General features: G+C 55.0%; 2 protein-coding genes across 5 annotated transcripts; one reads left to right on the forward strand and one right to left on the reverse strand.

The window, feature by feature from the left end:
* Window positions 1-354: 354 nt before the first annotated feature.
* On the forward strand, window positions 355-57,766 carry PACSIN1 (protein kinase C and casein kinase substrate in neurons 1). 4 transcript variants are annotated; one of them, XM_042986153.1, is made up of 10 exons: window positions 355-499; window positions 49,393-49,522; window positions 50,436-50,592; window positions 51,769-52,004; window positions 52,397-52,552; window positions 52,645-52,820; window positions 53,222-53,342; window positions 53,441-53,568; window positions 54,171-54,358; window positions 54,894-57,766. In XM_042986153.1, the coding sequence occupies exons 2-10, from the start codon at window positions 49,460-49,462 to the stop codon at window positions 55,001-55,003; spliced, it is 1,335 nt and encodes a 444-aa protein (XP_042842087.1). In that variant the 5' UTR covers window positions 355-499; window positions 49,393-49,459; the 3' UTR covers window positions 55,004-57,766. The 4 variants fall into 4 exon arrangements, with proteins under 4 accessions (XP_042842087.1, XP_042842088.1, XP_007085353.2 ...); XM_042986154.1 differs by lacking the exon at window positions 355-499 and adding an exon at window positions 1,428-1,448 and having other exon boundaries at window positions 49,336-49,522; XM_007085291.3 differs by lacking the exon at window positions 355-499 and adding an exon at window positions 40,310-40,391.
* A 3,011-nt stretch (window positions 57,767-60,777) lies between these two features.
* On the reverse strand, window positions 60,778-79,269 carry SPDEF (SAM pointed domain containing ETS transcription factor). The gene is made up of 6 exons (XM_042985274.1): window positions 78,908-79,269; window positions 67,460-67,924; window positions 65,193-65,390; window positions 64,119-64,166; window positions 63,880-64,026; window positions 60,778-61,446 (listed from the first exon to the last, which is right to left on the reverse strand). Exons 2-6 carry the CDS (start codon window positions 67,893-67,895, stop codon window positions 61,268-61,270), a joined length of 1,008 nt encoding a protein of 335 aa, XP_042841208.1. The 5' UTR covers window positions 67,896-67,924; window positions 78,908-79,269; the 3' UTR covers window positions 60,778-61,267.
* Between the last annotated feature and the right edge of the window lie 26,378 nt (window positions 79,270-105,647).

Consider the following 105,647-nt stretch of genomic DNA (forward strand, 5'->3'; position numbering starts at 1 on the left):
GTCCCAGAAGGTGTGGAAAGGGCAATGAGGGGAAGGGAGCGACGCCCCCGGCTCCGGAGAGCCGTTGCAGGGGGGCTGGGGGGGGGGGGACGAGGGGCCGGCGGGCGCCAGCCGGGAGCAGCCCCTGGAGGCGGGCGCCGGCCGGGGACCTGGGGGAGCAGGTCCCCCCTCCGCGGGCGCCAGCTAAGCCGGGAGCTGCCTCCTCGGCACCTGCGCAGGCACCGCGCCGCCCTGCGCCGAGCTGCCATTGGCTCGCTAAAAATGCCTCTCTAATCTGCGCCCATCTGTGCACGCCTCCTCCTTCCTCCCCCCGCCTCCTCGGCTCTGACCTTCCTCCTTCCCGCAGCCCCGGCGCGGTCCGGAGAGACGCGGTGGCGGCGGCGGCGGCGGCGGCGCAGCCTCCTCTTCCCCCGGGAAGTCGTCCGGGCTTGAGGCCGGCCCCAGACGCCCCGCTCTGCCCCGTGGCGCCGCCGATGGTGCCGGGCCCTCCTGCCCCCAGGTAGGGGGTCTGGCCCTGGGTGAGAGGGTGCGGAGGGAGGAGGCCAGTTAGGGATGCGGGTCTGCGGTGGGCGCAGAGGCTGATACCTCGGGGATTGGGCACTGGAGAGAGGTGGGCGCGCGCCGGGGCTGCCTTGCAGGCACCGGGGCTCGCGGGCATCACCCAGGCAATGCCAGGATGCCCCTGCGCCCGGCCCCTTGGGAAAGGCAGCTAGCAGCGGAGGCCTTTACCCTGGGGAAAACGCAGGAAATAGGTTCCTGGGGAAGCTGGGACCCAGGCCCGGGGGTTCCGAGTCTCTGGCCTGGGGCGGTGTGGTCCCAGCAGGGCGGGTGGGCTTGTGCCAGCTTGGTGCGTAAGCTATTTATGGATCAGAGTGGGCTGGGAGAAACACAGCAGTTGATGCGCCCTATGCCATGTCTGGTTTACAATTAAAGACATTTTCTTCTGTCTGTCTACCCCTTCCCTCATAGCTGGGATGGAAGTGGGGAGGAGAGAAGGAGGTGATGCTAAGTAGCCTGCAAATAAGCAGAAGCCATGGTCTTTCTGACACTGCTCTCCTCCCTATCCCCCAGGCCACTTGCTGCCGGTTGGAACCCTCTCCCTCTTATTTTTTGCCTTAGGAGGGCAGGAAAAGATTAAAGAGTCATCAGGGTGTGAGGGGCACAGTGGCAAACCCCAGAGCTTGGCCAGACCCAGCTTCAAGCCCCGGCTGCCCCCTACCCCCACAGCCCAGCTCTGCACCCCACGTGCAGTGACACATGTGGCCGCTTTTCTCTGGGCACAACCATAAATAACCTACATTGCCCTGGCTCTGGCACAGCCGGGGTGCAAACAGAACCGTCAATGATTTTGGAAGTTCTATGCCTTCCAAAGGTCCACCTGACCTTCCCATCACATGCAAATCACCACTCACAAACCACCCCCTCCAGGAAGCTTCGTGATACCCCAGGTGAGATCCTTGCCTCCTGCCCTGCATTCTTCAACCTAGTCTGCCTTGTGGTTTAGTTATTTATGTCTTGTCTGTCGCCCTCTGGACCAGAGGTGCCTTCAGGGTAGGAATCTGTTCCATTCACTTCTGCCATTGACCCTGAACCTGACCAGAGCCTGGCACCAAGTAAACGTTTGTAGAATGAGTGAATGAATGAATGTGGACTATGGGAAATAGCTGGCAACCTGAAGCTGGGGAGTGAGCCTCCTCTGGGGCTTTCCTTCCATCCCCCAGGACTAAGAGCCACCAAAATCAGACAGTCCCATTTAGGCCCTTTCTGGTCCTGCGGCTGATGGATAGTGATGACATTTGGAGATAAACGTCACAGTCCCGATGGCTTCAGAGGGTCTTTTTGGGCCCCTGGTTTGAGTGCCCTGGTCTAATCTAGGCTTGGTAGAAGGCCTGGTGGAAGTCTGGCTTCCCTCAGGCCCCTGGGTTGGCATTTTCTTCCTGGGATGCTCAGCTCAGACCAGGGGTCTCTGTCTCTGTCTCTGTCTCAGCCTTTGGGAAAGTTCTGGTCAGCTTGGTCAGCTTCAGGGAGTTTGGGAAGTCCCAAGCCAGGCCATCTTCAGCTTCTGGGGTCCTCGTGGCGAGCTCAGAGAAAATCTCCTGATTCCATCATGTGGAGGAGGAAACCCAGGCCAGAAGAAGAGGCCAGGGGTTCTGAGGTCTATGACGGATATGGACATGTACAGAGTTCCTTTCTGGCCCTTGTTGCTCCTTTGACAGCCAAGACATCTGCAAGATGTTCTTGTCCTGGCCTTACAGAGGGGGAGACTGAGGCCCAGAGAAGGTCAGCAGCAGAGCCAGGGATGGCACTCAGTTCCTGGCTCCAAGTCCAGTGCTCTCTCCACTGGGCTCCAGGGAGCTGGGGTGAGGGCCCAGACGCAGGTCAGAGAGTGATTGTTCTAGAACCCCAAGGCTCCCCCTCCCTGGCTGTCTTGGCTCCTAGTAATGGAGAGGGTAAGGAAGCATGGAGGGGTGCTTCAGGGGTAGGGAGAGGCGAGGGGGGGATGTGTTAGTGCCTGGAAGGGGTTGGCCCTGGGGGGGGGGTCTCGAGAAGAGGGTGCAGTAATAACAGTAGAAACTACCAGCACACAGCATTCGTCATGTGCCAGGTCCTATTCCAACTATTAACTCATTCAATCCTCACAAAAGCCCAATGAAGTAGGGACGCTATTATCCCCATTTTACAAAAGGGGAGACTGAGGCACAGAGAAGTGATCTGTCCAAGGTCACACAGTCTGAAAGTGGAGGAGCTCGGATTTGAACTTTGGCTCCAGAGTCCATGCTCTTAACCTGTATTCTCTACTGCAAGAGCAAGAGGGCTGTGAAGCTGGCTGCTGGGGGCTTGCTGTCTCCATGGAGATGCAGGTTTCAGGTCCTCAGTGGCTAAAGTTCAGGCGCTGTGGGTGGGAGGTGCAAGATTAAGTGTGACTGGGGGTTGCGGCTGCTGAGAATACTAACCAATCTCAAGCATCAGGAGGGTCACCTTTGTAGGATGCACAGCTGACCCTGCTCTGCGTCCTTCAATGGCTCTCCATTGTCCTGAGGACAAAGGGCAATCTCCTAAAACTGGCACTGTTGCCCTCCCCAAGCCTGTGTTTCCTCTTTCTTTTCACCCTCCCTCTGCCCTCCAGCTGCTCTGAACTGTTCTCAGTTCCTCAAATAAGTCATGCTTCTCTCACCTGCAGGCCTGTGCACAGGCTGTTCCCCCCTCCCCCCCCTCCCCCCACTAGAACACTCTCCCTCCTCTTCCCTACACATTTCTTCTCACCCTGGGGTGGCTGAGACTTCTGTTCCTCCCAGAAGTTTCTCTACCTGGGCCTGCTGCTCAGCGCCCCCCTCCCCCATAGCACCCTCTGGGGCATTTGGTTGTTGCCCCGCCTTCTCCCACCCCAAAGGCCGCGAAGTCCAAGGGCAGGGTCTGTGTCCTGTTCCCAGTGTCCCCAGTGCCTGGCACCAGATAGCCCTAGCTCCCTTAGGGAATGAGTGAATGTGGCCCCTCATGTCACCAACCTTGGGACACATACAGCATTTTTCTTCTCCCCCACAGGAGTTGAGGAAACCACTCATAAATTTGCATATAGCCCCACAGCAGGGATAAGCTGGTGGTAGAAAGCCTTCACTGGAGAGGTGAAAGGGCCTGTGGACCTGGTGGGACAGGGGAGAGCACTTGGGGTGGGGGAGTTCACCCATTTGGGGGAAGCCTCCCCCCGGGAAACAGGATGAGGGGGCAGGTTGGGGGGGGTGGGGAAGGAGTGGGTGTGCCAGGTGGAGGAGGGGTGCTTGGTTTGGTTTTACATTTTTCTTAAATTAAAAAAAAAAAGCTTTTATTTTCTTATTCCCAAAATAATATGTGTTTATTGTGGAAAATGTAGAATGTACTGGAAAGCCAAGCAAACTCCATTAGCCAGCATCAGACCCACCTGATGTAGGCACTTTGTGGTTGGTTTCCAGCCAGGGGGGCAGCAGACTGGGGCAGGGGTGGGGGGAGATGGGGACTGAGGACAGGCCGGGTAGAAAGTGAGGGGAATCAGTGTGTAGGTGGCGGGGGGGGGGGGGTGGGTTCTGAGCCTTGCCCGTAGACACCAGGGAAGGAAGCAGGCAGGATGGGGTGGAGGGAGAAGCGGAGCTCCGATGTAGGCGGCCACAGACAACCTCAGGGACCCACCATGAACTCTGGAGCTAGAGCAGCCCTTTCGAGCAGAACTTGACCATCAGGCAGCTAGACCTCAGCACCCATCAGGCTCTGGGTGGGGCCCTGGGCTTGCCCTTAGGCAGGTGGTTCTGCAGCAGCAGCAGCAGCAAAGAGGGGCTGCTAGCCAAGGGTCACGTGCTGGCATCACCGCCCCCCCCAGCTCCCCGGCAGCTGGGACCAGAGACAGAGTTTACCACCAGAAAGGATGGGAGGGAAGGAATCTACAAGGGGAGAAGACCAGCAGGAACCTGGCTCTGAGGGGGTGGGACTCCAACGCCAAGGAGGTTGGTGGGGCCATCTGGCTGGGGGGGGGAGGGAGAGGTGGGGAGTATGCCTGTGGGCGTGGTGGAGGGGTGCCTCCCTAGACCTCTTGGGTGACAGGGCCAGTGGGCTGCCTGATGGCTGGGAGGGCAGAGGAGGCCTCGGGTACTCTTTAAAAGTCACTTGATATTGGGGCACTTGGGTGGCTCAGTCAGTTTGCCGCAACTCTTGATTTCAGCTGAGGTCGTGATCTCACAGTTCGTGAGATCGAGCTCCCTGCCGGGCTCTGCGCTGACAGGGTCCTGCTTGGGATTCCCTCTCTCTCTGCCTCTCCCCTGCTGTCCCCAAGTAAATAAATAAACATTAAAAAAATAAAATAAATAAAGTTTAAAAATCACTTCATGTTAAAATGCTGGGGCAGGGGGTGCTGCAGTAGGCTTACTGGATAAAGTAAATCCAGGATGCCCAGTTACATTTGACCTTCAGAGAAACCACAAATTTGTTTAGTACAAGCGTGCCCTAAATATTGCGTGGAATGCACTTGCACTAGGAATTTTATTTGTTGTTTATGTGGAAGTCAAATTTAAGTAGGTGTCCTGCATTTTTAGTTGCTACATCTGGCTACCCTACACAGGGAATGGAGAGGGGTAAAGAGAAAGAGAGGTGAAGTGTGGGGGGGTTCTAATTTTCTCTTCTTTTGTACTGTGGAAGGGCTCAATCGCTACTTGTTTGAAGCTGACAGTTAAAAAGAAATTAAAGTATCGCTCTTTTCGAAATCAACGAGACGGTTTCGAATTTTGTGTCGTAAACTGTTTGTTTACTGCCTAGAGAATAACTCCTCATTTGTGGAGTTTGGTTCTCTGGTGCCGCTCAGAAACACGGGCCGTGCTCTCATTTATTCAGGAGGCACAAAAGGAGATTCGATGGTCAAGGGTGGCGTCACTATAATAATGTTAATGCATTCGAGAAATCAAAGTCCTCATCATAATAAAGCTCTTAGGTGGCAGAGAGTGTGGGAAATCAGAAGTCTCACCTCAGCCGGGGAGAATAGGTGGGCCATAGTAATCAAAGCTTTGATCTGGCAGTTTCTCCCCCAGGTGCCCTCCTAGTGGGGTGCAAAGACAGCTGGGTGGAGACGGTCAGTGTGGCAGAGCCACATCAGGAGGGCCGGTGGTGTAGTTAGGACCTCTCCGGCCCGTGTGATTTTAGGCAGCTGTTCAGTTCCTCCATTTGGTCAATGAGTCTCCACTGAGTGTCTCCTGTGTGCCAGCCACTGTTTTAGAGGCTTGGAGATGCGGACCAGAAAGAACAGATGGTCAGCAGGTATGGCAGGTTGAGGCAAGTGACTTTGTAGAATAGCATATTTAGTATGAGTCCGTTAAAAAAATATATACATGTGTACCTCTGTGTCCACACTGCACAGAAATGTCTGGAAGGCTGTGTACCCCGTCGTTATCGGAGCTTACCTCTGGGGGCAGGTATTAGGAGGCTCAGTGCCAAGCAAGATGGGGAATGTTTCCTTTTCGTTTCAGCCATGCCGTGCTGTTTGCCTTTTCTGACAGCAAATGTCATTACTCATAAAAACATAATTAAAATTATACTTGATGATATCTGGGGTTTTTCTTAGAAATCTTAAAAAATGAGCGTTTAAATTGCTTTCCCCTTAGTTTGACGGCGTTTGAGTCGGATGCTGCCACTTGGGTTTAAATTTTTGTTTGTGGCTGGTTTTGAACTGGGCCCCTCATGGGACCAGTTTCTCCTGGCCTCCTGGGACCCCTCTTTCTCCTTTCCTTCCTTGCCTTCCTGGGGTGGATGCAACCTGGTGGGATGGGCAAGGGGCTAAGGGAAGTCTGGGTGTCAGGAAGGCAGAAGCATTGCAGAAGCCAAGTCTCCATGAAAGTGGTGTTGGGCACCCACCGTGTGCGCGGTACTGAGGTCTCCTGTGGGGGAGACAAAGGAGGGAGACAGGCCCTGGACAGCAGTGCCAGGGGGCCCAAGGGGGCCTGAGGTCCACTGACATGTGCCGGCACTATTTTCTTAATCGTATTTTTTAAGTCATTTAGTTTCCTTACAAGGTTATACCCATTTTACAGATGTGGAAACTGAAGTTAAGTGACTTGCCTGAGGTCACACTGCGAGTAAGCGGCTGAGGCAGGATTCACACCCATGCGGTCTGGATCTAGAGGCTCTGCTCTTGACCTCTACGCCATGACACCTGTCGTTAGGGAGTGAAGAAGAGGCATGCTCCCGAAGACCATGGAAGGTCTTCTGCGGGAGGTAGATCCGGAAGGAAAACGATGGTAGAGGTGGAAGGTGCCTTCCAGGCAAAGTGACAGCAGGGACAAAGGCGCATAGGCTGCAGAGGTGGGTTGTAGGGGGCTCTGGGGAGGAAATCAGTGTAGGAACCTGAGGGAGGAAGTGGGAAATGAGGCTGCTGGGGAATATGCCAAATATTTGAAGCCATTGGCCTCATTGGACTTTCTGGGACAGGTGGCCCAGAGCCCCTCAGCTCCCTTCTGTCCCACCCGGGCCCTCCCAGGGCCACCCACCCTGCCCTTGGCCTGCCTCAGTCCAACCTTGACCAACCACTGGAGAAGAGAGAGAGCTGAAGGAGGGCAGGAGCATGGGCTGGGGGCAGGGGCGGGGGGGGGGGGGTGGGCGACAGGGTGAGGTCCTGGCCCTTATACTGACTCATGCAGGGGCCTTGGGCCATTCAACACCTTGCCTTGGGACTCAGTTTCCTCTTCTGTTCTTTACATTTTCAACTTTTTATTATGGGAAAATATAAGCATTTACAAAAGTAGAGAGAATAGTATCCCGAACCACCATGTACCCGTTGCTCAGCTACGACTCCTATCAATTCATGGCCAGTCTTGTTTCATTTCTGCCCCCTATTCTCCTTTTCCCCTAGTGATTCAAACTGGGTGGGATCACTCCAAGGCATCAGTTCATTACAAATATACCAAGATGTATCTCTACGTGATAAAGACTCTTCTCAACATAAGCACAGTACCATTATTATACCTAAGAAGAAACTTTCCTTTCCTTTATATTGTCACATATCCATTGAGTATTCATGTTCCCAGTTATTGCAGACCTTTCTTTCTTCCTTCCTTCCTTCCTTCCTTCCTTCCTTCCTTTCTTTCTTTCCTCCTTTCTTTTTTTCTTTCTTTCTTTCTTTCTTTCTTTCTTCCTTTCTTTTTCTTTCTTTCTTTCTTTCTTTCTTTCTTTCTTTCTTTCCCTTCCTTTCTTTCTTTCTTTCTTTCTTTCTTTCTTCTTTCTCTTTCTTTCTTTCTTTCTTTCTTTCTTTCCCTTCCTTCCTTCCTTTCTTTCTTTCTTTCTTTCTTCTTTCTCTTTCTTTCTTTCTTTCTTTCTTTCCCTTCCTTCCTTTCTTTCTTTCTTTCTTTCTTTCTTTCTTTCTTTCCTTCTTCCTTTTTCTTTCTTTCTTTCTTTCTTTCTTTCTTTCTTTCTTTCTTTCCCTTCCTTCCTTCCTTTCTTTTCTTTCTTTCTTTCTTTCTTTCTTTCTTTCTTTCTTTCTTTCTTTCTTTCTTTTTCTTTTTATGGCTTATTTGACTCAAGATCCAAATAAGATTTACATATTGTTATTGGTTGATGTGTTAGTCTCTTTTTTTCCCTTTTAAAAAATGTTTATTTATTGTTTAGAGAGAGAGTCGGGGAGGGGCAGAGAGAGAACGAGAGAGAGAGAATCTCAAGCAGGTTCTGCACTGTGAGCACAGAGCCCAATGTAGGGCTCAAACTCATGAACCGTGAGATCATGACCTGAGCCAAAATCAAGAGTCAGATGCTTGGCCGGCTGGGCCATCCAGGCACCCCTGTCTCAGTCTCTTTTAATCCATAGGTTCCCTCTCCATCTTTTCCTTCATCCTTGGCAATTTATCTATAGGAGAAACCAGGTTATTTGTCCCCTGGAATTTCCCGCAGCCGGATTTTGTTGGTTGTATCTCCATGGTGTGGATTAACATGTTCCTCTGTCCCCTCTGTAAATTGGGTAGTTGGATTCATCTGTCTTCTGACTCCCCTTCATGCTCTGTTCAGTAAGCCCTCCTGACTCTACCTTCATGACGCCCAGAGTCTGACCACTTCTCACCGTGTTGTCCATTTCCGCCCTCCCTTCTGAACCGCCACTGTGGCTTTCCCGGATTATTGCAGCAGCCTCTGCCTGGTCTCCCTTGCCTCTCTCCTTGCCCTAGCAGCCAAAGAGACCCTTTCAAAACCTCAGTCAGATCATGTCCCTGCTCTGCTCAAAACTTCAATGACTCCCTCTTATTTGGAATAAAACCCAAAGTCCTATAAAAAGTCCTATAACAGTCTACAAGGCCCTGCATGGCTTGCTGCTCAGTACTGCTGACCTCATCTCATGCCACTCACTCCTACCTCACTGGGCTCCCTGCCGGTTTTGGATGTATCAGATATCCTCCTGCCTCAGGGCCTTTGCACTGCTGTTCCCTGTGCCTGGCTGCAGAGGTCAGCATGGCTTCTGATGTTTCACATCTCTGCCCTTGTCACCTCCTCAGAGAGGCCTTCCCAGAGCATCTCACCTAAAGTAGCTGCCATTGTTCTCCACCCTCTGCCCCCTGCTTTAGTTTCCTTCATAGCACTTACCCATCCCTGATGTTACGATGTTGTTGGTTTCCTGTCTGTCTCCCCTGCCTCCCTGGGAGCTCGTGAGGGCAGGGCAGCATGACTGCCCGCAGAGCAGACCTCCTCTTCCCCTTACATGATTCTTGGTCAGCTCCTCTCTTTTCAGCATTTCCTGGAAAATAAAAGAATGCTTCAGAGTTTACAAAATACTTCCTGTCCTAGGTCAGATGCGGGAAGCATAGGGAAGCATAATCGGAGACAGGGATTCCTGGGCAAGTGATTTATTGCAGGCAGCTCACAGAAGGGCGGGAGGGAGCCTGCAGAGTGCTCGAGAGGGGTGCAGCAAGTGCCAGGGGTGGGGTCGTCCTGCCTTGAGGCAAGCAAGGAGCCAGGCCACTGTGTACCCCCTTACCGGGCAGTCATTGGCTGGTCTCCGGGGAGGGCATGACCTCTTGGGCATCTCGGGTGAGGAGGCGGCTCACCCAGAAGCCCCGGCAACTCCCCGAAGGGGGACAGCGGTCTAGGGCATCGTGCACACCTCCTCCGTTTTCATACCCATTTGCTGCTCCCAGTCCAGCCATCAGCTGTGAGGGAGGGATCTATTAGTGACCATTATTCCTGTTTGATAGATGAGGAAGTCGAGGTCCTGGGGGTGGGATCGTGGAATGACTTGCCTGGGGTGGCACAGCCAAGAAGGGACAGACCTGGGATTGGAGCTCAGATTGTTCCAGGGGACCCCCTGACTGGCTGGTTAACGTCTTAGTGGCTGCTGGTTCCTAGTTGTCCTCTCACACTTTCGTTCAGCGAGCAGGTATCCAGTGCCGTGTGCCCTACTGAACCGGCTGCTGGCCATTCAGTGACGAGAACCCCCTCTCCTGTTGTCCGCACCCTGCTGACCCCCGAGGAGCCCTGAGCCCCAGCCTCTGCAATGACAACATGGACAACACGCGGTGCCCGCTGAGCACTTCCTGTGTGCTGGGCACTGTGCTAGGCTCTTCGTGTGCATTCACACACCGCAGGGTCACAGCACCCAGTTCAGATGGGCAAGCTGAGGCTGCAGAGGGGCCTCAGGCTTCGGGTCAGGGTCCCTAGCGAACGCGTGATAGAGCTGGGACTCCAACAGGGTCTGAACGCGACTCTCACTCCCACCTCCCCTCCCCCAGCTCCACCCACAGCGGGATATCTGGTGTCACCTCTATCAGGAGCTCCATCGGACACCAGGCTGTTCCCCTTGCCTGCTCCCCAAGTGTTGGGTGACCAGCTGCCATCTCACCTGCCCCACTTGGCCGGGCCCCAGACGGGCACTTCTGATGGGAGGTCTCCCCGACCCTACAGGGCCTAGGGTTCCTGCATCTGCCCTGCATTGCCTCCCAGCCCCTTTGTCACCGTCCCGACTGGCCGGGTGGGCCCTTGGGCCAGTCCCAGCTGGCCTGGGCATTGGGGGCCCCTCCCCCTCATACCAGCTGGCCTGGTAAGCTGCAAAGCTGGCTTGGCCTGGGTGCCCCTGGACAGGACTGGGGGTGGGGCGACAAATCACAGCAGGCTTCTTTACGCCTTACCACCGCCCCACACAGGGTCAAGGCGAGCCCAATAGGGAGAAACTGAGTCAATGCCTGAGGGATGTTAAGGGTGGAGAGCCCCCCACGCTGCCTTGGTGATGCGGGTCTGTGAGGCAGTAAGATGGGGGTGGGTGCCCCAACCTGCCTCAGCTCCAGATCCTTGAGACCCCTGCTCCCCCTAGGACCCTTTCTCTACCCCATCCCCAAGCCGCTCTGAAACATTGTTCAGCTGAGCTGGGCACTGGAGGCCAGGTTCTGTCTCAAGCCTCACGCCTAGAGGCTCCCTCCCGGGGCTGCGCCAAGGAGAGGCCTGTGGCCCCCTTGGAAGAGCTCCAGGCATATTTGCGCAAATTCTGGACATGAAATAGCATGCAAAGCACATGCAAATTAGCCTGTCACCCAGTTGGTGTAGCCAGTGGAGCCGTTTCTCTGCTCCCAGCATGGCCTGCATGGCTGGAGAGCTATGGTCTGCAGGCAGGTGAGGTGCCCCCCACAGCAGCTGGAGGGGTGCAGGGGAGGTGAGAGCCCCCAGAGCCGTGGCCACCCCACCTTTACTGCAAGTTAACGTCTGATTTCTGTCACATTTTCCTCCTCACCAGATGGTGATTTTCTAATTTGATCATTTTGTTTGCATAAGCTAGACTTCTGTAAAGAACTTTGCCTCTTCATTTATTTCGTTCTTCTGAAATATAGTGTGTTTAGTAGGATAAAGGCTTGATTCTTTCCCTTTGTTTATCAGTTATAAAGTCAACGAGTTCGTGTTCTGGCAACCCCCAAAGGAGACCAGTGAGTATTTTTCCCATTTTAAAATATAAAAGTGTATAAAATAGGTTATACATTTTAACAGATCAATACAAAGCCGGGGCGCCTGGGTGGCTCAGTTGGTTGAGTGTTTGACTTCGGCTCAGGTCATGATCTCATGGTTCGTGGGTTCGAGCCCCGCGTCGGGCTCTGTGCTGACAGCTCGGAACCTGGAGCCTGCTTCAGATTCTGTGTCTCCCTCTCTCTCTGCTCCTCCCCTGCTCACATGCTGTCTCTCTCTCTCAAAAATAAATAAAGATTAAAAAAAAATTTAATACAAAGCCAACATCCTTGTCACTACCATGTAGGTCAAAAAAAATTGCTATAGTTCTAAGAGACCCCCCCTCGCACCCTTGTCCCCCACTGGGCCCCTCTCCCAGAAGGACCACCGTTCTAAATAGTTAGTGTTACTAGCTGCTTGGTTTTTGTTTTTACCATGTAAGTATGCATCCAAAACCAAATAGTGATGTCTCTCTTTGAATTTTAATTAACGGAGGGGCATCTGGATGGCTCAGTTGGTTAAGTGTTCAACTCTTGATTTTGGCTCAGGTCATGGTCTCACGGTTCGTGAGTTCAAGCCCTGCATCGGGTTATCTGCTGTCAGCGGGAAGCGCACTTTGGATCTTCTGTCTCCCTCTCTCTCTGCCCCTCCCCCACTTGTATTCTCTTTCAAAAATAAATAAACGTTAAAAAATTAAAAATAACAAAAGTGAATTTTAATTAACGGAACTATTATCCTTTCATGGCTGTTTTTTTTTCAATTAGCATTTTCTTTTTACCATGCATCTAGAGTGTTCTTTGTAGTAGTAATTATTTCATTTTTCTTTGTTGTATAGTGTTCCAAATATGTGAACAGACCGTGATTTAATTCTCCAGGCTAGTGTTTACCCGCATCCGGGTTGTTTCTGATATGTGGCTATGGTGAAAAATGCCACTTGGAACATTCCTCTTTTTTTTTTTTTCTTTTTTTAATGTTTGTTCACTCTTGAAAAAGAGAGAGAGAGAGAGTGCAAGCAGGGAAGGGGCAGAAAGAGAGGAAGACACAGAAAGAGAGGAAGACACAGTCTCAGCATAATGCCTAAGTTGTCCCATCTTTGGCCTGTGGGATGCCTCTGGCATCCTTTTCACACAAAACACACTGTGTTTACAAGTGTCCTTGCTTTCTGCAATGAAGATGTTCTAGTCTCCGCAGAGCTGCAATCAGCCATTTCTTTGAAGAGCTGTGGGGTATAGATATATATTTTTTAAATTGAGATATAATTCTATATCTATACAATTTTATCCCTTTTAAAATGTATAATCCCATGGCTTTTAGCACATTCACAAAGTTGTGCCATGTCACCACTATCTAATTCCAGAACATTTCCATCACTCCAGAAAGGAACCCCATACCCTCGAGCCAATTACTCCTCAGTTCCCCTCCCTCAAGCTCCTGGCAGCCACCAGTCTCCTCCCTGTCCCTATAAACTTAATTTTCCTGGATATCCAGTAAGTGGATTCCTTTGTTTTGTTTTTTTTATATTTTTATTTATGTTTTGAGAGAGCAGAGTATAAGCGGGGGAGGGGGAGAGAGAGAGGGACAGAGGATCCAAAGCAGGCTCTGTGCTGACAGGTTGACAGAGCCCCCAGAGCTCACGAACTGTGAGATCATGACCTGTGCCAAAGTCAGACGCTCAACCAACTGAGCCACCCAGCCAGGCGCCCCTGGTAAGTGGACCGCTGCAAGACTTTTCTGATTGGCTGCTTTCATGTAGCGTAATGTGGTTCAGGGTCACCCGTGTCATAGTACAGAGCTGCTTCATTCCTTCTTATGACTGAATAATATTCCATCGCGTGGATACACACGTTTTATTGATAAATTAACGGACTTTAATCCATCAATCCGTTGATGCATTAATGGACATTTGAGTTGTAACGGCTTTTGGTTGTAATGGACTTTTGGTTGTAATGAGTAATGCTTCTGTGAGCATTTACGTATAAGTTTTTGTGTGGACATATGCTTTCGTTTTTCTTGGATATGTACCCGGGGTCACACGATAAATCGACCTTTAAGTTTCTGAGGAAACTACCAGGCTGTTTCTCAGACTGTGCAGGTTTACGTTTCCACCAGCAGTGTGTGAAAGTTCCAGTTCCTCCTCATCCTCACCAGCGCTTTTTATCATCCGTCTTTTTGGTCATGGCCACCTTAGCGGGTGTGAAGTGGCATCTTATTGAGGTCTCGATGGGCATTTTCCTAATGATTATTGATATTGAGCATCTTTTCATGTGCTCATTGGCCTTTTGTATATCTTCTTTGGGGAGAGGTCTTCTCATATCCTTTCCCATTTTGCCATTGGGTACTTTGTTTTTTCATTGATGAGTTTTAGAGTTCTTGATATATTCTAGATACTAGACACGTAGCAGATATATGATTTGCCAACATGTTTTTCCCATTTCTGTGAGTTGTCTTTTCTCTGCCGGTCCATTTAATGAGGAATGGCCATTAGAGTCTCAGTCTGGGTGTTAGAGGCTTTATGCTGTATGAATTCTAGAAACCCACCAAAGAACCCACCCATAGCCTCAGAAGCTTTGGGCAGTACGGCCTTGGGCTATAAGGACCAGCCTTGCCCGATCCCTTCATTTCTCAGGGATACTGAGAGGCAGAGAGGGGAGGTGGCTGCCTGGGGGCCCCCAGCTGCTGTGCGGCTGTGGGGCACCAGAGTCAGGTCCCCAGTTTAGTTCCTATTACTGCTCTTGGAGTCCCTGCCCGGCCACATCCCCCAAACCTCCCAGCCTCAAGCATTCCCTTTATTTCAGTGCCCCCCAGCTCTGCTTTATTGCTCTCAGCCTCTCTTCCTTCCAGGAGAAGCTCGTCCTCCTGGGATGAGTTCCTGTGGCCCCAGGGGGTGGATGGTTGCATTGCACAATGCATTGGATGCATTGTCAATGGTCAAATTTGGGAAAAACCAGGTACACCCGAGGTAAAGAGTCTCCTTTACGCAGGACTCATCCGTGCCTTTAACCTACTATTTTTTTTTTTTAATGTTTGTTTATTTTTGAAGGAGAGAGAGACAGAGTGTGGATGGGGGAAGGGCAGAGACAGAGGGAGACACAGAATCCAAAACAGGCTCCAGGCTCTGAGCTGTCAGCACAGAGCCTAACACAGGGCTGGAACCCACGAACCATGAAATCATGACCTGAGCCAAAGTCAGATGCTTAACTGGCTGAGCCACCCAGCCGCCCCAACCTATTGTTTATTTTGAATGACACTTGTCAAAACTTAGAAGTAACCAAGATGTCCTATAAGAGGTGAATGTGGAAATAAGCTGATATGCCCAGACAATGGAATACTAATCAGGACTGAAAAGAAGTGAGCTATCAAGCCCATGAAAGACATGGAGGAACCTGAAAGACATTAATAAGTGAGAGAAGCCAGTCAGAAAAGGCTACATACTTTAGGACTCCAATTATATGACATTCTGGAAAAGGCAGAGCTCACAGAGACCATTAAAAGACCATGATTGGTTGCCAAGGCTTTGGGGAAAGGGAGGGAGGGTGAGAGGGGTGGATGGGTGAATGAATAGGTGACTTTCAGGGCAATGAAACGATTCTGTAGTGGTGGGCACACGTCATTATACGTTTGTCAACATCTCTAGAATGTACAATGCCAAGCGTGAATGCTCGTGTAATCTATGGACCATGCTTGGTATTGATGTGTCAGTGTTGGTCCATTGATTTAACAAATGTGGCACATTGATGGGATGTTGATGGCAGGGGAAACTGGAGGCAGGGGTAAGTGGGGTATGTGGGAATCCTCTGTATTTTCTACTCAGTTTTGCTGTGAACCTAAAACTGTTCTAAAAAGAAAGTCTGTTAATTAAGAAAGTAACATCGGGGAGTGATGAGTGTTACAAAGGAAAAATAAAACGGAAGTAAGGGACCAGGGAGTGACAGGGCTGGGCTGGCTGTTTTAGATGGGTTGGAGGTCGGAGACATGAATTAGAGGCCTGCCAAGGCAGGGAACTGGGCCTGTGGACACACCAGGGGAAGAGCATCCCAGCACGGGGGAGTGGCACATTCAAAGGCCCTGGGGCAGGAAAGAGCCTGATGTGTGTGAGGGACACAGAAAAGACAAAGTGCCTGGAGGGGAGAAGGGGCCGGGGGAGTGGCCGGGGGTGAGGGTCAGCAAACAGGTTGGGGTCCTGTATGTTCCACCTGCAGGCGGGGCAAGCCCTGGGATCTTTCTCAGGGAGACGGCGAGTCACTGGAGGGCTTCAGCAGGGGTGTGACATGTCAAAGTTATATTTGTGATTTAAAAGGAGAAGCATCTGGCAAACAGATGGTAGGGAGCAGAGGTGGAAGGGGGACCTGTGAGGGGGCCACACGGTCCTGCAGGCAAGAGGTGATGGTGCTGACACACCGTCTGTGGCAGAGGGGGCTCTGAGTAGCTGGGTTCTGCATATGTTTTGAAGGGAGAGGCAGTGGGATGTGGGGGTGAGACGAGGAGAGGAATCTACATCGTTGGTTTGAGCATTTGGGCGAACAGTGGTGTCATTTTCTGGGATGGAGATGGCCAGGCTTGGAGCTGGTCCCAGAGCAATCAGTAGTTCCATTGGGGTGGTGCCTGTGGCTCAGGCCGCTGAGCGTCCGACTCTTGATTTTGGCTCAGGTCATGGTCGTAGGGTCCTGGGATCAAGTCCTGCATTGGGCTCCACGCCGAGCATGGAGCCTGCTTGGGATTCTCTCTCTCTCTCTCTCTCTCTCTCTCTCTCTCTCTCTCTGTCTCTCTCTGTCTCTCTCTCTCTCTGTCTCTCCCCCTCTGCTGCCTTCCCTGCTTGTGCATGCTCTCTCTCTAAAAAAAATTAAAAAAAAAAAAAGAGTTTCATTGGGGACAGGTCAACCTGTTAGATATCCAAATAGGATGTTGAGGAGGTGGCTGGATATATGAGACTGGAGTTCAGTGCCAGAGTTGGGGCTAGAAATATAAGAGGGGGACATTTAAAGCCACGGGCCTGGAAGAGATCACTTGGAGAATGGGTGCACCCAAGGAAGAGAAGAGGCCGCAGGGCTGAGTCCTGGGTGTGAGGGCACATAGAAGTCGGAGAGCCAAGGAAAGATTGAAGTAGGAGTGTGATGTCAGAAGCAGGACGGCCACAGATGTGAGGGCTCATGGGGTGGCAGTCATGTGGCTGTGGGAGGGGGTTTGGGGGAAGGGGCTGGGGCTCTGGCACTGTGGGAGCCAGTGATGGCCAGTGAAGGCCAGAGCCTGACTGGAGGGTTGGGGAAGGAGTGGCAAAGGGGCGTCCAGACGGCCTTCCCAGGAGCGTCCTCCGTGACCCAAAGGAGCAGGCTCACAGGGCAGACATTGAGGATGGTGTGCAGCCCCGGGGGGAACTTTTTTTGTTTTATTGTTTTATTTTTTATAATTTTTTTTAATGTTGTATTTCTTTTTGAGAGAGAGAAACAGAGCACAAGTGGGGGAGGGATAAAGCGAGAGGGAGACACAGAATCCGAAGCAGGTTCCAGGCTCTGAGCTGTCAGCACAGAGCCCGACGCGGGGCTCGAACCCATGAACCATTGAGATCATGACCTGAGCCGAAGTCGGACGCTCAACTGACTGAGCCACCCAGGTGCCTCCCCCCTTTTTTTTTTAAGTGAGAGAAACAGCACCTTGTTCCCCCCTTTATGGGAGAGATTCTGTATGGAGGGAAACCCTGAGCCCACGGTAGAGGGGGATCATTGCAGCTGGAGAGCCAGGAGGGCAGGGGCTGGGGCCCGGTGCGAGGGAGGCAGAGCCTGGGCTGGGTGGGGTGGGGGCCGAGCGAGTGCGGGGGTGCTGCCTGCAGACTGCTCGCTCCCATTTCCTCCCGACAACAGCACAGGCGTCAGCTGGGAGTGAGGAAGCGGTAGGTGTTATGAAACATTGGTCTCCGTGGCGGTTCTCACAGCCGCTGTGTGAAGTAGGTGCCACCATCCGCGCTTTTGCAGAAAATGAGAAATGAGAACGCGGGCCGAAGGGTGACTTGAGATTTGAGCGGGGCCTGGTGGACTCCAAGGGCCTTCCTCCAGGGGTGGACACCGGGATGTGAGTCTACACCCTGCTCTTCCAGCCTCGTGGCCTGTACGGCCCTTCACCTGCAGCGTGGACAGCAGGGCCCAGACGGGGGAGGTGACCGCCCCAAGGTCATACGGAGTGACACTGGGTGGGAATGCATTTGTCATCCGGCCTCCATATGTTCCCCCCGAACAGGGGGCCATGATGACTGTTTGGGTCCCTGGGACCTATATCTATCTGGACCCTGTATCTAACAGTCCTTGAAAGGCCTGGGTGTTCCTCCTTCTCTACGGCTGCTTAGCCGAATAAATGACTGCGTAAGTCCCTCTGGGGAGGGATTGGTAAAATTAGCACCACATACATTTGGTCTGGGGTTACCGGGCCCGTCCTCCTGGGGACCTGGTCTCTGCTTCCGTCACTTGGATCCGAAACCTTGCTCGGGTCTGGAAATTGGGCAGAGGATCACGACTTCTGTTGATCTTCAGGCCTTGGTTTCTTTTGATTGTATAGAAGGGGCAGCGTCCTTGTTGGCTGCCCGGGCGGCCTGGCCCTGGGGCCACCATGAGCCACTTCCAAAGCTCTCCGGGCCAGACTGTCCCCGCTGCCGCTCCGACCTTGCTGGCGGTTGTGGTGACCGCACCCGCCTCACTGTTGACGACCCCGCACTGCCCCCTGGCCTTTTATCTGGGGATCCTATCATCTCATCGCTGTCGGGGCGCCTAGTCCCGTAACAACAGCTGTAGTCGGGTCTCCAGAGGACACTCAGCCCTGAGCTTGTCAGGCTGCCGGGACCCCTCCCAGCACCGCTTTCCTTATGGCCTTGGCAAAGCGAGGGCCCGTCAGTCCTGCAGGAGGTAGACACCTGGTGGTTTTCTGGCCTGACTGGCGTGTCCACCGAACGTGCCCACTTGCCTCAGGCTTTGGCCCCCTCTTCCGCCCTCTGACACGGCTGCCCCGGCCTTTCTGATTCTCAACACCGTGGCCGTTGCCTTCTCCCCGTAACCCTTATATGTGGGATTCGCTCTCCCTTATCCAGCCCCGTGGCCCACCTCACCCCTTGATCCAGCCCTCAGATGGCACCCCGCGTGCTCTCCTGGCTTCCTCCCGGGCGTGGTGGCTCCGTCCTGCAGCCCGGCTGAGGTGTGCCTTCTCCAGTCACCGGTCTGGTGGCCGGGGCGTTTGGGGGCAGATCTGAGGGGGGATCCGCAGCGTGGTCCTCAGCGTGAAGGCCCTGAGGGCTCACGTCCAAGTCCTGCTGTTTCCCAAGCCAGGCCTGACCTTGGTGCCACAGACTCATCGTGGGCTGAGAATTCAACCTTCTCTGACATTCTGCTCCCCTTATAATTAAGCTGTATCTCTATTCCTCAGCTAGTCCCTCCCCTCCAGCTGCGGGGGAGAATTTATATGCAGCTAAGGAGGCCCTCGGCTTTCACCCTGGGCCTTGAATTAGTGATTACTCGCTCTCAGCTCTTCACTGTCTTTCTCCAGGGCACGAGAGCCCCCAGGAACAGCCGCCCCGTTCCGTGGGCTTTATAATGAATTACTGCTCCCCCAGCCTCTCACACTCCAGAGGTATTGCCCCGGCAGCGTGCTCCCTTCCACTGCCAGCCCGGGAAACTGTGAGCAGCTTCATTGCTGCCAGCTCTCTGCCTGCCCAGCCCTGGTCCTCACTGCCAGCCACCGGTGGGGACCAAGCTCCCCACCCCCGCGTTCAGGGGCTGCTTCCTAGAACCACTGTTGGCACCCACTGGCCAGGTTGGGGTTCTGGGGAAACAGACTAAAATGATCTGTGGACGGTCACTGGGAAGTGTTCTCAGGAACACCCCCTGGTAAGAGGGACGCGGGACTGGGCAGAGAGGGAGAGGCTGAACTCAGGCCTCCCTTGATCCCCGGGGGGGGGGGGGGGGGGCGGGGGCGGGGGGGGAGGGCTCTGAGGCTGTGGTGGCACGTCACAGGTGTCCTGCATTCAGGCGAGGGATCCAGGCCTGGTGGCAACCAGTTCGTTATTGGCTGTGAGTGCCCGCCGGGAAGGGTCTGTAGGTGGAGGGCAGTTCTTGGGGAGGGACTGAGAGTTCAGCAATAAATACTCCCCGCAGCAGGGGAGGGGACCTTTGTCCTGAAGCAGGGCTCTGGGCAGGGTAGCACAATTTATTTAGTCTTTCCGCTGTTGATGGACATGGGGTGGTTTGGGGCTAATGTGAGTACCACCCCCGTGGGTATTCACGCACGTGACTTTGGTGGCCACGTGCGCTCATCACTGTTGCCTGGGTACCCAAAAGCGGAAGCGTTGGTCTGAGGCACGCGATGTGGTGAACTGCGGAGGGCACTGGCAAACAGTTTCCCAAAGTGGCCATTTTCGACCCCCACCAGCTGCATTTGCCAGTTCTGGTTGCTCTGCGTCCTTGCCAACACTTGATATCGTCTGTCCTTTAATTTTAGCCATTGTGGTGGTCCAGACAGCACGGATTCTTTTTTCTTTTCTAAAGATTGTTTTTTTCATTTTTATTTATTTATTTATTTATTTATTTATTTATGTTATTTTTTAAATAGAGACTAATAGTTTTTTTTTTCATATTTATTTATTTTTGAGACAGAGCACAAGCAGGGGAGGGGGCAGAGAGAGGGAGACACAGAATCCGAAGCAGGCTCCAGGCTCTGAGCTGTCAGTACAGAGCCCGATGTGGGGCTCGAACTCATGAAACGCGAGATCATGACCTGAGCCGAAGTCGGACGCTCAACCGACTGAGCCACCCAGGTGCCCCTTTATTTATTTTTTTAATTTACATGCAAGTTAGTTAGCATATAGTGCAACAATGATTTCAGGAGTAGATTCCTTAGTGCCCCTTACCCATTTAGCCCATCCCCCCCTCCCACAACCCCTCTAATAACCCTGTTTGTTCTCCATATTTAAGAGTCTCTTATGTTTTTGTCCCCCTCCCTGTTTTTATATTATTTTTTCTTCCTTTCCCTTATGTTCACCTGTTTTGTACCTTAAATTCCTCATATCAGTGAAGTCATGATATTTGTCTTTCCCTGACTGACTAATTTCACTTAGCATAATACCCTCTAGTTCCATCCACGTAGTTGCAGATGGCAAGATTTCATTCTTTTTGATTGCTGAGTAATACTCCAATATGTATGTGTGTGTGTATATATATATATATATATATATATATATACTTTTTAAAAAAAATTTTTTTTTAACGTTTATTTATTTTTGAGACAGAGAGAGACAGAGCATGAATGCGGGAGGGTCAGAGGGAGGGAGACACAGAATCTGAAACAAGCTCCAGGCTCTGAGCTGTCAGCACAGAGCCCGACGCGGGGCTCGAACTCACGGACTGCGAGATCATGACCTGAGCCGAAGTCGGCCGCTTAACCGACTGAGCCACGCAGGCGCCCCAAATATATATATACTTATATACACACCATATCTTCTTTATCCATTCATCCGTTGATGGACATTTGGGCTCTTTCCATACTTTGCCTATTGTTGAAAGTGCTGCTGTAAACATGGGGTGCATGTGTCCCTTCCAAACAGCACACCTGTATCCCGTGGATAAATGCCTAGTGGTGAAATTGCTGGGTCGTAGGGTAGTTCTATTTTTAGTTTTTTGAGGAACCTCCATACTGTTTTCCAGAGTGGCTGCGTCAGTTTGCATTCCCATCTAAAGATTATTTTTAAATGTTTGTTTATTTTTGAGAGAGAGAGACAGAGCACAAGCAAGGGAGGGGCAGAGAGAGAGAGATACAGAATCTGAAGCAGGCTCCAGGCTCTGCCCTGTCAGCACTGAGCCCGTCGCGGGGCTCGAACTCACAAACGGTGAGATCATGACCTGAGCCGAAGTCAGACACGTAACTGACTGAGCCACCCAGGTGCCCCCGGACAGCACTGATTCTTATGTGCAGTCAGGGTGGGAGGCCGCTGCTCCCTGGCAGGTAGGTGGATGTGAGATTTGGGGAGCCTTGGACCACCCCCACCTGACTGTACCTGGTATCCATTCCCTTCTTCAAATCCTGGCAGATGCATTAAAACATTACCAGAAAATAAATGACATCCTCATGAGACTTTGGTTTGTCCAATTTCTTGTAGCCTGAGATCAGCTTTCACCATTTTGGGTGATGGAAAGGAAACAGGTAAGCCGGGCTTATGTGGGGTCTCCTGAGGACACCAGGACGCAGCGACGGTGACTCACTCTGTTTAGCGTTTCACAGTTTCCAAAATGCCTTTTCATCTGAGCTCCTTTGGGACTCACCACAGCCCTCCAGTTAGTGGCAAAGTGAGCCATGACCTCAGTGATGGATCCCAAGTCAAGGACCCCAACTTAACTCCTGCATCTTATTGGCCTATGCCCACCCCCCTTCCTTTAGACAGCAGCTCAGAGCCAGCTCATTAGTGGAGTTTAACCCCTTCTGCCCAGTTCTGCATTCCCCCTGCTTGTTTTATGAGGTCCTCCTGCCTGTTGCCCATTAATGTTCTCTTAGAAGCAGGTAATTCCCAAGGGTCTCCGGGGCTAAGTGCTAATTGGACCAGAGCTTCTCCAACCTTGATGTGCTCTGGAGTCTCCTGGGAACTTTGTTAAAAGATTCAGGGTCAGGAGGTCTGATGGGCCCAAGATTCTGCATTTCTCACAAACTCTCAGGTGATGCCAATGCTTCTGGCCCGTGGACCACACTTTGAGCTGTGAGAAGTTAGACCCCGCCCCAGCTGTGGGCTGTATAGAACGGTCTTTATGATGTGCCTGGCATCCCCCATGGAGCTCAGGCAGACACTGGTTAGTTACTGCCTGGAATCTTGCCTGAGCGTCAGTTACTACAAGTTCAAGCCTCTCTCTGGTTTTCCCGTTGTGAGACACACTCATCAAGCCATTTGGCTCATTTCAAAGCCTGTTACTCTTGATATGTCTCTGGGGAACATCTCTGTCTCCTCCCTCTTCCTGCTGTCTTCTCTTTCCTCAACACTCCTAATTCCCATCCTCCTCTTGCCCCAAACAGGCAGAATCTCAGCTAGACATTCGGCAGAAAGCTGGCTGAGTAAACTTATTTATACTAAAGTGTGAATGACTCACATCTCTTCCCTTAACTCTTCCAGGGGTTAGTTAGACGTGAAAGAGAAGGAGCTGTTGGTTGTTAGAAAAGTTGACGGTGAGGGAAAGAACAGAAGATACTCAGGAATTCTTTCCTGCACCCCCTAACATTTCCCAAGCTTGGGATTATTATTGAAATCATACGAGAGAACTTTAAAAAATAAAACAAGCCAGGGACACTTGGGTTTTACCCCAGATTAATAGACTCCAGAATCTCCAGAGTGGAAACCAGTAATGTGCATTTTCTTTGAAAGAGATCTCATTGCCCATCCAGGTTTAGAAACGACTTCCCTAAATTATACCATGGGTGCAACTCGTGATTCCATTTCTCCTCTGTTTCTAGAGGAGAACTGCTCAGAGGGTCCTTCTGTCTCACCCAGGAAACTGTTGAGTGGGGGAAGAAAATGGGGTCCAGATGGCATGTTCAGGGCTAGCTCCCGCCAGAACTCAGCTGCTTACGGGCCACTCGTCCTCAGTGAGGATGAGCCTCTGTCTCCTCATCTCTGCAATGGGGATGGAGCCAGCCATCTGCAGCCCACCCCTGTGGTTGCAGCTGGGGAGTGGAGATGCGGCAGATTATGCCACGGGGACAAAAGGCAGCCTGGGAGAGGGGGAGGCAGGAGCCAGGGCATGTTGGGGGGCCCAGCACCTGCGCTGAAGCCTGGTCACAATGGCTCAGTGGGAATAATTGCTGTGGTAATTATCAAGATTGCACAGGCAAATGGAGTCCACGTTACGTTCTGCTCCTTTGCAAAGGTCATCTATAATTGCCTGACTTCCTCCCCAGCGCGGGTGGGTAGGTGGCTGCGTGGGGGGCCTGTTAGGGGGTCTCTGGGATGCAGGCCCAAGCTGAGGGGGAGGGGGCCTGGGAGCCTCCGGGGCGACCTCTGCCAGCCTGGGGTGGGAGGCAGGCGGGTGAACTCCCAGTGCAGAGCTGTTCTGGCCCCACCTTCAGGAAGACGCCCTGGCTCCCTACTGCTCTGCCCCCTCCTCCAGGAAGACGCCCTGGCTCCCTAACTGCTCTGCCCCCTCCTCCAGGAAGACGCCCTGGCTCCCTAACTGCTCTGCCCCCTCCTCCAGGAAGATGCCCTGGCTCCCTAACTGCTCTGTCCCCACCTTCAGGAAGACGCCCTGGCTCCCTACTGCTCTGCCCCCTCTTCCAGGAAGATGCCCTGGCTCCCTAACTGCTCTGCCCCCTCCTCCAGGAAGATGCCCTGGCTCCCTAACTGCTCTGTCCCCACCTTCAGGAAGACGCCCTGGCTCCCTACTGCTCTGCCCCCTCTTCCAGGAAGATGCCCTGGCTCTCTAACTGCTCTGCCCCCTCCTCCAGGAAGATGCCCTGGCTCCCTAACTGCTCTCTCTGCCCCCTCCTCCAGGAAGACGCCCTGGCTCCCTACTGCACTCTTAGTTGAGCTGGCTGCAGTTTGGGGCACTCGGTGCTTACTGACTCACAGGGAGACTGAGGCCAACGTGGTGATCTGTCCTGTCCATCTGGAAGGCTCAGCCCCAGATGCCCCTCAGCCTGACGCGCTATGGGGCTTACGCACTGTCACCAACCTTCTCTGGCTGTCTTTCTCTACAAAGCGAAGGAGACACAATGGTTTTGGAAGGCCCTTTCCAGGTCTGGGTTGTAGGGATCCAGCATTTGCCCCCAGGTTCTGTGGAAGATTCGTGCATGGCTTTGGAGTCGGACAGACTAGAGTTTCAGTCCTGGCTCCTTCCTGCTGTGTGCTGTTGGGCCGCTGACTTTACCTCTCTGCGCCCCAGTTTCCTCTTTGAAAAAATAGAGATAATAGTGTACATCTCTTAGGGTTGCTGTTGAGATCAAAGGAGATAGTATTGATGAAATATCTAGTTGGCGTTATTGACCACTGCTGCTGTGTCAAGCATGGTTCCAGGGGCTTTGTCTGTCCCAAGTCGCGTGATCCTCCCAGATGCCTAGTGAGCCAAGTGCTGCTGCTATCCCCAGGTTAAAGATGAGGAAACGTAGCAATGGAAAGCACGGGCAGGCGGGGCCCCCAGCAGATGTCAGCTGCTCGTACAATTACTTCTGTCCTTCTTGGGAAGCTTCTCCAGCAAGCCTTCCCCATTTGCTCCAGGTGTGCTCGCCTATATGCCTCTACTGGAGCTCCCCCTCCTATGAACTCCTCTTCTTCTCTGGCCCTCCAGACTGTACCCCAGCCCTGCCCCCAGGCAGCCCTCCCCAGCAGCCAGACTTCTGATTCTGTGGTGTGGACATCCTGGCCCACACTGCCTGGTGCCTTGTTACCATCTAGCTCTGTGGTCTCTCCTGAGTCTACCCACGTTTCCCTGGAGCTGACCCATGGCCGGTTCTCGCTTATCTCCTTAGATGCTCCTGGCATAGCGTGGAAGGTGCCGGAGAACCATGTGTTTGAAAAGTTCCAGGGCCAGAATCTCCCGCGGTCCCCCGAGGCCCGGCGTGAACCCCATTGAATACCTCCGTGGGCCACACCTATGCTAGAAACTGGGCCGAGAGCGATACAAGATGGCCTGGGACTGAGATTTCAGGGCAGTAAGACAGCGGTTCTCAGCCCAGGATGTGTTTGGGAACCACCTGAGAGGCTTTGTTCTCACTGATGCTTGCCCCCCCACCCATGGAGAGTGGTGCATAGAGAGGGGTGCAGCCTGGCCTTGAGGAATTTTTTAAGTGTCCTAGGTAAGAAAATTGGATATCCACATGCAAAAGAATGAAGTTCAACCCTTGCCTCATATCATATACAAAAACTCACTCAAACAGATCAATGACCTAAGTGTTAAGAGCTAAAACTCTTAGAAGCAAGCATGAGGCAGGGGGAGTCTTCATGTCAGCGAATTTGGCAATGATTTCTCGGAAATGTACCAAAAGCACAGGCAACAACAACAAAAAATTTAAGTAAATTGTACTTCATCAGAATTTAAGACTTTTGTGCATCAAAGGATACTATCAAGAAAGTGAAAAGAAAACATACAGAATGGGAGAAAATACTTGCAAATTATATATCTGATATGGGATTAATATTCGAAATATATAAAGAGCTCCTACAACTAGGGGTGCCCGGGTGGCTCAGTCAGTTAAGTGTCCGACTCTTGATTTCAGCTCCGGTCATGATCTCATGGTTCATGAGATTGAGCCCAGAATTGGGTTCTATGCTGACAGTGTGGAGCCTGCTTGGGATTCTTAGTCTCCCTCTCTGCCCCTCCTCCACTTGTGCTCTCTCTCTTTCTCTGAAAATAAATATTGTTTTATAAGTTAAAAAAAGGGGCACCTGGGTGGCTTGGTCAGTTAAGCATCCGACTTCGGCTCAGGTCATGATCTCTCGGTCCATGAGTTTGAGCCCCGTGTCAGGCTCTGTGCTGACCGCTCAGAGCCTGAAGCCTGTTTCAGATTCTGTGTCTCCCTCTCTCTCTGCCCCTCCCCTGTTCATGCTGTCTCTCTCTGTCTCAAAAATAAATAAACGTTAAAAAATAAATAAAGAAATAAAAGTTAAAAAAAAACCAACCACCTCCAACTCAAAACAAAGAACCAAGAACCTGGTCAAAAAATAAGCAAAGTGGGGGTGCTTGGGTGGCTCAGTTAAGCTTCAGACTCTGGATCTCAGCTCAGGTTTTGATGTCAGGGTTGTGAGTTCAAGCCCAGAGTTGGGCTCCACTGTGAGCGTGGAGCCTACGGAATAAAATTAAAAATAAAAAAACATAAAAAAAAAAAAAACAAGTAAAGGGCTCGATATTTCTTCAAAGATGAAATGCAGGTGGCTAATAGGTACTTGAAAAGATGTCCAACCTCATTAATCATTAGGGAAATGCAAATGAAAACTACAATGAGATACCATTAGGATGGCTATTATTGAAAAAAAAAACAAAAACAAAAACCCAGAAAGTAGCAAGTGAGGATGTAGAGAAATTGCAACCCTTCTGCATTGCTGATGGGAATGTAAAATGGTACAGCTGCTGTAGAAAACTGTTTGGCATTTCTTCAAAAAAGTTAAACATAGAATATGATAATTCTACTTCTAAGTATCTACCCAAAAGAAGTGAAAGCGGGAACTCGAACGGATACTGAAACACAACGTTCATAGCTGCGTTGCTCTCAATGGCCCAAAGGTGAAAACAACCCAATGTCCCGTGGTGGGTGACTGCATCAGGAAAATGTGGCATACGCATGACAGTCGAATATTATTCGGCTTTAAAAAAGGAAGGAAATTCTGACACATGCTTCAACATGGATGAGCCTTGAAAACATGCTGAGTGAAAGAAACCAGACACAAAAGAACGCATACTGGGGCGCCCGGGTGGCTCAGTTGGTTAAGCGTCTGAGTTCGGTTCAGGTCATGATCTCGCGGTTCGTGGGCTTGAGCCCCACATCGGGCTCTGTGCTGTCAGTGCCGAGCCCGCTTCAGATTCTCTGTCTTCCCCCTCTCTGTCCCTCCCCTGCTCTCTCTCTCTCATTCTCTCTCCCAAACATAAACATAAAAAGTATATATATTGTGTGACTCCACTTAAAATGAGGTTCCTAGATTAGGCAAATTCAGAGGTACCGAAAGTAGAATGGTAATTACCAGGGGCTGGTCGAAGAGGGGGCACGGAGAGTTTATGGATGGGGACGCAGTTTCAGTTTGGGATGATGAAAAAGTTCTAGAGGTAGATTGTATGTAGTGATGGTTGCCCAGCAATGCGAATATACTTAATTGCATACTTACAAATGGGTGCAATGGTAAACTTTATGTTATGTGTATTTCACCACGATTTAAAAAAAAAAAAAAAGTGTTCCAGGCAATTCTTCTGTGCATCTGGATTGAAAAACACTCTAATGGGGCCAGCAAATTGGCATGAAAGTGATAGTTACAGTTAAATCTTACAGATGCTTTGATCGACATGAGTGTGTATGTGGAAAGAATGGGGACGTCTGTGTAGAAAGGTCAGGGGGTCAGGGAAGATTTGTTTCCCGTGAGGCAGGCTGCTGTAAGGATTAGGAGGTCAGTTCCAGGGCCGGACTAGTTGGTTTCAAATCCCCCCTAGCTCGGTGAGTTTTGTGCGGTAACTTGGGCAAGTTACTGCTGTGTATCTCAGTTTCCTCATCTGTAAAATGGGGATAATAATAATGCCTGCCTTAGAGGAAAGCTCTGAGTTTAAACAAGGGAATTCATGTAAAGCATTTAAGGCAATATCTGTCCAATAAATGTTAGCTAATGTCATGGTAATATGATTATACCATAATTTATCAATTTCCCGGACTATGGACATTTAGGTTTTCTTCCTTTTCTGATGTAACAATGGCCAAGGACATTTTTGTGTTTGTTTTCTTGAGCATATGTAAGTTTTTTTCAAGAACCTATGCCACTAAGTGGAATTTCTAAGTTGTAGGTACGGGCGTGGTCAACTTACGAGACATGGCCAGTGTTCCAGTGTTCCACAGTGTTGGGAAGACTGTTAGGGTCTCTCTTGAAAGAATGATTTCACTGTGATTTAAATATGTGGATCCTGTCTTCAGGCGTGTTAGCCCTGTAGATGGTAACAGTTGGGATGCCAATAACAGAAAAACCAACTTGGGGCACCTGGGCGGCTCAGCTGGTTAAGCGTCCGACTCTTGATTTGGGCTCAGGTCATGATCTTGCGGTTCATGGGTTTGAGCCCCACGTCGGGTTCTGCACGGACAGTGCAGAGCCTGCTTGGGATTCTCTCTCTGGCCCTCTCTCTTCCCCTCCTCCACCCACGCTTGCCCACTCTCTCTCTCAAAATAAAGAAGTAAACTTTAAAAAAGAAAGAAAAGAAAAACCAACTCAAAATGGCTTAAACAGTTGCTTCTGAAGAGTGTGCCGTGGGACCCAAGAGTCTCCATTTCTGACAGGCTCTCAGGTAATGCTGATGTTGATGGTTTGCAAACCACACTTGCGGTAGCAAGGGTTCTAAAACTTGACTACACATTGAAACACCTGGGGAAACTTTTAAAAAATACCGATTCTTGGATCATACATTTAGAGGTTCTGACTTAATTGATGTGGGGTGAATTTTAAAGCTTCCCACGTATTCTAATTGGCAGTAAAGTCTGGGAACTACTGGGGTGCCTGGGTGGCTCAGTTGGTTAGGCGTCTGACTTTGGTTTGGATCATGATCTCACGGTTTGTGAGTTCGAGCCCCGCATTGGGCTCTCTACTGTCAGCACGGAGCCCACTTCAGACCCTCTGTCTCCCTCTCTCTGCCCCTCCCCCGTGCAAGAGCTTGTGGGCACACTCTCGCGCTCTCTCTCAAAAATAAAATAAACATTGGGGCGCCTGGGTGGCGCAGTCGGTTGGGCGTCCCACTTCAGCCAGGTCACGATCTCGCGGTCCGTGAGTTCGAGCCCCGTGTCAGGCTCTGGGCTGATGGCTCAGAGCCTGGAGCCTGTTTCTGATTCTGTGTCTCCCTCTCTCTCTGCCCCTCCCCCGTTCATGCTCTGTCTCTCTCTGTCCCAAAGATAAATAAATGTTGAAAAAAATAAAAATAAAAAAAAAATAAAAAAAAAATAAAATAAAATAAACATTAAAAGAAAAGTTCAGGAACTAGTTGCTTAAATTAAAAGAAAAACTTGCTATTTTGCTCACCAGGATCCCCTGAAGACAGCTCCAGCATTAGTTCTGTGACACAACCACCTCCAGGAACAAGCTTTCCATCCTCAGTGGGTAGGTTTGGCCCTCAAACTAGCTCCCCCCGGGAGCACAGAATGGCTGCCACAGCTCCAGACACCTCATGCAGATCCCACAATGTCCAAGAAGACAAGCGACTGTTTCTTCCCAAGTGCCTCTTATCATCGACAAAGAATACTTTCCTGGAAGCTCTTTCTCTCTGGGCTGATTGGCTGGGGGAACAGGAGTGCCACAAATGACTTAAACCAGTGGTTCTCAAAGTAGGGTCCCTGGACCGGGAGGATAAGCATCACCTGGACACTCGATGGAAATACAAGAGGCCCAGCAATCTGTGTTTTATCATATCAAGTCCTTTAGGTGATCCTGATACATGTTCAAGTTTGAGAACCACTGGATTAGAGTTTGTGCGTTAGTCCTGTAGTTCTCATCCTGGGATGATTTTTGCTCCCCCCCCCCCCCAGGAGGCATTTGACAATGTCTGCAGAGTTTTGGGTTATTATAACTAGGAGTGGGGGTGCTACTGGCATCTAGTGGGTAGAAGCCAGGGATGCTGTCGAACCTCGTATAATGCACAGGACAGCCCCGCAGAGAATTACCAGCCCCAAATGTCAGTAATGCTGAAGTTGAGAAACCCTGCCTTAGCCCATTCAGCCTCTCTTTTGAGTCCTTTGTAATCCAGTGGGGACCCTTGTCAGCAAGGGCGAAGGAGGACTGGCTACCGGCTATCGGTTGGACAACCAACAGTGTCTGCTCCTAAAAATTACTTTCACGATAAATCAGACGGCCCACCACCTTTCCCACTGTCCCCTTGCAGAGCAGGCCTTTAGAAATAGCCCCATGGGGCTTGCAGGGTCAAGGAGGTTTCTATTTGTCAGGATGAGCGAAGGCCCCTGGCTCTCTTCTCTCTGAGGGTGGGGGGAGTCCTAGGGGATGGGTTACGTGTAGGGCTCACACTTGGTGGCTTACTCCAGATATTATTGGTCATGCAGTTTTACCAGGACCTTAATTATCCTTCTTTAAACAGTACGTGATTTTTTTTAACGTTTATTTTTTTGGAAGAGGGAGACAGAGTATGAGTGGGGGAGGGGCAGAGAGAGGGAGACCCAGAATCCGAAGCAGGCTCGGGATTTAAAATCTTTCAGAAAATGGTTGGATGCATCCCTGAGCGTGATTTTTGCACTGTTTTGGAGCCATTTTTTTTTAAATTTTTTTTAACGTTTTATTTATTTTTGAGACAGAGAGAGACAGAGCATGAACGGGGGAGGGGCAGAGAGAGGGAGACACAGAATCTGAAACAGCCTCCAGGCTCTGAGCCGTCAGCCCAGAGCCTGACGCGGGGCTCGAACTCACGGACAGCGAGATCGTGACCTGAGCTGAAGTCGGATGCTTAACCCACTGAGCCACCCAGGCGCCCAGAGCCCTTTTTTAATTAACTAATTTTGTCCAAGAAGTGTGGCTCCATCATTTACATGAGCAGTGGAACGGCCAGAATTTGATGTGTGAAAGCTCTCCTTTGGGGCCCCATCAAATGTGTAATGTTGGACATGTCTGCATTTGTGTGTGTGTGTGTGTGTGTGTGTGTGTGTGTGTGTGTTTTAGATTTTACTTTCAAGTAATCTCTCCATCCAGTGTGGGGATCGAACTCACAACCCCGAGATCAAGAGTGTCCTGCTGCACCGACTGAGCCAGCCAGGCGCCCCTGCGTCTGTATCTTTGTTGACACCTTCCGACCCTGTCAGGCTTGGATTTTCTGCAATGATGGGAATGTTCTGTATCTGCACTGTCTCGTATGGCAGCCACGGGTGGCTGTGGAGCGCATGAAATAGGGCTAGTGCAACTGAGGAGTTGATTTTTTTAAATTTTTTTCAGGAATTGTATTTCCAGCTTTATTTAATGCTATTGAACTTAAATTTAATCAAATGGCACTAATGGCTTCTATAATGGACATCCTTAGACACCCTGCATTTTTCCCAGGGTGCTCGGCAGGGTGCTGGCTTGCGCTGGACCTCGAGAGGCGCTCAGCACCCAGACTGCTTAGAACGAGATGGGCTCTGGCTTAGAGGATGCCCTGTGCAGTCCATTTCAGCTGGAGGCCTCCGAGATTCCAGAGAGGAGCTCGGCTCTTTTAAATATTACCAAAACTGTACCCACAATGGGCATTTCCCAAACTGAGGCAGTCCAGTCCATCTGGGACCTCCGAGTGCTTTGCTTTTGGTGGGGATTTTATCAGTTCAGCGTAGAAATGTTGGTAATGCCATGCCAATCAGAAACTCTATCAAGTAATTAATTGAGTAACAAGTGATTTGTTGTCTGGTTTAAAAAAACAAACAAACAAAACTTCTGGGGCACCTGGGTGGCACAGTCAGTTGAGTTGAGTCCGTTGACTCTTGATTTCAGCTCGGGTCGTGACCCCAGGGTTATGGGATTGAGCCCTGCGCTGGGGTCCACGCTGACTGTGGAGCCTGCTTAAGATTCTCGCTATCCCTCTGCCTCTCCCCTGCGTGTGCTCTCTCTCAAAAATGAGATAAAATATTTCTTAGCTCATGCAGTTTGTTTGGTAGACAAAAATCTTTCCAAACGTGGAATTGGGTGAAGAAATATGTAAATGGCCCCCCAGTGGCACTTAGGTTAGAGATAGTTAATCTGGTCCACCCCCCTCACTTTGAGAAAGGCAAATCAACACCCAGAGAGGGAGTGACCTGTGTAGGGCCACCTGGCTGGAATGGGGCTGAGTCAGGACTAAAAGCCAGAGTCCCACGCTTTTTGGAGAAGCTGATGTCTGAACAGGGTTCTTGTGACCCAGTGTGTGTGTGTGTGTGTGTGTGTCTGCCCTGGGCTGTCTGCACCCCCGAGACAGTGAATGTGTCTGTGACATTCCCTTTGATCAGTGATCGGAAGATATGGAGGTTTAAAAACCTCTTTGATCTTGGAGTTCTAGAATAGGGGTAGGAATAGGATTGGACCAGTTCTTGCAAAGCAGTCACTGGAATGCCTGTGCCCCCATCACAGCGGGGAGCTACCTGGAAAGAAGGTCACGAAAAATGCAAATTTGGGGGCCCCACTGCTGACCCTGCTGTGGCGGTCTGGCACACTGGTGCTCCCTGCTGTCACCGTGAACCCCACCTCCTGCTGTGCACATCCTGGTGTAGCACTCTCCCCCGCCATTGACCATTGACTCTGCACTTGCTATGTGACCTGCTCTGGGCAATGAGATGTTGGCCAGCATGAGGGAAGCAGAGGCTTGATAGATAAGATAACTTGAAAGACAAGTTACACGTTGGAATTTGTCCTTTTGGAATGTTTGCTCTTGGAGCCCTGAGTCCATGTAAGTAGGTCTAAGGTACCCTGCCGGAGAGACCACAGCCTGGGGGGAAAGAGAGGGAGAGGGACCGGGAGTGGCAGGCCAGCTAGCCCAGCCGACTCAGCCGAGGGCCAGTCATGTGAATGGAGAAGCTGTCTCGGAACCCAGCCACCCCCCAGAATGGCCAAATATAATAAATCATTGTGGCTTTACGTCACTGAATTCTGGGGAGCTTTGTTGTGCAGCCACAGACAACTGAAACCCCCTGCTGGATCAGAATCTCTGTGGGCCATGGCCAGACTCTCCATTTTATCCAAAACTCCAGATGGTTCTTGGGCTTCCTAAAGCCAGAGAACCCCTGGAAGGGGAAAGGGCCTGATTCAAATCACCATGAGCTGTGTGACTTCATACAAATCCCTTCGCTCCTCTCCTTCTCCTTTTCCTTGTGGTGCCCCTTGTGGTACAGACTCCATAGATTCTTGGGGAGGAGGGGTGTTTCTTTAGCCATTTCTCTGAACACTTTTCAGCCCCACATCCTTTCTCCTCTCCTCTTGGGACTCGAACAATATGAATGTTGGCTCTTCTGTTGGGGACCCAGAGGGCCCTGAGGCTCTGTTCTTTTTTTTTTTTTTTTTTTTTTTTTGAGTTTATTTATTTATTTTGGGAGGGGTTGGAGAGAGCAAGTGTGAGTGGAGCAGGTGCAGAGAGAGAGGGAGAGAGAGAATCCCACGTCGGCTCCATGCTTAATGTGGAGCCCAATGCAGGGCTTGAACCCACGAACTGTGAGATCATGACCTGAGCTGAAACCAAGAGTCGGATGCTTAACCAACTGAGCCACCCAGATGTCCTCATTTATTTTTTTATTTTTATTTTTTTTAAGTTTATGTATTTATTTTGAGAAAGAGAGAGAGCATGAGTGGGGTAGGGGCAGAGAGAGAAGGAGAAAGAATTCCAAGCAGGCTCTGCGCTGATGTGGGGCTTGAACCCACAAATTGTGAGATCATGACCTAAGCCGAAATCAAGAGTCTGATGCTCAACCGACTGAGCCACCCAGGTGCCCTGCCCATTTTTAAAAAAATACATCCTTTCTCTGTTATGCAGATTGGGTAATTTCTATTGTTTTATCTTCAAGTTCACAGATTCTTTCCTCTCTGTCTCCACTCTGCTGTTGAGCCCATCCAATGACCTTTTGGTCCTAAATTTTCAGTTTGACTCTTCTTTGTATGTTCTATTTCTTTGCCAAGGCTTTCTATTCCTCATTTGTTTCCAGGGTGTTCCTAATTGCTTGTTGACGCACTTTTGAGACTGCAGCTTTAATTTCCTTGTCAGATAATTCCAGTGTCTGTGCCATCTTGCTGTTGGCCTATGTTGGTTGCCTCTTCTCCCGCCGATTGAGATTTTTCTGGCTCTTGGTACGACAAATGATTTTTCTATTGTATTCTGGACTTTGGAGTATTGTTATGAGACACTGGCTCTTATTCAAATCTTCTGCCTTAGCAGGTCTCCTCTGGGACTGCTCCTGCGGATGCCAGGTCAGGGTAGAAGCTCAGCTTCCCCGGAGTGCCTGGCTAGCTCAGTCGGTTACGCGTCCGACTTTGGCCCAGGTCATGAGCTCACTGTTCGTGAGTTCGAGCCCTGCGTCAGGCTCTGTGCTGACAGCTCATCGGAGAAGGCTGCTTCCTCACTTCCGAGCAGGGATGGGAGTTCTGGCTTCCCACCAGACAGACCTCAACTGATACCTCCCTGCCTGGGAAGGCAAAGGTAGCTCATTACTTCTCCCCATGTTGTCTCTATTGACCTGTTACTTCTAGGGATGGTGACAGTCCTCCTGGGCCTCCTAGGTCCCCACCCAGTGTGGAGAGGGTGGGGTACCTTGATACCACTGGGTGGGGATGGAAGTTCCAGCTCCCCACCTGTTCTCTGTAACCACCTGGTGGAGGGGGAATGGGCCCCTGGTTACACCCAGGCACAGCTCCCCACTTGGTCTCTGCCCATGCAGAGGGGATGGGGCTGCAGTTTTTTTCCATGGTGTTTGGCTAGAGCAGGGCATTTATTGTTTTAAAGGTTTTGATTTGCCAGACTGTACCTTTCCTAGTCCTTCCAATAGGGAGGAGAGGCTTTTCTTGGGGCTGTTTTTGTCCACAGTCATTGGTATTTCTGGGTTGCTGATTTCTCCAGCTCCAAATCTGAGATATTTTGGGCAAAAAGAAAACCCAGAGAACTCACTGCTGTGTTGTTCCTTGAGCCCTGAGATCCCTAGTCAGTCCGCCTTCTTCTCTCCCTTTTTAGAGTCTTTGTAGGTTTGTTTTATATATAATGTCCAGGACATTAGCTGTTCTTTCCAAGAGGAACAGGGAGAAGTATATCTACTCCATCTTGCCCAGGAATCAGAAGTCAAGATTTACCTGTTTTCTTTCTTTCTTTCTTTCTTTCTTTCTTTCTTTCTTTCTTTCTTTCCTCTTCTTTTCTTTCTCTTTCTTTCTCTTTCTTTCTTTCTTTCTTTCTTTCTTTCTTTCTTTCTTTCTTTCTTTCTTCTTTCTTTCAGAGAGAGCAAGCACGAGCACGGGAGGGGCAGGGAGAGAGAGGGGGTGGGAATATTGAGCAGGCTCCACGCTCAGCATGGAGCCTGATCCAGGGCTTGATCTCACGACCGTGCAATCATGACCCGAGCCAAAATCAAGAGTCGGACACTTAACTGACTGAGCCACCCAGGTGCCCCAACATTTACCTGCTCTTGAACTTCATATAAACAGAATCCACTACCTAAATCTTTTTAAGGTTGGCTTCTCTTGCTCAACATGGTGTCTTGAGGTTATCCATGTGGTTGTGGATAGTCAGCTAGTTTTCATTGTTGTATAGGGTTTGGCTGTGTGAACAAGCCCCAGTGTGGAATTTGCTGCAGGGAATCCTGTATAGCCACGAAAAAGCAGACCTACCTCTCCTGTATGCAGTAAACCACACAGTTGGCTTACCAATCCTTCTGTAGATGGTATTCGCATTGCTTCCAGTTTGGAGCTATTATGAACAAAGGTGCTTTGAAGACAATTTGCTGTGATGAACAGATACTCTTGGACATGTGTTTTAGCGACCACAGCACTCACTTCTGTTGGGAATAAATATTTCAAAAGCCTCTTAACTGGTCTGCTTCTTCAGCCCTTGCCTCCTTCTACTTTTCCATATACAAGGCACAGCGATCTTTTGAAAACATAAATTGGATCCCTTCTCCCCCTCGCTCAAAAATACCAATGGCTTCGGGGCGTCTGGCTGGCTCAGTTGGTGGAGCGTGTGTGTGACTCTTGACCTTGGGGTTGTGGGTTTGAGCCTCATGTTGGGTGTAGAGATTACTTAAAAATAAAATCTTAAAACCAATGGCTTCTCTTCATCTTTGGAATAAGATAGAATCCTTCCCATGTCCTCCAAGGCCCTGTAGGATCTAGCCCCTGCCTGCTTCTTTGTTCCGACCTTATTTACTGCCTCTCTCTACCTGCCATTCCTCTGTCTACCCACCCGTTCATCCATCAAAACATCATTCAGTTTGGGGGTGCCTTCAGCGTGCCTAGGTGACTCCCGCTTTTGCCCTTGCTCTTCCCTCTGCCCAAAAGCACTGTTCCTGCAAATCATCACCTCCCCTTCCCCCTTTATTTAAGTGTCTGTTCAAATGTCATCTCTTCAAAGAGGGATTCTAAAATGTCCCCCCATTCATCCTCTGTCTTTACCCACATTATTTTTCTTCTCTTTAAAAAAAATTTTTTTTTTTACCATTTATTTATTTTTGAGAGAGACAGAGTGTGAGCAGGGGAGAGGCAGAGAGAGAGGGAGACACAGAATCCGAAGCAGGCTCCAGGCTCTGAGCTGTCAGCACAGAGCCCGACGCGGGGCTCGAACCCACGAACCGTGAGATCACGACCTGAGCCGAAGTCGGACGCTTGACCGACTGAGCCACCCAGGCGCCCCCACATTATTTTTCTTGACAGCACTGATCACCACTTGAACTGCTGTTGTTTCTTTGTTGCGTGTCTCCCGCTTTGGCGTGAAATGTCCAGGAGGTTAGGGATGTTGTCCGGTTATCTCCTGGGTCCCGCTCCCTAGAGCAGTGCTGGGCATAGTAGGTACTCGGGAACTATTTTGGGATTTGTTCAGACACGCCTCAGCTCAGATGGGAGGGCAAGTCCCTTAACTCGTCCTTCCCCCACTCTAGTCTCCTGGGATCTCGTGACAATGCAGATTCTGATTCAGGAGGTCTGGGGTGGGACCTGAGATTCTGCGTTTTCCTCCCAGCTCCCACGTGATGCCCAAGCTGCTGGTCCTGGGATTCAGGTGTCGAATAGCCAGGGCTTCATAGCTCTGAGCCTCCGTTTCCACATCTGTAAAATGGCTCATTGTGAAAAACAAGTGAAGCACTGTGCATGGTGCCTGGACTTAGGAGGTGCTCGGTACATATCTCCTGCTTTTCCTCTCGATGCCTTTCTGCGTCTGAGACTTGAAGTTGCCTCCGTTTGCTCTTTCCCCATCCCTACAGTTTAAGCCCCTACACAGACCCTCGGTGGAATTTTCTGAGCTGGCCAGCCCTGCCTGTCATGGGCAGGGGTTTGGGGAGGATTCTGGCATTTGGACAGTCGTGAGAACATTATGCAAATGAGATGCAAAGCAGCAGCTAATGAACCCTGATTGCATTGGCCCTGGCACTGGGGAACTGTAGGATAACTGTGCTGGGCTGGGAAGGGGGGGTAGTGAATGTTTTCTGGGTTGGACGAGGAGGTAGTGACAGAAGGGGTCAGCTTCTCCTGGGTTGCCCGAGGCCCCCTCCTCCTATATTGACTGGTCTGCCTGTGGGACTGGAACCTGGTTAAGGTCCAGGAATAGGGCTGAGGACAGGCATGGTGTGTGTGTGTGTGTGTGTGTGTGTGTGTTGTGTGGTGCGGGCGTGTCCCTGAGCCCGCCTGAGACCTGCAGGTGGGAGACTACAGGGCTGCACACTGGTGGCTTGGGGGCCCTCTCAGTAGCAGAGGAGACTGGATCAGGCTGACAGTGGGAGTGGGTGCTCTGTAGGCTGGGCACAGAGGGGGAGACAGGGGTCAGCTCCTCCCACAGAGCCTGTATGAACATGGGAGGGCAGAACTCGGAGTCTGCCAGGCAGTAGGTGGGCTGGATCAGGCTCAGGAGGGGTGGAGGTGGGGGGCAGCTATCTTTGGAAACCTGGGATGGAGCTGGCTCTTTAGGAGAAAGATGATCCGGGGCTGGGGGACTGGCAGGTGGGCAGGGGGCTCTGCTTACAATGCCTGGGAACTCAATCCCTCCTCGCCCTCAGCTGAGGTCTCCCCACTGTCTCCAGGGAGCCCCAGCTCTCAGGTGCCAGGCATCCCCACCCTCTGGCCCGGGCCTTGACTTGACCCTCTGCTGAGGACCTCCAGGCCTGTGGACAAGTGTCAGGCTTCTCGCTCAAGGATGGTCAGTCCCCTCTGACCTGGAAGTCCCCTCTGAGGTGATTTAGGGGAGGGGGGGCGGTCCCCTAAATGAGTCCCCCACTCATGCTTCTTGACTGGCCCTTCAAATGCATATAGTGACCCTGTCCTGCCTTTGATCTAAGGACGAGAGGCATACTTGGTTATGAAACTTCCAGAAAATGGGTCGCTGTTGCCATGTGTCCTAATCAGATCTTAATGGAACCAATGCCGAGCGTTGGAAAAGCTTGGCAAAGCAGTGGGTTCGAATCCCAGCCCAGGGATTTACTGGCTCTGTTACTGGCTTGGGCAGACTGCTCAGCCTCTAAAGCCTCTGTTTCCTCGTCAGTTCTGCGCCCTCACCTGCAGGGCTGCTGTGACAGCCAGAGGCGCTGCAGGAGAGCAGGAGTTAGCACATCCACGAGCTCCGTACCCTCGAGGGCAGGGACTCTGTTTTGCCCACGGCTGTGTCCCGGCACCTAGAACGATCCCTGGTACACGGTGGGTGCCTAGTAAGTATCTGCTGAATGAAGGAGATTCCCTATTTCATGTGTTCCCATGATGATTTCCCCCTTCGCAGTTGACAGCTCTGATATCTGGATGTGCCATATAGCTCATAGCCTTGGTTTAGCTGGCGTCAGTCTCATCACTGAAGGGATCTTGCGTGGGATGAAATGTGGAAGAGGCTATTACTATTATTGTTATTGTTAACAGTTTTTTGCTTGATTTTTGGTTGGCTTCTGGGTCTTTCTGATTGCATCTGCCTTCTCTGGGCTGCGTGGGGTCCCTGAGAAGCACCCTGGGGCACTGGGGCTGCACTGATCCTTGCCAGGGTCCTTCTGAGGTGGTGCTGGGCTGGAGACAGTGCATCCCATGGGGGCACGCTGTGCGTCCTGGGCCCCAGTCCCCACTTGATGTCCTCACCTCGCCTCCACCAGATGCCGTCCCTCCTGGGGGGCTGACAGGGTTCTCTGAGCCTGGAATCCCCTCTGAGGAGGAAGGGCCCATTTTACTGGATCTGTCATAATTCCCAAGTCCCAGGACCTGGCTGGGGGATGGGTGGGGATATCTGTGAGCCTCCTAGGCAGAGGGGCCTCTAGGTGGGATTTAGTGTGGATCAGGCAGGGGACTTTATGAGGGAGGGGGTCGCCGGAGGGTGGGTCCTATGTCTACCCCCACCCCAGGCCCCTCCTGCAGCAGGGCTGAGACAAGGTGGGCAGATTAGTGTCTGATCTCTAGAGGGCAAGTGCAGAGCAGAAAGGTCCTCTCCTAGAAGTTGATTCTGGTTCAGTCTCCTGGTTGGGGCACAAGCTTGTGTTACCGATCCCCTCCCATGGGGCTAGGGGCTCGTGTATGCATCTGTTGCTTTTGTGTAGAAAGGGTTTATGTGTTGCATGTTCCGGATCCATGTAGATGTGCATACATGTGTCCTAAAGATGTGTAAATGCTGGCATTACTCTTACCGTGTCTGTTCCCTCTGCACATACAGGTAGATGCACAGACTTGTGGAGATGCATGTAGGCAAATACATGTAATGGGAGTTTGTATTTATAAGTGTGTTGTTGGGGTGCTCATTTGTGTAGACACACATCGGAGCATGGAGATCACATGCATGTAGCGCGAGCCTCGCTGTTTGCTCTGAGGGGTGGGTGATAGCTGTGGCCCGTGGGAGTTGGAATCACAAGGCCTCACTGCCAATAACCAGCCCAGGAGCCTTAGATGCTCAGACAGGTTGTTTTACTACCGTGGGCCTCAGTTTCCCATCTGTAAAATGGGTATGGATTCTCAGAGGATGAGACTGTAGACAAGCATCTCATACTCGGCCTGACCCAGAAAAGGCTCAAAATAAAATTGCGAGGGATGATTGGGTGAGAATAAATGATCAAGTAAACAAATGTTTACAGAGCAGCAGGCAGTGAAGTTTAAGGACCTGAGGCAAGGGCAAGGGCAGGTGCCGCTTGCAGTGTCTCGAAGGGATGTTGGGAGGGAGGGTCTTGGGGAGAAAGAGAGGAGAGGGGCTGGAACAGGGTCCCCCACACAGTCAAGGGTGGCCTGGAGAGCCCCTGTGCTCACTGGCATCTCCAAGGTGAAGTGTGTGCGCCCCGCCCGGGTTGATGTCCTCTCGAAGAAACAAGCGTGGAAGGCGGGCGTCCCCTGGTGTCTGGGAGGGAGGGAGGCTGTGCGGCATTGCCTGGTTGCCATAGAAACGAGCAGAAGGAGGTGGGTGGCTGGAGAAGGAGGCGGGTCGGGAGGAGGGAGGGGAGGAGGCAGCGATGGGGGGCGGGGAGCTGGCTTCTGCAGTTCTGGCTCTGCTGCCTTCCTGAGCCAGCGGTGGAGGGAACCCGAGAGGACAGAGCCCCCAGCCCGGGCACCAGGCCCCCTCCCTGCCCGCCACCACGGAGAAGGAGGAGGACAGCCAGCCCCTCCGGCCCTGGCCTGGCCCAGCGGGGGCAGTGAGCTCCTACCTGCCCCTGGCTTGGTGCCCAGACAGGCCCAGGTAGGCATCCCCGATGGGGACAGCTGGAAGAGGCTGCATGGAGAGTGCCCCCCCACCCCCACCCCCAGCTGCCCCTGCCTTCCTACCAGCCGCACCTGGCAGGAGGCATACAGGCAGAGCCAGTGGACCTGGGTGGGAGCAGCCTGGATCCTGGGAGGCCCTCTTCAGAATCAGGATCCTCCTCAACAGGAGGACCGTCCCCACTGCCGCCTTCCTCCTCTGCCCCTCTGTCCCTCTCTCCACCACCGCCACAGGTCCAGACTGTAGAAATGTTCCCCTCTCTGGGGGAAGTGGGCTGAGGGGGGCTGGAGCTTCCGGGGACCCACAGTGCTCCCCCCTCCCCAGGCTGAGGCTAGAGAGGTAAGAATGCCCTCTGGCCCCACTCAGGGCACTGCTAGGCCCTGGCCATTTGGCAACAGCGTACCCACATCCCACCCTCCACACCAGCTGCCTCTGTGCCGGCCCCAGATGATCTCAGGCGTTGGGCTCAGAGCCCCCTGCTCAGACAAGAGGCATGTTTCTCCTTCTCCCCCAGGCTCGGGCCTTTTCCTTCCTTGTTCTCCCTGCAGACCTAGCTCCCTAGATCTCCCAAGGGACCCTTGTGCCATCCTCAGCAAGCCCAGGGTCTCCATGTTGGGGGATCGGGTGGGGGTGCCTGTGGCTCTCCCTCCCCCCCACTCTGTCCCTCTGCTGCATTGCTCCTGGGGACAGATTCAGCTGCTGCTGGGGAGCTCGGGCACTGCGGAGGAACCTCTGCCCGGTGCTCAGGAGGGGGCGGGGCTGGGGCCCAGGGAGGACCTGGGCCGCACTCTAACATCTGGGCACTGAAAGGACAGGGCAGGGCCTGCGCCAGTGCAGTGGGTGAGTGGCACCCGGTCCAGGTTTGCCCTGGGATAGAGCTGAAGGGCCTCGGATGCCATGGGGAAGAGATCCTAGCCTGAGAAGGGCAGGGGACTGGTGTGTGTGACCCTGGGTCCGCCTCCTTCCCCAGCACACCCTGAGAGCTTGGCCGGGTCCTTTGCTGGGACCACATTATGGGGCTCCCCATTTCCCTGGGCCCCTGGGGGTCAGAGTAGCTCGTGCAGGGGCCGAGAAGGGATCCTTGGGCCTGTGACGGGGTGGGGAATACTCACCAAGAAGCTGACATGGCTCGTTCATTTCTGCAAACATTAGTTGCACCTGCTGAATGCTAGGCACAGGGGGCTTCTGCTTTGGGGTGAAGGGCCTGGGAGTGAGAAGGCCAGACAAGGTGGGGAATGTACATCTCCCCTGGAGCCAGCAGCCAAGTAACCTGGATATACTGTCTCAGTCTGCTCCCAGGTGCTCTGAACCCCACCACCCCTTCTGCTCATCTCTCTCCTTTGGGGGGAGCTAGAGACCCTCCCTCCCCACCAGGGCCTGGGACAGGCATCTGTCCTGCCTTACCTTCTACAGCTGGGCCGGCCTCCATCCCAGCCAGAACAGGGGGACTGGTGAGGCCTGGAAGGAGCTGTCCCTTCCCCCAGGCCATCCACACCTGGCCCTGCCCTCTGGGAGGCCACGGATGCAGAAGGCTCAGGACAGGACCGACCCTCTCAGAGGAGCCGAGTGTGGGATGACCGGTCTCAAGGAGAGAGAGGTACCCAGAACAGCGAGGGCAGGGGCCTGCTCATCAGCAGCCCTAGCTCCTGCCTCCTCACCTGTGGGGTTTCCGCTTGGGCTCCCCAGGAAGCTGACCCTGAGATAAGGATACCATGAGAGAGGCTCATTTGAGAAGTGGTCTTTGGAAAGACTGCGAATGTGTAGGCGAGACAGGGAGCCAGTTCTCACTGTGGATAACTAGGGCTCAATCCCACTGGGGACCTCTGGAGCCACTGGAGGACCCACCCTAGGCTTAGCCCACGGGGAGGGTGGAGGGCTGGGGCGTGTATACACCATCTCCCCTCCCCCACACCACCCCACCATCGCTTGAGGGCTGCTCCTGCCCCCTCATACCCTGCCTAACTTTTCTCTTAACTGTTGTCACCACCTAGCGAGCAAGGAGACACCTCCCTGTGGAGCCTGCTGCGTGACACCAGCACTGGAACAGTCCTAGAGGCTCCCTGGAGATGGACAGGCCGAATGAGATGCTTCCTCCTCTTTGCCTGGAGTGGGGCAGGGGGTGTGGTGCAGGGTGGCGACTGCCTTTAGGGATGAGTTTCTGGAGGAGAGAGAGGGGGTCTGGGGCTGGAGGAAGAAGGAGAGGGTAGAGAGGGTAAAGACCAAAGGTTGGAGTCGAGGGAGGAGGGGAGGAGAGGCCAGCCACCGTGGCCTGTTGGCTTTAACCATTTTCTGGCTAGGACGAGCCTACCTGGTCCCCTCTGCCCTGGGTCTCTCTGGGGCCCTCCAGCCTCAATTGAGACCCAAGCTCTGTCTCCTCTGGTTTCCTGCTTTGTGTTTCCAACCTCTTCTTTCCTCCCTACCACCTTACCATAGAGGAGATGGAAGTTGGGGGGTGCGGGGGGAGCCTGGATTTTATACCCAAAGAGAAAGCAAGAGGAAGCCAGGCCTGGGGTCTCCTTTTCACAGGTCACCTGGAGACCTGGGGGTCCCAGGTGAGTCACAGAAGGGTCTTGGAAGGATGTCTTAGCTCAGGTTGCCATAACAAAATACCATAGACTGGTTGGGGGGTGGCGGGGGGGGGGCGGAGCTTAAACAATGGGTATCTATTTCTCATAGTTCCAGAGGCCAGAAGTCCAAGGTCAAGGTACTGGCCTATTGGGTTCCTGGTGAGCCTTTCTTCCTGGTTTGCAGCTGGCTGCCTTCTCGCAGTGTCCCCCCATGGACTCTCCTCAGTGCGGGCATGTATAGGGAGAAAGCGGATCTCTCTTTTCTTCTTATAAGGACACCAATCTTACTAGATCGGGATCCCACTGTTATGACATTATTTAACCTTAATCACCTCCTCAAAACCCTATCTCTAAACACAGTCACATTGGGGAGGAGGGTAAAATATTAACATTTGGATTTGGTGGGGACACAAGTCAGTCTTCAGGAAAGGTCTACGGGGGTGTTAGCCCACAGAGAGGAGAAGGGGGTACGAAGTCATCTAGGGAGCTGAGGGTCTCCTGCTTTGGAAGAAGCATAGGCAGTAATACCTGTGACAATAATGCTTCTCGCACAATAACCCCATGGGGTAGCTGGTATCATCACCTTCATTTTGCCAATGGGGAAACTGAGGCACAGAGCGTGTAAGCAACTTACCGAGGTCGCACAGCCAGCAAGTGGCAAAGCCGGGTTTTGAACTCGGTTGTTCTGTCTGGCCCCACAGGCAGCGCTCTCAACCACCGTGCTAATATAGCAGGATTTCCTCTACGCGTAGGGAGAGAACCAGCAAGTTGCGCTTCCTGGCAGGGTGTGACCAAGAACTGCACCAGGGTGTGGGGTGAGATAAGTGAGGGCTGGGGTATTCAGGGAAGGCTTCTTGGAGGGGGTGGGGCTGAGTTGGCCCTTGGGGGAAGCAGGGTTATTTTGGTTTGGGGAGTGATGAGCGATAGGACAGCTGTACCCCAGGGCAGGAGGGAAGGTGTGAGCCTAGCGGCAGAAACTGGAGTGAGGAAGGGGGTATGCATCACAGGGAGGAGGAGGAGAAGGACAGCACGATACAGCTGACCCTGAGCCCTCCTGCTGCAGCTGAAGCCCCAGGAGAGGCTGGCAAGAGTCCCGGCGTGGCCCCAGGTCAGGCACGGTGAGCCCGTCTATCTCGGGCTAACGTGAGGAGCAGGGCTACAGCCAGGAATGTTGGTCCGTGGGGCCTGAGACCCACCCTGGGTGAAGGGGAGGCGGCTCTGGCTTCCCATGGCCCCGCCCAGGTTTGAGCTGAGCCGCTCCCTTGGGAGAATGTCTTAGGCCGGGGGGGGGGGGGGGGGGGGGGCCGGGTGACACCCACAGAGTGCTGCTCTGCCCCGGGACAGCTGGTGGGGGGGGGGGCGGGGAGGGCAGGGGAAGGACTCATCCCCTGGTCTGGATCTGACTCTGTCCTCCCTGCTGTGAGACCTTGGACAGGTCATTTCACCTCTCCGAGTCTCAGAGAAGGCAGGGGAGTCACTGCCCATCTCCGTGGGCTGTGGTGAGGATGGGGGCTGGGGGATACAGTGCACGAAGAGGCTGGCACATAGCAGGTACTCAATAATGGTGTCATTATTGATATACAGGGAGAGTGAAGAGAGGGATAATGGAACAGCCTCTTCTTTTTAAAAAAAATTTTTTTAATGTTTATTTATTTTTGAGAGACAGAGACAGAGTATGAGTGGGGGAGGGGCAGAGAGTGAGAGAAAGACACAGAATCTGAAGAAGCTCCAGGCTCTGAGCTGTCAGCACAGAGCCTGATGCGGGATTCGAACTCACAAGCCCTGAGATCATGACCTGAGCCGAAGTCGGATGCTTGACTAACTGACTGAGCGCCCCTGAAACAGCCTCTTCTGTCTGTGGACTGTGGCTCCCTGAGGAGGGAGTGCACCACCCTGAGGGCAGAATCGTCATAGGGGATCAGGGAGGAAGAGACTCTGGAATTGGACCCTGAGGGTTGGCCTAGAGGACAGGAAGGGGATACCAGGGGAAGCACAGGGCCTGGAACAGAGGACAGGTGGGATCTGGGAGCCCTCCTGTTGTGAGAGTCTGGCTTTTGGTTGTGTCACCATCATTATCAACATATACTGAGCACCTACTGTATGCAGGGGACTATGTTTGGCTCTGAGGTACAGAATTCAGTGTTTCTGCCATTTAAGGAATGAATAGAATGTGCTTTCATTCATTCGACAGAAACATACTGTGCACTTAACTATGTGTCAGGCACTGCTCTGGATGCTGGAAATACAGCAGAGAACCAGACAGGCAAAAACCACTGATCTTAGCAAGCCGATGTTACAGTGAGAGAAGAAGACACAAATATGATGAATGCTGTAATGTTGGGAGCCTGGCATATGGTAACATGTGCTGTGGAGAAAGAACAATAAAGAGAGGAAAGAGAGGAGAATGCTGGAGGGTGGGAAAGAGTGTCAAGTTAGATAAGGGAAGGTCATGACATTTGAGCAGACCTGGAAATCTGTGTGTGGGGGGGTGGCATTCCTAGCAAGTGCAAAGGCCCTGGGGTTAGAACAGCAAGGAGGTTGATGGAGCAGGAGGAGTTGCAGGGCCTCCTGGGAAGGAATTAGACTTTTACTTGGAGGAAATGGGGAGTCACAAGAGGATTCTGAGAAGGGCAGTAGTGGGATCTGACCTAGGTATTAGCAGCGTCCCCCTGGCTGCTCTAGCAGGGAACAGACTGGAGTGGGAGCGGAGGTGAGGGACACAAAGTCAGAGGCAGGAAGGCCAGTGAAGAGGCCACTGGGGACAGTGATGAGGGTGGGACCAGGGTGGCTGAGAGCAGAGGATCTGCTGATGGGTTGGCTGGTGGTCGGAAGTGAAAAGGGCTAGGGTGACTTCAAGGCCTGTGACTGTCAGTAACTCGCAATGTAGGAATCCACATGCCGCCTTTGGCCACAGCAGGCCTGCCCTCTCTGGGCTTATGCTCTTAATTCCTCTGTCCCTTATTCAAGCCAGGGGCAGACAGAACATGACCGAGGCCCCCACCCTCCAGGGTCTTTTAAAGGCAGCTGGGGCCTGAGGAGGGACCCCTTTCACCCTGGGGCTCCTCTCTCCCTAGAGGAAAGGTCAAGGCCAACATGAAAACTTCACACTTCCATAACGGTCTATATGTTTCAATAAGAGCTTACTACCCTTTTATCACTTGAGTGTCACATGAGACTCGAGTATTGTTTTCCCATTATGTGAGTTAGAAAAACAGACCTCGTGACAGGACTCGACTGAGATCCCCCTGGTAAGTGGTAGGGCTGGAGCAGAGGCCGTGCCCCCTGTTCAGCATGCTGAGGGCTACACCATCTTTGTGGGCGAGAAAGACCCGGCCCCTTCCCTGGCTCTACAACAGCAGCCTCCCTCCCTCCCCGTGGGACTACCGCCCCCTCTCCAGCAATGGTGACAAATCAGTAATGAGAGTCGACAAGCTCTTTCAGCTCCGTCCCAGCCTCTGGGCTCTCTCTGAAACGTGGGGGCCATAGTAGTACCTGCCGTCTAGGGTTGCTGGCAGGATTTGATGAGTTAAGACACATGAATGGTCCTTGGCACCAAGTATGTGCTCCATAAATGCCAGTTATTATTATCAATGATAAAGGGCTTGCAGGGCCACGATAGCTTTACAGCCACTGGGGAGAAAAGTCAGACGGGCATCGTGCCCATTTGGTGGGTACTTCTAAGAGCGTATCGCGCTTGCCCACGGGCACAACAGATGCCAGCCACACTGGCTTCCTGACTCGAGGAGATGCACCGTTTTCAGTGATGGCAGCTACTGATATTATCCTCATTTCCCAGCAGGCCCAACAAAGTCACGTGAATTGCCTAGGGTCACACAGCAGTTTGGTGACAGAGCAGGGACCCCAAGGCTAGAGCTATTTCTGTTATATGTGCCACCTCAGCTGGGACCCTGGAGACCCGTGACTTGCCTGCACTGAGGGAGGGACCCCAGCAAGTCTTCCCCGCTCCCCCCAGGGTCTGGACAAAGTGGAGATTGGTCTCCACCATTGTGTATTCCCATCTAGCCTGACACACCGGGTCTTAGCTGTACTGTCCCCTTGCTCTGTATTTCCAGCGCCCTCTGGGTCCTGGCTTTCAGATCCCTCAGCTCTCCTCCTCGACAGGGGCCGGAAGGTTTTTTTTAAAAAAAAAGTGCAATTTATGCACACGAGGCAAAGTTTAAAAGGCATAAAGGACCGACTGAAAAATCTCCTTCCCATCATGTCCCCCAGCCACCCAGTTCCCCGAAGGCAGCCACCACTACCAGCTTTCCAGAAGTGTTCCTTGCATATGTATTTCCTCCTATACAAATGGAAGCATCTGCAGGCTCACTGTTCTGCACCCTTCTTGGTTTGTTGCAGTGCCACAGCTTGGGAAGGGTTCCCTGGCACGCCTGCACCATCATTTACTTACGCAGTCCCCTGGACGAGCATCTGGGATGTGTCCAGCCTTTGGCTTTTACAAGTAGGGCTGCAGCACATGAAATTAGGCGTCATCAGTTTGCCCCGCTGGCTGGAAGGTGACTTCCTGGGAGCAGCATTGCGGGGTGAGGGAGGTGTGCCTCTGGAGTGGGGAGAGGAGACGCTGTCACACCCCCCCCATCTCCTAGTCAAGGCTAATCAAGTCACCTCCCCACTTCCTGGGGTGGACTCTCATGCAGACACGCCTGCACCCTCACCCCCTGCTCCCACCGCCGCCCTGCCGATGGCTGTGCTTTATCTGGATCCCGAAGAGCATAGTTCTGTATGACTTTACGGGTTCTAGGTGGGGCTCTGGCCCCAGGGATACTTACCTAACCTGGCTGAGAGTCCTTCATTAAATATCCCTGCCTTTTGCTTTCCCATGTCTACATGCAGTGCTCTTCGTGAAGGGAGTACTGCTTTGTAAGTGAACAGTGCCCAATTCAGAAGGAAAAAAAATTCAGACACGTTTCTTTGTTCCTTGATGAATTCTAAACACCTTTCCTCCTACCCGCCCCCACCATGCACGAGTTTGTGGGGAAGTTTGAGGTTTTGCTAAGGGGAAAGGAACAAAATCTCCTTAGTGCTTAGGGGGAGCAAGGAGGAGGCAGCACCGGGGAACAGGGCCCTGGACAGATAGGGAGACTGAGGCCAGAGAGAGGAGAGACATCCTTGACCAAGGATCCTCGAGTGTTGGTCCCATCTGCCCCGGGCCTGAAGGTCAGCTGCTATAAGGGCTGGGCATCCCCTGAGCCCCTAGGTTGGACTGGATTTTCCAGAGGCCGGCCCTCCCCAGGATCCTCATTGGGCAGGGTCCCTGAGACTGCAGTGCAGAGACAGGGAGGCATCCCCCCGGGCATCCCCTGTCTGAGGCTGGCAGGCCTCACTGCCCCTTTGAAGACCAGGTGCCTGGCCCTCTGGGCTCTGTCTCCTGACTACTGAGCTATTCTTGCGTGGGGTGGCAGTGAGGCCTGGATGGGGGATGGGAATCGGGCAGCGTCCCCAGCCCTGGGGCAGCACACGGCCTAGATTGGACAGCCGTGATGCCTGCCGACAGATCCAGGCCACACGTAGCCGCTCCGATACTCACACAGATCACAGTGGTCTGACCTGTAGGGCGGGAAGCCACATGTCTGGGACTCGTAAGGAGACATGTAAGTGGCTAATGGAGGCTTTTGAAGCTGGGCATCAGGGCAGCCAAAAGAGCGATTTACAGGGCCCCAGCCTGGACCAGAGATGGGAGGAAGCTGTGTTGCCAGCTTCCCCGGGGCACTTAGGCCCGGGCTCCGGGTAAGGGATTTGGGGAGGTTCTAGGGGCTGAGACCAGGGACTCTGCTGGGTGGGAGAGCTTGGGGGTTGCTATTTGGCCTGGTGCAAGGGTTTGGGTGGATCAGGGTGGGGGCAATGCCAACGTGGGCAGATCGAGAAGCCAGCTGGGGTTCATTGAGCCTCAAGTGGGCCCTACAGGGTGCCAGGCCCTGGGGAGGGGGTGCAGACATGCCTAAAGACTAGCCTCATTGCTGGCTTTGAGCAGCCATGTGTGTCTATGAGGCAAACTGCAGGTTTATATAAAGCAAATATGTAATTGGGGGGCTCTAACTTTTAGCACCGACTCCAGGAGCACGAAAACAGTTGTGTGTGCCTTGGTTCTGGTGGTGGGGGCAGGCTTTTGAGAAGAGGTGCCACACTGGAGCTGGAGGATGGATTTGGGGGAGAGGGAGGGCGAGGATATGGAGTGGAGGGCTCGTGGAGGAGAGGTGGGGGGGGTGCGCACTAGGGGTGCCACAAGGTGACTCTTGGGGTTACCCTAGGGACCCGGGCAGGAAGTCCCCATCCCAGTGCAAGGCTCAAGCCTGTGGAGCCCTCATCCTCACAGCAAGTTGGGGGCCCAGGCCTAGAATGGGGCCCGTGGGGCGCTTCGCCCCTCTGCAGGGATCTCTCTCCTGCCCTCCCAGCGCATGAACAGCCCAGCCTGCTGACCACCGCTGCACTCCCACCTGTCCCCCTCCCCTCGGCTGCACCATGTCCGGCTCCTACGACGAGGCCTCGCTAGCTCCGGAGGAGACCACTGACAGCTTCTGGGAGGTGAGGCTTTGATGCTCCCCAGGTCCTGGGGACCAGACAGCCTGGCCTTGTGGCGGCCCAGGCTCCCACCCACCCACAACCTCGGGGCTTGCTCCCCAGCCCCTCGGGTCCCTCCAAAGCCCTTGGTGTTCAGTGGGCCGGCTGTAGCCATGAAGTGGGGTAAGGCTACTGCCCACCAAGCCCAGAGCCCCTCTGCCCCACACCTGCACCCGGAGAGATCCTATAGCGTTTCATGATGTGGAATAGGCCAACCTCCTGACCGTCTGCTCTGGGGGCCTCGCTCAGAGGCCTGACGCTTCACGAAGGCAGGTACAGAGCTCTACAGCTTACACAGGCTTTTACAGCTGCCCCCTGCCCTTAGTGCCATGCGTTCCCGAAGCCCCCCAGCAACAAAGACGTGGAGGCAAGACTAGAGCCAGCGTTTCAGGAGCCTCCCAAACTATTTGAGACCAAGAAATAAAATGTTTCGATCGGCTTCCAAAACCCAAAGTGAGAACTGCCAAACCTAAATTAATAAGTGTTTAATGAGATGTCTACAAAACATAATATTATGTCAAGAAGCTGCAGCTCAACTCAACACTTACATGACTCTATAAATATGATACATTGAGCTCACAAGAACAAGATGAATAATTCATTCTAGTCTGGGTCCAAATGATCAAAATCCCGCACTTTGTGGCAGCGAGGAAATTATGTTTAGAGTGGGGTGAGGGAGTGTCGGGTATGATGCAGGGTGTTGGGGTCCCCGAAAATGAGAGGGTGGGGAGCCCCCAGTGCGTTCCCGCGGGGCGGCCAAGCGGCGAAGGTGGGAAGGTGGCCGTGGCGGGCGCCCCCTGCAGGACGCGGTGTCCTGGGCGGGCGGGGCGGGGAGGCGGGGAGCCCGCGGGAGTCGTGCTCGCTCCTTGGCCGCCAGGTGGGGAACTACAAGCGGACGGTGAAGCGCATCGATGACGGACACCGCCTGTGCAACGACCTGATGAACTGCGTGCAGGAGCGCGCCAAGATCGAGAAGGCGTACGCGCAGCAGCTCACCGACTGGGCCAAGCGCTGGCGCCAGCTCATCGAGAAAGGTGCCCCCATGCCCACCCCGTGCGCCTCGCCCAGGCCCTAACGGGCTCCCCACAGGCCCGGGTTCTGGGAGCGCCCAGCCACCCGGATGCACTTGCACCCCCCGGGCCACGGGCCCTTTGGAGGCACCGTCCCCACACTGCACTCTGACCCTCCCAAACCAAGCCAGGTCTTCCCTGTCCCTGTTCAACACGACTTTGTACAATTTTAGGTTGGATTAAACAGAACAAAACAAAACAACCTTTTTATTTCAAAATAATTTTAACTTAGGGAAAAGTTGCAAGAATAGTAGAGAGAACTCTAGTCTTCAACCAGATTCGCCAGTTAAAATTTTACTACATTTGTTTTCCCAGTTCCTCTTTCCGTTGTGCATATGTGTTCTGAATCATGTAAGTGGGACGCATGCCACTTTACTCTAAATCCTTCACGTATCTCCCAAGAGTAAGAACATTTGCTTACATAACCATAGTTCAACTATCAAATTCGGGACATTTAATATCACCCATATGCAAATTTGTTTGTGCTGGTCTGGGAGCCAATCCAGAATCACATTACCGCATTTAGTTGTCCTGGCTCTCAATTCCTTCAATCTAGAACAATTTCAGCTTGGGGTTTACATGTATTTGTTAACATTTTTTTTCTCTTCCACGAGTCTCTAAACCCCATGAGGGCAGGGGCTGAGCCCACACTGCCCAGCACAGTGCCTGGCACAGAGCTGATCCCCAATACACAGAGGAACAAATGACTGGCATGACTGGTCCCGGTGGCCTCTTGGCATCTGTCACCAGCTGGTTCTTCAGTTGTAACAGTCAACATTCCTGAAGCACCTACTGTGTGCCTGGTGCTGTGCTGGGCTTGTGAGAACTCACGGGGTGCAGGCTGCCCCCATGGGACTCACGGGCTGACAGGAGAAGATAGGGAGTAGGCACAGAGGTAGGTGCTATAAGAAGAATTCTGTGAGGGCTGCAGACCGAAGTCTGTGAGAATAGAGCAGTCAGAGAAGGCTTCCCAGAGGAGGTAGTTGGGCCCTGAAGGACAGGAAAAACTATAAAGAGGGCAGAGGAGGGCATTTCTGCGCCCATGGCGTGTATGGGGAAAGCGTCAGAGAAAAGAGGCATGAAGGAGGCCCCTGGGCAGGGGACGATGAGGGCCTCGTGACCCCATGACCATTTCCTCAGGCCCACAGTATGGCAGCCTGGAGCGGGCCTGGGGTGCCATCATGACGGAGGCGGACAAGGTGAGCGAACTGCACCAGGAAGTGAAGAACAACCTGCTGAACGAGGACCTGGAGAAGGTCAAGAACTGGCAGAAGGATGCCTATCACAAGCAGATCATGGGCGGCTTCAAGGAGACCAAGGAGGCTGAGGACGGCTTCCGCAAGGCCCAGAAGCCCTGGGCCAAGAAGATGAAGGAGGTGCCCAGTGGGTGGCTGCTGCAGAAGGGTCAAGGGTGGGCAGCTGAGCTCAGAGGGACGATCTGATCAGAGGGAGAGACTCTACAGATGGGGCGGGCAATGCACCGCCCGCTGGGAGCCCCACAGCCTCGTAGGAAGAAATATCCACAGGTGGGGCGGGCACCTCAGTGCCCAAAGGGAGGGCGTCCGTAGGGGCAGCAGGCAGTGCCAGGTGGGGATACATCCACGCATGGGTGGGCACTGCTCCCATACCTGGAGCTAGGGCCCGCGCCCCTCCTGCCTCTTAGGAACGTGTGTCCACTGCTCCCTGCAGGTGGGAGGGCTTGATGAGCGACCACATTGGTTCCTGCTTACAAGCAGGAGCTGTACCTCCCCTCCCCCGGTCCCCACAGCTGGAGGCAGCAAAGAAGGCTTACCATCTGGCCTGCAAAGAGGAGAAGCTGGCCATGACCCGGGAGATGAATAGCAAGACGGAGCAGTCGGTCACGCCCGAGCAGCAGAAGAAGCTGCAGGACAAAGTGGACAAGTGCAAGCAGGATGTACAGAAGGTGCCGACGGGCTGGGGTCCGAGGGGTGGAGTCGGGGGTGGCCGGGAGCTGCAGGCCTGGCTCTCACCCTTCCTTTGCCCTGGGGTCTGTAGATGCAGGAGAAGTATGAGAAGGTGCTGGACGACGTGGGCAAGACCACACCCCAGTACATGGAGAGCATGGAGCAGGTGTTTGAACAGTGCCAGCAGTTTGAGGAAAAGCGGCTGGTCTTCCTCAAGGAGGTGCTGCTGGACATCAAACGTCACCTCAACCTTGCCGAGAATAGCAGGTAGCTGGCCGTGGCAGCGCGGTGGGCACAGGCACCCACAGCAGAGGGGAGAAGTGGTGTGCCGGGCATCCTGGGCCCCATGTTATTGGAACAGGAAGGGTGGGCAGAGCCGCAGGGGCCAAGGAGGAAGAGGCGCCAAATACAGTGGCCGCCTGGGTGCAAGCCAACACAGATTAGGCACTAGAGAAATGCGCTTGGATGGATGGATTTGTGGCTAAGGTGACGATAGGGGAGGGTGCCTGCTGGAGCTGACCACAAGGAGATTGTTCCCAGCTGATTTCCTAGCTGGGGGGCATGCCAGCACCCCGGTCCCCTGAATGGGCTCCCTCTGGCCCTCGCCGAGGATGAGAAGGGGCCACGGTGCACCTTGGCCCCCAACTCCTGATCTCCCCTGTGCACAGCTATGTCCACGTGTACCGGGAGCTGGAGCAGGCTATTCGGGGGGCTGACGCCCAGGATGACCTCAGATGGTTCCGCAGCACCAGCGGCCCCGGCATGCCCATGAACTGGCCCCAGTTTGAGGTGAGGAGGTGTGGGGATGGGGAAGGGAAGACAGAGAAGGCTGGAAGGGACCTCAGGGGGCAGCCCCCCTGCCTCACTGCTCCCCTGGTGCCCACCAGGAGTGGAACCCAGACCTCCCTCACACCGCCACCAAGAAAGAAAAGCAGCCCAAGAAGGCAGAGGGGGTGACGCTGACCAATGCCACTGGAGTGGTGGAGTCCACATCCCAGGCTGGGGACCGTGGCAGGTGAGTGCCTCCTGGGGAGCTTCCTGGGGGCCAGAGGGGCCCACAAACTGGGGCACATGAGTTTTACCTCAGAAGACCAGGAATGATCTAAATCACGGCAACCCCGTGGTCCTCTCAAAGGTAGTGGTGGGTCATCCTTTGAGAGCACCTACTGTGTGCCAGGCACTGTTGTAAGCATGTGCCATATATTAACCCACTGAAGCCTCCCAACACTCTGAGAAGTGTTTAGAGTCCCATTTTGCCGATGGAGAAACTGAAACCCAGAGAGATTAAGTGACTTGCCCAAGGTCACATAGCTAGTTAGTAAGCCTCAGAGCCAGGATATGATGTCCAAGAGGTCAAGCTCATTAACCACTAGTGCCCCTCTAAGATGATGGGTCAGATGTTCTCAGGGGTCCCTTTCAGCACCCCCTCACTCAAGGTCTGAGTAATAATGCTAATAGTCCTGCCTCACATTTGTCCAAAGAGCTGTCAGTGAGGGTCACTGGCCCGGGAGCCCCCCTTACCAGGCCCATCCTTGTTCCAGTCTTCGTGAAATTTGGGGCCAGGGCTCAGATTGGAGGAGGGGGCAGTTCATGCTGGGTCCCCTCGCTGTGTTTCAGCGTTAGCAGCTACGACAGGGGCCAGCCTTATGCAACCGAATGGTCGGACGACGAGAGCGGGAACCCATTTGGGGGCAATGAGGCCAATGGGGGCTCCAACCCCTTCGAGGACGACGCCAAGGGAGTGCGTGTGCGGGCACTCTATGACTACGACGGCCAGGAGCAGGATGAGCTCAGCTTCAAGGCTGGTATGGTGGGCTGGGCTGGGCTGGGGGGGTGGGGCGTGAAGGCAGGAGACGCCCGGATTTGCTGGGAACGCGGCTGGGGGCGGGGCCTTGTGCGTGGGCGGGGCCAAACCTGGAGGGTGGTCCTGGCCCCTGGGCTAAGACTCGAATTAGGGTACAAGGGCAGGGCCTGAGAGCGGCAACCGGGTGCCAGGGGTGGAGTCGGGACTTGAGAATAGGGTGGGGGCGGGGCCTGAGGGCTGGGGCTGCCTGGAGAAGGGACAGGATTAGAAAAAGGGAGCCAGAGGCGGGGCCTGGGCTTGGGAGGCTGGACCGAGACCCAGATTAGCTGTTTGGCTGGGGGCAGCAGCAGGTTAGGTGTTTGGGTGTGGGAGTGTGGCTGGGGCTGATCTTCAGAGTGAGCTTGGGGCAGTCATGGGAGGGCATTGGGGTGGGCCTAGAATAATAGTATTGGAGGGCTTACCTAAACTCTCTCTAAGCGTCCCCATCCCCCCCCCCCCCACCCCCGTCAATGAGCTCCTCTGTGTCCCCTTCCTAGGAGATGAGCTCACCAAGCTGGGCGAGGAGGACGAGCAGGGATGGTGCCGCGGGCGGCTGGACAGTGGGCAGCTGGGCCTCTATCCCGCCAACTACGTGGAGGCCATCTAGCTGCCCTGCTCCCCTTCACACCACCCCTCACTCCTCACCCGCCACCTCCCCTCCCTTCTCTCTCTTGTCCCTCTTCCCTCGCCATAGAGTTCCAGACATATTTTCCGATCAAGCTTTTATTTTTTTAAAAGTCAAAACAGAACAAAACAAAAAATACAGAGACAGAAGCATTTGCAGGGCTGCCTGGAGGCCAGGGCGGTGGTGGGACTTGGGGTGATGGCCCCAGGGTAGGCGAGGGTCCTAGTACTTAGCCCAACAGAGACGTTCCAACATTGCTCTTCAGATCCCACCAAAGAGTCTCCTGAGCCCTGAGGGATGTCTCCCGGACCCTTCTCTCCTGCCTCACTTCCCCAGACTACACCCCTCACCCCCACCCCCACCCGCACCCCAGGCTGCCAGCACCCGTCCCCCTCCTCTACTCTGGGCTCGGTTTTCTGACCTCTTCCTTCTGCCTCACGATGCTCCCCTCTCTCCACCACCCTACTCTCAAAGGCCTCCCCTCCAGACCCCAGAGAAGGGGGGCCTCCCAGTCTTTAGTCTTCCACTTTGCCCCGGGGAGTGCCCTTCTTCTCCTGGCCTCGCCCCTAATGACTGGTGGGGCTGGAGGAGGAACCGTCATTCTCTTCTCCCCTAGATGCTTCCCGGGATCCCTGGACTCCCCCAGACATGACCAGGGGTGAGCTGGAGTTGATGACAATGTCACTGGGGTGAGGCTCAGCTGAGGGACCAAGACCCTGCTGGGGTCCTTCTTTCCAGCTGTTGGCCTTTTGGGCTCAGGCTCTTCCTCAGGGCCATACCTCTTGGTCACCTGCGGAGACCCTGCCTCCATCTCCTGAGTCTTCAGGCAGGGGGAGGGGCCTCAAAGCCCGGGGCAAAGCCGGCAACTGTAGCAGCCTCCTCCCATTTCCTAGGGGCGGGGGCACCTTGCCCACCCACCTTCCTCCCTCCATGTCCATCTGAAGCCCTAGTTGCACTAGGCTCGGCCAGCCTGCAGGAGACTAAGCCTTGTGGCCTCCCATCCTGCCCTTCCCCTCTCTCGCCTGTCTGGGAAGACACTGGGGGAGGGGGGGCGGTGTCTGAGGGAGCTTCCAGCCTGGCACCATCAGGGACACTGCAGCCAATGGGAAAGACAGGGGTTTGGCAGGAGGGAGGGGCCCGGGCCCTCAGGGGCAGGACAGTCACCCTTTCTTCCTTGTCTCCTCCTCCTCAATCAGCCCCTGCCCTTGGAGCCGCCCTTGCCCTTGGAGCGGAACCCCCCCTGCTGGCAGCCCCTCCTTATGTCTAAGCCTGGGTAGCAGTTAAAGGACATTTGGGGGTGGGGGGAGGCAAAAGGCTTGCCCAGAGTCGGAGAGTTTCCTGTGTTTGGTGAAGGAAAGCTGTGTTGGGTTACTAAATACTAGTACCAGGTACCAGCCTCTCCCATATGTGGGGGCCCCTGGGAGGCTCGGAGAAATAGACCAGGGCAGGACAAAACCTCGAGGTGGGAGGACATGGCTGGAAGAAGGATCTCTTGGGAGCCTCAAGGGTGAGGCCTTGGGACTTCCGGTAGCGCCGGCAGAGCCCTGCTTCTGGGCCTCAGCGCTGCAGACACCCACCCCCTTCCACAGCACCTGCCCCCCGCCACCCGCCGTCCTCCCTCCCGGCCTCCAGGTAAAGACAGTGGGATACCCAGCCCCTCTGGCACCCCTCAGTCCTCTTTTGCTCCCTGCTTCTTCCCCCGACAGTCTACTATTAGGTCATGGACCCCATCCTCCAGGCCCTGACCCTTGTTCACAGTGCAGAGATCCTGGGAGACTCTGGCAGGGGCCTGAACTGGGCCAGGGGAGTTGGAGGGGGGGGATGATGGCACCCCCAGGGACAGGCAGACTCCCCACCCCCAGCACCCCATTTCCTGTCACTGTCTGCTCTCTGGGCATCCGCTGCAGCCTGAGATGTGCCCTAGGCTCCCTCGGAGCCTGAAGCAAGATTTTGGAAGCCCTCCACCCTCCCAGTTCCAGAACAAAACCCTCTTGGGTCTCTCCTCCAGGTGGGGGAGTTGGGGTTGAGGCCTCTGCCCCTCACCACCCTTGGAAGGCAGGAAACTGGCACATCTGCGCCTTGGGGCCTGGGCTCCCCCTCTCTGTGCCAGTGGCTTTCTAGCACCTGGGGAGGGTCTGTGGTCCTGGCTGGACCCCAGACGTGTCCCCTTCAGCACTCCAGCTGCCCACCCCCGGGGCAGGGACTTGAAATCCCATCCTTTCTGAGCAACCACCTCCACGGCCCAGTTTGGGACCAGTCTCCCTCGGTCCCCAGGCTCCTCAGGACCCCGGAGACAGAGGGTCTCCTACCTGGCGGTCCCCCCCTCCTCCCCCGAGCTCTAGGGGCCTGGCCCCGCCTGTCAGTGCTGGTGTCAGGGCACTCACCACCGAGCGTGGGGGCCGCGCCCCTCGCCGCGCCCACCACCTCCTGTAGCCCCCTACCCACACCCTCAATGCTGCACGGGCCCGCCCTGTGGGGCTCGGCGACTAATGTGTTTTGTCCCCAGTTAACCACCGTTCTGCAGCCCGGCTCTGCAAGGGACCAGGGCTGCCCTGCCGCCCGCCATCTGCTGCCCTAGGCTTCCTGACTCCATTAGTCCGACACTTGTGAAACTCCGAGAAGTGCTGTGGTCTCAGCAATGCACCTGTTTTGTACATGATTGTGTAATTTAAAGGTATATAAATACAAATATATATATATCAGTTGTGATTGTACGACTGTGGATAAAATCCAGAACTGTGTCAACCTGGCTGGATGTGGTCCTCTTGAGTCTTGTGTGTCTCTCGAGCTGAGAGTTCTCTGTGGCAGGGACGTCTGTCAGGGGGGATGGTGCCCAGCATGCTGCGTGCTGTCCTGGCTGACCACCAGTGGGCTGGCGGCTGGTCTCTTAACCTTCCGGGGCCCCGGGCCCTGCTGCACAGGGAGGGTGACAGATGGTGTGACCCTGCTCTTCTGGGTGCCTGGTGATGAGCACTGACCAAGAGCACTGGGACACTTGGGGTCCCAAACTCAAGTTCAAGGTTTGACCTCTAAATAGGTTTGGATTTTTTTTTAAGTTTTTTATTTTGAGAGAGCACGCATGAGTAGGGGAGGGAGACAGACGGGGAGAGAATTCCAAGCAGACTCTGTGCTATCAGAGTCATGGGGCCCAGTGCCACGAACCATGAGATTGTGACCTGAGCAGAAATCAAGAGCCAGATGCTTAACTGACTGAGCCACCCAGGTGCCCCCAGGTTTTAAATTTTTATTTATTTATTATTTTTGAGAGACAGAGAGAGACAGAGCATGAGCAGGGGAGGGGCAGAAAGAGAGGGAGACACAGAATCTGAAGCAGGCTCCAGGCTCTGAGCTGTCAGTACGGAGCCCAACGCGGGGCTCGAACTCACGAACTGTGAGATCATGACCTGAGCCAAAGTCAGACACTCAACCGGCTGAGCCACCCAGGCGCCCCGTTTTTTAAAATCAAAATTGTAAAAGTGACTGCCGAGGCCTGGGGTTCCTGGTTGTTCACAGTCCCAGGCTCTCTGCGGTGTGATACCAGGTCATGCCATGTTTTTCTGTGTCCTGCCTGTCCTCTGACAGCATTTCTGTGTGGGACCCCTGGGAGGGCTCCTCCTGGAGGATCGCTCGAGGGAGTGGGCAGGACCGAGGCTCTGGACCCTTGGCTGTGCCCTGCCGGGCCCACACCCTGCCCAAGCCCTGCTCCAGCCTCCCCACCCCCAGCTAGGTCCCCTCTGGGCCGGGGCTGGAGTTCTGCAGCCAGTTCGCCACGTCCTCACCTGCACCCCGGCCTTGGCTTCACCCAGTCAGGTTGGATGTCTCTCTGAGGCCCCTCTGGGCCCGGCAGCCTGGCAGGGCCCTGACACAAACCCATTATTCAAGGCAAATATACTGCAGCCCCCCCGCCTCCCCTGCCCCTTGGCCTCTGGACAGGGAGAAAAGGTCAAGGTGGCGGGTGATCTATTCTCCACCTTGTGTCCTTTCTCCCCCAGATCCACCTCCAGTGACAAGCCCCTGGTTTTAGCCAAACAGAAGAGCCTTCAAGTAAAGACAAGAGGTTGCCTTTTGTGCAGGTTCTTCCATGCAGCTGTGGGGAGCACTGCAGGCAGAGTCCCGGGAGTAGGGTCAGGGAATAGCAGGCTGGAGGGAGTTCTGCCGGACAGGTGTGCAGAGGAGGAAGAAAAGGACTCTGAAGTTTGCTGTTAGCACACAAAGTGTCACCGGATGGGTGTGTGTCTGCCAAGGGGATGTGTGCACTGTGGCAGACCCACACAGCGGGGACCTGCCTCAGCCCCCCACAGCTCTCCTTTCTGGAGTAGTTCCTGCGCCCCACTCCTAGCCCCTAATTCCCCTTCCTTTCCTCCCTCCCAGCCCCAGCCCAAGACCCCAAGCCGCTCCAGGTTCAGGTCGAGCTGGGAACCTGCAAGCAGGTGGCTCCAGGGACTCGGCTGGGGGCAGGTCAAGAAGGCTGGAGAAAAAACCAGTTCAGCAGAGCTGAGCTGACTTCTGGCCAGGGTCCCAGGCAGCCCCCTCCCTGGGAGGAGGCAGACGGCCGAGGCACAGGCCTGGGGCAGGGCCCCCTCCTCCTGCCAGTCCAGTCCCAACTGACAGATGCCAAGGTGGTGTTTGCTCACTGGCAGAAGTAAACTTTCTTCTGGAGACAATAAAATTGCTGAGGGCAGAAGGCAGCAGAATAGGGCAGCATTTAACCCCCAGTGGCCTGGGTAGCACTGACAGGCTCCCAGTCCTGTCTCCTGGAAGCCTGTCATCAGAACCTACGGGTTATGGTGGCCAAAGGTGCCAACCAGCCACAAAGCAGGAGACACGGAGGGGCAGAGAGCACGCTGTCCTTGTGGGTCCAGCTCCTGGTTCTGCCGCTGGCTGGCTGTGTGGCTCCGAGTAAGTTGCTTAACTGCTCTGAGCCTTAGTTTCATGGTCCGCAGAATAGGGGAGTCACGCCTACCTCACAGTTTTGTTGGGAGGGTTCATGACAAAAAAGCGGTAGAAATACCTAGCACACAGTCGGCCCCCAGGTCACTGTTGAGCAAATGTGAGGAAGCTGAGACAGTTGATGCCCCCAGGAGAGTGGGTGGTAGGTCCCCCTCTCCCCCACCCAGCACACATACAGACCTCCTGAGCCCTACCTATCCCCATCCCGTGGGGTGTTCGGCAGAGGGCATGGCAGAGGTCCGGGACCCTCCAAGAGAGACACCACAAACAAGTCAACCTCTCTTCCACCCGTTTGCTGTCGAGCCAGGGTCCCATAATGGGGGCTGAAGTGCCCACTCTCTCCTCACCCCTGCTGCCCCATCCCAGAGCCATTCTGTTTGGCCAAGCAGAGACCAGGGCTCAGGGGTCCCTCGCAAGAGGGTTAGCACCCTGGCCACTTAAGGCAGAAAGCCCCCGATCTACAGCACAGCAAGAGGCCGTGGAGGACGCCACCGTCTCCCCCCGCCTAAGTAGGTAGACCCTCTTCAGCCCCAGCCCTGCTCCTTCCTATGGGCCCCCATGTGGGTGGGAGGAGATGAGGGTGTTTCTAGCCCCTCCCAGGCCTTGAAGGCTCACTGCCTCTCTCCCACGGCCTCTACCAATTAATTACCCTTTTCCGTTTAGACTCCGCTCAATGCCACCTCCCCCAGGAAGCCCCCTGTGACCACCCCAAGGCCACTGTGACCACAACCACTTTGAGCAGTGGTGGCCTTGGGGCTGTGCCACTCACTCGCTGCACAGACACTGGGGCCACGGTAGTTCTCTAGTATCTTTATTATCCGTTCCCAAGAGCACCCCAGGCTTCCCGACTCGGGGGCACAGACGTCTCCTAGCATCATGCCAAGCATGGTGCAGGATGGGGCAGCAGGGAGCACTGGACTGCTAGTGGCCTTGGCTAAGTCACTGTCATTCTGTCGGCTCTGCTCTGGAAATTCTGGGGTCAGAGGCTGGGGTGGAGGGATGGCCTTCCCCAGGGAGCCATGAACACTGAGGACAGCCCTGTCTCCTTCCATCTTCCAGGGAACTGGGCATGTGAGCAGTCAGGCCCGAGGAGGAAGCACTCCCACCCAGGGGTCCCCCGGGCCCCGGAGAGCTCATTTACGCCCCTGGAAGCAGAGGGCCGTCCCCTCCAGGACCTTAGACTCCGACGCCAGGAGATTGCAGTCTCCCTCAGCTCAGGGTCCAGCAGAGGCAGGGGTGGGCAGGAGGGAGGTCTGGCGAGGGCGAGTTTCAGGCCTAAGGCCTGGCCTGCAGCCCTCAGATGGGGTGCACGAACTGGTAGACGAGGCGTTGGGAGATGTCTGGCTTCCGGATGATGCCCTTCTTGTAATACTGGCGGATAGAACGGCTCAGCTTGTCGTAGTTCATGGCCGGCCGGTTCTTGCGGATGCCCCACAGCCGGGCCACCTGAGCGGAGTCCTCAATTTTGAAGATGCCTGGGGAAGCAGGTGGGCCCAGAGAGAGCCAGCGGTGCAAGGCGGGGGTGTGCCAGGAGGGAGAAAGACCAAAACCAGCAGGTCAGTGTCGGCGGTGGGGGGTGAGGGCCAGGCTGGGGGCGTGGGGGGGCATGCTATCTACTCCCAAGGTGGCAGCGAGGGTTAAAGAAATTTGTGCCCCAGTAAGTGGTAAATGATATTATGGGGTCACAAACCTGCTGAGTGCAGGGTGAGCCTGCGTACTTTAGCGGGTTATGTGGGGCCCCGAGGGCCTGGCCCCTGCCAGCCTCTGCTCCTACTGTGGGGTTTGCACACCCTGCGCAGAAGCCCTGTGGGGCTCTGAGCTGTGCCTACGGCTCATTTGTCAAGGTCATCCCCACTTCCGCCCCTGCCCCCACCACCTTGACCAGCAGCTCCCAAGCCTGAAAGACCTCTTTGCCATCCTCAGACGCCGAAGCCAACACGGCCCTTTCTGGTAGGATTAATTCAGAGCAGGTGGGGAAAAGAGTGGATTTGGAGACAGGCTGCCTCAGGTTTGAAGCCCGTCTCTGCCATATTCTACCTCGAGAAGCTGTTTGAGGCCCCTTTATCGTGAGGGTGGAGGGGGTTGTAATGACTACCGTTTGTTGAGTGGCGACAGAAAGTGCTTACAGCGGAGTCTGACAGAAGTGCCCCTTGGGAGGAACTATGACATTGTTAACAATCCCAGTTCTCATTCTAAACCCTCCTGGCAAAACCCAAGCCAGCACACCCCTTCCAGGGAGCCTTCCCAGACCACTTTGCCCTCCCTGATCTCCTCTCCCTAGAAGTCTATCATGGAACCGTCTTCCTGAGGACCGGGCTCGCGTTAAGTCTCAAATAGACACGAGGGTTACCGTGCCTTGTGCAGGAACTTCTCTCCACCCCCTCTAGCCCCTATTTGTCCTTCACACTCAGCCCAAGTCACCACTCCCGGGAAGTCCTCCTGAACAAGGCACAGCTGCCCCCACCACCCTGTCGCAGCCCCGGCACGCTCTGTACCCCAGCTCATTTCACTGCTGGTTCTCCTATAACCTGCAGGTCCCTCAAGGACGGGGTGCAGCTGAATCCTCCCTGCACCAAAGGGACACTTATTCTCCGTAAATGTTGGCTGGGCCGGTGTGGAACCAGAGGATGTACTCAGTGAAGGTTTGTTGGAGGAATGAATCCTGTCCATTTTACAGATAAGACGACTGAGGTCCCAATACCCATAGCTACTAATGGCAGGATGGGGTCTAGAACCCGGGTTTCTTGGTTCTGAGTCTTTTCCAACATACACACACATACCATCTAGTCCTGCACTGTCCAGTGAGGTAGCCACTAGCCGTATGTGGCCCCTGAATACTTGAAATGTGGCTAGTCCGAATTGAGATGTACTGTAAAATACTCACCAGTGTTTGAAGACTTAGTAAAAATGTCTCATTAGTAATTTTTATATTATGTGTTGAAATTTTAATAATCTTTAATATTAGATTAAATAAAAGCTTATTAAAATTAAATTCACCTGTTAAGGGGCACCTGAGTGACTCAGTTGGTTAAGCATCCAACTCTTGATTTGGGCTCAGGTCACGATCTCACGGTTTCATGAGTTCGAGCCCCATGTGTGTTCTGTGCTGACAGCATGGAGCCTGCTTGAGATTCTCTCTCTCTCTCTCTCTCTCTCTCTCTCTCTCTCTGCCCCTCCCCTACTTGCACTCTCTCTGTCTCTCTCACAATAAATAAACTTTAAAAGAAAAGTTCACCTGTTACCTTTTTTTTTTTTTTAATGTGGCCTCTTGGAAATCTAATACTGCCTATGAGGCCCACGTGGTATTTCTCACCGGGCACATTAGTCTCCCTGAGGCAGCTATGATGTTGTTTTTAAAAAATTTTTTTTTAATGTTTATTTATTTTTGAGACAGAGAGAGACAGAGCATGAACGGGGGAGGGTCAGAGAGAGAGGGAGACACAGAATCAGAAGCAGGCTCCAGGCTCTGAGCTGTCGGCACGGAGCCCGACGCGGGGCTCGGACTCGCAGACCATGAGATCACGACCTGAGCCGCAGTCGGACGCTTAACCGACTGAGCCGCCCAGGCCCCCCAAAAATGGGGGGAAGCTATGATGTTTTGAAGGGGAAGACTGTGTCCAGTTCTCGGCAGAGTATTAAGTCCCTAGCATGTCCCCGGCCCCGTGTGGAGCTGGGGGTCCTGTATAGGACAGAGCTTGGTCAGGAGACACAAGCTACACGCAGATCCTGACGCTCCAGTGACGGCAGCGTGTCCGGCATTCGGGGCAAAAGCGGGGGGCGACTCCCCCCACCCCAGCCCCCAACCCCCCGCCATCCCTGTGCCTGGCACCTGGCAGGAGGCCGGCAGGCTCCCGCCAGCGTCAGTGAGGCCCGATCCCCTCGCGGCTCGCGTGGGGAGCCCGGCTCACCCTTCTCCTTGTTGAGCCACCGGATGAAGCGGCCGTAGCTGTGGGGCTTGAGCAGCAGCTCCTTGAGGAACTGCCACAGGTGGATGGGCTGCCCGGAGCAGGAGGAGTCCACCTCGCTGTCGGTCCAGCTGTCCTCGCTGGTGGAAGCTGGGCAGCCAGGGAGGGGGGCGGTGAGTGGGGCGCCACCCCTCGACCCTGCACCCCAGAGCCCTGGCCCCTCCCTGCTGGCCCTGGCTCACCGCAGTAGTGGATCGCCCCAGGAGAAGTCCTCTCTTTCATCCAGGCCGCTGCGGGGCAAGGAGAGAAGGTTGAGACCCAGGGCAGACCCAGAGGGCAGAAGAGGGTGTTCGGGTGGGACTGAGGCCAAGCGGCGTGGATGGAGGCAGTCAGCTTCTGCCCCCATCACCACCTGGCTCTCTAGCCAGGCACTTGCCAGCTCCTGGGCGGGGGCAGGACACCGGTCTCTACTGGTCATACATGTGAGTGGGTCCCATGCCTTTATTGATCCCAGACCCCTAAGGGCAGGGGCCTCGACTCGTGGGGCAAGCACTGCCTCCCCCAAAGCATGCAGCTCCGTGCAGGGCACGCAGTGGGATGCGAGGTGATTTAAACACTAAGGGGTTGGCACGCAGCCATTAGAAAGAGGGCAGCTGTAGAGATGCTGTTGGGGAGCCAGGTCCAAGATAAACCAAGAGTGGAACAGTGTGATACTCTGGCACGATCCATGTTACAAAAGGGTGAAAACCACACGTGCATGTTTGCTCGTCGTGTGCGGAGACTCCCTCCAGCACGTACCCAAGAAACCAGTAACGGTGGTTGCCTCTAGGCAGGGGGACTGGAAGGCAGGGGGTCAGGAGCGAGGGGGGAAATTCCTTTTCACGGTACTATTTCCATTATGGTCTTTTGAGAACTCACGCACACTGATTACCTCATTACTCCTTTAATGGAAGACAACACAGAACAAACACAATTTCAAAAGGACAAAGGAGGACTTCGTGGTCCCCACGGTCCCCATCAGCTATGCCGTCCGCGCTCTCACAGTCCGACTCCTACCTTTTAACTTCCCACACGCTCTGGCCCTAAGTGCTGTGGGTTTGCCCAGGGCTGGGAGTGGGTCAGGGCTGGTGAGTCGGCCCAGGATCTGGGGAGGCAGCAGCAAGTGGGGCTGAGATTTAGAACAGAGTCCGAACTGGGACCAACCAGCTGCTTCCCCAGCAGACAGCGGCCCTGGCGGGAGTCCCAGCCTAGCGCCCCCCTCCGGGTCCCTGGCTCGGAGCTCGGGAGGCGCCTCTCTCACCCATGCCGCGTCCCACCTGATTTCCAGATGTCCAGGTGGGCGTGCAGCACGTCCCCACCCAGAGGTGAGCGCTGGCGGAACTGCTCCTCCGACATGGCGCACAGCTCCTTGCCCCCCAGCTCCTGGAAGGCCTTGCCCACGGGGGGCAGCCGGTACTGGTGCTCTGTCCACAGGAGCCACTTCTGCACGTTGCCAGGGCTCCAGTCCACGGGGTCTGGACAAGAGACACTCCCTCAGTTCCACGGGCTACTTGAGGCCACCACCCCGAATGTGGCCGGCTCTGCTCTGGTGGGGCGCCCGTGGGAACTGGAAGCTTGTGGCCCGGATTGTGTGCTCCTGGGGTGAGAACAGGCCAGGCCAGAGAGGGCCTTGAGGGGCCCTGTGGAGGGGGCACCCAAGAAGAGAGGGGAGTGAGGCAGAGGAGCCGGGGTCCTAAAAACAAACTTGGCTCAGGGCAGGGTAGCCTGGGGCCTCTGCACCCCCCACCTCACCCAGACCTCGGGTCCCCCCCGACCCCTCCGGTCCCTTCAGAAGGCCTTTCAGGAAGCCCCCTCCCCGGAGGGGGCGGTGACATTAAACCAGAGACACCTGAGCTGCTCTCTCAGCTGCCTCTTGCCTTCCCCAAACCCTTCAAGGAACCAGGGAAAAAACCCAACCAGGAATTAGTCCTGCAACCCGAATCCTAATCTCCACTGTATTTTACAGATGAGGAAACTGAGGCACAGAGAGTTGTAGCCTCTTGTCCAACAGCTAACAAAGGGCCGGGTACGTACTAGCTGCTCAGTGCACGAGCATTGAACGAATAAATGGCAGGGCACCGGGCGGTCATGATGCGGCTCTCCAGGCCGCAGAGGCTAGGAAGAGAGTCACTGGCTAGGTTCCCCGGGGAGCTGCTCTGGGGTGAGGCTGGCGGGGCCTGTGGGTGGAGGCTGGGCTGGTGGCACAGTCACAATGGGGCCTCCAAGTGAACACTGTGGCCTAAGCTGGTGCCCTAGCTGGATGACCTGCAGGCTGGGCTGCCCCCACTTCATAAACCCATTTTCCTTCCCAGGGTCAAAGCAATTTGTTTCTGTCTCCATTGTTCAGAGGGCAGGCCCCTCCCCAGCCCGGTGTGGGAGAGGAAGCAGAACGGGGAAACCTCCAGGGGCAGGACGGGCATGGGGCACCTGCAGGGATGGTTGGGGGCGGGGGCCGGGCCTAAGGGACGCCTGAAGACTTTTTGTGTGACAGCAGCACGAGAGTGGGATGCTCAAATGCCGGGATCCGGGGACCCAGGAGATGGGTCAGGCCTGCCCAAAGCTGGAGAGACGATGTGGGAACAGGAGGCTGGAGACCCCGCAGCCCCTCAACTCACAGCATCGGCCCCACAACCACACCTTCCAGGCACACACGTGTGCCTGGACTCCTAATGCCCCCTCCTCATCAGAGCCCTCATCACCACCGGACCAGTGACACACATTTATCTAGTTATCTACGATCCGTTTCCCTCACTGTAATGTCTGCTCAGTGGATAAAGGGGCTTTTGTGTTGTGTTCCCCACTCTATTCCCCAGTGCTAGAACACAGCCTGCCATATTCAGAAGTTACTGTTTATTGAACATCTATTATGAGCGAGGCGCCATCCTAGAAACTGGGGATATAGCAGGCAACCAGACAAATGAAAATCCCTGCCCTTGGGGTGTGTACCTTCCAGTGGGGGAGACAGAGAGCAAATAAAATGGATAAATAAAATATGCAGGGCATCGGACCGTCCATGCGATGAGAGAAATAAAGCAGGTAGGAGGAGTAAGAGTTGGTGGTGTGGACAGTAACATCAACAGTGGGGGCAGGGAAAGCCTCATCAAGACAGTGCCATTTGAGTCAAGATCTGAAGGAGGCACAGGGTGAGCCAAGGAACTCTTTGGGGGAAGAGCGTTTTGGATTGAGAGATGCAAAGGTCCTGAGGCGTGAGGGTCGTGGGCACAGCAAAAAACAGGTGTGGCTGGAGCAGAGTAGATGAGGCGAGCGTGGAGACGCCTCTGGGGGGGTGGGTAGAGGGTCAGATGGTGTAGAGCTTGATTGCATTGCCTCCAGCAGTTGGGGCAGAGAGGGTAGGAACCTTCCCAGGCTCACAGCTGCTGTGTGCCGTGGGCTGACTGTATGTGCAGAATCCCCAGCATGCCTGGTGTTGCTGAGGCCGGGCCAGGGGTGGCCAGAGTGCACCTTGCGCGGCCCCCCACACCCCCAGCGACCTCAGCCCTGCTTGCGGCCCGCCTTACGGAGGGGGACGTGCGGAAAGGCTCACCTGCAGTGATGTTGAGCAGCTTACAGGCTGTCTCAATGTCCTTAAGCACCTCGCCCACCACCATGGACTGCACCTGCTCCAGCGAGTGCTCCTCCAGGGTCAGACTCCCCGGTGCCAAGTCCAGGCTGCCCCCGGGGGCTTGGCTGTCGATGACAGGGCACTGCTCGGGCTCCTCAGGTGGCTCCTCCCGAGAGCTGGCCCCGGGGCCCTTGGTGGCCCAGTTGCCATCCTCAGGGTACAGCATGTCAAAGTAGGAGAGGTAGAAGGCAGACAGGCCCTGGTCAGGCGTGGCAGGCGGGCTGGGGCTCCAGTCCCGTCTCTCGGGCCCCACCGCCCCCGCGGCCGCCTTTTCCACGCCCGTGCGCAACACAGCGTCGGGGGGCAGCAGGAGGCGGCCGGGGGCCACGCTGCTCAGGCCCGGGCTGGCGCTGCCCATGCCGCCGTTGCTTGGGCTGGTGGCTGTGTCTGCAGAAATAAGAGAGGAAGGCCAATCAGGGTCTGGCTGCTTCCCCATCCCCGTGGGGGCCACTAAGCTGGTTATGGGGATGAGGGGCCCACTGGGCCAGGGAGAGAGTTGGGGCTTCCGGGTCATTGGGCAGTTAGGACAGGGCTGGGCAGATAGGCTCCTGGCTGGGAAAGAAAGTGAGGTGTAAACAGCTCCCTCACTCCCCAAGAAAGCCAGGTTGGCTGAAAGCAGCAAATCTTTACCCACGCGGTGTGCTTACAACACCCTTCTGAGGTCCTCGACCTCATTCAAGCCTCACAACGGAAGGCATGAGTAGCCCCATTTGGTAGATGAGCACACTGAGGCCTGCACAAGTAAACTTTAGTGTCCGGGCCTCTGGCCCCAGGCCAGCCCATGCCCAGATCCCCCGTCCACCGTCCTGTGGAGGAAGTTCCTTTTGAGAGCTAACCCAAATCTGTCTTTCTGGAGCAAAGCTTGTTTTCTTTTACTCTTCTCCTAAAGACGGTGGGGAAGGGAGAAGGTCACCATCACCTTCACCTGGCGGTTGAAGGAGCGAGGAGCAGGTGAGGGGAGTGGCGGGGTAGAAGCCACTCACAAGTCAGGGAGGCGGGCCCTCGTCCCCCCCACCACCATTTGGGGGAGGTGAACAAATTGACACTGCTGAGGCAGTCACTGAGTGGCGCCACACTGGCTCAGGACTGGGTTCCTTGTACCCAGTCTTCCACCTCTTCCTCCCCAAAGGTACTGCCCCCTGCCCCTCCCAGCTCCCAGCGCCCTCTCCTTTCCCCTCGCCCTGGAGGAGTGTGCCCTGAGGAGGCCGTGCCCACCTGCAGGGGAAGGGTGTGCGGAGGGGGAGAGAGGGGAGGAGGAGCATGCTCTGGGGAACGACGGAGGCCCCCAGAAACTCAGACACCCACTCTTCCTGCCGCCCCGAGGCCCCCCAGGGGGCTACCACTTGGCCTCAAAACAGGAGCTGGAGGCCTCTTTCCACAGCAGTCATGCAGGCCCTGCTTTGCCGAGGGCCCTTTTGCTCTGCACCCCCTATTGGAGTAGGCGGATCGGGTGAGGCGGGGGCCTCAGGAGATGTACAGGTACCAAAACCCCAGGGTTTCTGGGCTATTTCTGTGATTTGTGGGCCCGGGACTCCAGCACGACTCAGGACAGAGGTGGAAGATTATCAACAAGTACACGCTCCTAATGAAAGTCAGCAGGAAGGAAAGGAGCAGACGAACCCGTTAAGGGCAAGTTCAGGTGGGCCCACGTGTTCCTCACGACGTGGTGCCTGGGCCAGCAGCATCGGCGCCACCTGGGAACGTGGCAAAAAATGCAGATTCTCAGGCCGACCGCAGAGCGACCGAGTCAGAAGCCCCTGGAAAGCCCGGCAGTGTGTTTCAGCTTTTGGGTGATTTTTTTTTTTTTTTTAACGTTTATTTATTTTTGAGACAGAGACAGAGCATGAACGGGGGAGGGTCAGAGAGAGGGAGACACAGAATCTGAAGCAGGTTCCAGGCTCCGAGCAGTCAGCACAGAGCCCAACGCGGGGCTCGAACCCACGGACCGCGAGATCATGACCTGAGCCGAAGTCGGCCGCCCAACCGACTGAGCCACCCAGGCGCCCCGCTTTTGGGTGATTCTGACACAAGCTCACGTTTGAGAATTGCCGCTTGAAAGGCGTCGGGCCAGTGAGAGGGAGAGGCATTAATCAAAGGACCGGTAGACTCTACTGGTGACATGTACTGTGCCACACCGGGACAGTGGGGGGCTCCCCGGCCCATCGTGGCTCCTCGAATGGGACTGACCTGGCTGCCCGGTTAGCCTCGATGTGCAGCGGCATTTACCCCTCCCTGGAGGGGGCGCAGGGAAAGAACCCAGCTGGCAAGATCCTTCTGGCTTCTCTAGGCCTGCAGCTAGCCCATTCCACACCTTCACATATCTCAGAAAACAGCGATCTTTCTCTCTGGAAAGCAGAGTTTGGTGAATGGGGCCCGAGTGGAATTCCAGCTCCGTCTCGTCCCCTCCCTTGTGCAGTGCCCAACTGTCCCAACTTTAACATGGCAGCTGTGCCACTTCCTGTGGCGGAGAGAATGCCAGCAAGAGAGAAGGGTGTTCCCTTTGATTTCGACTCTCCCTTTCAAGAGCTCCTTTAAGTGACAAGGAAGGAAAGGTCAGGGTGGGGTGGGGCTGCGGGGGGCAGAGGGCAGGCCTGGAATCATTTCAAGGCCTTCTGTGCAAACACACATGTGTGCTGTGGGCCCAACATTATTTATCCAGGCCGTGCCAACAGCCCCCTCTGCTCCCGGGTCCCCACCCTGGCCTATGCCCACGCCCTACCCCCTAGGAGGCCCCACCCCTGGAGAGCCCCTCTCAGCCCCCCACCTCGTCGCCCCTTCCTGCCTCCCGCCCCATCCACGTCCCCAGGGCTCCCGTGCCTGCCACGTTAGGACAGTCTCTGCCAGCACCCTGGGCCATGTGCCAGGGAGACAGAAAGCTTTTCCGAGAAGCAGAAGAACTTGCTTCCCTCGTGGCGCTCCTGCTTGCGTGGCTGCAGCCACCGGTGGGGTGGGAGGCAGCTGCTGTTTGGGGGCACAGTGGCATGAGGGGTCAGTGAGGATGAACGGGTGGGGCAGGTGGCAGCATTTGCTGGGCCGGGATGTGATGACACATCCCTGACTCACTGAGCGAGCACCCGTTGCATCTGTCCTTCCTCAGAGAGCGGCAACCAGGCCTTATACTCATTCCCATTTTGTGGATGGGCAAGTGAAGGCGCAGAGATAAGTGACTTGGATCCAGGTCTTCTGACTCCTGGTCCGGGCGAGTTCCCGCCTCCGCCCCACCCTGCATTTCAGCTCCCCCTCACCTTGCTCCTAAATGCCAGGGAACCTGCTCTCAACCAAGGCTCGGTCCCAGCTCCCAACACCTCCCTGGTGAAAAATAATAATTGTGCGGTGGGAGGAAAGATCTGACTGTCCACAGGTGGGGAGGTGGTGGGGAGTGCTCTGACCCCCGCAGCCCAGATCCGGGGGGACCTTGGTTTACTGGTCAGGGAGCCGGGGATTTTAGTGTCCAGCCTGCAACTCTGGCGTCTGGCTCTGGGGCCAGACTCTGGCTGGAAGAGAGAACTGCTCAGTGAGCACTTCCCCAGGCCCAGAGCATTCACGCCTGTCACTCCTTTACTACCCACAGCCCCAGGGGACGTGGGCTCAGGAGCCCTATTTTATAGATGTGGACAGGGGGGCACAGAGGTCTTAATACAGCTTGCCAGAAGTCCCCAGCTGGACACGCAAAGGCTGTGCTCGTTGTGCCACATACCCTCTGAGGCTGGCCAGTCCGTTTTCCCAGGGTCCTGCCCACCTCCTGATTGGGCAACTTGATCCTCCAAAGTCCATTCCCACCTCCTGACTGCTCACTCCACGCCACTGTCAAGCTCATCTCCCTTCGATGCTCCTTCATCAGGCACCCCTGTGCTCAAGAACCTCCCATGGTTCCCCATTGCCACCCTCATGCAATCCCAATGGCTGGTGCCCATGTCTCAGCTCACCTCCTACCCAGCCCAGATTATCAGAGTTGGAAGGGACTATATGTTATATGAAAGTTTTGTAGATCACACATGGGGAAGGGATTCATTCGCTGGTCAGTGGCAGGGTCTGGACCAAAACCAGGGATCGATCGACATTTATCCGGGCTCTAATGACAATGGCATTTCTCCCCTGGCCCCAGTGCTGTGGGTACAACATGGCTATTTTGTGTTGCCATCCCCCTGCCCAAGATGCCACTTCCCTCTCATCACAGTTCAGCCCAAAGCCCCCTCCTCTCCCAGGAAGCCCTCCTCAACAGTTGACTTCCCAGCTCTTCCCACCTGTGCTGTGCAGTTCAACCATGATTATATCCACAGGTGATTGTTCACCCATGAAGACACATGTGCACTGGGGAAAATGAGGCTCACAGAGTGGCAGGGACGTGCCCACAGTCATGGCAGAGCGAGGACCAAACCTGGGGCCCGCTGACCCTCAGGCTCCTGCTCCATAGGCACAGGGTCCTGGGATAAGCCCCATGTTTGCCAAGCCCGGGTCCCTGTGAAGGCTGGCCCAGCCCTCCCACTGGCCTATGTAGGCTGGGTCCGAGATGCTGCCCGTCTCCTGAGCGATGCCTCCAGCTCCCAAACCTCGAGTTGATCTTTTCTGGATTAAACCACATGTCTGGATTAAGGCTCAGCATGTCCTGGCTCCCTCCTGCTCCAGAGGCTCTGGCTCAGACTCCAAACAAAGAAAATTTGGTAACAGCTGGTGGAGGCCAAGGCCCAGATCTAGGGCCAGACCAGTGGGACCGCGGGGCTGCGGCCAGAGGGATTAGCCACCTCAGGGGCCCTTCTCTCAGCACCTCCCACTCCCTCAGGAAGGCAGATCAAGGAGAGAGGGCAGAGGGACCCAGAGTTGGAGATTTATAGCAGCCGTTTCATGCCACTGCCCGGCCTCCCGGGTTCTCACTGCCACCCCGACCTGGCACCGGCAGAAGATCGCCTGATATCTCCAGAGGCCACAGCCTCAGGGAAATGGAGTTACCAGGGAGGTCTTTAGGCAGGCTCTGGGCACTTATGGGCTTGGAGCCTGTCTCCCACATCCTGCTCAGTCCAGGCTCCCAGATCGCACCCCCGGGGGGATTGCAGGTGGGATAAATGTTCTCGGGCCCCTACCCCCATCGTGAGACCCAGCCTCAGGCTGCCCAGAGCCCAGGACCCTGGCTGCAGACCCCAGCACCAAGACAAGAGCACCAGGGGAGAGTGGGGGGGAGGGCGGGGGTGACAGAACCTGCCACTGAGCTCTGTGTTGGCCTTTCTCCACCAGCTGGGGCAGACCTTCTGGGGCTTCCTCACTGTGGCCCACCGTCCTGGCTGTCAGCCTCTCTCTCCCTCCAAGCAAGGGCCTCCTTCAATCTGTCAGGGTCAGGGGACTGTGGGGGTGTGACTAGGGCCCGGCCAGGGGCCATGCAGAGTGGGTAGGGGCCACACGGGCCTGCCCCCCAGTTAGCTGGTCAGCACCTTGGAGAGAAGCTTGGCCTGCCCAGGATGCAGGGAGACTGAGGCCAGTGCCCAACCCTGCCCGCCTCTGGACCTAGCCTCTCCCCGCTACTTTCTCATTCTTCCACCCCTCCTCCTGCCCCCTTACTTCTCCTCAGTCGCTCCTGCCCTCCATGGAACCTCAGCTCCCTTTGCCCTTTAAAACTGTTCTTCAAACGAGCTGGACCCAATAAAAGGACCCAGCCTCCTCCTTACTGACCACCCTTCCCTGTCCAGAGCGCCACCTCTCTCCACCAGACAGATTTGCCTTCTTACCCAGGAAGGTGTCCCAGGCTGGCTACCTCCAGGCAGCTCTGGCCTTCCTCAAGCACCCCATTGTGGTCATCCCCAGGCACCTGCTGCCCCTGGTGACCCCAAGGACAGAGAGTAGGGAGGTGGGTCCCTCAGGGGTGACTGGGGGAGGACTTGTCTATCTTGGGCTCAGCATGAGAACAGGGGAGGTAGGTTTCTTCTAGGTCTCCTGGCTTTCTCCCACCTCGTCAGATCCCAGACCCGGGCAGGCCCCTGGCCTAACTTTTCAGGAGCCCTGTTCTCTGGGAGGTTCAGCTTGAGCCTGGAGGTGTGTGTGGAGACTGGCGGAGGTTGGGGAGCAGCGAGGCTATAGGAATCAGAAGCTGGGTAGGGAGTTGGGACACAGGGCCAGGTGGCAGGAGCAAATAGGTTCAAGGGAACATCAAGGAGTCTGGTCTAGTCTGCTTTCCCCGCAGTTGCCTCGGGCAGCCAGGAGCCCAAAGGTTTGCTCCCGCTGCACGGGTACCACTGGCGTCCACGCATTCAGCCTTCCTGACACTGTTTGTGACACTGTCCGGGACAAGGTGAAGGCCAGCTAAATAAACTGCTTCCTTGGGTTCGCGCAGCCAACCCAGGGGGCAGCCACTATTACTCCCACCTGACAGACACGGGTGCCGTGACCGCGACCAGGGAAGTGTCTGTGGTGACTGAGCAGGGACCGGAACTCAAGACGGAGCACTTCCCTCTTTTCACACAGTGCTGTGACTCAGCACCTCCCAGCCTCTAGGGTCCCCCTGCTGCCCACCCCTTTCACCTTTGCTTAGGCCTCCCGCTGACCCAGCCCCTGCAAATGCCCCACAGCGGAGCTCTGGGTGGCGCGGACGCCTGCAGCCTGGAGGTGCAGAAACCCACCTCAGCCTCAAGCTCTCCCCTGTGTTTGAGTTTGCTCCAAAGGCAGGGGGTGGGGAGGCGTGGCCTGGGAAGAATTGGAGCCCTCAACCCCTGGAGATGTGAGACCTTGTCCTGCTCTGTTCGCGCTGTATGTGGGGCCCTGGGCAGCCCCTGGTCCCCTCCGGGCCCCAGTGTCCTTTTCTGTCCTCTGAAGGGATAAGTCACCTCTCAGGGCTTTTCTAGCCCAGACGCTGTCTGGATTCTATGATCCCATGGCCCCCATCTTGCCCCTGAGCCTGACTTGGAAGCAGGATGGTGGAGAAACAGCCGGACTCTAGGGGCTCCCCCGGCAAGTAGAAACGTGATTCAGGGTGGACATTTGGGCAGAATAAGGGGTGTGGCTGTGTCTCCTCCCTGCCTCCCTCCCCTGGAGTTGGTTGGTGTCCAGAGCCTCTGAAAAACCCAGCCCAGCCTTCTGCCCAAGCAGGGGCTCTGCCAGGCTGCCTCTGGCCTCACATATGGCGCATCAGACGGACTCCCAACCCCAGCAGCGTCCCCTCTCCACTTCATGCAGGCAGCCAAGACCCCAGCCGGGACAAATCCAGGGCTTAGAGCCAGTGATGCTGGGGTGGTCAGGCCACAGCCCCGATTTCCAGCCATATCAAGTTCAAGTCTTGCCTGACTTTCAGAAACTGCGGCTCACGTCTTCATTCAGCCCTTGTTGAGACAGGCCTGGTCTCAGTACCCCATCGAGCTCCTTTACTCTCCCTTGGCCATGCATATTTCACCTTCGCTCAAGCAGCGCCGACTGGGCTGCCCCGCCTCCCTCTGGCACAGTCTCCCCAGGACCCCACAGATCGCCCCTCTTCCCTGCGCTCCTCCAGCACCTCGGCCCCATACCACCCCTCCCAGCACCTGCTCCAGGATGCAGGCTTCAATGTTTCATGGGCATCTTGTTCCCCCAGCTACTGGCCCCGCTGGGCAGCCGGGTCCCTGAGGGTGTGAGAACACGTGGCTTCCCCCGGCTCCTGCCTGTGGCACCTTGGCCCGTCCTCTCGGCCTCTGCCTCCTCATCGGTGACACAGGGACTCAAAGACACCTGCATCTCTGGGGTTTGGCCAGGCTTTGCGATCTCCCAGAGGCGGGTGCGCACACTTGTTACCCCCCCCCCCACCCCGTCTCTAGCCTCACGTGTCTCGGCGGCCTCCCCCAGGCCAGGCACAGCACTCCATAAACCAGGGTTGGTGAATCTATAAAGTCTTGACAGGGCTGAGGGAGAAAATGCGCCCTGAGACCCAATCATAGGGCTGGGGAGCACACCCTGGGGTTTCAGGACAAAGTGAAGGCACTCCAACATTGCACAAAATGACAGAAGTCCAGAATGAACTGTCCTGAGAGGCTAAGAACAGAAATTGCTTCAAAAGAGGTTTAGAGGGGCGCCTGGGTGGCTCAGTCGGTTAAGCATCCGACTTCAGCTCAGGTCACGATCTCACGGTCCGTGAGTTCGAGCCCCACGTCGGGCTCTGGGCTGATGGCTCAGAGCCTGGAGCCTGCTTCGGATTCTGTGTCTCCTCTCTCTGCCCCTCCCCTGTTCATGCTCTGTCTCTCTCTATCTCAAAAATAAATAAACGTTAAAAAAAATTTTTTTTAAATAAAAAAAAAAAGAGGTTCAGATGGGCAGGGATGGGTTCCTAGGGAGTTACTGGGGCCCACATCCCCATCTGTGAAATGTTAGCGGAGACACATCGCCCTTCTGTCCTAGAGCCCTGTGGAGGGGGTTGTGGGAGTCAGAGGCGGGAAGAACTTGCTGCCCAAGAGCAGAGACACTTAGGTCCCCACCAATGTCACTAGTCCTGGGTGCTGAGACCCTGGCTGGGCAGCCACCCCCAGGCCCCTCTCCTGAATCCCAGAGCTGGAGGGAAAAGGGAGGGCTTCTCAACTCTGGTGGTGCCAGAGAGGCCTCATTGTCCCTTTCTAAGGTCCTGAATGGGGGCCTGTCTATCTGGTCCCCAGCAGAGTCACACAGGTCCCTGGCAGGGGAGGAGCGGTCAGTCCGTCAGTCAGTCCGGAGGGATGAGGAGGCTCACTTTCCCTGGGTCTGGAGGCCCCGCCCCAGCTGCTGAAAGGTAGGAGAGGAGAATCTGGCAGGGGGCACCTCCTGAGCCAGGAGCATGCAAACGAGGCAGGGGAAGGAGCCCAGCATTAAATGTCAGGAAGAGCCCAGGGCAACTGGCCTTGTGCAAAGTTTGCTTTGGGAAGAGTTGTTCTACCTGACAGGCTGCTCCCTTGGCTAGGGGAGCAGGGCGGGGTGAAGAATGGGATGGGGGCGGGGAGGGGGCAAGGGGAGGGTCCCAGACCAGGATGGAGCCTCACCTCCCTTCTCTCTAGCTCTGGGACTGGGATAAGTGACTTGGCTTCCTCAGAGATTCAGTGATCCTGTCTGTTAAATGGGCTGTCAAGAGCATGCCTTAAGGCTTATGAAGATTGAGGGAAGGTGGATGGAAATTTCTTGCGAATTGAAATGGGTGGAACATTCAGGAAGGTGGCACCGGGGAGCAGGTGAGGGGACGGGGCTGGAGAAGAGGGGAGGGAAAGGTGATGGGGTGAGGAATGAGGGGAACAGAGGAAGAAGCAGGTGGTGATGGTGGGTGGAGGCTGGGGAAGAGTTGAGGTTGGTGGCGAGGGAGACCTGAGCCTTACCTGAGGTCATCCTGCTCTCTAGTCCAGCCCGGGGCAGCTGCTGGCCTCACTCACCCCTCCCTGGCCTCTAGGAGGAGCCAGAGCTAGAGCCACCCACCTCTGCTGACCCGAGCCTGGGGCACAAGCCTGGGAAAGCACACATCTTAGAAAGCTGGCAAATCCAGCCAGTCTGCCTCCACCAACTCCTATACAGCCTGCAAAATCCAGCTCCAGATTGTCCCTTCCACGAAGCCTCCTTTAACAGAGGAGGCCACCTTGTCTAACCTTCTCATTACACAGACAAGGAGCTACAAGGGCAGGGAGGAAAAGTGACTTGCCCGAGATCACACAGGGGGCCTGAACCCACCCTTTCCTGCCCTCCACCCAAAGTGTCTTTGTCCCCAGGTCAGTCTGAACTGACTTCCCCAGGTTACACTCAAGCCGCACCAAGCTGTTTAAGCACAAATGGGGCCCTAATTGTTTCAAGGGTATGAACTTTGTATCTGCAATGACCTCAATGGTAGAAAGTGGGTTCTCCTCTTTTTTCTACTTATTTCTGATCAACGGAACACCTGCTGAGTGCCCGCCCTCTTCCCTCAGGCTTGGTGGACAGAGAAGCTCCATGCAATTCAGAGGGTCCTTGGGAAAATCAAATGGCGTCGCATTTTACCGTGGGTGTTTTATAATTGCTAACTCACAAGAATCGAGTCCAGTAGAGACAGAGTTTTCGGCTCTAGGTGTCCTCACAGCGCCTTTTTCATTTCTCAAAGGGGAGGGTGGCTCCCCACCCTCAGAGAGCATCTCCTCCGCACCTCAACCTCCCCAAGAGCCCTGAGGATGCTCCCTCTCCCCAAATTTCTGTGAGTTTGGGGGGCGGGGTGAAACTTCAAGCTGGGAGTCTTTGGCTCTAGCCCCACCCCCAGCTGGGCTGGGTCGTGTCGGTGGGGGGCGGGGGGGGGGCACTGTGTGCTGGGGAGTCTCCTGCCCATCCCAACCGCCACCTCGCCACCTCGGGCCTGGGGAAGCCCGATGCCTGTTTGTTTTGTTACTCAGCCGAGCAGCTGGTGCTGGGGAGATGCGGCCTTACTGGGGGTTGCCGTGAAGCAGGAAATGAGGCCGAGTCCTAGACTTGACTAAGGAGAAGGAGAAAGGCCGTTACTGTCATATAGGGAACGGGCCACTGGAGGTCTGTGGCCTGGGTATGGGCTGCTGGGTGGGTGAGGGGATCCGGGGCCGGCTCCATGGGACCGCCCACTCCCAACATGCACACACACACACACGCACACACGCACACACGTGCACACCTGGTCCAGCCTCCAGGGGAGTCCCCAGACATCCAGACCCTCTGGCTTTCTACCTTGTCCTCTCCACCATCACTTCCCTCTCTCCCCACAGCAGACATCTGGCAAATCTTAGACATGAGCGTCCCCAAGGACGTCCCTTTTTTCTCCTAGCGTGCCCAGACCGGGGCCCGCAGGCCCAGAACGCCCAGACCCGCGTTCTGCCTCCCTGGGTACTCGAGCCCTGTTAGTTCGCTCCGCAGCTCCCCAGCCCATCTGGGTTCTGGCCCACCACCGCCCAAACCCCGGGCTCTGGGCCTGTCCCTCCTGCTCCGACCCAGAGCCCGGCCCTGAGCCTCCAGGCTTCGGCCAGCCCCTGCCCACCATGGCCTGTCCCCAGGCGGACCCTTCTCTTGGCAGAGCAGCTGTGGCTGGCAGTGGCAGAAAGGTCGTCTGTGTTTCGCCAGCCAAGCAGAACTGGCCGTGTCTCGGGGACCGAGGCTCTGCACCTGCAAGGCTGCCTCCCTTCAGGCTGTACGGGCTGGGCTCCAGGTGGAGCCCAGACGGGGGCCATCCTGGGCCTCTCACCAGGCCAAGGGCTCACCCGGGCTCTGGGGTCAGCCCAGGGCAGGGGGGCAGACGGGCAGCATAAGGAGGATCAGGGGATTCTGAGGGTGAAGGACCCAGATCACAGGCCAGCAATGCCTGGGAGATCAGTTCTGGACCCGGGGACCATGCCTCCAACTCCTGCCCTCTGTCACCCGCTCCGCACAGCTGGGAGGGGGAAGCCCCCATGGCAAAGCACTCTGCCTTCCCACCAGACTTACCCGTTGTCTGCCTGGTGCCCAGGGAGCCGTCCACCGTGGAGCCAACCTTGGGGGCCAGGAGAAGGCGTGGGCAGCGCGGGCCACCGCTGGGTCTCAGCCAGGCATCTGGGGGGGCAGTGGGACCAGGGGCCAGAAGGGCTGGGGGCAGAGGTGATACTCGCGTGGGCCGCTGGGGGCCTGGCCACCCTCGAGGGGTGGCCCTCTGAGATCTCAGGGCTGTGTGCCCTGTAAGGGAGCCCTTTGCTCCCAGCCCGGGGCCACCTGCCCGCACGGTGGCAAGACCTAGCCTGAGGGGCTTACATGGAGGCCGTGGTGGGCTGGGGTTCCAGATCTGCAGGGCAGTGTGGACACGGGCAGAGTGCAGGAATGTGCTGGGAGGAAGGCAAGCAGCCGTGAGATGAAGAGTTGGCCAGGCCTGATTTCCCATTATAAGTAATCCTTCCTTATTTACCTGAACAAATATGCTCCCTGCTTACCTCAGACCACAGGCGGACTCCTGGTTAACCCTTGCAGGCCTCCCTCTCCTTGATGGGGCATCCATATTCTGGCAGCTAGAAAACCTCATTCATTCATTCGTTCATTCACTTATGCATTCACTTACTCATGTTCATTAGTTGATGCGTAGCCACTGAGCTTATAGTATGTGTAAGATACAAGGAATACATCTAGAGCAATGTGGGACAGGACACTAAGAGGGAGCAGCCAAGATTGGGGAACAGACAAGCAAGCTCAGTGGAAATTCAGAGCCACCCATGCCCCCAGTGGAGGGCCGTGGAAGCACCCAGCAAGGCAAGTCAGAGAGGGCTTCCTGGAGGAGGTGCTGTCTGGCTCTCCAGGCCGGGGATGGAAGGAACTTCAGAGAACCCCGTGGAAAAGGACCTGAGGCTTGTGGGCCCTCTCACCATATGTGGGACCCATGCTCTCTGTGCCCCACGGGGCCTGTGCGGGCCCATCATGCAGTGGTGTTCAAGGATGATCGGGAGCTCACTTTCCCAGCCCAGAGTGGGGGCCGGCCAGCAGCAGCTTGTTCTCTGACAGCCCCTGTAGGATGGAGACGATGAGGTGCCCATGCCTGGCTCTTCCCCCTGCATGAGTCCCAGGAGGACTGCAAGGTTGAGCTCAAAGGTCTCGCCCCATTATGCCAGATGGCTTGAAGTATGTCGCCGGAGGGCAGGGGGCTGGCGCTTCCTTTCTCTGGATCACCTTAGAAGGGCACCAAGCACAGCTACCCCCATTCTGTCAGATGAGGGCATTTTAGACAACGTTCATCGTTGTTTTCTAATCTCAAGAGGACCTGTGTGACTGCCCACAGTGAGAGTATTCTAGGGCTTCTAGGAAACCCCAGGGCCTGAACGCACCTTAACCGATGCCCAAATTCTCCAACATAACATGGTTGGACTTTTCACCCCGGAGAGCCCGGCACCTGGCTGTTATCACCACTGGCGCCTTGGTAAGGATGAGTTTCTACAGTGATTCGCCAGCAAAGTGGAAATCGGATGGGATGGAGGTCGGGGGAGAGAATACGAAGTCCTAAAATGGCCACAGTCGACCATCCCAGCCCCCAGGGGTCGATACGTCCCCGCAGGTCCTCCTCTAGAAAGCCTTTCCGTAACCCACTCCCCTGCCTGGCAGGCAGCCTTCCCCTCCAGTCTCACAGAACCCATGCTTATGTCAGCGCTCTGACACACCCAGAACAGCGGCCGCTGCTCAGTGAGCACCTGCTATGTGACAGGCACTGTTCCACACTCGCAAGATAAGCTATTCCCCATATTATAAGCACTATAACAGGGTAGGTACAAGGAGCACCCAACAAATGCTTATTCGGTGGATGGGGTGTCAGAGATAGTCACTCCCCCCCCACCCCCGCCCCCATGTCTGCTCTCCCTATTTCCTTAGTAAACAAGCCTCTAATTTTTGGCTGGGAGCTTGGCTACCTGACTCTGTGACCAAGTGGAAGTGTTATGTGTCAATTTCTAAGAATATTTCTTTCTTTTTTTGAAAAATGGCAATTTCTTTTTTTTGAAGGTTTATTTATTTTGAGAGAGTGCGTGAGCAGGGGAGGGGCAGAGGGAGGGGGAGAGAGAGAATCCCAAGTAGGCTCTGTGTTGTCAGCACACAGCCTGATGCAGGGCATGATCCCACCAACTGTGAGATGACAATCTGGGCTAAAGTCAAGAGTCAGATGTTTAACTGACTGAGCCACCCAGGCGGCCCTAATGATATTTCTTAAAGGTAAACTGGCATGTACCATTTGCCCCCTTCTTCTTTATCCTTCCTTCATCCTGCTTCCTGGAATGCAACTGTGACGGCTGGAATTCTGATTGCCATCTTGGACCATGAGGACAAGATGCTGGATCAGTGAGCTGGAAGGAGCCCAGGTCTCCGAGGACTGCACAAAACCTCCATACTGGCTCTGGACTGCCTGTCTCAGGAATTTGATGAGAGAAACAGACCTTCCGCTTTTGTTAAGTGTTGTCTTTAATGCTCAAAGTCTGATCCTAGCTGAGGCAGACCAGAAGATAGACAGGCAGATGGAGACAGAGCACTCTTGCAGCCAGAGTTTTTTATGTACACAAAAAACCTTGGCCTTGGGAATGTTGCCCTTTGAATGCTGGGAATCGCCTTGTCCTTGGTGCTGGGGAGCACTCCACAGATCTCTCCAGGGATGGGTGGGCGTGAATGGACGGACCGGGCTAAGCCGTGCTGAGTGTGGACAGTGGTTCTATCTGCCCAAGCCTAGAGTGGGTGCTTCTGGAAGCTGGGAAGCTCCAAGAGGGAGCAAGGAGAGGACTTGCCATCCGCTCAGCTGGGGCTCACATGGGCTAAGGTGCTGAGAGCTGTTTGGAGTGACATCAGTGGTGGGCTCAAGGCAGGTGTGGTACCCACCCAGGACACTCTGTTGCCTTCCAGGGGAAGGGAGGGCCGATTAGAAACTGTCCTTAACCCATGAAGGGACTCTGGGCGACACACCCCACCTCAACACCTCGATCCACCCAGTGTAATGTTACAGCATCAGCTCAGGGTTTGGCCCAAATACACAACCCAGTTCTGTCACCTTCCAGTTCCATGACTTCGGCCGAGTGTCTGAAGCCTGCTGAAAGTCCCCTCTCTCCATCCCCAGGGAACTCTCAGAGCCGCTGGGAGGAGGGAGGCAATGTTGGTGAAAGTGTTCTCGGAGCCCAGACACCCTGTCCCGATGCCTTGCTGGCCACCAACCACGTGCCACCTGTTTGACACGTGCCCTCTGACTCCCCACCGCAACCTCTCCAGGTAGATATTACTATGCCCATTTTTCAGGTGAAGAAATTGAGGCTGGAATGTTTAAAATGGTCTTGCCCAAGGTCATAGCTGGGAAGCAGATTCAAACTCAAATCTGGAGTTTCCTTGATTCCCCTGTGCCTGATAGGACCCTGTTACTACCCTTGTCCCCTCAGGGGAGGGTCAAGTCCCAGGTCTCCAGCATGGGTCACTGGGTCCGCTAGACCTCCTGCCCACAGTCCCCTCCCCACCCCCGCCCAGGCTGGTCTCCTCAACCCTCCCCTGGCCAGCTCCCATCAGGTGAAATGTGCCCCCTCTTTCTCTCCCTCCATCCACACACTACCCATCTGTTGTGGGCATCCTCCAGACCTGGGGCCGGGCACGTCACCTGCGTTGGCCTGATGTCACTTCACCCTGGGACTCTTCCCTGGCCCACTGAGGTAGCATGTTCTCTCTCGCCTGGGGTTTCTGAGCCCCAGCCCCAGGGAGAGTGGGCTGCACCAGCCCAGGAGAAGAGCCCAGTAACGTCCTTTGTCTATTGTTCAAACGGATTTGAGTTGACTCTCTTCTACTTGGGATTACCCCCCCATCCTTCAAGCTGCATCTCAAGAGCTGTGTCCTCCAGAAAGCTTTTTCGTGTCCCCTCCGGCCCTTACAGACCCCCCCCCCCATTTCCCAGTTCTTCATGCTCTAATGTCTCCCAGTGGTCCTTTTCTCCCCAAGATGCAAATTCGTCTAGGGCAGGGGACCCTGGGGCTGGGGCAGCACGGGAGCCAGCACACAGGTTATGAGTTCTGGTGCCGGTGGCCTGACCCCCTCCCCAGGGCGCTCCTGCCCACCGCTCACCCATCCAAGAGTGAGAGCGCCAGATGGGGATGGGACCCATGTACTAGTGGAGTGACAGTGAGGCAGCTCAGGCCCCCTCTGGGCCTCCTTCAGCTCCTCTGTGGAGTGGACAAAATGCTTGCCCTGCTGACCTTGGGGGTAGGGCGCTCCGATGAGTGAACGTCAACTGACAACGGCAGTTGGAGGTACTTTGGAAAGGGCAGGCGGTCTTGGTGCGTCAGTGGGTCAGATCGCGGCCTCCCTAGCTTTCTTTCTGTCCCCCGTTGCTCTGTTTCTCCATGCTCCACCTGGGTCCTCCTAGGAGCTACAGCCTCAGGGTGATGGAAGGGACAGGGCTGGGCTTCGTGCCAGCCACAGAGAGATGGGGCTGCCCTGCCCAGTGGACACAGGGCCCTGCTCTCTGTCCCAGGCTCCAGCTCTGAGAAGGTGGGAATAGCTCGGGGGACACCCCGGCTGAGGTGTGAGGAGCCAGGGGCTGGTCACCCAGATGGGACCATAGGGGCAGGATGGGCGGGAAGCCTGGTCTGTGGGACCCCAGACACCATGCAGCCTTCATGGCACAGGAGACCCCGAGACCAGAGAGTCTCGGAGAGTGGGAACAGGCCCAAGGGCACACAACAGGGCTGGGATACGGATCCAGCCCCCAACGGGTGTTCCTGTGGGGCATGTGCTATCTCCTCTAATCTTTTTTTTTTTTAATTTTAGACAAAGGATTTATAAATCAGTTTAGGAACTTTTTTTTTTTTTTAATGTTTACTTATTTTTGAGAGAGAGAGAGAGAGAGAGAGAGAGAAGGAGCAGGGGAGGGGCAGAGAGAGAGGGAGACACAGAATCAGAAACAGGCTCCAGGCTCCGAGCCATCAGCCCAGAGCCTGACGCAGGGCTCGAATTCACGGACCGCAAGATCGTGACCTGAAGTTGGACGCTTAACCGACTGAGCCACCCAGGCACCCAGGTGCCCCAATGTTTACTTATTTTTGAGAGAGAGAGAGAGAGAGAGAAGGAGCAGGGAAAGGGCAGAGAGAGAGAGAGAGAGAGAGAGAGAGAGAGAGAGAATCCCAAGCAGGCTCCACACTGTGAGTGCAGAGCCCGATGTGGGACTCGAACTCACGAATCATGACATCATGACCTGAGCTGAAATCAGGAGTCAGACGCTTCACCGGCTGAGCCACCCAGGCGCCCCGTCCTCTAATCGTCATGAGTCCAGCACCTGTGGGGTTCACAGATGAAGAACAGAACCTTCTTAAACTTCCCCAAAGTCGAGGCTAGGAAGTGGCTGAGGCAGGATTCAGGCGGGGTCTGTTGGTGTCTTTCCAGGACACGATGCTGCAGCCAAATGGTGGACAAGGAGACCAGGACTAGCCTACGGGTGGCGCTGTGTCTTCAGGGGCCACACACATGCCAGCTGGCATTTCTACCGACTGGAGCACCTAGGGTGCCACTTGGGTCCAGGGGTGGCCCTTGGGCGCCCTGAGCCATGACATGTTGCTCTGTTCAGACCAGCATGCATTTCTCAAGCACCTACTCTATGCCAGGCCCGGGGGCAGGATGGCCAGAAATAGTCACCACAGCCACTTGGTGTGTGTCTGCCTTCAGATGACCCCCAGCACCCCTCCCTCCACAGTCTAGCCATCTGTGGGATTACGGCTTTCACAAACCCCTATTAAACTCAGTCAGCTACAGCGCGTTACCCTCTCCGTTAGAGGAGCCGAAGGCCTTCCCAGCTTGGGACTTGTTCCCCAGACCCTGGCCTTCCTCACTAACGCCATCTCCTGCTTGTTTTCAGACTGACCCCTCAGAAGGAGACCCCAAGCCCCTAAGCGGGGAGCTGAGTAGATAGGCAAGTCTTCTCTGTGTCGAATGCCTAGTTGTATACCACCCCCTTCCCTGCGGCTTCACCCCCCCCCCCATCACCGATTTAGACCTAGGACGCCATCTGAGGAGGCCTCACCCCCGCCCAGGGCCCTAGCATGGCCCTCAGGGTCCCCAGGCCTTCCCTGTGAATTAAACCAGAATGAGCTCTTGCCAGAGGTGGCCTCCAAGCCTGAGGAACAAGCTTGCAAGCCTGTCTGGGGGCAGACAGGACACACACACACACACACACACACACACATCCTCTCTACTGGTTCCAGGCACCTGTGATGGCAGAGCAGGGTGGTATCCCAAGGCACACCCTCAATCTCGGCCTGGTCTCTGCCACACCGATCCATTTATTCCACAAATATGTGGCCTACTGCGGGCCCACAGTGGGCTAGGCATGGTTCACTGGGTTACAGCAGTGGGTTTCCCTGGGTTCACACTCCAGAGGGGAAAGACAGAGCCAACAGTAAAAGTAATAAATGAGTAAATGATATGGTGTGCCAGGAGGTGACGAGTGCCATGAAAAATAGGACCAAGGATGTCAGGAGCGCCGGGTGGGTCGAGGGAAGCAGCATGAAATTCAGTGGTCAGGGCAGATCCCCTTGAGAAGGCGGGATTCGAGCAAAAACATGAAGGAGATGAAGGCATGAGTGCCGTGGTTATCTGTAGGCATTCCAGGCACCAAAGCTTGAGCAAAGGCCCTGAGGTGGGCTTGTGCCCTGTGGGCTTGTGGAACAGGGAGAGGGCAGTGTGGCTGCGGTGGAAAGAGAAGGCAGCGGAGGGAGAGGAGGCCAGGAAAGCAGTGTGGATGGAGCCAGACTTCAGCACCTCGAAGCCCCGGCCCCTTCTCATCTCCTGGGTCCTCTCTGCCAAGCGCCTCACTTACTGGGACTCACTTACTGTGAGCCAGGTGCCATGTCAATTGCTTTACAGCATTAATTTATTTCATCGCCTTAACAGCCCTTTGAGGTAGCACCCCTATCATTAGCATGCCCATTTTAACCTGAGTGAGGAAACTGAGGCACAGAGAGGGAAGCAGCCTACGTGGTGAGGCCTGGGGCCTGGCTCTGAAGCAAAGCCTGGCTCTTGGCCCCTGCGGGGGGGCCCCCCTTGCTGCTCGGGTGCCTTGCGTCAGCCGTCAGCCGGTCCCTCCGGCCAGAGTGCCAGGTGCACCCCCGGCCCGCCACCGCGGGGGGTGGGGATGGAGGGGCCGCGTCACCGCCCACACCTGGAGCGCCTTTCCCCCCATTAGCGCAGAGCCAGCGGGGCCTTACAAAACCGCAGGCCCAGATAAGAGCACAATCGGAAACTGTTCTGCTCTCGGGCCGGCTGTGGGGCTGGGCCGCCGGCCGTGAGGTGCAGGGGGAGGCCGCTGGCAGCACCCCGGCCCTGCTATCAGCAGCCCTGCCCACCCCCTTCCCCATTAGCCCCTTTGAAATTTACCCACCTTATCGGGGCACGAGCTTGCCCAGGGCCGGCTGTTATGCCTTTGTGTCAGGCTGCGGAAGGCCGCCTTCCTCCCGGCCTGGCCTCTGCCCGGAGACCGTGCGGGGGGACACGGGCTGGAAGGAGGACCCGGTCCTCAGACACCGAGGGGCCCTCCTAGTGCACACACAAGATTGCCGGAGGCGCTGCACGGCCCTCCCGGACGCACGCCCCCTGCACCGAGCCTGCAGGACCCAGTGCCTTCGTCCCTTCCTGCAGACGAATCAGCCTCAGCCGGCGGTTCCTACTCGATGCCTGGGGGGCATGTAAGGCCTCCTCCTCCTTCTCCTCCTTCTCCTCCGGTCCCTGACCGGTTTCCTCGGCAACCCATGCCTCCAGTCACACCCTCAGCAAATGTTTATTGAGCACCTACTACAGCCAGGCACTGGGGCGCAGCCGTGCAGACTGACCAATGTCACTCTCCTACGGGGCTGACGTTGGCGTGCTGAGGACAGATGATAAATAAACACAAATAAGTAGGACATAGAGTGTGTTAGAGGTGATAACTGCTGCTATGGGGCAAAAATAAGCAAAAACACAGGGCGTGTTGGGCAGTTTTAGGTGTGTGTGTGTGTGAGGAGACTGACAGGTCTAGGGAAGGCCCGCCTGAAAGGGCAATGTTTGAATCAAGATCCAAAGGATTCTCCTTTGCTCCCTGTCTATGGGGTTAGAATCACAAACACAGACGGCAGAGCCAGGAGGAGAATAGAGATCAGCCAGTCCTACAGACTCCTTTTTTACTGTGGTTCAGAGAGGGCAGTGAAGTGCCCAAGGTCACACAGCACAACAGCAGCAGAGCCCAATAGGAGTTAGAGCCCAGTCAGGACACTTCCCACCATTCCAGCTGCCCCTCACCAGGGGCACCGCCAGGGCCCTGGGCAGGACAGTATGGCCATTGCTGGGCAGCTCTGGGGAGTGGGCTAAGCCTGGAGGGCAGATGCTTGTGGCCATTTGACTCTGCCTTTTGCAGCCAAGGGACCTTCCAGGTCTTCTCTGAGGGTGAAAGTCTTGCCCCCCTGCCCAGAATCATGGTCCTCCTGCTCCCTCACCCACCCACGTATTCTGTCCTTCTCTGGATGTAATGTCTACCAGTTGCCGGACCTTAAGGGTCCTCTAGGAGAGGCTCCTTTCTGCCCTCTACCCTCTCACTCCCAACACACACTTGCTCTCCAGCAAAGGGGCGAGTGGCCTGGAAGGGGGGAGGGAGCAGCGGCTGCCTCTGCAGGCACGTAGCACGTGGGGTGACGGGGCCGGGATGGGCAGACTTGTGCCCATGGGCTTTGAGGAGACAGGTGACAGAATGGAGGCTGCAGGCGGCTCAGGCTAGCAGGCTGTTGGGTGGGCCTTCTCCTTGGGTCGTGGGGTTGTGGGGCATCACAGACCCTCAGGGTGCCGTTTCCATTGAGCCGAAGAAGCCAGGCTGCTGGGAAAGAGCGCCGAGTCTCAAGACCAAGTTCAAATTTCAGCTCTGCTGCATTCTCGCTGCGTGACCTTGGGCAAAGCACTTGCCCTCTCGGCCTGCATCTCCGCTCAGTAAAAGGAACAAGGGTTCCTTCTTCAAAGGGGTGTCATAGAGAGCAAAGAAAAGGAGCCAAGGAGAGGCCAGTGGGCTCTCCCTTGTGGGGACTTCTGGGTCACTCAACGAGACCATGGCCAGAGTTTAGGGAACACTCTGCATGTGCCAAGTACTTCAGAAGCTTTTCTTAAGGACCCATGTTAGTCGGACTCACCACGATCCTGGGTTTATGACACCCACTCACTGTGCATGTATGGTCCTCTCTTAATTTTTAATAATATATTGAACACGGTGAACGCACTGCCCATCCAGGATCAAGGTTATCACCAGCAATGCTACATGTATTAACTTACTCATTTCTCACATCGGTCCTATAGTTTAGCTCTGAATTGTCCCTGTTTTACAGATGAGGAAACTGAGGCACAATTGAGGGTTTAGGGCACCCTCTCCACTGGGTGATGCTGGAGATGCACTGGGTATGTTCTTCAGGTTGACTTCCCCTTCTGGGCTCCGGGAAGACCTGCCCCTACCAGGTTGGGTAGCTCGGTTGAGGGGATTCCAGCCACCGGTCAGCTCTGCCCCCCTGCAGGGCGCCCTCTTCCACCTGGGGGAGCTGTGAGGAGCAGCCTGCCTAGTCCAGGGCTCCCTGCCTTATGGGCCTCCTCTGGCCCTGTTGGGGCCCCAGTGCTCCCCTTAGCCGAGCTCAATGACCCAAGAGCTTGTCGCTCCTGTGCTTTCTCCTATCCTCTTTCTTGGTGGAGCCCAAGAACAGATGAAAGAAATTAAGCACATGAATGAAGAGGGAAAGGGGTATTAAAAAGAAACAGGGAGCATTTCTGAGAGGAGGGAGTGGGAGGGGTAGAGGTGGGCAAGGCGGGACTCAGCCCCTCTGCCGGCTGCCTCACTCAGGGAGCCCCTGGGCCCCTTTGCTTGTGTGGATCTGACCTTCAGATCCTACTGCCTGAGTCCCGCTCCCTCTCCCGTGGTGACTTCCCAGATACAGTGACAGCCACGGTGTTCCCAGAAACCTCCTAAAAATAGTACGGCTGAGGTTGCTCCAGGGGCCTGGGCGGTGGGCGGGACAGCCCAGCTGGGCAGCGGCACCACCAGCCAGGAAGGGCTTGGTGGCCCTCGCCTGCAGCCAGGAATGGCCAGCCCCTGACTTAGGGTTGGGGAGGGTTTGGCAGAGCTGAGGCTAGGCTAAGATTGGGAAGTTCTGGGGCCTGAGCTTTTTTACAAGTGTCTAGATGCAATGTCAGGGGCAGGAACTTTCTGCCTCACACGTGTGGGTCTTGACCTATATGGGGAAGTGGTCACTCTTGAGAACCTACTAAAAGCTGTGGACTCCCTACCTCTGAACTCTCTCTCCCTTCTTCCCGCCTCTCTCTCTCTCTCTCTCTCTCTCTCTCTCTCACACACACACACACACACACACACACACACACACACCCCAATTCCAGGGGCTCACAGACCCCCTGAAACCTCTCCATGAACTCCGGATTAAGAGTCCTCACCCTAGATCAAGGGTAATTGCTGGCAGGACGGCCTGATTCACCTCCAGCTCACGGCAAAACATCTGGCTCGTGGTTAGTGCTTGATATGTGCTTACTTCCACAAATCCACAACTTGTTGGATGAAGGAAAGGGGAGCTGCAGGAACACACGCTGGATCAGAGTCAGGGGAAGGGAAGGGAAGGGAAGGGAAGGGAAGGGAAGGGAAGGGAAGGGAAGGGAAGGGAAGGGAAGGGAGGCTGCGGTGAGGGCTCACTCCTCCACTTACCATCCTCCCATGGCTCTCCACGGCCCTCGGGGAATTGGCAGAGCCAATTCCTGGGGCCATTTTGTGGGGCCTGGGAGGCTCGGTTGGACCTGCCCCAGTTGTCCGATTTGCAACCACACATGCGGGTCCTGCTCTAGGAGCTGCCGGAAGCCCTCCCTAAACATTTGCTCTTTCTTACATTTGCTGAGCATCAGCTGCGCGTCACACTGTTCTAGACGCTGGGGACACAGCGGCGAACAAAACAGAGGCCTTGCCCTTGTGGGGCTGACAGTGGCTCTTGCTTCCCAACTTGCTATATGCACTCGTACTTGGTCTTCAGAATCCGTGAGCATCATCTCCTCTGAGAAGCATTCCCCGATCCTGCCATTCTTGGGACCCTGAGATGACAATATCCCACCTTAGCAAATTGTCCTTGGTCTGTCTCCTGCACTGGACTAGGGTTCCATAGAGACAGGGCTTTGTCCTATATGCACTTGGACTCCAGTGCAGTGCCTGGAAAACAGCTGTGCATGGAGTAAAGGGATGGATGGTTGGATGGATGGATGGATGGATGGATGGATGGAATGAATTTATTAGGGCTGGGGCTATCAACCAGGAAGTAGAGGGGAATGAGGGCTTGGCTGAGGTAGACCTGGGAATGTCCCTGGGGAGGCCAGAGGGTGTCGGGAGGGTGCAGGGCTGGGTTCCCTCCTCTTGGTTCCCATGTGAGACCTAATTGGTCTGGACAACAATGGCCACAGGCGTGTGGGAAGGAAGGTCAGGGAAGGGGTGACAGAGAATAGGATCTGTTTCCTCGTCTGGGGTTTCCAGCTACTCTCACCCCACCCTCGTCTGGGGTTTCTAGCTGCTCTCACCCTTCCCCTGCAGTGACTTAAGCTCTGCCAAGCAGGGAGGGCTGTAGGAGAGGTGGCAATACAAGACCACCTGTGTGGGGCTTCTGAGGGCAGGGGACATTGAGCTCTTACCTCCTTGGGTTGTGACCTCTGTGTCACCAGCTCCAGGAGGGGCTGAGACATTGTCTACCCTGTGCTCAGAACTCAAGACAGCCTCAGAGAGAATACGAGGGCTGCCCACGGTCACACGGTAGGTCAGGGCTTGACTCATTCTTGACTCATTGGCCTCTGCTGTCTTCATTCTCAGGCGGGTCCTACCCAGCTCTGCCAAGCCAAGGAGGGGCTTCTTCTTTGAGGATCCCCTCTCCTCACCGAGGGGCAAGCCAGGCCTGCCTCTGAGGTCCCCAACCCAGCAGGAGATGAGCAGGGGCTGGGACCATCCCTGGGATACCAGTGAGCAGAAACAGGACAGAGGGTTGGAGGGAAGGAATCTATCCCTCTCCTTCCCACCATCGCAATGCTGTGACTGCCTCCCCGCTTCCTTCACCACTAAGGCCACCTCTCTCCTTTGGCTCCCATCCTGGAGGAGGGGAAAGGAGACAGGGAGAGAGAACAGAAGCCGGGGAGGGGTCTTGTCCTCAGGTGTGCAAGGACGGTAAGAAGGGAGAGGGCATGGGGTGCCTGGGTGGCTCAGTCTGTTAAGTGTCTGACTTCAGCTCAGGTCGTGATCTCATGGTCGGTGAGTTTGGGCCCCACATCGGGCTCTGTGCTGACAGTTCAGACCCTGCAGCCTGCTTCATATTCTGTGTCTCCTTCTCTCTGTGCCCCTTCTCCACTCATGCTTTATCTCTCTCTGTCTCTGAAAAATGAATAGACCTTAAAAAATTAAAAAAAAAAAAAAAAAAAAGAAGGGAGAGGGCATTATGTGAACATAGCATGCCTCCACTCCCCAGAACTATGATCTCAGAGCTAGAAGGAGCCTCCAGCTGAACTAGTCTAATGATTCATTTTACAGGGATGCAGCAGAGGCCCAGAGAGGAGAGGGACTTGCTCAACATCACACAGCACTCTAACTGCTCAGCTTATAGAGTGTTTGCTCTGGTACCAGACATTCTTCCATGCCCTTTACACATATTTAAAAGAATTTTTTTAAACGTTTATTTTTGAGGGAGAGAGAGCAACAGAGTGTGAGCAGGGGAGGAGCAAAGAGAGAGGGGGACACAGAATCAGAAGCAGGCTCCAGGCTCTGAGCTGTCAGCACAGAGCCCGACGCGGGGCTCGAACTCACGAGCTGTGAGATCATGACCTGAGCTGAACTCGGATGCTCAACCGACTGAGCCACCCAGGCGCCCCATGCCCTTTACACATATTAACTCCTGAATCCTTCCAACACCCTTATGAGACAGGTGCACTATCATATCCCCATTTTACAGATGGAGAAACTGAGGTAGAGAGAGGTTAAGAAGGTTGCCTGGAATCAACAGCTTGAGTGGCAGAGCAGATCTTTGAGCCCAGGCAGCCCGGCTCTAGTGCCTCATGCATAATCCCATGCTTTGCTGTCTCTTGCTACAGATACCAAGTAGGAGTCTTCAGTCTCTCCTTGGCTTCTGCCTGCCGTGGGGCTTCAACTCAGTCTCATGGTCTCTGTGCATTTATACTGATAAATATAATAATAACATTGCTATTTGCACTTCCTGAATGCTTTCAATGATCTAGGCACTGTGAACAAATGCCTTTTCTACAAAATGCCATCCATTCTCACAATAATCCTATGGGGTAGGTATCATAGCCTCCATTTGCAGATGAGGAAACGAAGCCCAGAGGAGTTAACTGACTTGCCAGGACACACAGCAGGTAAGAAACAGTAGGATGCAAACGCAGCCAAGCACAAGCTGATCACCACTCGGTCCTGCCTGTACAGGGGCCAGGCTGGACCAGGGGTCACCGTCAGTCCCAGGAAGGTCGTTCTGACCAGACCCTCCCTCCACCTTTGGACACCTCTCACCGCGTGCGCCCTTCACTGGACCCAGCGGCCCGGTGGCTCGCGATCTGCCCTACCCCTTGCTGATGACCCTTGCCCCCTTCTGCCGCCTGACGCCACTCCTGCGTCACGTCGGGGAAGCCAGCATCCCCGCGCCCAGTCTGGGACGTGGTTGGCAGCAGCTGCAGGAAGCAGGGATCAACGGGCATCTCAGGTGTCACTCAGAAGCCGTCACCCTGCTGTCCTCGCTCACGCAGTCTGTCACTCCTTCTGCATTCAGCCCCAGCTGCGTGCCGGGACTGGAGCCTCGCCCCCGGGGAGCTGAGAGCAGCCCTGTGCGAACAGGAAGGACTCCAGGAGCAGGAAGGGGCACCTGGGAGGCTGGCCTGGCATTGTGGAGGGGGCGGCAGGGGCTAGGACTTAGAGAGGGTGCAAGGAAGGGGAGGGAACACACACATGCTCTACTCCCCGAGGGGGTGCTGTGCTCGGAGCTCCTCACGCTTGAGCGGAGTAGGGGGGGACAGATGACTTACGTGCCCTTCCCCGCGGTCTCAGTGCGGCCCTCGCTAACTCAGAGAACGCGTAGTCAGTGCTATAAAGGGGGCCCTGGGTCACCGCTGGGTCCTCCTAACAACCCTGTGTGGGCTTCTCTTCTGAATCCCATTTCAGAGGTGAACAAGCTGAGGCAGGGTAGGGGCGAGGTGAGCTGCCCGTAGCTGAGCAGTAGCATAGCTGATTAGAGCCAGGGCCTGCCTAACCATGAATCTCAGAGCCTGAGGCAGGGGTGGGTGGGAAGTCTGGGGGCTGGAGGGAGGCTGAGGCTGGAGACTCTCTTCACAGCCCCAAGGTGGGTGGGCCAAGGGCTGGGACCCAGCCCTCAGACCCAGTCCTCAGACCCAGCTGTGCCTCTGACTTGCTGTGCAACCTCCACAAGTTCCTTTCTCTCTCTGGTCTTCTGAAAGCCAAGAGGCTGGATTAGACAGTCTGTCACAAGACTCCCCATCTTCCCCTCACTGAATTTATTCTCCATCGCCATCCCCAACGCTGTCACATTGATTGGGCAGGCTCTTTACATATGTTGTTTCATTTCATCTCCACACACCCTTGGGAGGAAACCTGCATCTCCAGCTTACAGATGAAGAAACTGAGACCCAGAGAAAGTAAGTGGGTAAGAATGAGGAGCCTAAATCCCCATGCCCCTGCCTCTCCTCCCAGCTTAGGTGGTCACCTGGCCTAGTGGAGACTGGGACTGGCTTGTCCTCCAGCCACAGACCTGGGGGAGGCAGGTTTCAGGACGGGGGTGCCTCCCACTCCGCCTGAGGCTGCTCAGGCCTCAGCCAGGATGGCGGGGGCTGCTCCAGCACCATCGCCCCATGGGTCAGCCTTTCCACATTCAAGGGCTGGCTGCGTGCCTCATGGGGAGTTGCAATTACTGTCCCTCTGCATTGCTGCATCTGGGAGCTTCCCTGGGGGCCTCCATGGAGGGTGAGCGCTGCCCTCGGGGAGGCCCCATTCTCACTAACTGGACAAGACTAACAACAAGACCATGCACAGACCCTCGAAATTCTCAGCACGTTAACACAGTTTAACAGTTTAAGCCACACATCGGCCCTAGGAGGTGGGCACCATTATCAACTCCCTTTTGCAGAGGAGGGAACCGAGGCAGAGGAGAGGTGACATTACCTCCCAGGGAGCAGAGCTGGCAGACGCAGAGTGAGGACTTAAACCTGGCAGTTTGGCCCGAAAACCACTATGCCCGACTCCCTCCCAACACGCGAAACAAAGGAAAGCGATAGTGGGCACACAATCTGTAATGACCAATTTAACTGTACAGGACAGACTCTCCGTGCCCGAGAGAAGCTGAGGCGGGAGGCAGATCAAAGTTTCCGAGAAGGAAGCCCGAGTCCTGGTGATCGAGGTGTTGGAAAGGGGTGGGTCCGGGTGGAGGCACAAGTCTTCTGGCAAGGGTGTTTGATCCTTTCGAGATACTGGGTCTCCGTCTCATAGGTGCCAGGCCCTTTACCCAGTCCACCTCCCTATCCCCACACCCACCTCAACACTTCCATTGCACAGATGGGAAAACTGAGGCCTGAGCTCTTTCCAGCAGGGCCCTCTGAGTCACAGAGGATGGGGGGTATCAGCTAAAGGGATGAGTTTCTGGGGATCCAGGAGGAGGGGCTGTGGGCCCTGAACCTCAGGGCTCCAGGCTTCCTTTCCCAGCCCACGTGGGGAAGGATCACCCCTCCTCCTCTCCCCTTCTCCCTGCCCTCTGCCACATCAGTAGGCCACAGGAGGGGCTAGGCAGCTGGGAGGCCAGCATCTTTCAGCTTCCACAGCCAGCCCAGGAAGGGGGCCATTTCACAGAGGGAAACATTTAGAGCTCATCAACTTTTGGCCTTGCCCAAGGTCACAACAGCTGATGGGAAGTGGGTCAATTTGCCTGTCTTGACAAAGGGGAGGAAGGGCAGAGAACAGAGAGGAGAGGAGAGAGGAAGGGAAAGAGGAGGGGCAGTCTCAGGTGTCCTGAGCCCAGTTTTCACAGGTCCCTGCCCTGGCCTCAGTCTCCCCAGTTGGCTTCCCTCCCCCTTCCCATAAAGGACAGACCATAGCCTCAGCCCCAGGCATAAGGCATCCTGGGAGGGAACGTGCTGATGACGGTTCCAGTGGGGTGTGGGTCCTGGGAGGGGCCAGGGAGGGACTGTTTGTTCCTCGGGTGGCCCAGGTTTGGGGACTGCTTTATGGTGCCATCTGGAAGATGTGGCCTGGGCGGGCCTAGCTGGCACAGGGCCATGGCGGGGAAGGGGGCATTGGGCACAGTGGGGAGCTGCCCCCCAGCTGTTGCCTGGCCCGGAGAGGAGGGTGGAGTCCCCTGGTGAGCATGAACCCAGCGTAGTCTGACAAAGATTCTGTGAAGCGGGAACTAGTCCCATTTCATGCGTGGGGACACTGAGGCCCAGCAGATCAGTGAACTGACCAAGGTGACACCTGGCCAGGTATGAATGACATCTGAGCTCATGTCCTACCTTCATACCCGCCTCCCAGCACTGCCACACAGGCGTTGGGCACCAATGGCAAGCCTGGAACCAGAGGACCTGGCCCAGATGCTCTGAAACCTTGGGCAAGGGTCTCTACCTCCTTAGGGATCAGTTTCCTATACTGTAAAATGGGGAGAATATATGCCTTCTGGGTCGATCAATGGGAGAAACAGCCGAGATGGTATTTGGGAACACTGTCAGAAGGATGAAAGGACAGTGGTCCCAGGGATGGATGTGGGGGTGCTTTTTAATCGTGGAGCTTTATAGCTGACAGACCCACAGTGCTCACACTGCTGCCACGGGGTGAAGTCCTCACCTGGCATCTGAGACCCTTGACTGCAGGATTCAGATGTGCCCTCTCGTCAGCCATTGCTGCTTTCCCTCTGGGGGAATCTGAGCAACTTTATCCCTTCTCTCTGAGCCTGTCTTCTCCTGTGTGAGATGGTGGGCAGACGACATTGTCTACAGAGGGTCCATGGGAGGCCCCAGGAAGACCCTGCATGAGAAAAAGCATCATGTAGACACATAAGGTATTATTACTCGGTAACATTGACACCGTAAGCTGTATCAGTCCTTAGCTCCTAGGGGAAGAGTTTTGATCTTCCTAAGGCCTCAGAGACATTAGGGTGAGAGACAAGGTCTCTGGCAGCAGGACCTGCAGAAAGAGACGATTTGGGGCACCAGCCCATTCTTACTCCTTGCCTAGCACCCCGAGGCAGCTTTCTCCACGGAGACATGTGCTCAGGGCTTAGGGTCCCTGCCCTTGGTGGTGAAAGTGACTTCTCTCATATGGCTGGTTTGGGCGTAGGGCTGGCTCCCTTCCAGGTCCAGTGAGAGGCCAGGAGGGTCTGCCTGGAGATGTAGGATCTGAGGGGAGGGAGGCCCTGTCTCCTTCATCACGTGTCCACCATTCAACCACACACATGGGACCCAACCGACCAGAGAGGACCGCCTAGGGGATCCACTCAGACCAGTCTTGGACCCTCAGCATTTGCTGGGCAGCTCCTCTGAACAGCTTCGGTATTGATGCAGGAGCCCCTCCCCACACCTCCTTGTGAGTTTTCTTTCTGTTGCTTCTCCGGGCTTGGGCCAGCCCCTGGGCTGAGGACCCTCACACTTGACATCTGCCCTGGGGCCTTCCCTCTGGAGCTGTGTTCTATCACCTGCCTCTCAAGGGTCTACAGCCTTTGGGTTCTGGGCCACTTTCCTGGGGGCTACACACATGTATCACACACACTTATTCACACAAATTTTTTTTTTTTAAGTTTACTTATTTATTTTGAGAGAGAGCGAGCGTGCGGGCAGGGAAGTGGCAGAAAGAGGGAGACACAGAATCCCAAGCAGGCTCCACTCTATCAGCAAAAGCCTGACGTGGTGCTTAAACTCATGAAGCGCAAGATCATGACCTGAGCCGAGATCAAGGGTCAGACACTCAACTGCCTGAGCCACCCAGGTGCCCCTATTCACGTACATTTATTGAGTGCCAACTGTGTGCCTGGTGTTCCTTGACCACCTGGTTAATCACTGTCTACCTACCACCTTTCCCTGGTTTATCTTCTTGGTACATAGAGGAGGCTGAAAGACCTTCTTTAGGTCTTGGTCTGTGTGATGCTGTCTCTCCCCATCAGGATGTCAGCTCCTTGGAGGCAGGAATTGGATCGGGCTTGTCCACTGCTGTCTCCAGTTCTGGTCCTTGCTGAGCAGGGGAGTGGGGAGGCCCCGCACTGCCCCTCTGAGGGACATCATAGGTTGGTGTTCTGTGTTCTTACAAGTAACTCCACCACCCCCCCCCCTTTCACTTGAGCAACCCTGGGGGGTTTCTGTTACTGGAAACCCCAACAGGTTCAGAAAATGTGCTGTGGTCTCCTTACCAGAGAACAGAAGGGTGGGGTGAGGACAGAGGGCCCCACAGGTGGAGGGATCACCATGGCACAGATGGAAGAGTGCAGGGCATGCATACAGAAGAGAGTGCTAGTTGCCTCCCCAATATCCATTCTCTCCTTTCTTACTAACAGAACCCCAATTTCCCTGGGTAAAGTAACGCCAGCATTCTTTGCAGACAGAAGGAATAGTTAACCAAGTTCTAACTGATGGGATATACATGAAGTTGTTATGGAGGGATTCCAGGACAGTTCCTTAGAAAGAGAACTGATTCAGTCTTTCCTCCTTTCTGCCTGGAACTGGGATGTGATGGCTGGAGCTGGGGTGGCTACATTGTGACCATGAAGAGGCCTTGAGGATGAAAGCCAGCCCTGTAATTGCCTTCAGACTTCACATATGAGAGAAAATAACTCCCTATCTTGCTTAAGCCACTGTCTTTCAGGACTATGTTACTTGCAGCTTAATGTAATTCCTAAATGAATCAGGAGGGTCTGTCAATATCGTCTTCTTTGCCATCCCCTTTGTCTAGATGGTCTTGGGTGACCACTTCCCTTAAAGAGGCCTTTGAGAAGCAAAGGGGACGAAGCCAATTCATTGGGTGTGGAGCCAATACCAGGAGGCGATCAGGGGGTACCCAGGAGAGAGTACCTGTAGAGATGGGCCATGCCTGGGAGTGTCCAGGGAGAATAGAGTCTGAAGGGACCCTGAACTCAGTTCTCATCCACTGTTCCCCCCACCAATAAATCTGCAGATAAACATATGATATCCAAGGCACATAGAAATCTCCAGTAACACCACCCATTCTCCCAAATACACAGAGCCAATATTAGAAAATGCTCTCATATCCAGGAACTATGCCAGGGTCTCCCTTATGGCAGTCCTGCCCACTACATCCAGAGGGGTCAGGACCATGGACTGAGGCTGTGGCCAGCCCAGGAGTGAGGGCGGCTAGGCCAGAGGCACTGCTGTGGGATTCTGCTAGGCCCGGTGACCAGAACTGGGGGTGACCACAGATGCTTCTCTGCTGGTTAGGGCAGGCCCTTGAGGGCAGCGTGCTCAGGTGGACACGGCAGCTCATTGTCTAAGCCTCGAATCATGTGGGTGAAGAGACAGAGCCCAGAGATGGGGATTGCTTCCGTCAAAGTCACACAGGCCTAACAGTGGGGCAAGGTGAAATGCCAGAATCTCCATTTCACAGAAGCCACAACTGGCTCAAAAATACAACCTTTTCCCCTTTCTTGGCTGTTCGCCTTTTCTGGAATGCTCTTTTCCCAGACATCACAGTGATCACTCCCTCAGCCGCTTCACACCTGGTCTTCACACATCACCTTCTCGGTGGGGGCCTCCCTGACCTCCTGTTTAAAGTTGTACTTCGCCTTTCCTTTCCTAACCTGTTTCTCCAAATCCCTTCTCATCATCCAATACACCACATATTTCACATATTTTGGCTCCATGATGCAGGGTAATTTTTTGTCTGCTTCACTTTTCATCAACACCTAGGACAGGGCTGAGCCCAAGTTAGGTAAGCGCTCCATATTTCTTTCTTTTCTTTCTTTCTTTCTTTCTTTCTTTCTTTCTTTCTTTCTTTCTTTCTTTTCTTTCTTTCTTTTTCTTTCTTTTTAATGTTTTTATTTATTTCTGAGACAGAGCATGAGCGGGGGAGGGTCAGAGAGAGGGAGACACAGAATCTGAAACAGGCTCCAGGCTCTGAGCTGTCAGCACAGAGCCCGACGCGGGGCTCGAACTCACAAACCATGAGATCGTGACCTGAACTGAAGTCGGTCGCTCAACCAACTGAGCCACCCAGGCGCCCAGTGCTCCATATTTATTTCTTAACAGAATGAATAAAAGAAGGATGCCAAGCTTCACCCATAGCACTTCCACACATGGAGAGCACGACGAAAATGCTCGAGCGGCTGCTTCTTCCCAGTGGATGCAGTCGGCCCCAGGGCGGGAGCTGTAGCCCCTGAGCGCACCGGAGCTAGCTGATCCTCCGGAGCCAAGACGTGCCCTTTTAACGGCAGATTGAAAACAAAGCTTAAATTGTGTCTGCTGCTTTCTTCATGGAAAAAAAAAACAGGCCTTTCCACCTCTTTTGTAGTCATGGCCCTCTATGAACGTGAGGGTGCGCACGTGCACATTGCTGGGTATTTGTGCAGTGTCGTAGTCTGGAGTCACAGAGCTTCATCTAGGCCACACCTTTGTGTGTGACTGTGGGCCTGAGCCTCAGTTTTCTCACCTCTTAAATGGGAATAATAATGGTGCTTACCGTAGCCGAATACTGGTTCTTCTTGTGTGGGCTGTCGACTGGGAGGGCACACATGGGAGCCTGATGGGGCACTGGACATGTTCTAGACCTTGACGTGGGTGATGGTGACGCAGGGTGTTGCTAGGAAAGAGTTCATCAAGCTGAACCCGTACGTTTTGTGTTCCTTTATGTACGTAAAGTATGCAACAATAACAGCATTTGCAGTGAGGCTGAAACAGAAAAATTTCAACTACACTTGAGTTACAGCAAAAACTAGTAAAAAAAAAAAAAAAACAACTCCAAACACCCCAGCTATTATTAAGTATGAATGTATGCATAGGGTGTGAACTTTTTGCGGGCACGTGGTGGTGTGAGACTACATGACCCTAAGGGTGTGGCGGTGTCCCTGGGTATGAACTAAGGTAATGAGCACGCACCTGTGTCAGTAGGTGGGTGCACGTGCGCGGTGTGAACACGCTTGTGAACGTGCCCGTGCACGTGCAGGTGTGGAGGGGCTCTGTTCCTCGGACCCCAAATACTGAGCCAGGGGGACTGGGACGCGGCTCGCACCACACATAAGGTGGGGGCTGGCTGGCCCAGGGCCTGCTCCCCGTTCCCACCCCACACACGGGGAGGCGGGAGACCGAAGGCCTGGCCGAGGGCTCCCAGGCCCCCTTCTCTTCCCGTAGCTGTAACCTCGCAAAGATGCAAATTCCTCTTCACTCCATGCAAAAGAGTCCTGAGAGCCAAGACTGCCTCCCCTGGAGCCCAACCACCACGACTGGGCCTCACCAGACACTTGGCTGCACGGCTTGGGGATCGGGGCCAGCTGGAGTCGGTTCTTGTTTCCCAGCCACTGATTCTTTCTCTCCCCTGGGGACTGTGGCTCTCCCTGCTGGCTCAGGTGTCCTGGAGACAGCCTGGACTGGGAGTGACCCACACTGGCTGTGGGACTCTGGGGAAGGCAGTGCCTTCTCTGGTTTCTAAGGCTCTTCCTGGTTTCGTGTTTGGGGATGCTCTGGAAGGGTCACTGTCCCCAACCCCAGGCTGCTGGGGAGATGCCTGGCTCTCCCAGACCCTCCCGGAGGGCATATTTACTATGGGTCCCCTCACAGGACTTAGCTGAGCCAGTGGCCACTGGTGTTCACTTCTCCCATCTCGTACGTCCTGTCTCCCCACAGGGACGTGTGTCTTCATCAGCCCTGGATGACCCACATCGGGGTGGCGGGGGGCCTGGGAGAGGCACGATACATACACAACTGCCCTCCTGACCTATCTCGGTAACAACTGCCCCAACCCCGAGCCTTCACCCCCATGGCTTCCGGTTAAAGTGTGCTCAACTAACCGGAAGCCAGGATGTGTGGGAGGAGAGAAGTGAAGGAAGCAGCACAGAAGCAAGGGCTGGAGATGTTCAGAGGATTTCTGCGCTCTTTGACCCCAGCACCTGCCATGAGGATGGGGTGCAATGCCCTTGTGGTGCCCACTTGTGGCCTGGACTCCATCCCTGGCCCTGGTTCTGATATGGGCCCTTGAGGGCACCTGGAAGCAAACGTATCACCTCCACTGCTCCACCCTCGGAAGTGGTAAACCACAGTGGCCAAACCAGTTCCCAGGCATAGGTTTCAGGCTGTCAGGCTGTCATTCTCAACCTCAGGCGCACCTGTGATGCCCCCTCCCTCCAGGAATCCCGCTGTCTGGGGTCTGAGCTGGGCTGGGCAGTGTCTGCCTCCAGAAATCAGGCCACACAAAGCCACCTCTCCTACACATTTCTCCACTCAGCACACGTGTGTTAGGAGCCTACTGCCCGCACGACTGACACGGCCTCTGCCCTGAGAGCCTCTTCTTAGAGGGAATTAGGATCTCCTAGACTTCTTTCTAGAATGGTCCTTTCCTGCAAGCCAACTCCAAACCCAGACCAAGAAATACCCACAAGGATTTGCTCGAAATAAAGGCTGTGGTGCAGGGGGAGACTCCTGAACAGGCTATGGATTTTTTTTTGGACTCTGCCTCCCATATGCCCAGTGTCCCAGTCCCAGACCCTCAGGAGCCTGGGCCTCCCACATCTAGCAGGTCACAAAAATGGAACAACAGCTCACCTCATATTGGACACTTACCATGTGCCAGGTATACGGTGCTAAACTTTTATGATGGGTTTTAATTCTCATGAGACCTCTGGAACTGTCCTGAGGTTCTGGGCGCATAACCTGACCAGTCACACCATGGAAAAGCAGCAGGGCCTAGATTCAAACTCAAGCTCCCCTACCTGGAGTGGAGAGCAGGGGCAACACGCCCTGGAGGGGTGGGTATCTGGAAAATATACTTGGCAGGCGGAGCCAGGCCAGGGCAGTGTCCCTCCTTTCTGGACAGGGCCTGGGCCACATGGCGCCCTCTGCCGGCCTCAGGCCCACCCAGCAGCGGCTCGGGGTGGCCATGCTCCCGGCACCTCCAAGGGATGGCTCTTGCTCTCCACACATCCCCCTGAGAAGGCGTTCCTCATAGCTCAGCTGCAAACCCTCCCAGGCCCTTGCTGCCCCACTGCCCTCTAACTGTATTGGGGGGGAGGGAGGGGGAGGGCTCTCAGCTGCTTAGAGGCCCCATGCAGTGACAGCCCAGCCTTTCAGACCTCTTGGCAGTCTTGGTTGTTTGACCAGGGCTGGGGGCCCCCCGCTCAGACACAGCCCCCTTCTTCTCTCAGACTTCCCTCTCCCACAGCCCAGCAGGAAGAATTCCTAGAACTTGGCTCCAGGGCCCTAGGCTGTCTTTGGGAGGACATGACCACAGGAACTAAGTTACAACCTACCAGGGCCCTGGCTTCACTTCTCCATGCCCCTGCCACCTGGCTCCTGGGTGGAGCCACCCCTGGCCTGGACAGCATCTAGCCCTCGTGCACTGTATATCCATCTGCAGGAATGAGCTGCAGAGAGGGCTGGGACAGAAGAGTCTAGGGACAGGGACAGGAGAGGGATTGCCAGGAGAGGTCAACTGCAGTCATCAAAGCTCTGAGTCCAAGGAAGAGTCTTCTTGGTCAGAGATCATCACAAGGGAGCTGGAGCAAGGAGCAGGCTTTGAGAGAGCACGGCTGGCAGATGAGGTCACACCTGGGGGCACTGCTTCCATGGAGATCTCCTTTGGTCCTGTGGATTTAAATTCCGCCCTCTGGTTGACGACTCCCACGCTGTCTCCTGCTCCCACCTCCCTGGGGGACCGGAGACTTGCATGTCCGGGGCTGCCCAGCACCTCCCACAGATGCCAACAGGCATGTCACACTGAACAGGTCTGGACCGGACTCCCGATCCTACCCACGAGGATCATGCAGTCCTATCTGTCTTAGGGAGCAGCACTCCAGCCACTAGAGAGGTCCCAGCTGTTCAGGCCTCCCATCTCCCGCATCGTCCCTCTCCTCACACGGGGCGTCTTACCCATCGGCAAATACCGGTGGCTCAACTTTCTTCCTTTTTTAATGTTTATTCATTTTTGCGAGAGAGCATGAGCTGGGGAGGGGCAGAGAGAGAGGAAGACAGAGGATCCGAAGCGGGCTCCGCACTGACAGCAGCAAGCCTGGTATGGGGCTTGAACTCACGAACCGTGAGATCATGACCTGAGCTGAACTTGTGCACTCAACCGACTCAACCGAGCCACCCAGCTGCCCCATTGGCTCAACTTTCAAAGTGTTCCGAGGACCTAGTCACTTCTTACCACCCCACTGACAGCACCCAGTCAACACTGGGGCTCCCGGCTTCTGCCCTCGTAACCTACAGTGTAGTCTCGACACAGCAGCCAGAGAAATCTTTTAAAGGATGTCAGATGTGTCCCTCTCTGTGCTCACAACCCTTCAATGGCTCCTGTCTGTCTCGCCCAGAGTGAAAGCCAGAGCCGTTTCAATCACCTGAAGGCCCCACATGACTTGACTGCTTCCCCCCCACTCCCCGCCCCTGCTCTGACTTCATTTCTTACTATTCTTGTTCACCCTGCAACAGCCCACATTCCCACCCCAGGGCCTTTGCATCTGCTGTTCTGCCTACACCACATATCCATAAGGTGTACTTCATGCACGTCAGCGAAGGCTCCTCTGGCTGTCCCGTACACGGTAGCAATCCCCTCCCTCACCAGCGCTCCTTATCCTTTGCTTTCTCTCCACAGCACCTGCCATCTCTTGACATACTACATCTTTGTTACTTGTCTGACACCCTGACTAGGATGTCAGCTCTATGAGCACAGGGATTTTTGTCTCTTTCGGTCACTGCTCTATCTCCAGCACCTAGAACAGTGCTTGGCACATAAGTAATGCTCAATAAGAGTGAGTCCATGAACTGAGAAGGGGCAAGGGCAGCAGAACTCTCCCGAACAGTAACTGGGATGGCCATTCTACCTCTTCCCCTCCAGACACAGACAGAAATAGGAGCACAGGACGGTCCTCGTACAGGTGCGGACCTCCTTTGTGGGTCTCGGTGCACCAGTCCCTCTCCCACCTTCCCGCAGGTGGCTTCCTCCATCCCCTTCCCATCTCTGCAGGTTCAGCTGAAGTGCCGCTTCCTCCCGGGCGGCCCTGGACTAAGCTCCACGGTACCTGCACTTCCATTGTCACAAGCCGTGACATCAAGGAGTTACCTGTTCACACACCGAGCACCACACCGGCCTGCCCTCGACTGTCTCGTGGTTGTGAGGACTGAATGAGGGTAATTCACGGAAATAGTTTAACAGGGGCTGGTCAACAGCAGTCAACTGATATAAGCATAGTGGCAGCGGACACTCAGACATCTGCTGCTTGTGACAGAAAAGCAGTATGCTGGAAGTAACGCTTAAGGCAGAAATCACAGCCTAGGATAAACCCTGGGAAACTACTCACATTTTGAATATTACTGTTCTAGCTACTGAGTATTACTGTTCGACTCCCTCAAATTCTAGTGGGCCTGGCCAACACAGCCCTGGCTAGATCTGGCTCGGTCCCACAGACCCAGCAGATGGGGGGGCTTGCACCCCTTCAGGCCATCCTCCACTGTCCCCATGCAAAGTGCAGTCCCAGGACCAAAAGCATCTGCTTGCCTGGGAGCTTGTTAGACACGCAGAACCTTGCCTTCTTCCCCAAGATTTACTAAATCAGAAATTGTATTCTAACACATACAAGTTTGAGAAGCACTGCCCCAGATCACAGCATTGCAGACTTAGTTGGGCTAAAAAGGATATTAACTGCCCCCGACCCTGCCAAAACCCAGGAGCTCCATCTCAGCCCTGGTTTTTAAACACGTCCATGTGCATTTTTTAGAGGAGGCAACTGAGACCCGTCGGTCATGCTAGCTTGTCAGAAACCATTCTCTGGACACCTTGACTCCCAAACTCAAACACACTCTCCCGTCTCAAGGCAGCCTCGCCTGCTCCCTGCTCCACTCCCATGAGTGCCCTGGGTGCCTGTTCTTCTTGGCCACCAGCCAGGGCTGGACACCAGGTGGTATCAGGGAAAGTGGCCGGGTCACAGCAAGCAGGTGAGCAGGTGAGGGAGAGGCCTTCTAGAGAACAGGGTGGGAGGCACCCAGGTACAACCTGAGCTGGGGCAGGGAAGTGGCTTCAGGATCTGTTTGCTCTGCCAGGAGGGCTGGGCCTCGGCCACTGCACTGCCTCCCCAACGCCACCCACCAAGGCAAGAGAGCCCCCTCCCTGTCACCTAGCCCCCGTGGGAATGGCTTGATCCAGGAGCTGCCATCAAACCTGCTCCCCTCTCCCAGGGCCTGGTGACTTCTTGACAGGTTACAGCCCCAAAGACAAACAGATTCTGCCAAGCAAATAAGTGTCCAGTGGTAGGGGTGCTGAAGAAGGCCTGGGAGGGGTCTGAGCTGCCAGAAGACCCAGGTGACAGGGTGGGGGCGCCTCTCCTGCAGAGAACAAATAGCCCAGGGCACCTGGAAGGAAGCAGGGTGCTGGTGTGCTGACACAGTGCTGGGTGGGGGCTGGGGTAAGGGCAGCTCACCACAGGGGTCTCTGGGCCAGTCTCCCACACCCTGGGCTCTGTTATCAGGCTAAACA

Source organism: Panthera tigris, chromosome B2 (assembly GCF_018350195.1).
Source record: "Panthera tigris isolate Pti1 chromosome B2, P.tigris_Pti1_mat1.1, whole genome shotgun sequence".
NCBI lineage: Eukaryota > Metazoa > Chordata > Mammalia > Carnivora > Felidae > Panthera > Panthera tigris.

Coding starts and splice junctions, on each gene's coding strand:
- PACSIN1 (XM_042986153.1), top strand. CDS start 49,460: ATGTCCGGCTCCTACGACGAGGCCTCGCTAGCTCCGGAGGAGACCACT. Junction 53,569..54,170: donor CAGGCTGGGGACCGTGGCAG/GTGAGTGCCTCC, acceptor GCTGTGTTTCAG/CGTTAGCAGCTACGACAGGG. Junction 54,359..54,893: donor TGAGCTCAGCTTCAAGGCTG/GTATGGTGGGCT, acceptor TCCCCTTCCTAG/GAGATGAGCTCACCAAGCTG.
- SPDEF (XM_042985274.1), bottom strand. CDS start 67,895: ATGGGCAGCGCCAGCCCGGGCCTGAGCAGCGTGGCCCCCGGCCGCCTC. Junction 64,027..64,118: donor TGGGGCGATCCACTACTGCG/GTGAGCCAGGGC, acceptor CTGGCTGCCCAG/CTTCCACCAGCGAGGACAGC. Junction 61,447..63,879: donor GTGGCTCAACAAGGAGAAGG/GTGAGCCGGGCT, acceptor CTGCTTCCCCAG/GCATCTTCAAAATTGAGGAC.